Source organism: Amyelois transitella, chromosome 31 (assembly GCF_032362555.1).
Source record: "Amyelois transitella isolate CPQ chromosome 31, ilAmyTran1.1, whole genome shotgun sequence".
Taxonomy (NCBI): Eukaryota; Metazoa; Arthropoda; class Insecta; order Lepidoptera; family Pyralidae; genus Amyelois; species Amyelois transitella.
The window spans coordinates 2,596,732-2,718,627 of record NC_083534.1 but is presented as its reverse complement, the minus strand read 5'-3'; the positions used below and the strand labels follow the sequence as shown (position 1 = coordinate 2,718,627).

General features: G+C 38.4%; 8 protein-coding genes across 9 annotated transcripts; 4 read left to right on the top strand and 4 right to left on the bottom strand.

Moving 5' to 3' along the window:
- Nucleotides 1–722: 722 nt before the first annotated feature.
- LOC132903831 (uncharacterized) lies at nt 723–9,354 on the bottom strand. The gene is made up of 8 exons (XM_060953092.1): nt 9,283–9,354; nt 8,513–8,611; nt 5,366–5,497; nt 4,374–4,448; nt 3,668–3,744; nt 2,862–2,949; nt 1,813–1,975; nt 723–1,279 (listed from the first exon to the last, which is right to left on the bottom strand). The coding sequence occupies exons 1-7, from the start codon at nt 9,352–9,354 to the stop codon at nt 1,841–1,843; spliced, it is 678 nt and encodes a 225-aa protein (XP_060809075.1). The 3' UTR covers nt 723–1,279; nt 1,813–1,840.
- A 2,195-nt stretch (nt 9,355–11,549) lies between these two features.
- On the bottom strand, nt 11,550–17,223 carry LOC106130106 (adrenodoxin-like protein 2, mitochondrial). Its single transcript, XM_013328872.2, has 3 exons — nt 16,783–17,223; nt 14,272–14,451; nt 11,550–13,777 (listed from the first exon to the last, which is right to left on the bottom strand). Exons 1-3 carry the CDS (start codon nt 16,914–16,916, stop codon nt 13,621–13,623), a joined length of 471 nt encoding a protein of 156 aa, XP_013184326.2. The 5' UTR covers nt 16,917–17,223; the 3' UTR covers nt 11,550–13,620.
- Nucleotides 17,224–17,791: 568 nt separating this feature from the next.
- LOC106130083 (tetratricopeptide repeat protein 1) lies at nt 17,792–20,454 on the top strand. The gene is made up of 4 exons (XM_013328846.2): nt 17,792–18,149; nt 18,450–18,671; nt 19,342–19,498; nt 20,116–20,454. The coding sequence occupies exons 1-4, from the start codon at nt 17,963–17,965 to the stop codon at nt 20,393–20,395; spliced, it is 846 nt and encodes a 281-aa protein (XP_013184300.2). The 5' UTR covers nt 17,792–17,962; the 3' UTR covers nt 20,396–20,454.
- A 661-nt stretch (nt 20,455–21,115) lies between these two features.
- Nucleotides 21,116–27,641, top strand: LOC106130096 (sperm protamine P1-like). The gene is made up of 6 exons (XM_060953066.1): nt 21,116–21,230; nt 23,696–23,734; nt 24,119–24,130; nt 26,322–26,465; nt 27,012–27,109; nt 27,602–27,641. Exons 2-5 carry the CDS (start codon nt 23,709–23,711, stop codon nt 27,106–27,108), a joined length of 279 nt encoding a protein of 92 aa, XP_060809049.1. The 5' UTR covers nt 21,116–21,230; nt 23,696–23,708; the 3' UTR covers nt 27,109; nt 27,602–27,641.
- Nucleotides 27,642–28,055: 414 nt separating this feature from the next.
- Nucleotides 28,056–44,626, top strand: LOC106130108 (coiled-coil domain-containing protein 186). Of its 2 annotated transcripts, none has more exons than XR_009657508.1 (14): nt 28,056–29,397; nt 30,357–30,569; nt 31,015–31,134; nt 32,096–32,204; nt 32,647–32,801; nt 33,604–33,713; nt 34,164–34,323; nt 35,583–35,720; nt 36,108–36,209; nt 37,579–37,669; nt 38,282–38,367; nt 40,889–41,703; nt 42,947–43,093; nt 43,819–44,626. XR_009657508.1 is itself a non-coding variant. In XM_060953293.1 (14 exons), exons 1-14 carry the CDS (start codon nt 28,201–28,203, stop codon nt 43,885–43,887), a joined length of 2,904 nt encoding a protein of 967 aa, XP_060809276.1. In that variant the 5' UTR covers nt 28,056–28,200; the 3' UTR covers nt 43,888–44,626. The 2 variants fall into 2 exon arrangements, 1 of the variants encoding a protein (XP_060809276.1); XM_060953293.1 differs by having other exon boundaries at nt 40,889–41,095.
- Nucleotides 44,627–47,066: 2,440 nt separating this feature from the next.
- LOC106130093 (non-structural maintenance of chromosomes element 4 homolog A) lies at nt 47,067–52,319 on the bottom strand. Its single transcript, XM_013328855.2, has 7 exons — nt 51,939–52,319; nt 51,472–51,582; nt 50,925–51,043; nt 50,094–50,260; nt 49,236–49,429; nt 47,827–47,939; nt 47,067–47,194 (listed from the first exon to the last, which is right to left on the bottom strand). The coding sequence occupies exons 1-7, from the start codon at nt 52,051–52,053 to the stop codon at nt 47,141–47,143; spliced, it is 873 nt and encodes a 290-aa protein (XP_013184309.1). The 5' UTR covers nt 52,054–52,319; the 3' UTR covers nt 47,067–47,140.
- Nucleotides 52,320–53,783: 1,464 nt separating this feature from the next.
- On the top strand, nt 53,784–87,467 carry LOC106130100 (protein mahjong). Its single transcript, XM_060953351.1, has 34 exons — nt 53,784–54,124; nt 55,206–55,356; nt 56,154–56,291; nt 56,720–56,844; nt 57,444–57,519; nt 58,112–58,220; nt 58,562–58,651; nt 59,287–59,409; nt 60,116–60,201; nt 62,189–62,356; nt 62,590–62,723; nt 64,065–64,176; nt 64,515–64,651; nt 65,249–65,333; nt 65,760–65,920; nt 67,838–67,968; nt 68,487–68,578; nt 69,100–69,222; nt 70,465–70,618; nt 71,857–72,002; nt 73,233–73,430; nt 76,215–76,321; nt 76,797–77,021; nt 77,848–78,037; nt 79,335–79,454; nt 79,996–80,087; nt 80,597–80,793; nt 81,299–81,396; nt 81,739–81,816; nt 82,734–82,854; nt 84,187–84,344; nt 85,309–85,387; nt 86,473–86,591; nt 87,378–87,467. The coding sequence occupies exons 1-34, from the start codon at nt 54,027–54,029 to the stop codon at nt 87,450–87,452; spliced, it is 4,296 nt and encodes a 1,431-aa protein (XP_060809334.1). The 5' UTR covers nt 53,784–54,026; the 3' UTR covers nt 87,453–87,467.
- A 4,281-nt stretch (nt 87,468–91,748) lies between these two features.
- Nucleotides 91,749–106,908, bottom strand: LOC106130086 (protein single-minded). Its single transcript, XM_013328850.2, has 8 exons — nt 106,722–106,908; nt 106,165–106,340; nt 105,640–105,761; nt 104,472–104,592; nt 101,088–101,266; nt 93,992–94,098; nt 93,443–93,590; nt 91,749–93,088 (listed from the first exon to the last, which is right to left on the bottom strand). The coding sequence occupies exons 1-8, from the start codon at nt 106,894–106,896 to the stop codon at nt 92,494–92,496; spliced, it is 1,623 nt and encodes a 540-aa protein (XP_013184304.2). The 5' UTR covers nt 106,897–106,908; the 3' UTR covers nt 91,749–92,493.
- Nucleotides 106,909–121,896: the final 14,988 nt, after the last annotated feature.

Here is a 121,896-nt window from a genome sequence, read left to right as displayed (position 1 = left end):
GTTTTCGGCGGTAAGCAATACCTACCGTGTTTTTCAGATAATCTAAAACTGGGTTCTAATCGGTCAAACTGGCGTCAAATGACCATTACTTTCTTTTTAGTGAACCGATTTTGATGAAACCAACTTTAAATGTTTTTCTGAGTTAAAACAAAGCAATTGGTGAAAGTTTTAAATAAATCGGTTCAGTACTTTCGGAGATAAGCGTGATCATACAGACAAAAAATTAAAAAAATGTATTTTTGCTTTCTATTATTCATTCTAAGTGTCCCTCTTTCCATTTCGGTCAAAAATACTAAATGTACAGACAAAATATTTTTAATGTTTTATTATACTTAAGTATGTATTTTATATTTAGAGACTTAACAAATAAAGAGAGAAGCTGATCCAGGGTCAACCATCTTAATGGTCTCCTTCCGTCTTTTCCAATTTGCTCTGTTATTGGCAAAACTTTTGGTCAAATTCTGCATCTGTTTTACAATGTCGTCCTTGCACCTACATACATAGAAAAGTCACGCTTCTTTTCCGGTAGGGTAGGCGAAAACTACATCTATCCACTTGCCACGATCGATGCATTTCTTTCACTTAATGCACTCTTCGGGTACTCTTGACCTGACCTTTTGCCAAATCGTCGCCATTAACCTGTACAGTCAGTTAAACGAGTTACAAGCACTGGAACTTTACTTCGTTTTTACAAATATAACTTAAAGTCTGTACAGCCAGCCGAGCCGTCCTCGTCCGAGTACGAGTACTATGACGTCATCACATCACTTCTTTCCCTCTCATATGGCACTGTCTACACCAGGAGTCAGTCGAGCCCTGCCCACTGCCTTCACCTTGTCTTTAGAATCACTTATTTTCAAGCCGGTCCAGCCACCCGAGCCGTCCTCGTCCGAGTACTATGACGTCATCACATCACTTCTTTCACTTTAATATGGCACTGTCCCCACCAGGAGTCAGTCTAGCCCTGCCCACTGCCTTCACTTTGTCTTAAGAATCACTTATTTTCAAGCCGGTCCAGCCAACCGAGCCGTCCTCGTCCGAGTACGAGCACTATGACGTCATCACATCACTTCTTTCTCTCTCATATGGCACTGTCCACACCAGGAGTCAGTCGAGCCCTGCCCACTACCTTCACTTTGTCTTTAGAATCACTTATTTTCAAGCCGGTCCAGCCACCCGAGCCGTCCTCGTCCGAGTACGAGCACTATGACGTCATCGTCAGCTGGCCCCACGCGGGAGTTTGGCCAGGCGAGTTTGCGAACCACGGGTGAAGGCGACGCTGTAAGGAGATTTATCGATCAACGAATTAATTATAAATAAATATATACAGGACAAATTACACAGATTGAGTTAGCCTCGAAGTAAGTTCGAGACTTGTGTTACGAACCTGGGACCTCCGGTGTCACAGACAAGCGTATTACCGCTGCGCCACAGAGGCCGTTAAAATTCAATCATTATTGTCAAGCTTACGTTTCTACTTGAGGATCCAGGTCGCAATTAGACCATCAGGCTCGCCTCCAAAGACGGTCCAGGATCGTGACAGATTCTAAACCGACTTTATATTTTTTTAACAATATGCGTGGGAAGAAATGTTTCTGGCCCACACAACATTTTTCCTTTGTAATCAGACCAGCGCTACATTTGCCAAATTTTCTTTTATTAAGAAAGTTAAACACTACAAGTTTAAAATTTTTTTTTTATTTTTACTACACGTTTTTTTTTTTTATATGGTAGGAACAAAATAGAAAAAGACAAATTACAAATATACATACATAATATCTTTATTTTAAATTCACAGATTAAAAAACTCACCGCGTCTATCCGCGCGTCGCTCCGATCGCTAGCTGTACGAGCGAGAGGCACTCCGCCGTCTTAGGATAGAGCAGGACGACAGTATTATGTGAGCTGCTGCTAACGACACGTATACTGTGGTCTGGTACTGGTTCAACCAGGCGGAGATCGTTACACGGCAGTCCTGGGAACAAATTATCATCTACATTTGTTCGTTTTTCCTGGAGAAGATAAGCGCCTATGACCATGTTCCAGGAGTAGGTAAGTCATATATCATGGATTGAGTGCCGTCTGATTATCGTAATTCTTGGTATGAGTAGTAGTGATAAAAACCCCCCAACCATCCCGTGAAGGGCTGCGCACCCCTACACCCCTTGCTGTCCGTTTGCCAACAGCTACTTTCTAAGTACTTAAGATCCTACGGTTAACTGATTCTGATTGATGACTTTCAAAAATTCATATAAAAAAGGGAGAGGGCTTCCGGCAAAAAAATACTTGGGGGGGGGTCATACGAACCATCCCCCACCCCTCCCACAACCTCCCAACCCCCTCCGGCGGTAGCACGTTTCTAAAGTTTAAGTAGTTAATGCTTGTGCTGTTCTTACACGAAGTTCTTCCGTATGATCTCAATAACCTTGCACCTTGCATGGGCAACCTAATCTTTATTGGGTCATGGTTATACATCCAGTTGTTTGAATGAGCACGTTTTCTCTAAATGCCTCTCGCCTAAGCGGACATTACTCACAGACTCATTAAATTGGACCTAAAAACGCTGATAATAAGTACATGTTTTGACTGGATGACGCCGAATGCGAGGGGGCAACCGGGACTACCTACATAAGTAGAGACCAAATAGAATTATTGGTTACTTAGAAAGAGATAGATAGAGAAACTTCTATATTGCACCATACAGAACAGTACAAAACAGACAGAGATGGTACAAAGGCGGACTTATTGCTAATGCAATTAGCGATAAGTCCGCCTTTGTACCACCATTCCATAGACGGACAGTTTGTACAGTGATACATCCTCCTTTTTTTTGAAGTCGGTTAAAAATTGTTATTATTTACCTTATCGTAGGCTTCCTGGATGGTACAATTATCCGGGTATCCATTCACTCCACAACACGACCAGGGGCGAGCCACTTCTGCAGGTGAACTATACCAAGAAAATATAAATTTGAAATGTAAACGTTATCAATCTAGCGGAATCTATTAGCGGTCACCTGCGTAAAACGAAAAATCCTGGTAATTTTCGAAAGGTACGAGTAGGTTACTAACGCTGCATTCCAATTTTAAAATTTCTAGACTCAACGATTTGGCCTATGCTTTGTCCGTCAGTTAGTTAGTCACTATTGATCTAGCGTTATTGAGTAGTCCCTGTTCTAGAAATTGAACGCTAAGTTTTGTCATTTTTTTTTTATTATTAAACTTAGATATTTTTTCATTACATACATTTAACTGGTACTTATAATGTTCTATGGGGATCTTTTACTTCCTGCTGACTTTAGTCCCGGTCACATCCTCACCACTCTGGAGAGGAGCCCGGGGTATGCATTTGACCATGGATCCTGGATTAGGCGAGTCTGGTTTTTACACGAAGCGTCTCCCATCTGACCTCCGCAACCTTTGCACGGGAACCTAACCCGTATTGGATCGATCATGGTTACACATCCAGTTTCCTGAAAGTGTAGGTTTTCTCACGATGTTTTCTTTTGATGATCTTTTGGGGTGTTTAGAAGAATTTAATCAAAATCTTGTCTTTTATTTCTACAAGTAGGTTGTATCAAAAACAGAAATACACGTCTTTTCTCTGGTTATTTAATTTATGTATAAATACTTCTAAGTTTATAATACCTAAATACATGCAACCTTACCTGGAATTATACTCGCAGCATGTAAAAACTAATCTCAGTGCGTGTGTCCACTGTCCATCTTGTTCCTGCAAGCCTTTCTGTAGAAAAGAATACAATCTTGACGACATCATTTCTTTATATTATGAAGGTGGTGTTTGCAAGTCTGTTTGTAAGGGGTAATCTTCGGAACTTCTTTTTCGTATTGACTTTTATCCCGATTTTCATCTCTCTGAAGAAGAGCCCGGGTTGCGCCTACTGATATATTCCTTGGGTAAATCAGGTTTTTTCACAAAGGTAATCTCAGGAATTGTTTAACTTATTGTTCATTATTAAAATATGTATGTATGATCTATGGTTCTAGTAGAAAAAAGAACCAATGTCAATCTGTCGGAATCTACTGTTTTATTTCTGTTAGGTAATGGGCCCAGTTTATTTTTATTATTACTTATTTCAAAAATAAAAATATAATTTAACCAAAACAACGGTATATAAATAAACATTTTGTGCAAGTATAATCGTTGTAGCTAAAATTGAAGTTGGTACCTATATAATCAATTTATTTGTTTATAAATATTAATAAATTTATTATTATTTCAAAAATTATTTCGTATATATAGTGAAATGGAATATCAGAATGGGACGACTATATTACCCCAATATGTATAGAATAGACAATCATATTCATATGAGCAAATAAAAATAAAAACAATTTGATACATTTACTCACCTCAACCAAACTGCTTGAGAAGTAATAGAATAAGGAACATTCTAGCAGGAGAAGAAGCAGAACTAAGGAGGTGTACTGAAAGAGAGATTATTGCCGTAAATATCGATGCATCTATATCATAGGACAACTGAATTTGTGAAGTGAGGTGCCGTGTGATTCCCGGCACTAATATAAAAAAGAATAGAACCACTCCATATCTTTCCCGTGGATGTCGTAAGAGGAAACTAAGGGATAGGCTTTTAAACTTGGGATACTTCTTGTAGGCGATGGGCTAGCAACCTGCTTTATTCTAAGTTTAGATTATTGTGAAGTTGATGTTATTGAAGAAAATGCTCCAGTGCGGTTTGTTACCGCTTCTTCTGCGCTGACAGTAAACATGGTTTTTAGTCATTTATTCGAAGTCAACCAACGTTGTGAAACTAAAATATATGACAATTATTAAGTGATGTTTGAAATCCTACTAATATTATAAATGCGAAAGTTTGTGAGTATGTCAGTATGGATGTTTTTACTCTTTCACGCAAAAACTACCGAACCGATTACGATGAAATGTGGTTTGTAGGTAGCTGAAGACCCAGAATAACAAATAGGCTACTTTTTACCCTGGAGTTCCCGCGAGATTGATAGGGTTTCCATGCGGACGAAGTCGCGGGCGGCCTCTAGTGTCCCATACATACAGACATAAAATCACGCCTAATTAATTAGTTAGTGTCCCATACATACATACATACATATGGTCACGTCTATATCCCTTGCGGGGTAGACAGAGCCAACAGTCTTGAAAAGACTGATGGGCCACGTTCAGCTATTTGGCTTTATGATGGAATTGAGATTCAAATAGTGACAGGTTGCTAGCCCATCGCCTAAGAGAAGAATCCCAAGTTTATAAGCCTATCCCTTAGTCGCCTTTTACGACATCCATGGGAAAGAGATGGAGTGGTCCTATTCCTTTTTTGTGTAAGTGTCCCATAATAATGAATATTGTCACAAACCATGAACAGAAAGAAGGGTGACCCGTTGATGGCACCACGCAGCCCCATGCACGCTATACATCCCGCGACGGTAGCTACCACCACCGCCGCCGCTCCGAGGTGCGCCGTCACCACGTGCGGGGGTAACAGAGCCTTGCAGAATATTAGAAAACAATAGATTTATTAGCAAGATACAAGGTATCTCTTATTAAGGTCACATAACTTAAATCTAATTATATCTATTACAGTTTCCAATACGCATGTGTAGAAGAAGCGGCGGAACAAACTACACTGTAGCATTTTCACCGGACGTCAATTTACAAATATAATTGGCGAAGCGTGTGTGGACCAAGAAACTTGGGACGAAAACGTATTTTTAGTACGTTTATAAAGCGATAACTTTAGAACCGCTCGTCTCGTTATGATGAAATTTAAAAGGTATATCAATCAATCAATAGAATGTTTATGTTCGTAGAGCAACAAAATCGGTTAAGTAGTTTATGAGATATTCACAATTTTGTAAAAATTTAATTTTCTGTTATTTATTGTGGTGTAATAAAGAGTAATGTGGGAATTTGGGGTTTTCCTCCTCATATAGGAGTCCTATAGGAGCTTGTAAAGTTGCAACCATTGTTTGGCGCCCAACGTGGTGCGCGAATGATCTACCCCGTGTTTTATTAACGACTATCGACGTACGACTTCGCACGGGTAGAATTTGTGATAAATTTTCATACAAACATCCGCCCAAATTGTACTACATAGGGGTTGAATTTTGAAAAAAGAAAAAAACCTTTGTTATATCTGGGCTTTTTTACTATATATATATACTAAATAAATAAATAAGTATGTATATATGCATACCAAATTACTCACGGCAGTGCCGTGTGGTTCCTGGCGCCAATATAAAAAAGAATAGGATCACTCCATCTCTTTCCCATGGATGTCGTAAGGCTATTGAATAAATGGTCTATTCAACGCAAGAATAATTTTTCAATTAGAACCAGTAGTTACTGAGATAAGCGCGTTCAAACAAACAAACTCTTCAGCTTTATAATATTAGTATAGATGGGACAGTTCCAGATGCAAAAATACAACACGTAAGTAACTATTACATGGTTTCCGATATTGTGGTGACGTCATCCCCCCCCCCCCCACTCCCCTCCGGCACCAGGCCGCGACAGACACCGTGCGAAACTGTAACGGGTTGCTAAATTTGGTCATCGATCAATCAGCTATGTCTGAACGTGGCCTACTGCCACAGAATTGATAATACATACATAATGCCGTATTTGTGCATCATCTTAGTTAACATACATACAATTGGTCAGGTTGACGTCCCTTGCGGGGTAGACAGAGCCAAACAGTCTTGAAAAGACTGATAGTCTACGTTCAGCTGTTTGGCTAAATGATAGAATCGAGATTCAAATAGTGACAGGTTGCTAGCCCGTCGCCCAAAAGAAGAAGCCCAAGTTTATAAGCCTATCCCTTAATCAATTTTTGCGATATCCATGGGAAAGAGATGGAGTGTTCCTATTCTATTGGTGCCAGGAACTACACGACACACTGATTGGTTACCTATCTATACTTATATTATAAAGCTGAAGAGTTTGTTTGTTTGAACGCGCTTATCTCAGGAACTACTGGATCGAATTGAAAAATTCTTTAGGTATGTGTTGAATAGACCATTTATCGAGGAAGGCTTTAGGCTATATAACATCACGCTGCAACTATTAAGAGCGAAGAAATAATGAAAAATGTGAAAAAAAACGGGGGAAATCATTCATCTTTGAGGGCTTCAATGATGCCCAAAATAACTATTCCACGCGGACGAAGTCGCGGGCACAGCTAGTTCTAAATACAACTCATTGCTTCTCCTCTCCGTTTTTGTGGTAATTGGGACAAGGGTCAGCCTCAGCACGACAGCGGGTATGACGAAGTCAGCCTACTACCACACAGGCAACAGTCATTGCTAAAGACATATCAGTTTTTCTTTTCTCCATAACCCGAGGCAAAAAAAATCCTGCATACTTACATACATACCTATATACGGTCACGTCTTTATCCCTTGCGGGGTAGACAGGGCCAACAGTCTTGAAAAACCTGAATGGCCACGTTCAGCTATTTAGCTTAATGATAGAATTGAGACTCAAATAGTGACAGGTTGCTAGCTCATAGCCTATCCCTTAGTCGCCTTTTACAACATCCAAGGGAAAGAGATGGAGTGGTCCTATTCTGTTTTGTATTGGTGCCGGGAACCACACGGCACAAAAAAATCCTGCTAATATTATAAATACGAAAGTTTGTGAGTATGTCAGGATGTCAGTATGGATGTTTGTTAATCTTTCACACAAATACTACTGAACCGATTACGATGAAATTTTGTATGTTGGTAGCTGAAGACCCAGAATTACACATAGGCTACTTTTTATCCCGGAGTTCCCTCGGCATTCCACGCGGACGAAGTCGCGGGCGGCCTCTAGTAGTTCATACTGTCAGCAAAACTAAGTTCATTGAACTTCACAAGTATAAACGCTGTCTTTGTATTTACAGTGCATACAATGGTTCACAAAAGAACAAGTGCAAATAAATAATTTAGTGTGGTCACGCAACCCCCCGGAAATGCACCAAGGGAATACTCATTTTCTAATCCATATTCTACTAAGCAATATGCTACTAGTCTTGCTCGGGGCTCCGCTCATGAAGAAATTCAAAAATTCAAAATTTAATATTTAGTAACTTGGGATTCTTCTTTTTGGCGACGGTCTAGCAACCTATCACTATTTGAATCTCAATTCTGTGGCGATATCTATACGCCCCAAGTCACAAAAATAAAATCACGCGACGCTATTAGCCAATAGGAACAAAGAATCTAAATCGCGCAAGCAAAGATTTCGACACAACATCGTCGGAGCCGCGGTTCCTCAGGCATAAGACCTAGCCTGGTGGCAAATATATGTCCTATTACATACATACAAAAAATCATGCCTTTTGCCCGGAGGGGTATACAGAGACTACATCTTTCCACTTACAACGATCTTTGCATACATCTTTCGCTTCATCCACATTCATAACTCTCCTCATGCAAGCTCGGCGGTTTCAGGCACTCTAGACCTGACCCATAACCAGGACGTCCTATTGCTGGCTATATCATGGTCAATTACCACCTACCTTGATGACAGGACAAGGAACAGTTAGAATGACAGCTGACAGCGTGTGAGGAGACACAATCGCCCATATTCCAAATGCGAGCAAAGTCAGGCACACCAACTGTTAAAATATATAATATAATTATTTATCTAGAATTATTTTTAGTTATTAAATAGTGACAGGTTGCTTGCCCATCGCAGAAGAAGAAATATAAAAGAAGAATCTCAATTTTATAAGCCTATCCCTTAGTCGCCTTTTACGACATACATGGAAAATATGTGGTCCTATTCTTTTTTCTATTGGTGCCGGGAACCACACGGCATCTAGAACTAGATATATGGAATCTAATCTGAGACCTTGTGTCTCAGGGTCAATCATTCTTATTGCTACTGCGCCACCGAGGTCCTATATAATAATAGACCTGAATAAATTAGTATTCAGATTAAACTATTAATCTACGTTATATCAAAAACTAGCTGTGCCCGCGACTCCGTCCGCGTGGAATAGTTATTTTGGGCATCATTTAAGCCCTCAAGGATGAATAATTTTACTGGTTTTTTTTTCACCTTTTCCATTACTTCTTCGCCTTAAAAGTTGCAGCGTGATGTTAGGGTATATAGCCTAAAGCCTTCCTCGATAGATAAATGGTAGTATTTCCTGAGATTAGCGCGTTCAAACAAACAAACAAACTCTTCAGCTTTATAATATTAGTAAAGAAAGCGTTAAAACGTGCGTGTAGTTGGTGCGTAAGCACAGCTGCGTGTGCGAGCTAGTTAAGTATAGGTACTCACCACGACAATAATATTGAACATTATCAGCACAGCGGCCGCAAACATCGATACACATGAAGATTTGGTCGCCATCAAAATTTTAATAACACCAACGCTAAAACATACAAACATACATACTGGTTACATTGTCCGTGACGCCGGAGGTCCCGGGTTCGAATACATGCATGCGGCATGATGAGAAAAGAATGTTTCCTAATTGGCCTGAGTTTTGGATGTTTATCATAAGTATTTATTATGAAATTAGCTGTGCCCGCGACTTCTTTTTCCCCGTTTTTTTCACATTTTCCATTATTTCTTTGCTTCTTATAGTTGCGGCGTGATGTTACGAAACGAAAGAATTTTTGCGTATTTTTTTCTCCTTATGGTTGTAATGTGGTGTTATATAGGCTAAAGCCTTCCTCGATAAATGGTCTATTCAACGCAAAAAGATTTTTTCAATTCGAACCAGTAGTTCCTGACATTAGCGCGTTCAAACAAACAAACTCTTCAGCTTTATAATATTAGTATAGTTATAGTATTGTTGAGTTAATATCCCGTTACACGTTTCGAACTTACGTGCAATTATTTATAAGTATTTATTTATTTATCTCATGCGGGGTACGTACCTACGCAAGGCACGCGCAACGCAGTTTTTATCGCGAGTAAAACTAGGCGTGTTGGATGTGTATGTTCAGTTCATTGGGTCTCAACATATACATACATATAATCACGTCTATATCCCCTGCGGGGTAGACAGAGTCGAGTCCAACAGTCTTGAACAGACTGATACGCCACGTTCAGCTGTTTTGCTTAATGATAGAATTGAGATTAAAATAGTGACAGGTTGCTAGCTCATCGCCTAAAATAAGAATCCCAAGTTTATAAGCCTCATTTATTTTATTTACCAAACTTCTGAAAGTCGGCCATGGAATTCACTTTAATCCAATAGCGTCATTACCTTCCAACGATTTGACCGGACACGAAATGTAAAAGTTGTAATGAAAAAAAAACTATCAAAACTTTTTTATTGTCCACAGAAATTAAGGAAATTGACACTCTCATTCGATTTGGGTGAAGTGAAACATAAAAATACTTATACGGGTCAGGATTAGTAACTAGCTGTTACCCGTAACTTTGTACGCGTGGTTTTTATGAGTGTGAATACCGATTTTTAATTTATTTACATTTTCATGCGGTAGGTACCTAACAAACTTAATTAACTTAGTTCACTAAACCAAAAAAAATATTAATAATAAAACCTATAAAACGTCAAAAAGAATAATTAAAATTAAAGTTTCTAAAATCCTTGAGAAAAAATCCGGGATGTACCTACTTAAACATAAAAATAATTAAAATCCCATTTTTGCATATTAAAAAACTAAAATTAGGTATTTGAATCTCAATTCTATCATCAAGCCAAAAACCTGAACGTGGCCTATCAGTCTTTTCAAGGCTGTTGGCTCTGTCTACCCCACAAGGGATATAGACGTGACTATATATTTATAAAACTAAACTTCTAAACTCACTTGATAAAATTCAACTCGAGAACGCGGCGCGGTAACTTTTCCCGCCTATTTTTATATAAAATGGCGCGTGCTCTCTGCTTTTGTTTCGGCGCACGACTGCCGGAAAAGGTCCTGTGACTGCCGGACATGTATTCTCCCCTACTTACCTATATACTTTTGCCAGCAGGGATTCATAAACGCTAGATTATTTTGACAAGTATTTTTGTTTGTGAAAAATAAACACAATTCTATAAACCAACTGCGCCCCGAGACTTCGGCCTCGTGTGAATGGCGAGATAAAAAATACTTACTTTTTATGTTATTTCAGGTTTTATTTCACCCGCACTGTGTACCAAATTTCATCCAAACCCGTCCAGAACCGTTCGTAAACTCTTTATTGCACAAAAAAAACATGATATAATACAGTTCCCGGAATTAAAAATATGTACGGTGGCGGACTTATTCCAATTGGGATTTGTTCCAGTCAACCAAAGTAATCAATATTATGTAGTAGAAAGGACTAAGTAGTTTCTTGTGAAAATTTAGCTCAGGGATAGAGATTTAGATACACACCTATGCCAACTAGCTTCCAGTCATTCCAAACAATCAATGTTAACACAAACTGACAAGACGTGTATAAAACACCCTTGTTAGTATCGCTATAAAATTCGCAATCTTTCTACGAGGTAACCTGGAAATATTGGACAGATTTAATTGCTTTGAGCCTCTTAAAAACAAAGCAATAGGTATGGTAATGTGAGGGCCAAATAATACACAAACGAATAAAATAAATCTCAATATATTTATATCAACTATATATATAAACTCATTTATACATAAACAAAATTACAACATTTCTCTTACAACTCGTCATTTATAAGCTACAGACACAAAACGATAAGGTCGCGCCTACGGGGCCAGCGTACCACACTTTACAATTCAGTGTTAACACCTTTATAAAAATTTCGTGTCAGTGATGAAACACGATATTACTGACCAATTTTTTAACAAATATTTTAGTCATAATTCGGTTATATGTATTTTAGCAACTGTAAATTTATTGAATAAATTTAACTTTATTTGTCAAATCATGTACGTACATACTTAACGATTAAAATTGGACACATTTAATTTAAAAACTAAATAGTTTTTTGTTATTTTATAAGTTTTTTATTGATTTAACAATATTCAGGTGTGGCCGAGTCACCTAGTAATTAAATATAAGTAAAAATGTTGAATTGTCAAGTGCGATTGGCCATACATATGTATGGTTCGATACCACCTTAATTTCCCAAAAATCTTAGAGCCGGATCAAGAAAACCTTTGCCATGTCACGGCATGTAAAATTTACATGCTTTAATGGCGGCCCCAAAACGAACGCGACCGAAAACACAAAGATGAAGAGAAGATGAGAAATAGAAAATTAACAAAAGAAAATATCATCTACAGCATTTTTATCATCCGGGCACATAACCTGAACCAAAATGGCAGCGGTCTGCGCAGGCGCCATAGCCGCCAACCATTTTCCTCTCACAACCGGAGGGTTATCATGACATGACTATACCAATATGTATAGGTCAAGTTATGTTCCGGGCATACAATAAATTGTAATAACTATCTATTATTGTTATAATAAAATGATTATTTGCATCATTGTCTAATATTTTAAATAGCAAAACAACTTTGTAAAAACTATACTTAAAAATAAAACAGTAACATATGGTCAAACATAATAAAATAATTTTGTAGTCTCTTTTATATTCTGTTGTTCTTGTAATATTTGAATTTTAAGTTTAAAACGTGGATCCCAGTTATATTCATTTAAAAAAAAACTAGGTTTAGAATATTATATCATTTGTCTGTGGTAAAATAATATTGTCATTTTCCCATGGAAGCGACGCCTTGGGCAACAACTTCTACTATCTATGATGACAAAGAGAATTATATTCTTCTCTCTCATCCCTATGGAATATAGCTATTTAAAATTAATGTTCATAAAAATTAAACACATTGAAATATTTGTTCGTAACTCTTCTGTACGCTTAAGTTTTCATAAACACGCACTTTCGTGTACTAAGTCCGTAGCTCTTTTCCGTTAAATAGAGCGCCCGCCATATTTAAATTAAGATGAAATTTGTAAAGAAAATGATAGTGAAAGTAGTGACGTATGAAAACTTGAGCATATCCTGTGTCCTGTCACCCCAAGCCAGTTATGACCAAGTTAATTAAATTTGCACCTATTGAAATACAATACATACTGAAAATGGCGCTTGTTTATTTAATCGGGTTATACATACCATATTTGCGACATATATTTAAAAAATATTTTTTTTTTCCAATCTTAAATACATAAACAATATTATGTATGTAGGTAATTGTTATAATATTAGTTTTTTTTATTAAAATTATATTTTAATAAATAGCTGCAACATTGGTTACACACATAATTATGCTATTTGATTGTTTAATATTAAATATTATTTTTGCCGGAAGTATATTAAATTCAATTATCAATAATTATTTTAACATCACATAGGGGTATTAAACATTGAAGTACACACTAATTGTAAGATAAATGAGACAAACATTGAAAATTATTTTTAGAAAAGATTAATAAAATACTTACAGAAATTAATTCAGTTACTTTTTTTTTCAACTTGTAACTAGCAAAAGTTCATCCATACTTTACCAAAGAAAAATATTGGTAAATTTGTATACTTATTAAAAACCCATGTGACTTACTTGCGTGGTATAACAATGCCTAGTTCTAACATATTCTGTGGTATTACTTAACCTGGCCTAGGGTGGCGCCTTGACCTTGTCATTTAAGTTAAATCGATCGAATCCTTGAACATCAACTCCTGGCATCGTTTATCGTCTCTGGGACCTTGACCTCCAACCCATCAAGATCCTTGGTCAGGGTGATTTGGCACCCAAGGCGCGAGGTATCCGTCAGGCCGTACGCGAGGTCAAGCATGTCTTTCTCAACCTCGCACGCCTCTTCTGGTAGCCTTAAAAATTAATTAAGGATATTTTAAAAGATAGTTCAGTAAGTTAATTTACGTAAAAATTAACTTAAATTGTTTTATGCATTTCAATTTATGCGAGCCTATCGCATAAATTGAAATGCATAAAACAAAAGAATGTCTAAATTTAGAGGTCACATAAGAATGTGGATGAAGCGAAGGAAGTGGAAAGAGGTAGTCTCTGCCTACCCCTCCGGGAAAGAGGCGTGATTTAATGTATGTATGTATCACTTTAATTACACAATCTTCAATTTGTATCAAATGAAAATAACAAAAATATCATTTGTAATTCTTTGTGACCCTTACTATGTATAAGACAAAAAAAAAATTACTTATGTATAAGATATGAACTCAAATCACACCTCAGCAACCTTTGCAATGAAACTAACCCGTATTGGATTCTGCACTAGATGAGTTAGCCTTAACCCTTAGTCGCCTTATACTCGAGATTAAGTGTGTTTAACAATATCATTAATTACCTGTCAAAATCCTTCGGATCCAGTATCACGTGACATGTGGAACAAGTAAGGGTGCCTTCACACGCGCCGTACCCCTCGATGTTGAGGTCGTTGTTCACGACCACGTCGAGCAGTGTGTCCCCGACCTTAGCTTCCGCCTCCAGCCGCTTGCCGTCGTGAAGAACGAATGTTACCTTCACTCTGCAAAAAAATATCAATATTTATCTATTACTGAAGTTTTCTTCCTCCTGGCTTTTAGTTCCGGATGCATCCTCACCACCCTGGAGAGGAACCTGGGGTAGGCTTTTAATCATGCATTCTAGATTGGGTTAGTCAGCTTTCTACACGAAGCGACTCCCATCTGACCTCTGCAACCTTTTCAGGGGAGAACCTAATCCGTATTGGATAGATCATCACACATCCAGTTTCATGAACGTGCAGGTTTCCTCACAATATTTTCCCTCACCATTAGAACATCTGTTAGTATTAATAATAATAATATATACGGGACAAACCCGCACCAACCCGCGAACAGAACTTTCCGCTATATAATTACACTAGCAGTGTCCGCGACTCCGTCCGCGTGGAATAGTTATTTTGGGCATCACTGAAGCCCCCAAGGATGAATAATTTTCCCCGTTTTTTTCACATTTTCCATTATTTCTTCACTCCTAATGTTGTAAAAGTTGCAGCGTGATGTAATATAGCCTAAAGCCTTCCTCGATAAATGGTCTATTCAACGCAAAAATAATTTTTCTATTCAAACCAGAAGTTCCTGAGTATAGCGCGTTCAAAAAAACAAACAAACTCTTCAGCTTAAAATATTAGTATAGATTTATGAGCGAGATAGCAGGAGACATTTTGATTTTGGATTTTAAGCTCAATTCTACTGATTGTTGGTCAAATTGTTATGAAATTTAAAATCAGATAATGGTTTGGAAATTAGAGGTCCTAAGATTCCACTTAATGCTGAACCCTGTACATACATATAATTATGTATTTGACCTTTACAGGGTAGACAGAGCCAAAAGTCTTCTGAAAAGGCTATGGCGACATACAGCTATGCATATGACTTAATGATGGAATTTTGATTTAATTTAATTTTAAATTAAGTAGTTTTAGAATAGTAATTCAAATAGGTTGCTAGCCCATCACCTAGAAGAAGAATCCCACATTTATATTTTTGTCTATAACCCATTGACTAGATAACTATTATCTTTTCAAAAATAGAATAAACTCTAAATTGGTTATCAGCCACTAGTGATAAGCCATATCAGCTACAAAAAAGTGTTGACCGTGATATTACCAAGGTTAATAAAACTAACATCATCCTATGTAAATAAATATCAATACAATTTGCTTAAAAGGAGACTCCAGCAACATGCACAACCATTGTAATTGGTAGATACCCAATAAACATTTTTTTTTTATTGATGTACACATTAAATTTAATTAAAACAGTTTAAAATAAAATAAAAAATTTCGGCCTTTTCAAGACTGTTGGCTCTGTCTACCCTGCAAGGGATACAGATGTGACTATATGTAAGTATGTAGAATAAAATAAATATTATTCTGTTATTACTTTTGTCATGTCGTTCTCGGCACTGAGTAGACACAGCCAACAGTCCTTTGATAAGGCTCTGACTACATCGTTGTATGGTTCCCGGGACTTTTGAATTGGACTACTCTATTTCTAATTTTTTCTCATGAATGTTGTTAAAGCGACTAAGGGAAAGGTTAATAACTTAAGATTCTTCTTGTAGATGATAGGCTAGTAACCTGTCACTGATAGAATCTTGATTTCGTTATTGAGCCATACAGATGGTTTTTGCCTTTCAGTCTCATTGAGAATGTTGGTTATGTCTTCCCCGCTGGGAACGTAGGCATGATTATATGTATGTATAAACATTTTATAATTTTTTCAGATGTATGTCAAAATATTGAGAAAAGATGTCATTATAATGTACTTCAGCAGATTGGAACTGAGAGTTAGGACTTAGATTAACATAATAATTAGATTAGAATTTAGCTTAAATTAGGGTAAGACCTTGGAAACCAACATATTGGTACAAATGGCTGGGTCTAGAAATTTTAAATTTGGCATGTCGGTTCCTTATGCGGTCAAGGGGTGCCATAAGAGAGGGTTTATTGTTACTCCAGCGGGAACGGCGATTAACAGGATTTTTGGTTTAAAGCAGGCAGAGCTGAGGGAGTACTGTAGCACGACATAGTTAATTTTTAAATTTGTCATAATCAATGGACTGTTATTCAACCAGAAACATAAACTTAATAAAAGCTTAATGTTATTATTATTTTAAAATGTATTTTTTTCATTCATCTTTCTCTACTCCATCCTTATTCTGACGTTTGTCATTTGAATTTAGGAAAATCTCATAACTTATGAACTTCCGTTTCTATGAGCTATATTTGTGTTATTTATCCATAACCAAATTAACAATTATTCTAACCCTGAATAATTCATGAGATATTACCCCACATTATTACATCAATAAATTATCAATTAAAACTTACTTGTCTGTGTTCAAAGCTAATTGGGTTGTTGACAGCGGCCTCATATTAGTATATTTACAGGAATTTGTCCCAAAATTCATTTTTAATAACCGACTTTTACTGGTCAAAGTTCTTACTAAACTTCTATGGAACATTGTCGTAAACTTAAAATAACACGTCTTATATCCACGGCGTCCGTTATACACAATTAAAATATTGAATAATTCACACCTATTCAATTTCACGACGCATGAATAAATAAAAGATTTTTTACAAAAAGAAATTTATCAACGTAATATTTGCTGAATGAACGTGGTTGCCAGCTAGAGTAGGTAGTTTAGGCAACGTACTAAAATTGCACTTTCGACAACAGGATGGACATACACATTTTCAGTAAGAGTGAAAGAAACAGGCATTTAAATGAATTATTTGACAGCAATAATGAAATCAAATATCTATTAATCTGAAGGCCGCCGACATCTGTGAGGATAAGCATTTTTTTGCGTGTCAAAGTCACGGAAGTCTAAGATAGGTATTTATTTTTAAATTGTCTTCAGCAGCGGCGTAGGTTGTCGTTAATGTTGTTGGCTGCTGCAGCCAGCCAACTTTGTGTAGAAATTGACCTTGAAATTAGTTGTTGCCCCTCTATTTCTTTCTAAGTTGTTTGGCTACATCGTGATATGGATACGATTTTCCTGTTCTCAAGATTTCATAACAGTTTATTAAATAAAAAAAACTAATCGCTGCATCCGTTTGTGATGCCACAAACAGACAAAAACATAACATGAAACTTATAACATATTACATACTTATTTAAATTTTTAACTGATAATGATTAACGATTGCAACGCTTTTTTTTAAGCTCACGGAAACCGAAAATTGGGAATCTTGTTTAATAATCAGGTCATAGGAGTTCATTTTTTATCTACAACTACACTTACTCATGAGTGTAGCTTCAATTTTTCGTCTAAATTCTGTGAGTAGCAAGTATGTGCCTGACTTGATTTTGACAATATTGACATTGACATTAGCTCAGCCACTCAAGTCAAGTCACTCTGTTCTGTTTTTCACTTGGGAGTTTTTCTGAAAACATTTTGTTCAGATTGATTTGTTCATCGGTTTTGTTACTGTGAATTGTAATTTTGTATCAAAAATATTAATGATATAAGTGTTTCTACTTCAACATTATCAATCAGTAGTAATGTCTGAACGATTAAAAAGCACTCTGTCGCCAGAAGAAGATTCCGCGAAGGTTATAGAAGACCTGACAAAGGATCTGGAATTTAGATTGAATACAGATACAAATAATGATGCCCATTTTGTGATAAATCCTGGATCAAGTGCTGAAAACATTCCACCTCCCGTTAGTGATAACGAACAGTTTTCAGGTTTGACGTTTCTCTGGTTCTTAAAAAATTACACGATATTTAGTTTTAAATAATAAGTGTTATGAATGAGAAGTATTCATAACACTTATTCGGGGCTCGGTAATTTTATAACCAGGGCCCGGTCACTTGCTCGGGCCCTGGTTATAAAATTATTGCTTGGTCAGAGATATAAAGCTTAACCACAGCAGCTAAAATGGCAGTGGTTGATCAGCTGATTGTGGTGCTTTACAAGAATCAATTATCTTTCCATTCCTGCCTAAAAAAATCTGTACTTAAAATTCTCTCTGTTCAATTTTTCAGATGTACCTTTAGATGAAGATTTAGACAAAGACTTCACAGAGAGAGACAAAACGGAAAGCGACACGGATTCCATAGACGAAGAATCCCTCAAAGATGCAGAGCTGGACCTCACGGATGACCAGAAGCAGGAACGGAAGCTCATCGCAGAAGAGTTGAAGGTGGTGGGCAATGAGGCATTCAGAGTGAAAGATTATGAGCGCAGCGTAGAGAAGTATACTGAAGGTATGGTCAATAAATCTGACATAATAGTTGACTGACAGATTATGTACATTTCAGACTACTGGATGTTGTAATTTGGCATGTAAGTAATAACTTTAAATTCTACTCATTCACAAAATACCAGAGTTTAACACATAGACTGCCATGTCAGCCACCGGTGACTGACAGGTATATAATCTTTGTATAAGCAAATGTAGGCAGGCTACGTGTTAATATTTAAGGATTGTGTGTCTTTAGGTAGTTTCGCCTACCCCTCCGGGAAAGAGGCGTGATTTTTATGTATGTATGTATGTGTCTTTATTGCCGTGTGATTCCCGGTAGTTTGGAATATGACCACTCAATCTCTTTCCCATGGATGTAACTCATTTGGAATTCTTTTAGGCGATGGGCTAGCAACCTGTCATTATTTGAATCTCAATTCCAACTTTAAGCAATACACCTGAAGGTGGTCCTTAGTCTTTGTGAGACTATTTGTTCTGTCTACCCAGTAAGGGATAAGAATGTGATTATACTGTATGTATTTGCTTTATTGCAATGAATGTTAATTTTTATCTGTGGAAACTTGTAATTGGCTGTATATTTTTTGTCCTTAACTTTATTTTAGCTGTTAGTTTTCCAAAAATGTTAAATAAAATGAAACTATTGTTGACCGTTCCTAAAATTCCACTTCCAGGTCTCAGAATCTGCCCGCTCCAGTTCACACAGCTGCGGGCGTTCCTCTACTGCAACCGCAGCGCCGCGAGGATGTCCCTACAGAAGTACACGAAAGCCGTCAAAGACTGCACAAAAGCTATAGAGTTGGACGATAAATATCTGAAGGCCTACTCCAGGTATGATTTTAGTTTTATTTTTGGCTATAAGTTAGTTACTCATACATACATATGGTCACTTTTATATCACTTGCGGGGTAGACAGAGCCAACAGTCTTGAAAAGGCTGAATGGCCACATTCAGCTATTTAGCTTAATGATAGAATATATATGTTAGTTATTCTTACCATGAAGAAAAACATTGTAAAGAAACACATTCAGGCAACTGGATGTGTAACCATGGATCTAATACGGTTAAAGTTTACCTGCAAAGATTACAAAGATCAGATGGAAGTAAGTTCGTGTAAAATCCTGACATGACATGACTGTCAAAGGCATGTATGTATTAACTAGCTGTGCCCGCAATTTCGTCCACGTGGAATAGTTGTTTTGAGCATCGTTGAAGCCCTCAAGGATTAATAATTTTTCCCTTTTTTCACTTTTTCTATTATTTCTTCGCTCCTAATAGTTGCAGGGTGATATTATATAACCTAAAGCCTTCCTCGATAAACGGTCTATTCAACAAAAAATAATTTTTCAATTTCAATCAGTAGTTCCTGAGATTAGCGCGTTCGAACAAACAAACAAACTCTTCAGCTTTATAATATTAGTAAAGATAAAAGCAATGTTTCTTTTCAGACGAGCGATATCATACGAGGCATTAGACAAACTAGACGAGAGCCTCGCTGACTTCAAGAAGATTCTAGAACTAGACCCCTCACACAAGGAAGCGCAGAAAGCCGTCATCCGTCTACCTCCCCTCATAGAAGAGAAGAATGAGAAACTTAAAACAGAAATGTTAGGCAAATTGAAAGATCTGGGCAACATGTTGTTGAAGCCGTTCGGCTTGTCCACGAATAACTTTCAGCTTGAGCAAGACCCTGAGTCAAAGGGGTACAAAATTAACTTTAAGCAATGAGTTAATTTGTAATGTATGTTTATGTGTATGTAATGTAATATACCTATTTGTATGTTAAATGTTTTTCAATTTTATTTATCAGATCCTATACGTATTGAAAATGTTTATTTTTCAAGGTTTTGATGTTTTTTTCAGTAATATCTTGCTAGAAAGCTTATTCTTGATGGGTCAACTTTCTCCAAGTGTCATCTGTAAAGAAATACATACTTACGGGACAGCAGATGATACAGACAGAGTTAGCCTCGTAAGTTCGAGACTTGTGTTACGAGATACTAACTCAACGATACTATAGTTTATAATAAATACTTATTAAATTTACATGCAAGACCCAGGCCATTTAGAGAGATTTCGTTTATAATCATGCCCTGGCCGGGATTTGAACCAGGGAGAAAATTTATGCGGTATGGCACCTCTCCCCAAACAATGGAGCACCTGCTGTCATGCCCTCATCACCAGCACCCAGGATGACCTTAAGACAGTTACCGATGAGGCTGTAAAAATGGCAGTAGGTATATTATAGTGGGAAAATTTGATCATCGTTAGAGGTATTGTCGACACGCCAAGAAAAAGAGGAGGAGAAATCGTCCACTAAAGTCAATCTTGTGGACCAAAGAGTTTCATAATTAGCTCCTTCTGTCAATTGACTTACTTGCCGTCATAGAAAAAGAAAATCAAATCCGTCATTTGAAATTTATTTGAAAAAAGAACTCGATACAAAGAATGACATCGTCCGCATAAAATTTGTAATTTTTTTTAATTTGATACGGTTATTTTATAAAATCGAAGATTTTTCTTCACAAATGTGCATAAAATTATGAGACTGTGGAACAAACAGGTATGAACTTTTTTTTTAAATCCACGAAACATTGTCGCGGCCCCTGGCACTTGGACCATACATACAAATAAATATCCTTGCGGGATAGACAGAGGCAATTGTCTTAAAGAGTCTGAAAGGCTACGTTCAGCTGTATGGCTAAATGATCGAATATGGAGTCAAATAGTGACAGGTTGCTAGCTCGTCGTCTACAAGAATCCCATGTTTATTAGTCTTTCCTTTAGTCCCCTTTTACGTCTCCTCTTCTTCATCCTCGCCTTTCCCGTTATACTTACGGGGTCCTAATCATTCAGCGCCAGGAATGCCGCTGGAGTGCATACTTCTTCCTAAGACCTAGCAGTTTTACATCACTCTGGACTTTCGTCAGCCAGGTGGTCTGACGACTTCCCCTTTACGCTTTTTACGACATCCATGGAAAGATATGATGTAGGTAGTCCTATTATAATGAATGAAGAGAGTTATGAATGTGGATGAAGCGAAAGAAGTATAAAGTTTTTACCCGCAGCTTCGCTCGCGTGAATTTAACGCCATCTACAAAAAAACGACGAAATTAACACCACCCACAACAGCAAACAGCAACGGACTGAAGTCCACCCACATCAGAATACAGGTTTTTCGCAAATCACTAGTGTCCGACCGAAGCTTCGGCTTCGGCTTCGGCTTCGGCCACCTTCGGCCAAAAAATCCACCTTCGGCGAAACATTCGGCTTCGGCCCAAAATCCGGCCGAAGCCGAAGGTTTCGCCGAAGGTCCGAGCGACCGTCGAGATTGAACGAACTGTTACGAAAGTCATGAGGCGGCGGGGAGTCACTGTCAAAATATCACATTGCTGATTGCATGCATCAAAACAAGTCCGTACGTGTATTTAAACGAGTGTTTTTGTAAGAAATCAAATCATTATTTTTACCAGTAGGTAAATCACATACTTTTCTATACATACTTATCTATACATATAATAAAACAGTAAAAATATTTTGTCTGTACATTTAGTATTTTCGACTGAAATGGATAGAGGGACACTTAGAATGAATAATAGAAAGCAAAAATATTTTTTTTTAATTTCTTGTCTGTCTGTCTGTATGTATGATCACGATTATCTCCGAAAGTACTAAACCGATTTACTTCAAACTTTCACCAATTGCTTTGTTTTAACTCAGAATAACATTAAAAGTTTGTTTTATCAAAATCGGTTCACAAAAAAAAAAGTTATCGACATTTGAATGAACTCAAGGCATCAGTATGCCGGCAAATAAGTTACGAAATTAAAAATTCAAAGTCATTTATCATTATACGACGACATTATACCATATAAATATAAGTGAAAGGCGACTAAGGGATGGGCTTACAAACTTGGGATTCTTTTTCAGGCGATGGGCGAGCAACCTATCACTTTTTGAATCTCAATTCTATCATTAAGTCAAATAGCTGAACGTGGCCATTCAGTCTTTTCAAGTCTGTTGGCTCTGTCTACCCCGCAAGGGATAAAGACGTGACCATATGTATGTAGTCTACTTTAATTTCGACACCAACGCAACGTCTTCGATGGTCCAGTGGTTACCCCGTGAGACTGTGAAGTTGGCGGTCCAAGTTCGAATCCTAACAATTACAAGATATTTTTTATTATTAAAAATATATTTTTTTTGTATTGTTTGAGTATTTTATGTAAAAAAACTGAAAATCAAAATACTACATATAATAAAACGGTAAAAATATTTTTTCTGTACATTTAATATTTTGACTGAAACGGATAGAGAATTTTTTTTTTACATTTTTTGTCTGTCTGTATCTGACTGTATGATTAAAATTCAACTCGAAATTTACGCGGACGAAGTCGCGGGCAACAGCTAGTTTATCTATAAACCAACCACCTCTTTGATATATCATCAACTTCTATATGAAACAGTCAATATATAAACCTTCAATATTGAGGTTTTGAAATGATTTTAATATTAATTGTAGCTTGTAGACAATATTGAACAAAATTAATTACTGAGTGCTGAGAGAATATAAACCTTCGGCTTCGGCTTCGGCTTCGGCCGAAGGTTGTGGCGATAGCCGATTAATCGGCTTCGGCTTCGGCTTCGGCCAAAAATAGACCTTCGGTCGGACACTACAAATCACACTGGAACTAGCTTTAACCGGGGTAAAAGGTATCCTATGTCCTCCAGACTCTTAGTTAATACGTGATAATTCAAGAAGATAAATTCAGTATGTAGGAGGAACAATAATTCAGCTCGACCGCTACCAAAGGGAATATCTTCCGCCAGGCTAGGTGTGATGCCTGGGGAACATATGTACAACCTCCGATCCGTGAAATCTGTGCTTGCGCGATTTAGACTTTTCGTCGCGTGATTGGTGCTTGTGACTTGTGGAGTAAAAAAGTTACTTTTTCAACAATAATACTTATTAGTTGTGATGGGATACTATATAAAATTAAAATATATATATCTAAATATATTTTACAGATACCCACACAAAATGGCAAGATGTCGGCGAAGGCGAAAGTAAGTTCCTACCTCTCTTATTGTAACTATCTGATAAAGTATTTCGTAGTCAAGTAAATTATGGTCATAAAATTAATTATTTAATAATAATAAAAAAAAACTATTCTAAATTACAAACTAAAAACATTATTAATGGTCATAATATCCATTTAACCTAGGGATTTTCATGGCGAGAGCATGAAGACATTATTCATGGAAAAGCTAAAAATTCCTAAACGCGAACCGAACGAGCGAAGGAAATAAATACGATAAAATTTTGTACAGCTTTACAGTACAGAACCACTTTTATTATTTTATCAAATGGTAGATTTTAAGCACTAATTAAAGGGTAATTTTAGAAGAAAATTCATTGAGAAAACTGATGTTTATTTATTTTGCTTTCAGGATGTGCAAAACGTAAGTTAGATTTCCTTATAAATACCTACTTAGTACCTAGTAAGTAGGTATTATCTACAAAGTTCTATATATCTAAACATAGGCACTTAAGGAATATACGTACGTTCGAGTGAAATGAAGCAATAGTTGTAAGTAATCAACACTTCACCAAAGAATATAAAAAAAGGTTAAATAGTTAAATAAAATACGTATAAAGATACCTACAATCTATATATATAAAACTCTTCCGTTACTGAGTGACTGACTGACAGACAACGCACAGTCGAAACTACTGGTCGTAGACAGCTGAAATTTGGAATGTAGGTTCCTTGGGATATGTAGGGGAGCACTAAGAAAGGATTTTTGGAAATTCAATCCCCAAGGGGGGGAAAAGGGGTAAAAACGTTTCTATGAAAAATCTTATTCCTTGGGTTTATAAACTTGAAACTTGGCATGAACACGTACATAGGCAAGTAAATATGTTTGACATTATAAGTTTTTTCAAACTACCCTCCAATCGTGATTTAGGGGGTGCGATTGGGTGACTGATTTATTAACGCACAGCCGAAACCGCTCGGTATAGGAGTCTGAGATTTTGAACAGAGGTTCCTTTAGTAACATAAGTGAGCACTAAGAAGGGATTTTTGAAATGTCAACCCCCAAGGGGGGGAAACGGGATAAACTGAGCCGGGGCTGCGGGAAAGTTCTAACGAGATACCGTGGCCCCGGAACGCAAAGGGCAACTGAAGGAACGAGGTGGGTTTTAGTCAGTAAAAGTCTGACACTCCCTTCCGTTCCACCCAGAGCGGGAGAGGTCATTTGATGATTTCCCATCCTTAAAAAAAAGACTTTGTATGACAACTTTCAGTCGTCTCTTTAACATACATAATAACATACATAATTATGTACATACATGCATAACATTAATAACATCACGCCTTTAAATCCCTATTTTGTGTTAACACTACCCATACAAACAGCTACGAAATTTGTCCGCATCCATTTTCACCTAAATTCTTAACGTTAATGAGATTTACCTACTTTTTATTATCAGGTCAACCTAATAGCCTCACATGTACGTATAACTTCGTAAGAATTTTCTTTCAACTCCTAACTACTATACTTCAACTGTCTGTACTGTCGAGATCATTAAAAAACGCTATATATAACCGAATTACACGTGGGCGAAGCCGCGGGCGGAAAGCTAGTAGATTATATATGTAGATGGACGTCGCGCAAGATTAGGTAGGTATATGCGAGCCAATAGACTGAAATCCGAGTACGCCGAAAACCGGACCAAGTGGAGAGAGAAGTCGGAAGGCGGACCCCGGGTCCCGAAACACTTCTGTGGAGGGTGCAACCGGGAACTCGCAGAGATGAGAGAGGCATATATGTACCTATACGATATTTATTTAACTACAAGGCGAGTGTAAATGGAAAAGTTGGACGATGATCTTGACAAACGTGCATACATGCAATCACGGTATTTATCCCGCACGAACGGGCAACAGTCTCGAAAAAACTGAAAGGCCACGTTCAGCTATATGTCTTAATGATGGAATTGAACTACACTACTTGAATGATCAAGTAGTGGACGTTACAGTGAAAGATTAGTTCCAGACTCCAGACTAGCTGCCCTTAATAACCTTACATGATTACCTTAACCTTCATGAAGGGTAATGAATGGATAAAAAGTCCCTGTTCGCTCCTTCGGGAATTTACTGAGCGGATTCCTTTAACCTGATCCATATGTAGGTACATATGCCAAATTTTAACCTAAACCCGTCCATTGGTTTTGGCTGTTGATAACATACATACATACATATAGTCACGTCTATATCCCTTGCGGGGTAGGCAGAGCCATCGGTCTTAAAAATATTGAAAGGCCACGTTCAGCTGTTTGGCTTTGTGATGGAATTAAGATTCTGCTGCCCTAACTAAACCCGCGATATCAGCTTCAAGTCACCTTTCCCTCCATTTATTAAAGCATCTATCTTTTAAGTTATTGTGTAGTTACATGTCTGTTTAATCTCCATCTTAAGCCGATGCCTCAGCTGTTTGGCTTTGTGATGGAATTAAGATTCTGCTGTTGACAAGCCCTAACTAAACCCGCGATACCAGCATCAAGTCACTTTTCCCTCCATTTATTAAAGCATATATCTTTCATTTAAGTTATTGTGTAGTTACATGCCTGTTTAATGTCCATCTTTAGCCAATGCCGTAGCAGATCTGGGCGGTTCAAACGCTGCCGGTGTGGTGACCGCCACTACAGAGTGCGGCAGTGCGGCTGCAGAAGTCGGAGACGGTGCTCGCGCCGCCGCCGCAGACGCCCCGGACGCCGGCCAGGCAGACCACGGTACAGTAGCTAGTGCATGTCGAGACTCGGCTGAAGCAGTGAAGCTTCAAATGCTGTCAGAACAGTGTGAGTCTTCTAAAGATGCAGCATGACGCTATAGAGTGCAGATCACGGCACGTGAGGCTTTCAATGCTGTTAAACTTGACCAAAGAAACAATGGTGTAGCTGTCAAAGACCAGGCTACAGCAGCTAGTCTTTCTCTAGACTTGGCTAGCGAAATTTCAAGAGGTGAAGAGCTGATTGAGTACGGCTGTAGAAGACAACGACGGGGCACACGCTGCAGCCGCAGACGCCCCGGTCGCCGGCAGGTAGACTACAGTGACTCTTTAAGACTGCAGTGTGCTGCACTGTCTCACTAAACATATAATTTTACTTTTAATACCTGTCATGTTTTGACTTTTTGGCACCTACTTTAATTTGCCGCTGGCACTGCCTGCTTACTTTAGTTTAACTTCTGTTAGCTTTTGTAAACTCTTTTTTGTAAATCAGTAAATTACCTAAACACAATTTTTTAATAGTTATGGTATTTGTGTTTTATTTTTGCAGTTACCGCTGGCGCTGCCGCTCCCGCTCCGGCTCGTTCAAACGTTGCCGGCGCTGCGACAGGCGCTACAAGCTGCGCAAGCGCTCCATGTCGCCGTGAGGTAACGTCATCTGTAATGATTATCTTGCGTCTTGTACACACAGTTCTAATAGCGAGGGGGCAAGTATCCTACACACAGTTTTTATGGTGAGGCAGTATTTTATTTGAAACACAGATCTTTGAGCGATGTGTGAAGAAAGTGAGTATTGCAGTTTAACAGAGAACGCTCATGAGGAGAATTGAAAAACTTTGTAATTCAAGAGGTCAGATTTGCCGACGGATAGGAGGTGAAATTGCAATTATGTCAGGTACATTAATAAGATAATTTTCAATTTGTCTGGATCGTGGTCGTGGCAAAAACGAGGCTCCCTCAATCAAAGGACAACAGGCACAAGTTTATTCCAAAGGACACAAAAGTTTTCATAATTCTGATGCCAAAATTCCGCATTAGGTACATTTAAGAATAAAAAGGAAGTAGTTAGTCTTTTTCTAAATCAAAAATTCACCAACATTATTATACCCTATATTAATATAAATTACCCTTTTTTCACAGGTACTTTTTTATGGTGATTAAAATTTTAGTGCTTTTTGAAATATATACAATGTACACAAGGAATCTTTTGTTTTAATTTATCTTTATTATGTACCTACCTGCTTAGAACCAGAATAAAATTAGGAATTAGAACCAGATTAAATTTTGTGTGAGATTAGAATCCTATGACCCCAGATCAAACCTGTACATTAAGCAATTATTGAATAACCATGATCTATTACGACTTGGGTTCCCCTGCAAAGGATACGGAGGTCGGATGTGAGTCGCTTTGCTTTTAAAACCAGACACCCAATCCAGGATCACGGTCAAATGCGCAGCCCGGGATACTCTCCATAGAGGTAAAGATATATCCGGGTTTAACTCCACTAATCACGCATTTGCCTGCGGGTAAGTCTCCACAAAAAAATTGATAACGTCAAATATCTACTACGTCAAATCTGTCAATCATCTTATGTCAAACAATAGTACACAGATCAAAAAGTGAAATCAAATGTTTATTTCTAAAAAACTAATTTATTTCTATTTATCCAGTGCTTTTGTGTTTTTTAATCGCCACGCAAATAATAGAACCTTCTGCCAAGCAATGTATTAACAGTAAAATGTCTCAAGGACCCGAGGAAAATCCAATCCATACAGATAAAGATATTGTAGCTATTTCCAAAGAAAATGGCTCATTATGCGAAATTACTGATAATTCAGGGGTGGTAACAAACGACGCCTGCTCTGTTGTGGGCTCTGCATCATCTGATTCTGAAGAGTCGCCGTCAAAGCATTCGGAAACTTTACGTCAAGACATCGAAAGTATATCAGCCAAAGTTGTTCAAAATGAAAGTGTCTCCACACACAGTAGTCTAGTTTCTCATTCACCCGATAGTGATGATCTCAGTGACGTCCTAGTTAATCGTAGTGACACTCAGACAAACGAAAATAATCATGTCTCTTTGGACAAAGATGATAATGAACCAATTGAAGTAATAATACAGCCTTGTACAAAAGAAAACAAAGTAACATTCCCAGCTACTGACCATGATGATAAAAACAATTTTGACTTAAACACTGATTTGAATAATTTCACTAACAAAGCTTTAACAACATCTACAACAAGTTTAGATCACCAAAGAGTTCAGGACTCAATATCCAAATCACCATTAAGTCGTAGTGCTGAGGATATTTCAAAAGTAGAACTACCCCAAGAGAAATTGAATTTAAGTGCAAAAGAGTTGAATACTGAAGAAATACTGGCACAATTTGTGAGCCAAAAACCTAAAGCTGGTGCTACACAGAAGATAATAGACAGTCCACAGATTATACAAAATTTAGATGTGAGATATGCTAAAATACCAAAAGAGTTATTATCCCAAGATTTAGGCAGTATTGTAAAGAATGTACATGGCATTTTTTCATCTGTGAGTGGCAGTCTGAAAAGTGCTTATAATAGCAGCCAAAGAGTTTTGCCACAACAAAAAGCTCCTGTAAAATTAGTTAAAAACTTGCCAAATGGCAAAGTAATGAAAGATATATTCGAAGATGAATTAACAGAGGACAGGCCACAAATAATTAGTGTTGAAAAAACAAATGAGTCTGAAATTCTGAATACGAAGTCTGATTTGAATTTGGAATCTGAGGGTGAGGATGTGAAAGGAGATGTTTTGAAGTTACAGGTAGAATCTTTAGAGAAGTTGTTGGCGGAACAGAGAAAGGAGAATGGTTTGTTGAGAGACAGAGTAAAACAGCAGCTAGATGAGTTACAAGAGAGAGATCAGACTTTTAAAGAGCTGGAAGTGAAGTTGGACTTGGTGAGTTAATTTTAAAATTGTATTTTACAATTTGAATCAAGTTAATTGCAATTTTTCAATTAACTTTAATGATTTCTGAAAATCAAGTGTAATCAGATCTGGACATACACATTTTAGTCATCTTTTAATAGATTTTGTTAAATATTAGTCACTTCTTTATGTTACTCTGTAATGGCTTAAAATTACCAGAAATGATATTTTCAGATTTGACGGCCTCTGTGGCGCAGCGGTATTACGCTTGTCTGTGACAATGGAGGTCCCAGGTTCTAATCCTGGTCAGGGCATGATGAGAAACGAACTTTCTCTGATTGGTCTGGGTCTTGGATGTTTATCTATCTAAGTATTTATTATAAAATATGGTATCGTTGTGCACAGGGGCGTGTTGGTCCCGACATTAATGTATGGGAGTGAAAGTTGGGTATGGCAAAAGAAGCATGAAAGCAGAATAAATGCAGTGGAAATGAGAGCGTTAAGGAGTATGATGGGTGTGAAATTGAGTGACAGGATAAGGAACAGCGTGATAAGGGAATGTTGTGATGTGAAAGAAGATGTAGTTACAGGAATAGAAAAGGGTATGTTAAGATGGTTCGGTCATGTGGAGAGGATGAATGAAAGCAGGTTGACTAAGCAGATATACAAGGAGAGTGTGGAGGGAAAGGTCGGAGTGGGAAGACCTAGACGAACGTATCTTGATCAAATTAAGGACGTCCTGGTAAAGGGTCAGGTCAAAAGTACCCGAAACCGCCGAGCTTGTATGAAGAGAGTTATGATTGTGGACGAAGCGAAAGAAGTATGCAGAGATCGTGGCAAGTGGAAAGAGGTAGTCTCTGCCTACCCCTCCGGGAAAGAGGCGTGATTTTATGTATGTATGTATGTATCGTTGAGTTAGTATCTCGTAAACACAAGTTTCGAACTTATTTCGAGGCTAACTCAATCTGTGTAATTTGTCCCATATATAGATGAGCAAGCGAGTAGAACAAGCGGAGCGTGAAAAAGACGCTGCTGTGATGCGGTACGCGAGTGTAGAATGTGCCGCTATAGAAGCCAAGCGAGCCGCCGAGAAGGCCGCAGCGGCTGAGAGAGCGGCTGTCAGCGAGACGGAACTGCTCAGCAACAAGCTGAAGTCCGCTCACGTGGAGAAGCAGAGGATCTGTCAGCTTTATGATGACAAGGTAACGTCTGTGTTGAATGATTTGAATTGAAAATTACATACATATACATATAGTCGCGTCCATATCCTTTGCTTGGTAGATAGGGCCAACAGTCCTGAAGAGACTGACAGGCCATGTTCAGCTGTTTGGCTTTATGATAGAATTGAGATTCAAATAGTGACAGGTTGCTAGCCCATCGCCTAAAATAAGAATCCCAAGTTTAAACGCCTTTCCTATCCATTGATGTCATAAAAGGCGACTTAGGGATAGGTTTATAAACTTGGCATTCTTCTTTAAGGCGATGGGCTAGCAACCTGTCACTATTTGAATCTCAATTCTATCATTAAGCCAAACATCTGAATGTGGCCTGTCAGTCTGTCAGGGATTTTTTTTAATGAAGACTTCTCGCATGGATATGGCTGGATTCTCTTAAGTTTTTTTTAAAAATTGTTTTTATTGTCAACAGTGTCACGAATTGTCCAATAAAGAAAGAGAGGTCGCGAAGGTGCGTGAGGAGTTGCGCGAGCTGGAGGGGAGGCTGAAGTGGACCCAGAGCAAGCTGCGGGTGGAGATGGACGCTTACAAGGTAACCAGCTGTGCCCGCGACTTAAATTTAATTAAATAATAATAATTACTTAACGATAAATTGTTAAATTTATTCTTTAAATCCGGTTCCATGAAAAATATCCGGTTAAATGAAAAATATCCAGTTAAATAAAAAATATCCGGTTAAATGAAGAATATCCGGTTAAATTAAAAATATCCGGTTAAATGAAAAATCCAATAAGTCCACTAAAATACTATACGTATGTATTGTTATAAAAATTATTTCCTTTTTTAATGCGCAAATGACTAACTGACGCTTATAAGGTAATTAGCTTTGCCCGCGACTTCGTTCGCGTGGAATAGTTATTTTGGGCATCATTGAAGCCCTCATGGATGAATAATTTGCCCCGTTTTCTTTTTTCACATTGTGATGTTATATAGCGTAAAGCCTTCCTCGATAAATGGTCTATTCGACGCCAAAGGAATTTTTCAATTCGAACCAGTAGTTCTTGAGATAAGTGCGTTCAAAGAAACAAACTCATCAGCTTTATAATATTAGTAATAAAAGTGTTTTTATGATCAACGAATTATTATTACTACTTATATACATATAATCATGTCTTATCAAGACTGTTGGCTGTGTGTACCCCGCAAGGAATATAGACGTGACTATATGTATGTATTTAACAAACACAAGTTGCTGGTTTTCTGGTATACAAGCATCCGCTCAATTCAGACACCAACTCTCGTAATCTTAACTACCTATGTTATGTGTACTTACTGCTTAAGATTTGAAAGAAAATAAAATATTTGATACTCATTTCTATCATTAAGCTAAATAGCTGAACATAGCCTTTCAGTGTTTTTAAGACTGTAAGCTCTGTCTACCCTGCAAAGGATATAGACGTGAGTATATGTAAAATATTTGATTGAATGCTTAAGATTTGAGAGAAAATAAAATACTTGATTGAATTTTAATGTAATTAACATGTTGTCACCAGGATAGTTCAGAACGCGCCGAGAAGCTCTCCCAACAGTTGGCGGAACTTGAGGCCGCTAAAGAGAACGCCGCCGTCAACGCCGCGGAGTTGGCGCGGACAAAGCAGTTAGGTGAGACTAGTATTATATAACTTGTCTATTTGAACGTATAACATAACATAAAATCACGCCAAAAAACCCCGTCCTGACTTCGCTTAATATATACATACATATGGGCACGTCTATATCCTTTGCGGGGTAGACAGAGCCAGCCAAAAGTCTGAATGGCCACGTTCAGCTATTTGGCTTTCAATTATTGAGATTCAAAGAGTGGCAATTTGCTAGCCTTTCGCCTAAAAAAAGAATCCCAAGTTTGTAAGCCCATGGATGTCGTAAAAGGCGACTGAGGGATACTCAGTCGCCTTTTACGACATCCAGAGAGGGAAAGAGATGGAGTGGTCCTATTCTTTTTTCAAAATTTCATTAGAATCGGTCAAGCCGTTTCGGAGGAGTACGGGAACGAACATTGTGACACGAGAATTTTATATACAAGATTGTTATAATTTACCAACAGAAACGGAACTAAAGGAATGTCGTGCAGATCTCATACTGTGTCGCCATGAGAGAGAGGAGTTGGAGAAGAGATTGACAACCGCCAACCAGCAGCTGGAGAGCTGTCGGCGAGAGCGGGACGGATATAGCGAGGCTCTCACTCGCACTACTGCCGAGGTAAATCTTAACGTCGGAACCCAGTATTTGTTCACCATCCTACAAATATATCCTACTACTTCCTACTACTATTATAAAGGCGAAAGTTTGTATGGATGTTTGTTACTCTTTCACGCAAAAACTACTGAACCGATTACCATGAAATTTGGTATGTAGGTAGCTGAAGACCCAGAATAACACATAGGCTACTTTTTATCCCAGAGTTCCCGCGGGATTGATAGGGTTTCCATGCGGACGAAGTCGCGGGCGGCCTCTAGTACTTAATATTATAAAGCTGAAGAGTTTGTTTGTTTGTTTGAACTCGCTAATCTCGGGAACTACTGGTTCGAATTGAAAAAATATTTTTGTGTTGAATAGACCATTTATCGAGGAAGGCTTTAGGCTATATAACATCACGCTGCAACTATAAGGAGCAAATAAATAATGGAATATGCGAAAAAAACGGGGATAATTATTCATCCTTGAGGGCTTCAATGATGCCCAAAATAACCATTCCACGCTGACGTAGTCGCGGGCACAGCTAGTAAATTACATAAAACTAAGTTAACCGCCGCTTCCAAAGCGTCAGTGCAGAATAAAGCGGTCACGAACTGCACTGCAGCATTGTCTTCACTAACGTCAACCACACAACGTGGTAAAAAAAAATGTCCGAAGTTCGCGGCGTACAAATACAAATACTTTATTAATTTATTTGCTATAAATGCGGTACAAATATAGGTGTTATAAAGCATATACATTTCGCGCATTTAACCAGTCATGGAATGCAAAATGGCGTAGTACCACTTGTGTCAAATATTTGCAGGTGGAAAAGCTGAAGATGAGCAACCTTCAGCTCGAGGAAGAGGCTGCCGAGCTGGCCGCCCTGAGGGCCCAGGCCGCATTGGCGGACACGCTCAGCGCTCAGCTGCAGAGGTCATTTATTCAATTGTCTCCACTCTAATGCCGTGTGGTTCCAGACATTAAAGATAAAGACGAAGACACTAAAGAACAGGACCACTCTCTTGACCATGGATGTCGTAAAATGCGACTAAGGGATAGGCTAATGAAGTTGGGATTTTTCGTGAAGGCGATATAAAGCTGAAAGTGGAATTAGGAAAGAAATAGGGTATCTTTCATTCCGGTAAAAATTTAAGTTCCCATGGGATTTGTGAAAAACGTATATTCTTTGAAGGTGGCGCTAAATTCGTGGCTTTTTTGTGGGTGCCGTTCAATTCAATGCTTTTTGTAGGTGATGCTAAGTTTCGTCGATTTTTATGTAGGTGGCGTTAAATTTATTGCTTTTTGTAGATAGAGGCGCTAAATTCACCGTAAAGACTAGTTCAGAATAAATAATAATATACTTACCTACATTTCATACAACAGGGAATCCGAGCGAGCGTTGAGAGCGGAAGAAGCGCTGGTGGAATCGCAAGCGCTCGCTCAAACCTGCGCTCGGCGGGAGGCGCTCGCGCTCGAGCACGCCGCGCGCCTCACCGCCGCGCACGTCGCCGAGCGCGCGCGTGCGCAGCAGACCGACGGCAAGGTATACTTCCTTATATTATAGAGGTCACTGACTGGCTGACTGATATAGGACAGGTGATAGCGGAATAGCAAGCGGACGCTCGGCGGGAAGCGTTAGCGCTCGAGGACAACGCTCGCCTCAACGCCGGGTGAGCGCGCGCGCAGCAGACCGACTGCAAGGTATACCCACTTACAGGTCACTGACTGACTGACTGACTGACTGCAAAGTGCAGGTGATAGCAGAATAGCTAGCGCACGCTCGGCGGGAAGCGTTAGCGCTTGAGAACACCGCTCGCCTCACCGCCGAGCGAGCGCGTGCGCAGCAGACCGACTGCAAGGTAGGGGGCACTGACTGACTGACTGACGTAGTACAGGTGATAGCAGAATAGCTAGCGCACCACTTTTGATGTAGAAACCCACAGCGGAATTGAAGTGAAAGGGGATTTGAACAGACTTTGCCGTGTGGTTCCCGGTACCAATAGAAAAAAAAGGGGACAAGTGCGAGTTGAACTCGCGTGAAGTGGGTTACGTACGATGTTATCTATCATGTTTTTTTTAAATCTGACCCAAATTTGTTTGTGGTAACTAAAAAAAATGTAAGTTGGTACGCACAATATCGAGTGATTTACCATGTTATTTTAATATCATGGACTTCTTATAGGTTTTCCTATAATCTATAAGGAGAAAACTAATTTCTGTATTTTTTTTCAAAATTGTAGGTTCAGTAGTTTCGGAGATAAAGGGGGGGAATGGTCAATTTTCGTCTATTTTCTTGAATAACTTGGAAACTATTTATTTTAAAATTACAAAAAAATACATTTAAGATCTTCTCAACAAGACCTTTCATTTGATATGCCACACGATGCAGTTTTCAGATTTTTTTTTAATTTTCCCCTACCCCCTCAAAAATGACCCCCCATATACAGATTTCATCTGCTCACGTCACACCTCTGTGTTTGGGTCACAGGAATTGATACGTGTACCAAATTTCAACTTAATCGGTCTAATAGATTCGGAGATAATTGACTGTAAGCGACGGACGGACAGACACACGAGTGATCCTATAAGGGTTCCGTTTTTGTAGTCAGACGTACGGAACCTTAAAAAGAATAGGACCTCTCCATCTCTTTCCTATTGATGTCATTAAAGGCGACTAAGGGATAGGCTTATAAACTTGGGATTCTTCTTCCAAGCGACGGGCTATCAACCTGTCACTTCATATGAATATCAATTGTATCATTAAAAATACCTATTTCAATTGCAATTTTGTTTTGCACGCAGGCCCAAGCCCTCACGGCAGACAACGCCTCCCTCCGGGAACAAGTGAAGGGTCTGGAGGCAGAAGTCAGCAAGCTCACCGCCGCCTTGTCCGAGGAAGTGGAGAGGCGGAACAAGGAGAACCGCGTGCTCGCCAGGAAGGTGAATACATATAAATAAGTGCGCAGGCGCAAGGGAACAGGCCTATCAGTCTTTTCAAGACTCAATTCTATCATTGAGCTTAGTTCTTATCCTGTACATAAGGTCATGTCTATATCCCTTGCGGGGTAGACAGAGCCAACAGTCTTGAAAAGACTGAATGGCCACGTTCAGCTATTTGGCTTAATGGTAGAATTGAGTCCCGTATATATTTATTTATTTATTACCCAAACTGGTTAAAACTGTTTTTCAATAATGGTCTAGCAACCTGTCACTATTTGAATCTTAAATTTCATCATTGGGTCACACAGCCTATTATTTGCTAAACTTTTGTCTTTGTCAATTGGGTTAATCTTTGGATTATAGATAGTATATTATTTTTGATGACAGGTAGCAGAGTTGACGGAAGAAGTTGCCGAAGCCAATAAGAAGCTGGAGTGGGAGAAGGGAGAGAATGGAGTTCTCAAGAAGAAGCATGCCAGCGCTGTGAAGGTAAAGTTCACAGGGCGAACGACTCAATTCAATTCAAATTCAAAATTTTTATTCATTATTATAGGGTACTATCATATCATATCTATACTAATATTATAAAGCTGAAGAGTTTGTTTTGTTTGTTTGTTTGTTTGTTTAAACGCGCTAATCTCAGAAACTACTGAACCGATTTGAATAATTCTTTCACTGTTAGAAAGTCTATTTATCGAGGAAGGCTATAGGCTACATTTTATCCCGGATTTCCTACGGGAAACGTCAACAATGCAGGTGAAAGTTGAATGAGTCGGCCATCTGCGAGCTTTCCGCGCAAACGCTGCGCAAACCAACAAAGATATAGTAAAACAATGTACTAAAGATGTGAAGTACTCATTTTTTGCCACAAAAAAGTCCGCGAGAGCATATATCTATCTCTTAAGGTTTACTTACAATAACCACTTTTATGTTCATTTTTTAAGATTATTTTTTCATTATAAACATAAGTTATTTTGAAACCAATTTTCTTTAATTCAGTATTAATCCTTATCCAAATAAATATGTTTATTACTTTCGGCTTTTCATGTAGACTAAAATTGCCATTTACAGTATATAAATCAGACGAATAGGTTTTGAGATATAGTCGTTATAAGCAATTTGCAGCGAAACATTTAATACGGCGAACCAGCGTTCTTTCTAATACGCGTGATCGCCTGATGTATGACGAAATATGATGCCCAAAATAACTAATCCACGCGGACGAAGTCGCGGGCACAGCTAGTCGCTTAATAATTGTCAAATCTTTTCGTTTCACAACATTGGTTGACGTCAAATCAATTACTTAAAACTAAGTTTACTGCCGCTTCCGAGGCGTCAGTGCAGAAGAAGCGGTAACAAAGTGCACTGCAGCATTTTCTTCACTACCCGTACATCCATCTCAGTTTGGTCCAAAGGTTCGACTGGCAGAGAATGCCTTGTGGCATTAAGTCTCAGATGGACTTTTCTCGATCAAACGCGTCGGGCAAGTGATCGCGAATTTGTATGGAATTGCATTAGTGCCATCGTTTTACCACTAGGTGGCGCTGATCAAATCACATTATAAAGCTGAAGAGTTTGTTTGTTTGTTTGAACGCGCTAATCTCAGGTACTACTGGTTCGAATTAAAAAAAAAATTTTTTGTTGTTTAACACCATTTATCGAAGAAGGATTTAGGCTATATAACATCACATTGCAACTATAAAGAGCAAAGAAGTAATGGAAAATGTGAAAAAAAAAAACGGGGAAAATTATTCATATTTGAGGGCTTCAATGATGCCCAAAATAACTTTTCCGCGCGGACGAAGTTGCGGGCACAGCTAGTAGATTTATATGTATGTATGTATGTATTTTATTGCAGGAGCTAAACCGTGAACTACAACGGGCTTTGAAGCGCTGCGAGCAACTCGAAGCGAAGCTGACACCGCCTGACGCCACCTCCACCAGAACTGGTGAGTCCATTCTCTACGTCACATGCCATCAGCCAATCACATTGCAGTACGCTACGCTATCAGCCAATAGCAGCGAAGTATGCTACGCTATCAGCCAATGGCAGCGGAGATTTTAAATCGCGCGAAATTTTTTAGCGCAGCTTGGTGATTTGAATCCCAATCTATGATTAAGCCAAATAGCTGAGGATGGCCTAACAGTCTTTTCAAGACTGTTTGTTCGCTCTGTCTGCCCCGCAAGGGATAGACGTGATTTTATGTATGTATGTATAAATAAATAAATATATACTGGACAAATTACACATATTGAGTTAGCCTCGAAGTAAGTTCGAGACGTGTGTTACGAGATACTAACTCAACGATACTATATTCTATAATAAATACTTATATAGATAAACATCCAAGATCCAGGCCGATCAGAAAAAGTTCTTATCTCATCATGCCCTGGCCGGGATTCGAACCCGGGACCTCCGGTGTCACAGACAAGCGTACTACCGCCGCGCCACAGAGGCCGTATAAATCTAAATAAAAATAAAAATAATAAAATATAATCATATTATTATTATGTTCTAAACATGCAAAATAATTTACGAATAAACTAACTAATACCTTTAGGGTCTGTGTCGTCACTTAGCAGTGGAGAGAGTGCGGCCGTGGAAGAGCGGTTGCAGAATGGTCACGACGCACTGCCAGATATACAGGTATGAAAACATTAGGTTTAAGATCTTTATTCTCATTAAGAATTAACAAAATTCACTTCACATGAGAATAGCACTATATCTAACTAGCTGTTGCCCGCGTCTTCGTCCGCGTAACCCACACTGAAAATGACCAAGTTTCATACAAACTTGCAACCCCTATTTCACCCCCTTAGGAACAGAATTTCCAAAAATTCTTTCTTAGTGAATCCCTCCTAGTTAAAATCTACCTTCCTGCCGAATTTCATCTTTATTGGCTCATTAGATTTCGAGATTTCGTGATTCCTAAGTGAGTGTTTTTCGCTTTTATATATATATAAATATAAAAGATTAATTAACATCAATCGAAAGGTATGCGCGTACAGATTTACGTATCATATTCGGTGCGGTTACCCTCACTTAAAAATATAATTTTTTGTCGAGCGGTCACTACTTCGAGCGTCAAGTGGTATAATACATTGATGTAAAGCCCGAAGCAACTGGAAGGGACATCGAATCTCAGTATAATTAAATTTTCAAAGTGAACATTCTTAAATCCAAATTATCTATGCATACATCGTCTGATCACCATCACCAGACACGGAAATCATCATCATCATTCATCATTGTGAAGCGGTTGTGGATAAAATTAGATTTAAGTGATGTGACGTCAATTAGTGATGCCATGTAACTATTTTTTTGAAAATAAATCTTTTATATGCTATTAATCCACGTGGCGTTTTGAGTTGAGGGAAATAATACATACATATAATAATAATACATACATAATAATAATATACATACAATGTAATATACATATAATATAATAATAATACATACATAAAATCACGCCTCTTTCCCGGAGGGGTAGGCAGAAACTTTCCACTTGCCTGCATGCTTCCTTCGTTTCATCCACATTCATAACTCTCTTCATGAAAGCTCGGTGCTTTAGAGAATGGAATAATCTAGAAGAAATATGCCGGCGATGTTAAAGTTAATAATTCAATTGACTACAGCGCCATCTACCTACGTCAAATTATGTAATTTACCTCGTTATCGCGATGCACAGAAAGGTTCCAATCGGCCGTGTACCAATGACTGTTTTCGAAGTTATGTACATTAGTTTGAATACTAACCGATGGATCAAATTAAGGACGTCCTGGTAAAGGGTCAGGTCAATAGTACCCGAAACCGCCGAGCTTGCATGAAGAGAGTTATGAATGTGGATGAAGCGAATGAAGTGTGCAGAGATCGTGGCAAGTGGAAAGAGGTAGTCTCTGCCTTCCCCTCCGGGAAAGAGGCGTGATTTTATGTACATATAAGTATATGTATGTACTAACTGATGCTCTTACGGTGAGGGAAAACATCGTGAGGGAACCTGTACATTCACGCGACTAGATGTGTAACCATGATCGATCCAATGCGGATTAGGTTCCTGCAAAGGTTGCCGAGGTCAGATTAAAAACCTCACTCAAATAGAAAAAAAGAATCCTTGGATGGTAAAATTTTGCGAAGATGAATGAAAGCAAGTTAATTTAGCAAATATACAATCCGACTAAAAATACTACCTTATTCTAACTGTATGTTTCATGCATCAGGAACAGTCTCAGTCTTCCATGGTAAGATAACTATAGATAGATCGATAGATAGACTCTTTATTGCACCATAAGAAAAAGAAAAACACAGGTAATGAGGTACAAAGGCGGACTTATCGCTAAAACAATCTCTTCCAGTCAACCTTAGGTAGGGTTACATACAATAAAATAAAAAAATATATTTAGTCTCTGGACTAATGCATGCGATTTTCGAATTTACAGATTAAAGGTTCAAGTTTGTTTGACAAAATATTCGCAAAGGTTAGACTTCAATTGTTTGTAGTTGTCGGTATTTTTAGATCAATTTATGAATTATTTTTTTATTGATCTCTTCTTCCTCGCTATAGTCCCGGTTGCATCCTGACATAAGTAAACCCCGAGCCCCGAAACGCTTGTGTGGAAAGTGCAACCGGGAACACGCAGAGATGAGAGAGAGAGAGAGAGCATCCTCACCACTCCGGAGAGGAGTCCCGGGGTATGCTCTTGACCATAGATCCTGGATTGGGTGAGTCAGTTTTTTTACACAAAGCGACTCCCATCTGACTTCAGTAACCTGTTTGGTTTTTATTATGACGTGAAACGGAACATATATATAGTCACGTCTATATAGACGGTGATAATATCAAGGGATATCCCTTGCGGGGTAGACAGGGTCAACAGTCCTGAAGAGACTGACAGGCCACGTTCAGCTGTTTGGCTTTATGATAGTATTGAGATTAAAATTAATAGAAACGGGACAGTGTCAGTTTTCGCGAGTTCCATGCTACGAGAGCTTGGAAGTACACGACTTTGCGTAGAAATCCTTCGAGTTTACCTTTATCATTGTTATTGTACCAATTAACTTAGTAAAATTCGTTTTTATATTGTTCTATTCAACTTAACTGTAATTGATTATGGTGAGCAATAAACTTATATTATATATTATTATTATCATGATTGTATACCTTCAGGTTCGCGAGCCTGACAAGCAAGCGTTGATCGAACGGATAGTGTCCCTGCAGCGAGCCGCCGCCAGGAGGGCCGAGCGCTGCGAGTTCCTGGAGGAGCACTCCAAGCAGCTGACAGACGAGCTGCGAGCCAAGTCCAGGCTGCTGAGACAGCTGCTGTTGGAGCTGCCGGCCGACACCGTCACTTCTCAGCGGCGGGACATCAACAAGGTCACTCTTATGGCACTCTATACTGTCAGTTCCCACAGGAGCACTCCAAGCAGCTGACGGACGAGCTGCGAGCCAAGTCCAGGCTGCTGAGACAGCTGCTGTTGGAACTACCGGCGGACACAGTCACTTCTCAGCGGCGGGACATCAACAAGGTCACTCTTATAGGACTCTGTACTGCCAGTTCCCACAGGAGCTCTCCAAGCAGCTGACAGACGAGCTGCGAGCCAAGTCCAGGCTGCTGAGACAGCTGCTGTTGGAGCTGCCGGCCGACACCGTCACCTCTCAGCGGCGGGACATCAACAAGGTCACTCTTACAGCACTCTATACTGTCAGTTCCCACAGGAGCACTCCAAGCAGCTGACAGACGAGCTGCGAAACAAATCCAGGCTGCTGAGACAGCTGCTGTTGGAGCTGCCGGCCGACACCGTCACTTCTCAGCGGCGGGACATCAACAAGGTCACTCTTATAGGACTCTGTACTGTCAGTTCCCACAGGAGCACTCCAAGCAGCTGACGGACGAGCTGCGAGCCAAGTCCAGGCTGCTGAGACAGCTGCTGTTGGAGCTGCCGGCCGACACCGTCACCTCTCAGCGGCGGGACATCAACAAGGTCACTCATATAGCACTCTGTACTGCCAGTTCCCACAGGAGCTCTCCAAGCAGCTGACGGACGAGCTGCGAGCCAAGTCCAGGCTGCTGAGACAGCTTTTGTAGGAGCTGCCGGCCGACACCGTCACCTCTCAGCGGCGGGACATCAACAAGGTCACTCATACAGGACTCTGTACTGTCAGTTCCCACAGGAGCACTCCAAGCAGCTGACAGACGAGCTGCGAGCCAAGTCCAGGCTGCTGAGACAGCTTTTGTAGGAGCTGTCGGCTCACGCTCAAGGTCACTTATATTCATTCATAAAATCACACCTCTTTGCTGAAGAGGCAGAGACTATATCTTTCCATTTGCCACGATCCGTGCATACTTCTATAGCTTCAACCCTTTTCGTAACTCTCTTCATGCAAGCTCGTAGGTTTCGGGTAATCTCGACCTGACCTTTTGCCAGAACGTCGATTTGATAAAGGTACGTTCGTCTAGCTAGGCTTTCCCCAATCTCACTTTCTTGCAAATATAATATGAGAAGAAAAAAGGATTAGAAAAATGGGTGCATACGTCTAGTCTGGTGTAAAACGGTAATTTCACAGCGGAAATATCAAAAATGTATAGCTACAAGGTGGGATCATACTATCATTGAAATAACTGACTCAGTAGGTAAGGGTTGAATTACTAACTAACTCAGTAATGAATCTTTAAAGTTCCTATTTTTGTTCCATGCTTATTATAGTTGAGGAAGATTACAAAGGTATGTGGAGAAATATTTACACATTTTAAAGTTAGCTTAAGGTAGAAAGAATCATAAATATGTACGCCATATTGCGAGAAAATTAAGGGATCTTATAAGTTAAGTAATACACGATCTTTTTCAATCCCCGACGAAAAAGGGGGGTGTCATAAGTTTGACATGTCTGTCTGTCTGCGGCATCATAACTCACAAACGGATGAAGCGATTTTATTTAGTTTTTTATTAAAGGTGATTTACGTGCGAGTGTTCTTAGACACGTTTAATCAAAATCTGTTGATTGTTGAAAATATATTTTTGAATTAACCATATACCTACAAAATTTCATTCGAATCGGCCCAGCGTGAAAGCGGAACAGACAGACAGACTTTCGCATTAATAAAATTAGTATCTAAATTTATTTATGTATCACGTGCAAAACTACATATAATGATAAACCATTTATCGTTTACGACTTATAGAAAGAGATGGCGCGAATAATGATAAACCATTTTACGACTTATAGAAAGAGATGGCGCGTCTAGGAGGCGGGGCCATGGCGGCCGTGTGGGGGGGCTCCGCGGACGGGATGACGCTGGACCTCTCTCTGGAGATGAACAGGAGGCTGCAGGCTGTGCTGGAGGACGCTCTTCTTAAAAACATCACACTTAAGGTGGGTAAGCTAATTATGGATTTTTGTCAATTGACAAATTTTTGCTTGACGTATGTTCCTAAGAATATAGGTTTACATACTTGGGATTCTTTTTTAGGCGGCGGGCTAGCAACCTGTCATTATTTGAATCTCAATTCTATCTTAAAGCCAAATAGCTGAAGGTGGCCTATCAGTCTTAACCAAAACTGTTGGCTCTGTCTACCCCGCAAGGGATATAGACGTGATTATATGTATGTATGTACGTATGTTCCACGTCATGTGAAAATGCTACAGTGTAGTTTGTTCCGCCGCTTTTTCTGCACATGCGTTTTGGAAGCGGTTTAAGATATAATAAGACTAATGTTTATGTCAATTAGGTATACCTGGCATCCAATTTTGAAAACAAATCTATTTCTAATATTTTACCGGCATAGAATTTATGTGCCGTGTGGTTCCCGGCACCAATACAAAAAAGAATAGGACCACTCCATCTCTTTCCCATTGATTTTGTAAAAGGCGACTAAAGATTAGGCTTACAAACTTAGGATTATTTTTTGAGGCGATGGCTAGCAACCTGTCACTATTTGAATCTTGTTGCCCGAGTTTGCAGGTTTCCTCGTGATGTTATCCCTCACTAAAAATATCGAGAATAGGTATAATATTTATTCTTAAAGGTACGCATGTAATTTTATTCAAGGAACAGTATAAACGTGGAAATATATGTATATTTTTTTTATATCGCACAGGAAAACATGGACACATTAGGTGCGGAGATCTCAAGGCTAAAAGAGCAAATAAAACAGGATAAGAAATAAAATTATATCACTCGTTATAAATACATATGAGGATTATGTTTTAAACTTTTTTCGTGACGCGCATGTTACGAAACTAGTATCAATGTCATCATGACACTGTAAATTGTATAAATGTAGGGGGAAAAAAACAGATAATATATGTGTTCTAGACATGAACTAGAATGATCAGCAGCTTGGCATTAAAATGGAGAGAGTAGAATTTATTAAAATATAGAGGTCAATTGTGGTTCCCGGCACCAATACAAAAAAGAATAGGACCACTCCATCTCTTTCCCGTGGATGACGTAAATGGCGACTAAGGGATAGGCTTACAAACTTGGGATTCTTATTTTAGGCGATGGGCTAGCGACCTGTCACTATTTGCATCTCAATTCTATCATTAAGCCAAATAGCTGAACGTGGCCATTCAGTCTTTTCAAGACTGTTGGCTCTGTTTGCCCCGCAAGGGATATAGACGTGAACATATGTATGTATGTCAATGTGACACACTTTACACTGTCTATGTTCTTATGAAGGTCAGTGTACATATCAGTTCACAATGTACATTCGCCAGGTTAAACATTTAATAAATGACTCTTGAAAATGTATGTTCGCAGTGACATCGTCAGATATATGTATATGTATACTTTTTGTTATATCCTGTACAATAAAATAACATTTATTCATTCAATATTATTCACGCTAATATTTCTTATGGAACAATTTGCTGACACCACCTATATAATCTGTATTTATATTTTTTTAAAATAAAAAAGTCAGTATTATATGTTTTTTTTAAACAGTTATAAAGAAAATGTTGCATTTATGTTTAACATTCCACGTGAAATAATGTGAATGTGAATTTTGTGACTGCGTAATTTAAAAAATGTATTAGTATGATTTTTATTACAAATAAAAATTGTCAATAACTGCGTACGTATACATCTTTTCCTTTATATGAGTGAGTTTAGTGAAAATGACAGCTTAAAAACCAGACTTTAGTTATTGTACCAATCAGCGTATCAAATAAAACAAACTTTCTTGTGAAAATACGAAAATTTTCCGTCGTGAAGTTTCAGCGTTAACGCGAGCTGAGCTGCGGTCAATATCTATACTAATATTATTATAAAGCTGAAGAGTTTGTTTGTTTGAACGCGCTAATCTCAGGAACTACTGGTTCGAATTGAGAAATTGAAAATTCTTTTTGCGTTGAATAGACCATTTATCGAGGAAGGCTTTAGGCTATATAACATCACGTTGCAACTTTAAGGAACAAAGAAATAATGGAATATGTGAAAAATACGGGGAAAATCATTCATCGTTGAAGGCTTCAATGATGTCCAAAATAACTATTCAACGCGGACGAAGTCGCGGGCACAGCTAGTATGTCATAAAATAATATGCTATCGTTGGGTATCATTATAAGACTCTAACATACCTCACTGTTATTCATATAAAAATAGTATAATCATAGTTTCAAATCACACTACATTAATTATTACATCACTTTGGTGCTACGCTCAGAAATATATTAATTTCTCCATGTTTATCATAAGAAGTTTTAGATTTATTTAGTATCATTATTCCAATACAAATACTTTATTTGCTATAAATGCGGTACAATTATATTACAAAGCTACAATTATACATGTCCCGCATTTAACCAGTCATGGCATATACAGAAAATTTAAATTAAATGAAAATTAAAATTGAAATGAAAATTAAAATAATGTCATATTAAATGTTTTTGTCAAAATTTATTTTTTATCGAAATATTCGTCAACAGTATAAAACGATTTTTCGATAAGCCACAGTTTTAATTTAGTATTTTACTTGCACACCCCTTTCTTGTGTCACAACTTTGTCCTTTTTTCTGACCTTTCATCAGGACGGTGAAAGGTCAGGTCAAGAGTATATACTGGTATTGGTTTATTTCTCATTTTTATGTTTAGTGGTGTCAGATTATCAGTTCAAATGGTACTATTAATTAGATCGTTAGTATTTTAATAATACTATGTAAATAAACGGAATATGTTTTAAACCATCCTTGAAAATGTTATGAGCCATAGTATATCCGCCTTAAGCTATTTGCAAATACTAAATTGAAATATAATTAAGATCCGAATGAACGTATGTACGAAGTGAGCGAAAGTCTGTCTGTACGCTCGGGGATAAACCGCTAAACCGATTTCGATGAGATTGTATGAATATGTAGTAAATATATCCGAGTCAAGAATGCCGTGTGGGATACGGCCTTTTAGAATAGAAGCACTTCTTATATTTCCCATGGATGTCATAAATGTCGACTAAGGGATAAGGGATAATCCCAAATTTATAAGCCTCTATCCCTTAGTCGCCTTTTACGACAACCATTGGAAGAGATGGAGTGGTCCTATTCTTTTTTCTTTTGATGCCGGGAACCACACGGCATATATAAATACATGAAAAAGATTTAGGAAACAGTATTAAAAATAATCTTGATCATTTTTAAGGCAATGAATTCATACCTCATGTTTGTCCTTCAAAAACTTTATAGCTATATGTAATTGTATATTATTTTGTGTGTAGTGACTGATGTACCTATCATTTATAATTATATCATAGTAATTATATCAAATTGTTGTAATAATGTGAATATTTTAAGCGGCGACCAGGCGGTAATGTTATAATTATGTACCTACATGAAATATATTTTGAGCATTCAAATTGTGTTTCTATTTTCCCAATAGTAGATAATTTGGCCAAATCTATTCACAATGTAATTATACATAGCAGCGCTCTGTGTTAAATTCATTTATATTTATTTTCTAAAAAAAAATCTGATACCTGAACTAGGATCAGTTGTTCCACGTGGAATATTCATATCAACAACACAATTTCAAATAACACATACATATAATCACGTCTATATCCCTTGCGGGGTAGACAGAGCCAACAGTCTTGAAAGACTGATAGGCGACGTTCAGCTGTTTGGCTTAATAAATGAATTGATTCAAATAGTGACAGGTTGCTAGCTAATCGCCTTAAAGAAGAATCCAATACCTTAGTCACCTTTTACGACATCCATGGGAACGAGATGGAGTAAAGTTTAGTTAAGTTGGAGTATAGCACTTCAATGGTCACAGAGAAATATTGAAAAAGTATTTCAAAACACCCTATTTAAAAAAAAACTCAGACCAAGTAAAAGTCAGTAGGTACAGTTATAAAAATCAATGTCTTTAATCATTAATAACAAACAAGAACATCACATAACATGATCATTTCAACAATCGTGTCACCGTTTTATCACCATCATTGGTGTTTCAATTCGGAATGCTTCGATCAGGTCCTGGAAGTAAATACATTAATAAATACGGGACAAATTACACGGATTGAGTTAGCCACGAGGTAAGTTCGAGACTTGTGTTACGAGATACTAACTCAACGATACTATATTTTATAATAAATACTTATATAGATAAACATCCAAGACCTAGGCCAATCAGACAAAGTTCGTTCCTGGCCGGCATTCGAACCCGGGACCTCCGGTGTCACAGACTAAAGCACTACCGCTGCGCCACAGAAACCGTAAATAAATATATTTTTTTTACCTACATATGATATGTGGCGTGAGGTTCCTGGCATTTCAGAATAGAACCACTCCATCTCTCTCCTATAGACGTCGTAAAAGGAGACTAAGGGATGTGCTAAAAAACTTGGTATTCCTCTTTAAGCCGATTGATTAGCAGCCTGTCACTATTTGAATCTCAATTCCATCTTTAACACACATACATACATACACAAAAGGTTTTCAATTCCAAGTTGACTCGTAGACCTCATTGTATCAAATATTAATATCGAATAGAATTACGCGCCTGCAGTGAGATTCGTCGCGTGAGTAAAATTTTTCAAGACTGTTGGCTCTGTCTACCCCGCAAGGGATATAGACGTGATCGTAAATATGTATGTATTGAGACTGACCTGCCATCGCTGCATGTCAATGGAGACTATGAACTGGTTCTCATCAGAAAGGTTGTGTCTCTCCCGCTGCGTCTGGTCCACTGGCGTTATGAACGGCAGGCCGTGGTCTTCATCTGTGTAAAATGTGAAAGTTAAATATTTGATTAAAAAAAATAAAATAAAACAGACAAACAGAGTTTCACTCGATTGGTCGCGACGAGCGAGTAAACGCGGATTTGTATGTGATTTGATCAGCGCCATCTAGTGGTTACGCGATGGCACTAATGCAATTCCAAACAAATTCGCGTTTACTAGCTCTACGCGTTTGACCGAGTAAAACACGCACTAACCCCTCAAACCAGCGTGGCAAGTGAAGAAGAAAGGTGGATTGTTAGTTAGTTAGTCACATGGCCTAGTTATGGTAATCTAGCGAACCGCCCCGGTTTCGCACGGATTTATAGTTAAACCTTCCTTAGAAAACCCACTATCAATTTTTTTTTAAGAATGGCTAATTTTGTTTCTGATAAATAAAAAATAAAATAAAAAACAAAATAAAATATTTCAAACAGGCACAAAATCCATCCACAACTTTCCAAGATAAGTGCATATATACAGACTAAGAGGAAAAAAGCTACTTTGTTTATACAAATACATTATTGTAGTGATACCAAATATAATAACTTGTTGTATAGACGACAAGGCGACTAAGGTATTGGCTTATGTACTTGGGATTCTTCTTTTAGGCGATGGGCTAGCAACCTGTCACTATTTGATTCTCAATTCTATCATTAAGCCAAACAGCTGAACGTGGCCTCTCAGTCATTTCAAGACTGTTGGCTCTGTCTACCCCGCAAGGGATATAGACGTGATGATATGTATGTATATTGTATAGACACCAGACCGTCTTTGACGAGGAAGGACACATGATACACGTTCTCCACGGTCCTGGAGAAGCTGCCGGGGTCCAGCACCACGTGGAAGTAGCTCAGTACATACATACATACATATAGTCACGTCTATATCCCTTACGGGGTAGACAGAGCCAATAGTCCCGAAAAGACTGAATGGCCACGTTCAGCTAATCGGCTTGATGATGGTATTGAGATCCAAATAGTGACAGGTTGCTAGCCCATCACCTAAAAAAGAATTCCAAGTTTGTTAGCCTATCCCTTAGTCGCCTTTTACGGCATCCATGGGAAAGTGATGGAGTGGTCCTATTCTTTTTTGTATTTGGGCCGGGAACCACACGGCTCAGCCTGTTCCAATAAGTCTTCGCGAGGAAGTTGACCTTGTTGTATAGACACCAGGCCGTCTTTGACGAGGAAGGAGACATGGTACACGTTCTCCACGGTCCTGGAGTAGCGGCCGGGGTCCAGTAAAACTTGGCAGTAGCTCAGCCTGTTCCAATAAGTCTTGGTGAGGAAGCTCACCTTGTTGTATAGACACCAGGCCGTCTTTGACGAGGAAGGAGACATGGTACACGTTCTCCACGGTCCTGGAGAAGCTGCCGGGGTCCAGCACCACGTGGAAGTAGCTCAGCGCCCGTCCGCTGTTCCGGTAAGTCTTCGTGATGAAGCGGTTCACTCGGCTGACCATCTCGGAGCCTTCTTCGGTCTTCTCCAATCTGTTTGAAATTTAATAAAAGTATGGCGGTTGGAGTATTCGACTTGTAAAATAATAGCTTAGTTAGATTGATAAACCTGGACATCATGGTTCATTAATTCATTCATATAATCACGTCTATATACCTTGCGGGGAAGACAGAGCCGAGCAGCCTTGAAAGACTGATACGCCACGTTCAACTTTACTATACATTATTAAGAATCTGAAGAAGGACTTATTTCCCTTTAAAAACAATAGTTCCAGTGGTACTTGTGAAAAACCTGTATTTTTTATACGTAGCTTATAATTAGTTTTTGTTTATAAGTGGCGCTAAAGGTTTGTAGGTGGCCCAAAATTTTTGCGTCTGTAAAGTCGGTAAACTGACGATAGTTGAACGTGACAACGTCTTAAGAAAATACTGATGGAATGGTAGCATTTTTCAAAAGAAAATATTAATTTCATTTGTTTAGATTTGTATGTTTATTGAGAAGGAGGTATACGCTGCCGAACGCGCAAGACGATTGTGCCTCTTTGTCGCTCGTTCCGCGCTCTCGCTTGCACTTCAAGCCTTACATGGAACGCCTCAGAGCGAGGTAACGCCGCATGAGTCATGTTTTTTCGTGCGTGCAGCCGGCTCAATCGAATTGTAAGACGTTGTCACGTCTAAAACAAGAAGACTTCTTCACCTGTCGACGTTCTCGGGCGCTCGCAACGCGGCTAAAGGCTGCCTGTTGGCGACGCGGCGCACGCGGGCGCGCTGCGCGGGCGCCGCGGGCGAGAACGCGCCGAACAGCGGCGCCGCGGCGGGCGCGCAGCGCGGCAGCGAGAACGACCAGAACGACGGGTTCTCGCGCTGATGATAATAAAATAAATAAATAAATATATACGGGACAAATTACACTGATTGAATTAGCCTTGAAGTAAGTTCGAAACTTGTGCTACGAGATACTAACTCAACGATACTATATTTTATAATAAATACTTATATAGATAAACATCCAAGACCCAGGCCAATCAGAAAAAGTTCTTTTCTCATCATGCCCTGACCGGGATTCGAACCCGGGACCTCCGGTGTCGCAGACAAGCGTACTACCGCTGAGCCACAGAGGCCGTCAAAACATATAATAATATATTAATATATATAAATATATATATGGGACAAATTACAGATTGAGTAAGCCTCGAAAGTAAGTTTGAAGCTTGTGTTACCCAACGATACTATATTTTATAATAAATACTTTTATAGATAAATATCCAAGACCCAGGCCAATTAGAAAAAGTTCTCTCCTCATCATGCCCTGACCGGGATTCGAACCCGGAACCGAGAACAAACAAACTCTTCAGCTTTATTATATTAGTATAGATTAATACACTCGCAGCTTAAAGCTAATGAGCGTTTATCACTGATGACCAGGATTTAAATTTTTGAGTAAGACATGATAAGTTACCTCACACTCAACATGGAGACACATAATTAAGTAAAAATGCTATCATATAAAAAGAATTAATATAAATACCATATGTTGTGCCAGTTCATGTCTGTCGTAAACATTAGCGTTCCCGCTTACAGCTTCAGAGCACCGCACCGCTAGGTCGCTGGTCGCTTTCAGCACGCGGGAGTCCAGGTAACCTTCACCTGAAATTGTATGAAGAGGAGAATTAAGACTTGTGTGAGAATTTACTCTCTCACTTGCTTTAAAAAAAATTGTGTCCATTCTCCCAAAATTTGGGAAAAAAGCAGCGTCTTTTTTCCATTATACAGACTCGTATAGTTTAATTCTTAGGTCATGTTTCGAGACATGTTAATTTGTCCATAGAACGGCTTGTTGTCCAGGGAAAAGTAGAAGGTCACCTAAGTGTTGGACTAACCAAATAGTCTATTGGGCTAGTCCAATTTCAAGTAATGATTTCGCGCAGACAAAAATGGCAAAGCATCGTGGGGAGTGTTGCATCTGCCCCCTCCATTTCCCTGACTACATAGTTTAGTTATTTAGTTTATTCATTTGAAACAAAAATACAAAATAAAATTATCTTGTTTTAACATCATATAACATGAATACTGACCCGGATGCCTCGCTCGCTCCTCTATGCTGCCCTCGGCAAGCAATTCTTGCGCTTCTTTAACAGCACTAGCTGTCTTCTCTATACATTCAGTGTTTGTGCTGCCTTCATCTTCTGCAATGTTAAAAATATACATAACATAGCTTTTGACTACATTCCGATGTAATTACAGGAATGTCCAGATGTCATGTTACACCGTTTCTTTTGACTTAATAAGTCTTCTTCATCTCTGTATAAAATTTAATTAAATATGTCAAGTAATTTTAATATTTAAAAAAATACAAATATATTTATTATTAAAATTTCCTGGCTAAAGGTCAGGTCAGGAATAACCTTACATCAAGGGATAGCCAAAATATACTTTTTGGACAAAGAAATATGTAGGGATTGTGGCTAGTAAAAGTCTAGTCTATTTTAAATATAGGTGCAGTGCAGTTTAACAAGTGATAAAAGTAGTTTTGAAGCAATACCGATTGTGGACAAGTCCTCCAAGAGTGCGCGATATCTCAGTTTTCTGTCGTGGCTAGTGGTCAAACTGACTCTTGAAGACCTTGAGCCTTGGGTGGTACCGTTCTTTCGAGACATTCTTTTCAAATTTTAGAAAGAGTCCCTATGGTAAAACTTTGTTTGTAATTTTTATATTATATTTTCCACTTGTCGTCCATACAATTCTGATAGCGCGTTTTGACTTTATCTAATTAATTGAACAGAAAATAGATTCAGTTAGATATTAGTTTATCATATTTTTGTAAACATCAAAAAACCGCAATCATCAAAATATTATTATCAAAACAGACGCAATTCAATGAATGAATGGATGGCCGAATGGACATCACGCGCGAGCGCCTCAATCTGCCTACTGTGACTGCGCCATGCCATTACGTCCATGGCCATGCCTACTTTGGACTTTGACTTTGACAAATCACGCAATGTCAACTATTATTTTTTCAATGAATATTTGACTAAGAAATTTGGCATATGGTTCCCACCACGTCAGGGACACTATTTATTAAAGACTAGCTGTGCCCGCGACTTCGTCCGCGTGGAATAGTTATTTTGGGCATCATTGAAGCCCACAAGGATGAATAACTTACCCATTTTTTTCACATTTTCCGTTATTTCTTTGCTCCTAATAGTTGCAGCGTAATGTTATATACCTATCCAAAAGCCTTCCTCGATAAATGGTCTATTCATTGAAAAAGAATTTTTCAATACGAACCAGTAGTTCCTGAGATTAGCGCGTTCAAACAAACAAACTCTTCAGCTTTATAATATTAGTATAGGTACTTAATACTATTATTTAATTTAAGCACAAAATTGGATTTATTAATTTTAGCTACTATCGTTTACTGCATACGCTAAAAATTTTAATACTCGGCAAATTTAATTCGATGGACTGCGTAAATAAAATCAATCCACCAATTAGAAAGAGTATATCAACCAATTATGCGAGTCGGCGATTGCAGCCGCATACAATAATCGTGTCGTTTTCGTATTTTTTTGCTCAATAACTAATAACAATATTAATAACTATAACAGGTTGACGCTTAAAATTATTTTTTTCATTGCATTCCAAAATAGTAATAAAGGTAATTATCAAAGGGGCATATTTTGTCCATCGATAATGTCATTTAATTAATTTTTCTGAACTTATAAGGAGTGGATATGGAACGTGGTATGTATTGACCGCGTCGTAGTTCTACCGATTTTTCACTAGAAGATGTTGTTATGTGATTGTACTGCTATGCACAAACTAAATAGAGATACCTGATATGTTCAGTTTTTTATAATTAATGCATTTTATTTATTTTTTTCTTTCATAAAACTATTTCATTTCTTATAATTTTTAAGCATTTTTCAGTCGATTGCAATAAACAGTTAGAAACGTGAACATAAAAAAAATTTACGGAACCCTTCGTGCTCGAGCCCGACTTGTATTTGGCCGGTTATAAAAATAATTTATCGTTAAAGTCGTTAAGCCCACCTCTATATATGAGAAAACTGATAATCATTGGTCTGCTATTAGGAGGTTCATCAACTACTGTTTTGTTTATCAAATATAGGGACAAAAAGTATTAAAACGCTACGCTTTATAAATAAAGGTTCTTAAAAATGGTATTCAACTATATATTTTTGCAGTAAATGGAAACAGTAATACACTGTTTCCATTTACTGCAAAAATATATAGTTCAGTTTCTAGCAGAAAAAAACATATTATATAAAAACGGTTCATACATACATACATACATACATAAAATCACGCCTCTTTCTCTTTCGCTCTTAAAAACGGTTCGTTGATAATAATTAACATATTGGTACTGGTACATCCCTATTAGATGTTAAGTGCGCGGCATAAAGACAATAGATAGATTTTCCCTGTTACGAATTTAATTTTATAATTGTTAAGATAATATATCTTGTACAGTGAAGTAAAGTATTTATAAATAGCACGGTATAACTGAATTTATCTCCAACTGCTACTACAAATGTGTGATCGGCTAGTTGACAACTGGTCATTGAGGTTATATTACCGTTTCTAGTTGAAAAATTGGATTAAAATGGATTCAGCACCAGCCCAGGAGGTAACTGAACTGCTCCGACAATGGGAGGAGCAGCATACGTCCCCAAGCTACGACCCGATCCCTACCCTGACGAGGTGAGTTTATAATCTTCTTGTTTTCAGACTTGTCAAAATGCACATTGTAAACTAATAAACTTTGCGAACGTATGCCTGTGAAAAAACGTGGACCTTTATATTTATTGCATAATACAGCGAAAGGGGTGTGCAATTCATTTTTGGTTAAAATATCTAATAAGAACAACCAAAGTTAAACATAAATTTTCAATGACAATAATTGCAGGCAAATCCTGTGACTGGGTCCATATGGACTAGCCTTGTAGCTTCACACCAATGTAGCTCCAGAATTGGTTGGAGCAAAGTCATTCTTGATTATGATCTGCTCTTGTCAGTGCAGTTATTTAGAGATTCCTCTATTCTCTTCTTCTCTCATGTCTTAATTCACTGATTCTGTGTTCCTTAATGAGTAAACTTCCTGAGGGTTTTGATGATGTTTGAATCATCAAATTCAGATGTTGCAAATCAATGGCAAGTGTTTTCTGAGACATACAGTTATTAGAAACTAAATTTTTGTAACATTTTCCTTATGGACTAGACAGAGATAACAGTCTCAAGAAGACTGGAAGGCCAAGTTTAGCTATATGATTTAATGATGAAATTGATATTTGCAAAAACCTTTTTCCCCAGAAGGTTGACATTATATCTTATTTGCCGCTCAACACATTTGTGTGCGCTCTGAATAAAAATCATTGTCTAAAAGAAGAATTTCATGTTTGTTGGCCTACAGCCTGGTAGCAAAGAAAATATACACTACATATTTTTCTTTTCCAAATCACCAAACTGTCAACTCTTTCAACATCCTTGAGAATGAGATATTGGTTTGTATTTCAAAGTGTGTGAAACCATAACGCATGGTAAACTTTTTGCAATCATGCAAAACGCATGATTAAATTCATTACATTGTTGGGGAAATTTTTTTCTTATTTCTCTTCCTCCCGTGGGAGTGAAGAGACTACTAATAGTATTTGTATGAGCTGTTACGTTGCATTACAATTCATCCCCAACACAATTTGTTGGTCCATTTACACAAATTGTAAGTGCTTTAAATATGAAATGCTTTATTCCAGGATAGCGGAGATAATGAAATGCTTTATTCCAGGATAGCGGAGATAATAGAGGCGGAGACTGAGAATTTCATGAAGAAGGACCCAGATCCCTTCGATGAGAGGCACCCGTCGCGGACTGACCCCGAATGTGCTCTCGGGCATGCACTCAAAGTCATGTTCAAGAAAGACAATTTTATGACCAAGGTTAGTTTGATTTTTACAAATTGTAAACTTCAGACTTAGTTACATACATATAGTCATGTATATCCCTTGCCAAGAAGAAGATTGATAGGCCATGTTCAACTATTATGGCTTCATGATGAAATTGATATTCAAATAGTGACAGATTGCTAGCCTATCACTTGTAGACGATACCCCAAGTTTATAGCATAGATTGGAGGGAAGTTTATAGCATTCATTGGAGGGTGCAAATAGGAAAATTCTAAGGCCATGTTTGACGTTTACTAGAACCAAGCTCTTCTTCCTCCTGAATTCCCGTCCCGGTTACATGGAGAGGAGTCTGAGGTTCACCCTTAACTATGGATCCTGGATTGGGTGAGTCAGGCTTTTACACAAAGTGACTCCCGTCTGATCTCCAATCATCAAAAACAATCTTCGCAAGGGGCACCTTACTTATATTGGATCATGGTTACACATTCAGTTACCTCAATATGCAGGTTTCCTCATGATGTAAGAGCAACGGTTAGCACACAAACTAATGTACATAACTCAGAAAAGAGTCATTTATCATGCTACTAATATTATAAATGTGAAAGTTCGTGAGTATGTCAGTATGGATGTTTGTTACTCTTTCACGCAAAAACTACTGAACCGATTACGATGAAATTTTGTATGTACGTAGCTGAAGACACATAATAACATATAAGCTACTTTTTATCCCGGAGTTCCCGCGGGATTGATTACAAGCGGACTAAGTCGCGGGCGGCCTCTAGTCTGGAATCACAAATCACTTTATAATGAACGCTGTAATTCGTTTCCAGTTGGTGAACGATTACGTCCGCGACACGTATTACTCCCGGCAGAACATCACGGGCAGAGACGTGCACGCGCTGAACGTGTGCGCGTGCCGGCTCACGCTCGACCTGATGCCGGGGCTCGAGATGAGCGTGGTGTTCCAGGTACATACATACATACTTACATACATACATACATACTTACTTACATACACACATACATACATACTTACATACATACTTACATACATACATACATACTTACATACATACATACATACTTACATACATACTTACATACATGCATACATACTTATGGACATGTCTATATCCCTTGCGGGGTAGATAGAGCCAACAGTATTGAAAAGACTGAATGGTGAAGTTCAGCTATTTGGCTTAATGATTAAATGATATACGTATAATGATGAAGGTGAAACTAATTAATTTTTTATTTTTTTTTTCATTGTCATTACCATGTGCCGTGTGGTTCCCGGCGCCAATGCAAAAAAGAATAGGGACTTGTGGCGTATAGATTTCGCCACAATATTATATGTACTATGATGCGTGAACCAATAAATATATATCCCCCACAGGATAACGAGGTTCTCATACACCGTCTAGTGAGCTGGGCGACCAATTCCCCGGAGCCGCTGCAGTGCTACGCGACAGGTCTGCTCGCAGCCGCCATGGAGGTGCAGGAGATAGCTACCAACTTCAGGTGACAGACATACATATATATATATATATATATATATATATATATATATATATATATATATATATATATATATATATATATATATATATATATATATATATATATATATATATATATATATATATATATATATATATATATATATATATATATACATATATATATATATGTATATATATATATATATGTATATATATATATAAACACGCCTATATCCCTTGCGCGGTTGACAGAGCCAACAGTCTTGGAAATTGTCCCGTGTCGTAATTTGTCCCAATACATCCTAGTTACATCCTATCCTATACTATTAAACGGGTAATATTTGTATATATATTTGTACTCGCTTTCTCGAAAACGGCTGTGACGATTTCTTGAAATTAGAAATGTGTATCTCGGTGGCATGCATAGTAAAAAAATCGATATACATATGTAGCTGGGTCCCACATCCAGGAATTAATTTTTTTGTTTTACGACTTTACAGTTTTTTTTTTTGAGTTGATGTTTTTTTTGCTTATACTTTGTATTATGGTTTATTTGACGTCCACCGAGTACCGCTCGGTCAACCAGGTACTATATATTTATTTGTTGTTTTGTTTCAGAGATTTAAACGCAATGCTGGTACCTCTGATGCTGCAAAGGCTTCACGCCCTTAGGAACAAGGGGCAGGAGGAAAAGGTATTAAAAATTACTCATATTGCCAAATTAAATCAATTTGCTTTATTTTTTAACCGCCTTCGAAGAAAATAGGTGGTTCTCAGTTTGACCTGTATGTATGTGTGTCTGTCCGCGATTATCTCACGTTCTCACGTTTCGCTGAACCGATTTTAATGATTTGATCTTTTTACAATTAAGTTATCTTAACCTTTGTTTTTTTTTTTGTGCCGTGTGATTCTTAGCACCAATAGAAAAGAATGTGACCACTCCATCCCTTTCCCATGGGTGTCGTAAAAGGGTAGGCTTATTAACTTGGGAAGTCTTACTATTTGAATCTCAAATCCATCATTAAAGTCAAACAGCTGAACGTGGTCTGTCAACACTAAAAGGCCCGTCCGCTCTACTCTTGCTCATTGTGATGCCTGACCATGCACCTTGCATATGTGTCTTTAATTATTTTGAAACATGTAGGTATGTAATGCAATTCAATTATAAATAATGAATAAAACATATGAACGACTGCTTGCTCCGTCTACACCCGCAAGGTACATAGACCTGATCATAATTTTTTATGTATGTATGTAAAAATAAATGTACGTGTGCGCGTGCGCAGATGAACCAGAGCACTGTGACGCCGCCGAACCAGACGCGACACTTCGCGAGGTTCGACAAGAGGCGAGCCAACGACGCCAAGAGCAACGGACCCACGCCGGAAAAGAAGGGTATGATTGTTTATTGATGACCAGCTGTGACCGCGACTTCTTCCGCGTGGAATAGTTATTTTGGGCATAGTTATGAAGCCCTCGAGGATGAATAATTTTCCCCGTTTTTTTTCATATTTTCCATTATTTCTTCGCTCCTAAAAGTTGCAGCGTGATGTTACATAGCTTGAAGCCTTCCTCGATAAATGGTCTATTCAACACAAAAAGAATTTTTCAATTCGAACCAGTAGTTCCCGAGATTAGCTCGTTCAAACAACACAGCTTCAGCTTTATAATATTAGTATAGATTAGATTATCCACAAGTGTATTGAACGCGATAACATACATTTGTTTCGTTGCAGACCGCGAGAAGGACGAAGGCGGGGGGGGCGACATGCAAGTGGACGAGGAGCCGCCCGTAGACCCGGAGACACCGGTCAAGAACTACAATTGTGAGTTGATATATCGTACTAATATTATAAGTGCGAAATTTTGTACGTCAGGATGTCAGTATGGATGTTTGTTACTCTTTCACGCAAAAACTACTGATGAACTGATTACGATGAAATTTGGTATATTGAAGACCCAGAATTACATATAGGCTACTTTATATCCCGGAGTTCCCGCGGGATCGATAGGGTTTCCATGCGGACGAAGTCGTGGGCTACCTCTAGTATAGAATAATTTAAAATGCGTGATGCGCAGAAAGGCACAGGTTAAAAATCTCACCTCGGCCGTGTACCGATGACTATTTTTAAAGTTATGTACTTACATTAGTTTGAATACTAACCGAGGCTCTTACGGTAAGGGAAAACATCGTGAGGAAACCTGCACAATCAGGCAACTGGATGTGTTATCATGGATCTAATACGAGTTAGGTTCCTCTGATGAAAAAAAAGTTTATTATACCTACTTTTGATAACACATGTGCTATAAACCTCAATGGTTTGTAGGCTGGTGAATGTAAAAAAAAATACAATTTTAAAATAAGAACCGAACTGGTTGCAATTTTAAATTGTCCAATTTATTATTTAGTTGAATTCGAAATTCAAAACGTCACTCTTATATTTTTAATATTTCCCCGCAGGCGTTGAAACTTCCCCGTCTCCCGGCTTGATGTCGCCGCCCGCGCGGCGTTGCCGTCCCGCGCCCGCGCCGCACGAGACAGAGTCCAACTCCAGCTGGGCCGAGATGGAGACTTATGTTATAGGTATGTATGTCTGTCTGTTTGTTTGTTCGCGATACCCTCGCTAGTGTTTACACTATTTATAAATACGAGTCTCCCGAATTATATGTATGAAAATTTTAGTGTTAAGGTCGCCTTTTGCTGCTATTTATTATGGTGCTATAAGGAGTTATTGTATTGTATGGATGGTCGGTTATGTGGGTTTACCTGTGAACTTAATCTATACTTATAAAGCTGAAGATTTTGTTTGTTTGAACGCGCTAATCTCAGGAACTACTAGTTCGAATTTTTTCGATAAATGGTCTATTCAACGCAAAAGAAAATTATTTTTGCGTTGAATAGACCATTTATCGAGGAAGTCTTTAGGCTATATTACATCTCGCTGTAACTATAAGGAGCAAATAAATTTGAAAAAAATGGGGAAAATTATTCAGTCTTGAATGATGCCCAAAATAACTATTCCACGCGGACGAAGTTGCGGGCACAGCTAGTTATACGATATAGGTAACATTTTATCATCTCAATAATATCATTAAGCCGAACAGTTGAACATGGCCTATTAGTCTTTTCAAGACTATTATTGGCTTTGTCTGCCCAGTAACGGATATAGACGTGATTATATGTATATATGTAACCTTAGTTGGGATTGGAAAGGGATGGCATTGGGATATGCAACGGGTGATAGCAAAAATCAATGTTTCTCATTGATTCTATGGTTTATTTTCAACAGGTAACATACAAATCCACCCGCCCACGGACGCGACCAAGCAGATGTTGATACTGAGGTATCTCACACCCATGGGGGAGTACCAGGAGGTTAGTACAAATATGAACAAATAGAGGCCGCCCGCGACTTCGTCCGCATGGAAACCCTATCTATCCCGCGGGAACTCCGGGATAAACCGTAGCCTATATGTTATTCTGGGTCTTCAGCTACCTACATACCAAATTTCATCGCAATCGGTTCAGTAGTTTTTGCGTGAAATAGTAACAAACATCCATACTGACATACAAGCTATCGCATTTATAATATTAGAAGGATTTTATTTACCAGGAGTTTTGTAAAACTATGTACAATCACATTTACCCGCGACTTTCCCCGTCTTGCTTTCTTCTTTCTCCGGTACATCTAGTTTTCTTTTAATTAAGAAATTGCTTTTGCCCTTTCGGTCTCCGGCTACCGTATTTCCATATACCTAAACACAATGAATTGGCTTCCCATTCGTTCAAGCAGACAGAATAAGAAGCAGAAGAATTGAAAAGAGATTGCAAAGTAATCTCTACTTTGAACTGAATACTGAATTATTAAAAAAAAAAAAAATCAGTATTCAGTTCAAAGTAGAGATAATAAAACTTAATTCAGCATGAGGCAATACTTATTCCTAGAGAAATTTCTTCCAGCAGGCCCACGACAGGAGAGTGTAAAGAAAGGCATTGGATTGTGTACATAAAATCTTATATATAAAATTCTCATGTTTTTGTGAGCATAATGAGTGGGTCTGATAATCGGCCAACATCTATTTTTCATACCCCTTAGTGACAAGTGTTGTACAGACTTAACATTTTTTTTAAACTATAAATTACTAAAAAAAATTGATATGGCAAAACAGCGTTTGCCGGGGCAGCTAGTTAAGATATAAACTTACTGATATATTACTGTTGTATTACGTCATTAATTCTCATTGTTTTTTCCCACCAACAGTTCCTATCGCACGTGTTCGAACAGAACTTACTGATATATTACTGTTGTATTTCGTCATTAATTCTCATAATTTTTCCCCACCAACAGTTCCTGTCGCACGTGTTCGAACAGAACTTACTGATATATTACTGTTGTATTTCGTCATTAATTCTCATCATTTTTCCCACCAACAGTTCCTGTCGCACGTGTTCGAACAGAACTTACTGATATATTACTGTTGTATTTCGTCATTAATTCTCATCATTTTTCCCACCAACAGTTCCTGTCGCACGTGTTCGAACAGAACTTACTGATATATTACTGTTGTATTACGTCATTAATTCTCATCATTTTTTCCCACCAACAGTTCCTGTCGCACGTGTTCGAACAGAACTTACTGATATATTACTGTTGTATTACGTCGTTAATTCTCATTATTTTTCCCACCAACAGTTCCTATCGCCATGTTCGATCAGAACTTACTGATATATTACTGTTGTATTACGTCATTAATTCTCATTGTTTCACCAACAGTTCCTATCGCCATGTTCGAACAGAACTTACTGATATATTACTGTTGTATTTCGTCATTAATTCTCATTATTTGTTCCACCAACAGTTCCTGTCGCACGTGTTCGAACAGAACTTACTGATATATTACTGTTGTATTTCGTCATTAATTCTCATCATATTTTCCCCACCAACAGTTCCTGTCGCACGTGTTCGAACAGAACTTACTGATATATTACTGTTGTATTACGTCATTAATTCTCATTGTTTCACCAACAGTTCCTGTCGCACGTGTTCGAACAGAACTTACTGATATATTACTGTTGTATTTCGTCATTAATTCTCATCATTTTTTCCACCAACAGTTCCTGTCGCACGTGTTCGAACAGAACTTACTGATATATTACTGTTGTATTACGTCGTTAATTCTCATTATTGTTCCACCAACAGTTCCTGTCGCACGTGTTCGAACAGAACTAACTGTTGTATTACGTCATTAATTCTCATCATTTTTCCCCACCAACAGTTCCTGTCGCACGTGTTCGAACAGAACTTACTGATATATTACTGTTGTATTACGTCATTAATTCTCATTATTTGTTCCACCAACAGTTCCTGTCGCACGTGTTCGAACAGAACGCCCTGGGTCTGATCCTGGGGTACTTGAACGTGCGCGAGTCCCGCGACTCGAGGCTGGCGTTCGAGGCGCTCAAGTACCTGGCCGCTCTGCTCTGCCACAAGAAATTCTCCATCGACTTTATCAACATGGGCGGATTGCAGGTATCATACATACATACATACATACATATCGTCACGTCTATATCCCTTACGGGGTAGACAGAGCCAACACTCTTGAAAAGACTGAAAGGCCACGTTCAGCTATTTGACTTAATGATAGAATTGAGATTCAAATAGTGACAGGTTGCTAGCCCGTCGCCTAAAAGAAGAATCCCAAGTTTGTAGCTAAGCCTATCCCTTAGTCGCCTTTAACGACATTATTAATTTGTTCACAGAAATTTCTAGAAGTCCCCCGTCCGTCGGTAGCGGCGACTGGCGTGTCCATATGTCTTTACTATCTGGCTTACTGCGAGGACGCCATGGAGCGCGTCTGCCTTCTACCGAGGCGGACACTCTCCGACCTAGTCAAGTAATTCTATTTTATATATTAATTTTACTGGCCTCTGTGTAGTCACGGGTTCGAATTCTATTTTATTTATTACTAGCGACCTGCCCCGGCTTCGCACGGGTGCAAAATTATAAATGTTATTATACATAAAAACCTTCCTCTTGAATCACTCTACCTGTTACTAAAAACCGCATCAAAATCCGTTGCGTAATTTTAAAGATTTAAGCATACAGATAAACAGACTAAAATAGCGACTTTGTTTTATACTATGTAGTGATTTTATTTTTATATATTTAATATTTATTGAGAAGACCAATAACCGTTTTAAAAAAATAGCGCCACATATGTAAAACAAATGGTCAATTATAGGTCCTCACAGATACAAAACACTTATAAAAAAAAGTAACATCAATCTCTAAAACAATCAATAATAACAATTTACGAGTTAACGTCTAGTTACTAAATTTAATTCAATTGGCTTCACGGGTTCGAATCCCGGCTGGGGCGTGATGAGAAACGGAACTTTTTCTGATTGGCCTGGGTTTTGGATGTTTATCTATGTTTTATTATAAAATATAGTTTCGTTGAGTTAGTATCTCGTAAAACAAGTTTCCAACTTACTTCAGGGCTAACTCAATCCGTGTAATTTGTCCCCTATATATTTATATTTATTAGTGACTAGCTGTGCCCGCGATTTCGTCCGCTTGGAATAGTTATTTTGGGCATCATTGAAGCCCTCCACGATGAATAATTTTTCCCGTTTTTTTCACATTTTCCATTATTTTTTTTGCTCCTTATAGTTGCAGCGTGATGTCATATAGCCTAAAGACTTCCTCGATAAATGGTCTATTCAACGCAAAAAGACTTTTTTCAATTCGAACCAGTAGTTCCTGATATTAGCGCGTTCAAACAAACTTTTCAGCTTTATAATATTAATTAGTATAGATAAATATATTCTCAGCAACCAAAAGGGTTAAAACTTAAAAAAAAAACAATTACAATAAACCCTTATTTATTTAAATCAAAGCATTTTAATTTATAAAACAATTTTAAAACAACCGTTAATAATCAAAACAAAACTCAACCAAAATCAATCGGCAAAAATAATAAATGGAACAGACTCACTTTCATTGATGTCAACCACAACCAACAACCTTACCGGGCGACAATCGGGCAGCGAAAGGGCTGCTGACGACGACAAGGGGTCTTCCCAAACTCCTGTGCAGGAGTTGGAGCGAATGGTCAGGGTTTTTGACCCTCTTCATGGGCTGCTGTCGACTGAGCGCCTCCTTTTATAGGCGGCGGTGGGGATCAATAAAAATAAGTCTAGGGTAGCTTATAATATAATATTCTTTTCTTCAGATACGCATTGTGGCTGCTCGAATGCTCCCACGACTCCGGGCGTTGCCACGCGACCATGTTCTTCGGCCTCTCGTTCCAGTTCAGGGTCATATTGGAGGAGTTTGATAACCAGGTAATTATAGTAAATAATTTAATAAATGCCGTGTGGCACCAATAAAAGCGTCTATGTCCCTTGCGGGGTAGACAGAGCCAACAGTCTTGAAAAGACTGAATGGTCACGTTCAGCTATTTGGCTTAATGATAGAATTGAGATTCAAATAGTGACAGATTGCTAGCCCATCCTCCACAAGTAAAATCCCAAGTATATCAGCCTTTCCCTTAGTCGCCTATTACAACATCCATTGGGGGAAGAAGGTCCCAATCTAATGTCCCGGGAACCACACGGCACGGGAGACAGGACCAGTGCTAAGGGAATGATAAACGTACATGACAGAGTGCTGTTTCTTACAGGACGGCCTTCGGAAGCTGTACAACGTGATATCGACCCTCCCGATCCTCGGCTCTGATGATGAGGAGCTGCCGGTGTCCGAGGACGAGACGTGCGCCGCGCGGCAGATCGTCCGCCACGTCTGTGTGGCACTCAAGAGGTATTGTCATACATTATATCTTTATAGTAACTGTTTTTAGGTATACTTTTTAGGTACTGGGGGGAGAAATGAAACTACTTCAATACAAATAGAGTTGGTGAGCGTTGAAGTAGACGAAAGTAGACGGCCCGGGGCTTATAAAGGATCCCCGCGCAGGGTATAGATAGATGGCCATGGCGGCAAGACGGTATTACCTACAAGATTGATTTATAATCTCACCAGCTCGTGGCCATGGTGATAGTTAGTCAATCAGTGTCCTATATTATCTATACTATTATTATAAAGCTGAACAGTTTGTTTGTTTGAACGCGCTAATCTCAGGAACTACTGGTTCGAATTGAAAAATTCTTTTTGTATTTAATAGATCATTTATCGAGGAAGGCTTTAGGCTATTTATCATCACGCTGCAACTATTAGGAGCGAAGAAATAATGGAAAATATGAAAAAAATAACGGGGAAAATTATTCCTCCTTGAGGGCTTAATGATGCCCAAAATAATTATTCCTTGCGGACGAAGTCGCGGTCACAGCTAGTTATACAATAATGTGTTATGTTTCTATATGTCTCTTTCTGAGAACAATACATATGTTGTTGCAGGTATCTAGAAGCACATTTGAGGCTCCGAGCTGCGTTAGTATTGAGGCTCCAGGGCGACAACGTGCCTGAACCGCCGCCTTATAAGGTCAGTTAATTACTTTTCAGTGACCATTCAGTTCTTTATTACCTACTTACATACTATATTACCAAATGGTAGTCGTAAAAAAGCGCCTAAGGGATAGACTAATAAACTAACTTGGGATTCATCTTGTAGGCTGTCACTATTTAAATCTCGATTAAATTATAAAGCCATACAGCTGAACTACCTGTTTACCCCGCAAGGGATATAGACGAGACTATATGTATGTATGTATTTGACGAATTCGCACATATATCATTAATGATAATTAGTTTTCATTAGTGATATATGTATGTGCGTATACATAAAATAACGCCTTTTCCCGGAGGGTTAGGCAGCGACTACAGCTTTCCACTTGTCACTTTATATAGATAGCCTTGGGTTAACCTGTCACGAACGTGTAAGAAAGATAAACAAAATCAAATTTGGCAGGCATCAAAGTCATCTCCAGAGGAGATCCAAGAGCAAATCGAACTGCTCCAAAGCGTGGCGTGGTCCCCGTGGGCGCCTGTGGACGAACTACTGGAGCTGGGTGGCATCGCGCTGCTGCTGCAGGTGGTGGGGCTGGCCTACGAGTGGAACTTCAACGGCAGGTCAGTGTGCGCAGGCTTCTGGAACCTTCTCTAGAGATACAGTGAGTGCTGTGGTCGCTGCAGGTGGTGGGGCTGGCCTACGAGTGGAACTTCAACGGCAGGTCAGTGTGCGCAGGCTTCTGGAACCCTCTCTAGAGATACAATGAGTGCTGTGGTCGCTGCAGGTGGTGGGGCTGGCCTACGAGTGGAACTTCAACGGCAGGTCAGTGTGCGCAGGCTTCTGGAACCTTCTCTAGAGATACAGTGAGTGCTGTGGTCGCTGCAGGTGGTGGGGCTGGCCTACGAGTGGAACTTCAACGGCAGGTCAGTGTGCGCAGGCTTCTGGAACCCTCTCTAGAGATACAATGAGTGCTGTGGTCGCTGCAGGTGGTGGGGCTGGCCTACGAGTGGAACTTCAACGGCAGGTCAGTGTGCGCAGGCTTCTGGAACCCTCTCTAGAGATACAATGACAGCTGTGGTCGCTGCAGGTGGTGGGGCTGGCCTACGAGTGGAACTTCAACGGCTGGTCAGTGTCCACAGGCTTCTGGAACCCTCTCTAGAGATACAATGACAGCTGTGGTCGCTGCAGGTGGTGGGGCTGGCCTACGAGTGGAACTTCAACGGCAGGTCAGTGTGCGCAGGCTTCTGGAACCCTCTCTAGAGATACAATGACAGCTGGGGCCGCTGCAGGTGGTGGGGCTGGCCTACGAGTGGAACTTCAACGTCTGGTCAGTGTCCACAGGCTTCTGGAACCTTCTCTAGAGATACAATGACAGCTGTGGTCGCTGCAGGTGGTGGGGCTGGCCTACGAGTGGAACTTCAACGGCAGGTCAGTGCGCACAGGCTTCTGGAACCTTCTCTAGAGATACAATGACAGCTGTGGTCGCTGCAGGTGGCGGGGCTGGCCTACGAGTGGAACTTCAACGGCAGGTCAGTGTGCGCAGGCTTCTGGAACCCTCTCTGGAGATACAATGAGTGCTGGGGCCGCTGCAGGTGGTGGGGCTGGCCTACGAGTGGAACTTCAACGGCAGGTCAGTGCGCACAGGCTTCTGGAACCCTCTCTAGAGATACAATGACAGCTGTGGCCGCTGCAGGTGGTGGGGCTGGCCTACGAGTGGAACTTCAACGGCAGGTCAGTGCGCGCAGGCTTCTGGAACCCTCTGGAGATACAATGACTGCTGTGGTCGCTGCAGGTGGCGGGGCTGGCCTACGAGTGGAACTTCAACGGCAGGTCAGTGCGCGCAGGCTTCTGGAACCTCCTCTAGAGATACAATGACAGATGTGGTCGCTGCAGGTGGTGGGGCTGGCCTACGAGTATCATGGAGAACCTGTGCTAGCCTCTTTGTATTTTCTAAGAGTATGGTACTATTTGATTCTCCTAGCACCGCTTTCTATTATATGACTTGTGTGTTTTTACACAGCTTTCACTTTAGAGAAGAAAATTCTCGCTGAATTGGACAGCACAATTTCATTCCTACAGCGCAAATAAATGGCCTGTGTGTGTGTGTTGTGTGTGCAAGTGTGCAAGCCAACACTGGTGTCAGATTCTCTTTACAACTGCCGCCATCTTGTGAAGACGCCGCCAAAACCAGCGGTTCGACTTGCTTCCTGAAGCTCACATTTTACATACATACATACATAATATGATCACGTCTATATCCCTAGCGGGGTAGACAGAGCCACCAGTCTTGAAAATACTGATTGATAGGCCACGCTCAGCTGTTTGGCTTAGTGATAGAATTGAGATTCAAATAGTGACAGGTTGCTAGCCCATCGCCTAAAAGAGGAATCCCAAGTTTGTAAGTCTATCCCTTAGACGCCTTTTACGACATCCATGGGAAAGAGATGGAGTGGTCCTATTGCTTTTTTGTAATGGTGCCGGGAACCACACGGCACTATTTTATTTAGCTCGAAACTAAATATATATTCTCATTACAGGGCGGAGACTGTTCGCTCGGCGTTGGATGTTGTGTCTGTCTGTTGCGTCGCGCCCAGAGTTCAACTACTGCTGACAGAGAAGATTGACATGAGAGACGCCGATCTTAACACCGGCGTTAATATAGTGCTTGGTGAGTATTTTTTGGACTATATTTTATGGTGCCTGACCATTTATGGTTCCAATTTGGATGAGGATTAAAGCTGTATGGTTTACATACATATGTATAGAAAGACCGATAAGCCAAGTTCAGCTGTTTGTCTTGATGATAGAATTGAGATTTAAATAGTGACAGGTTGCTAGATCATCGCCTAAAAAAAGATTAATTTTCTAATTGGGTGGCACACCAACACGAACTCGCACACGATCGCGCACGCGCACCCATGCATATATATATACACACACACGCACTAAAATGAAAACTTGAATTTTATATAATTTGGTGCCGAGATCCTTCAAGAATAACATGAGCTCCGGGAGCGAAGTTGCGGGTAAAACTATGTTATAAACGAGACGACTAGTTAACAGAATATTATTTATTGCTTCCTCTGTTCTCGTGGGAATTTAGGTATATTTGAATTAACATGTTAGTAACGTAAGAGTATATTGTAATATGTATGTATATTGATTTGATTATAACTGTGTGGGTAGGTGCCGCGGACGGCGAGATAGTACCGGAGCCGGAAGTGCAGAAGGCTGCTCTAAACGTGCTCGTTAATTGCGTGTGCGCACCCGTTCATAGGGTAAGTGATGATCTATGATGATAGGGTAATTCCCAGTTTCAAAAGCCGTTATTTTGAAAGTTTGACAACAGTGAAAGATAAAATAGACACATACATACATATGATCACGTTTTTATCCTTTACGGAGTAGACAGAGACAGTCTCGAAATGACTGAAAGGCCCCTTTTAGCTGTATATTTATTAGCCTATCCCTTAGTCGCCTTTCATGGCATCTATGGGAAATTTATGGAGTGTTTAATATTGATTAACACGCATGTAATTTTGTTGTTTATTTTATGTCCATCTTTATTTATCTGAATTACGTTAATCATCAATCTGTCACTTTACTTCTTCAGTTCTTACAAAAAAGTATTTAAATAATCTTCCTTATTTAAAAAATAAACAAACAAAGTAACTTCTTTCACAATAAAATTTCTCTAATAATATAACAATATATCTCAGAGTGGTTCTATTCTAAGATAAACTATTTTATTTTTATCATTGAACGAATTTTAGGGTAAATGTGTGTATGTGTTTGACAGGCCGGGTCGTCCACTAGCCGTTTCTCACTGACCGGCTCCAGTAAAAAGAAGACTGTATTAAAATCGTACGAAGATATCATTCAGAAGGTGTGGGAGAGCGTCAGGACCAACAACGGAATTATGGTGAGTATAATATTATGTGCATGTTGGAAGGAATTGATTAAACTACATACATAAATTTATATTTATATATTTATACTAGCTGTCCCGGCAAACGTTGTTTTGCCATATAAGTAATTTCTAGTTTAAAAATAATGTTAAGGGTGGACAACCCTTAACACTTAGGGGTATGAAAAATAGATGTTAGCCGATTCTCAGACCTACTGAATATGCATGCAAAATTTGGTTAAAATCGGTAAAGCCGTTTCGGAGGAGTACGGAGACAAACATTGTGACACGAGAATTTAATATATAAGAGATATATATATATTGGCCAATATAACAAAAATTAAGAACCAACTTGAAAAAACAGTCAACAGCCTACTATATGTATAATTGTATATGTATGAATGCATTCGGCAGTTTGAAATAAAGCCTGGTTTATATAAATTGCTTAAACACTAAAATTCAAAATTTTTATTCGTTTTTATGGTACACTTCATATCTATACTAATATTATAAAGCTGAAGAGTTCTCAGGATCTCAGGAAGTACTGGTTCGAATTGAAAAATTCTTTTTGCGTTGTATTGACCATTTATCGAGGAAGGCTTTAGGCTAAATAGCATTACGCTGCAACTATAAGGAGCGAAGAAATTAAGGAAAATGTGAAAAAAAAAACGGGGAAACTTATTAATCCTTGAGGGTCGACGAACGGCGGCGTGCGGACGAAGTCGCGGTCACAGCTAATTTATTATAAATATAAATAAATATAAATATATACGGGACAAATTACACAGTATAATATAATAAAGTATCGTTGAGTTGGTATCTCGTAACAAGAGTGTCGAACTCACATCGAGGCTAACTCAATCTGTGTAATTTGTCCGGTATATATAAAAAAACGATGTTTCGGAACCGATCACCACTTCAATCGGAGATCGTTTTAACGCTCCCAATCGTAGAAGTTACCGTGCGATTTATGATCCTCGCTGCTATTATTGGCTGAGAACAACTTCGCTAGCATACTCCGCTGTGATTGGCTGATGTCTGATGACGTAATTTGTTCCGTATATCACTACATAGTATAAAACAAAGTCGCTATTTTAGTCTGTATGCTTAAATCTTTAAAATTACGCAACGGATTTTGATGCGGTTTTTTGTAACAGGTAGAGTGATTCAAGAGGAAGGATTTTATGTATAGTAACATTTATAATCGCGGGGCGGGTCGCTAGTATTTATATATATTAAATAGAATGTGGAGCGCAGGTGCTGCTGTCGCTGATGCTGGTGAAGTCGCCGATCACGGACGCGGACCGGCTGCGCGGGCTGGCGTGCCGCGCGCTGGCCGGGCTGGCGCGCTGCCCCACCGTCCGCCAGATCATATCCAAGCTGCCGCTGTTCACCACCTCGCAGATACAAGGTACATATACAATACAATACAATTGTATTGTACCTATATACTATACATACATACATACATACATACATATGATCACGTCTATATCCCTTGCGGGGTAGACAGAGCCAACAGTCTTGAAAAGACTGAATGGCCACGTTCAGCTATTTGGCTTAATGATAGAACCGAGATTCAAATAGTGACAGGTTGCTAGCCCATCGCCTAAAAGAGGAATCCTAAGTTTATAAGCCTATCCCTTAGTCGCCTTTTACGACATCCATGGGAAAGAGATGGAGTGGTCCTATTCTTTTTTGTAATAGTGCCGGGAACCACACGGCACGGCATATACTATACTATGTCCATAATAAAAAAAAATCTATACTAATATTATAAAGTTGCATGAAGTGAGTTATGAATGTGGATGAAGCGAAGGAAATATGCAGTGATCGCGGCAAGTGGAAAGTGGTAGTCTCTGCCTTCCCATCCGGGAAAGAGGCGTGATTTTATGTATGTATCCTACTACTATTATAAAGGCGAAAGTTTGTATGGATGTTTGTTACTCTTTCACGCAAAAACTACTGAACCGATTACCATGAAATTTGGTATGTAGGTAGCTGAAGACACAGAATAACACATAGGCTACTTTTTATCCCAGAGTTCCCGCGGGATTGATAGGGTTTCCATGCGGACGAAGTCGCGGGCGGCCTCTAGTATACAATACAAATTATCTTTATTGCCCATAAAAAAATACATTATGAACATGTTGAGCAAAGGTACCGCGGCATCACTGCATGATATTGTGTAAAAGTCGCTTCCCGCGTGCTTGTGGCTGTGAATGTACACGAAGGATTTTGATGCGGTTTTTTTTTTAGTAGATATAGTCTGGTCTCTAGTTTATATATATATATATAATATATATATATATACAGGGTGACTTTTAATTCAACTGCATAAATTTAACTATTAAGTGTACTCATCTAAAGGACATTTAAAAACTTTAATAGATAAATATCAGTTCATATTTCAGAAAGTACGAAAAAAAATAAAAGTGTCAAAAGGCACGATCCTAAATACGTAATATCACGTACGTATACGAAAACGTAATATCACGTACGTATACGTAAAGAATCCCAAGTTTATCCCTTAGTCGCCTTTCACGACATCCACGGGAAAGAGATGCGAGTGATCCTATTATTTTTTTTTGTATCAGCGCTGGGAACCGCACGGCACTGCATTCTCTTTACACACAATATTGTTCGCAGTGCTAATGCGCGACCCGATCCTTCAGGAGAAGCGGCAGGAGCACGTGATGTTCCAGAAGTACGCGCTGGAACTGCTGGAGAGGGTCTCCGGCAAGAGCAAGCATATGGGCGCCGAGTTTGAGACCTCTCTGGCCAACATACACAGGGTGAGCAGGTGTGGCAGTGGTGCCGTGTGGTTCTAGGCATATTATGAATAAAAATAAGAATGAGACTAGGAAGGGGAATTATGTTTTCCCATGAACAAACATACATACATATGGTCACGTCTATATCCCTTGTGGGGTATAGCCTACAGAGTCAACAGTCTTGAAAAGACTGAATGGCCACGTTCAGCTATTTGGTCTAATGATAGAATTGAGATTCAAATAGTGACAGGTTGCTAGCCCGTCGCCTAAAAAAGAATCCCAAGTTTTGTAAATCTATCCCTTAGTCGCCTTTTACGACATCCATGGAAAAGAGATGGAGTGGTCCTATTCTTTTTTGTATTGGTGCCGGGAACCACACGGCGTATATCCATCCCATGAAAAAACGGCGTTGAATAGTCGGTTTTTTCAACTATCACGCGTCTTGTGTTTCGGGTTTGATTTGGTGGTTTAGTTACCGAGTAAAGTTTTGGATGATACATTTTCCCAGACAAATGTAGACGCCCAAACGCCAATAAACTACAAAATAAATAAAAATAAAAATAAATATATACTTATTAGTAGTAAGTATGTACATACGAAGTTAGTGCGAGACTTGTGTTACGAGATACTAACTCAACGATACTATATTGATTGGAAATACTTATACTCGTATATATATTTTATTTTGTAATTTTTTTATAAATGAAAAATTAATTTCATTACGTTAATGCTCTTGGACAAAAGGCATTGTATTTTTTTTTCAGATAGACAGAGAAATTGGTGTTAAAATAATATAGTTTTTTTTTTTAATACTATCTGTCCCGGCAAACGTTGTTTTGATTTATAAATAATTTTAAAGTAATTTCTAGTTACACAAAAAATGTCAAGGGTGGACAACCCTTATCACTAAAGGGTATTAAAAATAGATGTTGGCCGATTCTCAGACCTACTCGATATGCTCACAAAATTTCATGAGAATCGGTCAAGCCGTTTCGGACGGAACGAACATTGTGACACGTGAATTTTATATATACATATGGTCACGTCTATATCCCTTGCGGGGTAGACAGAGCCAACAGTCTTGAAAGACTAGGTAAATGGCCACGTTCAGCTATTTGGCTTAATGATAGAATTGAGATTCAACAAGTGACAGGTTGCTGCTGGCCCGTCGCCTAAAAAAGAATCCCAAGTTTGTAAGCCTATCCCTTTTATATATAAGATATACTATAATAGTTTCTCACCCATCACCAGGCGAACGTGGTGGCCCAAACGCGGATAAATTACAACGAGCGGCAACTGTTGCAACTGGTGGCGTGGGATTTGTCCGCGCGCGGGCTGGCCCGGAGCGCGGCCACGCTGCGCGCGGAGGCGGGGCTGCCCGCGCCCGCGCCGCCCGCGCCGCCGCCGCCGCCCCCGCCGCCCGTCTACGCCACCGCCACGCCCAACAGGGTGAGTCAACACTTATATGGACTATACTCCATTTTTACGAACAACAGGATGAGTGAGCACTTATATATAGTCCATTTTTACGACCAACAGGATGAGTTAGCACTTATATATAGTCAATTTTTACGACTAACAGGGTGAGTTTACACTTAAAAATAGTCTCTTTTTACTCCCAGCAGGGTGAGTGAGCACTTATATATACTCCATTGTAAGCTCACACCTAGATATAGACTCCTTTTGCAGGGTGTTTGTGGTAAGACTGCGAGAAATAATATACTTAACTTCCGTAGAAGGTACTTAGTGTCTTGCACTATGAGAAACGGTTAAAGTTCACCTTTTCCGTGGTAGGTTCATAGTGTCTTGCACTATGAGAAACGGTTAAACTTCACCTCTTCCGTGGTAGGTTCATAGTGTCTTGCACTATGAGAAACGGTTAAAGTTCACCTCTTCCGTGGTAGGTTCATGGTGTCTTGTACTATGAGAAACGGTTGAAGTTCACCTCTTCCGTGGTAGGTTCATGGTGTCTTGCACTATGAGAAACGGTTAAAGTTCACCTTTTCCCCGGAAGGTTCATAGTGTCTTGAAGTATGAGAAACGATTATTAAAGGTCACCTTATCCGTGGTAGGTTCATGGTGTCTTGCACTATGAGAAACGGTTAAAGTTCACCTTTTCCCCGGAAGGTTCATAGTGTCTTGAAGTATGAGAAACGATTAAAGGTCACCTTATCCGTGGTAGGTTCATGGTGTCTTGCACTATGAGAAACGGTTAAAGATCACCGTTTCCGTGGAAGCTTCATGGTGTCTTGCACTATGAGAAACGGTTAAAGTTCACCTCTTACGTGGAAGGTTCATAGTGTCTTGCACTATGAGAAACGGTTGAAGTTCACCTTTTCCGTGGTAGGTTCATAGTGTCTTGCACTATGAGAAACGGTTAAAGGTCACCTTTTCCGTGGTAGGTTCATAGTGTCTTGCACTATGAGAAACGGTTAAAGGTCACCTTCTCCGTGAAAGGTTAATGGTGTCTTGCACTATGAGAAACGGTTAAAGTTAACCTCTTCCTTGGAAGGTTCATGGTGTATTGCACTATGAGAAACGGTTAAAGGTCACCTCTTCCGTGGAAGGTTCATGGTGTCTTGCACTATGAGAAACGGTTAAAGTTAACCTCTTCCTTGGAAGGTTCATGGTGTATTGCACTATGAGAAACGGTTAAAGGTCACCTTTTCCGTGGAAGGTTAATGGTGTCTTGCACTATGAGAAACGGTTAAAGTTAACCTCTTCCTTGGAAGGTTCATGGTGTATTGCACTATGAGAAACGGTTAAAGGTCACCTTTTCCGTGGAAGGTTAATGGTGTCTTGCACTATGAGAAACGGTTAAAGTTAACCTCTTCCTTGGAAGGTTCATGGTGTATTGCACTATGAGAAACGGTTAAAGGTCACCTTCTCCGTGAAAGGTTAATGGTGTCTTGCACTATGAGAAACGGTTAAAGTTAACCTCTTCCTTGGAAGGTTCATGGTGTATTGCACTATGAGAAACGGTTAAAGGTCACCTTTTCCGTGGAAGGTTAATGGTGTCTTGCACTATGAGAAACGGTTAAAGTTAACCTCTTCCTTGGAAGGTTCATGGTGTATTGCACTATGAGAAACGGTTAAAGGTCACCTTTTCCGTGGAAGGTTCATGGTGTCTTGCACTATGAGAAACGGTTAAAGGTCACCTTTTCCGTGGAAGGTTCATGGTGTCTTGCACTATGAGAAACGGTTAAAGTTCACCTTTTCCGTGGAAGGTTCATAGTGTCTTGCACTATGAGAAACGGTTAAAGGTCACCTTTTCCGTGGTAGGTTTATAGTGTCTTGTATTATGAGAAATGGTTGAAGGTCACCTTTTCCGTGGAAGGTTCGCAGGAGTAATGGTTTGATAGATATAGTAAAATGATGATTTTATTTATGAAGTTTCGCGTGTGAATAAAATACTGAGTTACTCGTGATCAAGTGCTTTTCTTGGGCACTCGTGTAGAAGAATGCCAAAAGCAGGTTGTCGATCTCGAAGTTTACATCTGACATGATGAGTTTACAGCAATAAATAGTCACTCTTTATAGGTAAACTGCGAGAAACGGTTCACTTTCTTCGTCGAAGGTTAATAGAGTCATGGTTTAGTCTATACTACATCTGATAAATTTCTACAGTGTGGTCGTGGTGTGCGAGAAATAATGTAGCCCACTTCATGGAAAGGTTCATGGGGTCATTGTTTGATAGATATGGTAAAATGATAGATTCTATTGAAGGTTGGCGTTGTAATGGCGGGGTTGCGCCCCCCGCCTGTTTACACCACCACTACGCCCAAAAGGGTGTGTTTACAGATAGATACAGTCACATTTTATAGGTAAATTGCGAGAAACGGTTCAAGCAAACGTTTTTCGGCAAAGATTGAAAACCAGTAAATAATATATATTTTTTTTTTACTTTTGACAAATTATACTGATTGAGTTAGCCCCGAAGTAAGTTCGAGAATTGTGTTACAAGATACTAACTTAACGATACTATATTTTATAATAAATACTTATACAGATAAACATCCAAGACCCAGGCCAATCAGAAAAAGTTCATTTCTCATCATGCCCCGGCCGGGATTCGAACCCGGGACCCCCGATGTCACAGACAAGCGTACTACCGCTGCGCCACAGAGGCCGTTAATATTGTTCCACGTAGAACGTGTAGAACATACTCAGCGAGGTTACTCCCACTTATAACAACTTCATTTCATAGTCTTCAAACCTTTCATTTGACATCAGGCTCGCCTCTCAGTGTCCCGGACGAACAGCGTCGGCTCCGTACACCGGGAGATCGACATGAACCACACAGACGAACACACACCCACGCCGCTCGTCATAAGGCTACGGTGAGTTTATATAGTTCGATCAGTGTTACACACATACACATACATATGGCCACGTCTATATCCCTTGTGGGGTAGACAGAGCCAACGGTCTTGAAAAGACTGATGATCGGCCAAGTTCAGCTACTTGACTTAGTGATAGAATTGAGATCTAGAATAGAGTGACAGGTTGCTAGCCCATCGCCTAAAAGAACAATCCCAAGTTTAGAAGCCTATCTCTTTTAGTCGCCTTTTCCGACATCCACGGGTAAGAGGGGGAGTGTTCCCATTCTTTTTTATATTTGTGCCGGGAACCACGCGACACTTATCATTACTTGTTTACTAATACGTGAATAATCGCCAAAAAAAGGTTTGCGGGCCGCTTCAGTCTTTTCAAGACTGTAGACCTGTCTTCCCCGCAAGTGATATAGACGTGAAAATATGTTTGAATGTAGTAAATATGGAATTAACGATTCTGTTGTTTGCTTTTTTTTGACAGGAAAGTTTCAAATCCAACCCTGAGCGCAGTATCGAGCCCGCTCTCGTCTCTAGCTACGCCCGAACGCCACCGCTCCCTACAGAAGCAGCCCTCAGTCCCGGCCCTCCCCGAACCCACGCCCCCCCCTCGTGTGACCTTACACTCCATAATAACAGAATACCTTTACAATCAACACTCGCTGTGCAAGAATCCGGTGGTCACATGTCCTCAGTTTAATCTTTTTGAGTGAGTATCGAAGTTTTGTTTAAATAAATTGTGATTTTGTTGACGTAAGATATAATTCTAGTTGTAGTATCAGATATCGTCTCTAGCTACGCCCGGACGTCCTTTCTATAGACTGCAAGAGTCGATATAGACAACTTAAGTAGTATTTCGTAATAACCATAGACTGAAGAGTCGATATGGACAACTCTAGTAGTTTTGACCTTATTCTCATTTGTCTATGACGGCCTGTTCGCCATTTATTACCGTTACTAAACGATAACGATGCGATACGTTATTACCGAAACTATCCAAAAAGGCTCGACTGGCTGTGCATAGGTGCGTGTTGGTCCCGACATTAATGTATGGGAGTGAAAGTTGGGTATGGTAAATGAAGTACGAAAGCAGAATAAATGCAGTGGAAATGAGAGCGTTAAGGAGTATGATGGGTGTGAAATTGAGTGACCGGATAAGAAACAGCGTGATAAGGAATGTTGTGATCTGAAAGAAGATGTAGTTACAGGAATAGAAAAGGGTATGTTAAGATGGTTCGGTTATGTGGAGAGGATGAATGAAAGCAGGTTGACTAAGCAGATATACAAGGAGAGTCTGGAGGGAAAGGTCTGAGTGGGAAGATCTAGACGAACGTATCTTGATCAAATTAAGGACATTCTGGCATAGGGTCAGGTCAAGAGTACCTGAAATCGCCGAGCTTGCATGAAGAGAGTTATGAATGTGGATGAAGCGAAGGAAGTATGCAGAGATCGTGGCAAGTGGAAAGATGTAGTCTCTGCCTACCCCTCCGGGAAAGAGGCGTGATTTTATGTATGTATGTATTTGTTACCGTCAGGCCGCACAAGTGCCCGGAGCCGCGCGAGCGCGCGGGCACGTCGAACGTGTGCGCGCGCGTGTTCCGGCGCGCGCTGGGCGCGCACGTGGGCCGCCGCGCCGACGCGCGCCTCGTGCACGCGCACTTCGCGCCCGCGCGCACGCTGCGGCTGCAGGACGACGACGCGTGCTTCACGCAGGCCATATACCACGTACGTGCCGTTGTAACTATATATGTATTACAATATGATTGATTGACGTAAACTTAATTTTTAGTGTAATCTCAAACCTTAGTGGTTTCGCTATGCTAAGTTAATACCTACTTAATGTTTTGTAAGATCTTTCTTACAATAATAAAATAAAAAATAAAAAAACTAAAATGCCGTTATCTGACATCAGGATTTACACCTTTTTTACCAGTAAAATAAGAAAAAAAATCTCTACGTTGACGTTTTATTTAAAACAAGGATTTGACAGATAACGGCATTTTAGTTATACCAGGGCAGAGCTGCTCGGTCTTAGCGGCGGATGAGCGGAAGCGGCTGATTCGGTAAGGTGGTGGTTGAAATGTATGCAGAGATCGTGGCTAGTGGAAAGAGGTAGTCTCTGCCTACCCCTCCGGGAAAGAGGCGTGATTTTATGTATGTATGTACATTAGTTTTAATACTAACTGTCTTATACTTACTCCTTGATAACAAACTCCATGATAAAGTCATACTTACTCTATGAGATATTCTCCATGGCAACGGTTGCTATGATGTTCATATTGTAAATAAATGATTCAAAATGTGAAAACACATTAAAATGTTTTATCCAATGCTGTAACTATGAGGGGAAACATCGTGTGGATACCTGCACATTCAGGCAACTGGATGTGTTACCATGATCGATCCAATACGGGTTAGGTTCCCCTGCAAAGGTTGCGGAGGTCAGACGGGAGTCGCTTCGTGTGAAAACCTGTCTCACCCAATTCGGGATCCATGGTTAATGGCGCCCCCGGGCTCCTCTCCAGAGTGGTGAGGATGCAACCGGGACTAAAGCTAGGAGGATGAAAATTCTAGCAGCCGTATCGTGCATGTTGACAATTTGTATTACCGAGCGAACAACATTTTTTTTTCTTTATATCCTCAAGCTAAAGATGAGTCCTAAAGGATAAAATATTAACAATTTGAAATTGATGATGGGCCTTTAATTTTGATATTATATATTATTAGCTTATTTAACGCCACCTACAATAGAATACAGGTTATTCCCAAATTCCACGAGAACTATAGTTTTAACAAGGGATGAAAAGTACCCTATGTCCTTATCCAGACTTTTAATTATATATGCTTACGCTTGTCAAGAAGATAAGTTCAGTAGGTTGGTTCGTGAAGAGACAACAAACACACAAATAAACTTACAATTTTCAATTTTTACCGAGCTTGCATGAAAAGAGGTATGAATATTGATAAAAAAAAGGTCTTCGGGAAAAAGGCGTGGTTTTTATGTATGTATGTATGTTTCCAGCCGACTCAACATCAACTGCTAACGGCGACATCTTCCGGCGACATCAGGGTGTTCAACCTGTTCTCCGGCGTGGAGGAGAACTCTTACCAGGTCCACGAGTCGTACATCTCTCACATGCAGGTATAATTAATTAATTTATATAAATATATCACAATAGCGACCCGCCCCGGCCTAGCACGGGTAATATACCTAGCTCGTTTATTTCCGTTCCTGCGGGAATTTTTGGGAAATACATTCTTAGTGCACAAAAGGGACCTGTTGAATTACAAATCTTTAGACCAAGAGGTTAGGGCTGGCTGTACGTCTATATATGTCAGTGTTCTCTTTATATTTACAAACGAATGCAGGTATATCGTAAATACCGCGGGAACTACACATAGTTTTAAACTATGTCCTCCTCCATACTCTTATTTTTGTATACGCGAAATTTCAAAAATATTGGTTCACTATATAACGCGTGATGTGGGCCTGCTGGAAGAAATTTCTTTGGAAATAAATGTTGCCATTGTACAAAGTTTTTCCTTAGTCTAAGTTATAGATGTATTTTTTTCCTCTTGATCTATAAAAATATATAAATAACGCGTGAAGTGGTAACAAACAATATACAAAAATATAAACTTACATTCGCACGTATAATATTAGTTGGTATATATTGTTCCAGGCAAGCCGAGACGGCCTACTGTTGCTAGCTTCGACCCCCACCACGTGGCGACCTCTATCGGCGCTGTGGAACATGAAGGAGTTTGAGCAATTGTGAGTTAACTTAGTTCATTGTGGTAGTATATTAGTGTTTATTTTTATAGATGATTTATAGAGTATGGTCTTTTTGGCGTCATCAGACATCAGCCAATCACAGCGAAGTATGCTAAGTTCTCAGCCAATAGCAGCGTGGATGCCCAATCGCGTGGGCATTACTTCGGATTGGAGCGTTAATACGATCTCCGATTGAAGTGGTGATCGGTTCCGAAACATCGATTTTTTTTTAATATGTACGGGACAAATTACACGGATTCGAGTTAGCCTCGAAGTAAGTTCGAGACTTTTGTGTTACGATAAACTTATTCAACGATAATATAATTTATTATAAATACTTATATACATATGCTGCGGTGTAATTGGTTCCGCCGCTTCTTTTACAATACGCTTTGGAAACGGTAGTTAATATAATAAGACACAAGTTATGTCGACGTCAATAAATGATACCTTGTATTAAATTTAGAAATTTAATCTATTCTAAAGACAAATACAATGTTTTATTTCAGATTCCAATTAGAAAACGAAGAGTACGTGGAGTTCTCCAAGATGTCCGACGACCGCATCATCGGCACTAAAGGCGAGACGGCCACTATCTTCGACACGCTGACAGGAAGAGAGCTGATGACCCTGACCCCCGCGATCAGCAACCAATATGCCAAAAACAGAGCTACCTTCAACCCTAGCGACGAACTGGTTCTGTCAGGTAATTTTTCTATATGCTATCCGGCTCGAAGGACCAACGTATATATCTAGAAACTTGACTCTAGTAAAGGTAAAAAATATACATAAAGTATATTTCCTATTCATGTCTAAACATTAACTAAGATCTTCTTTGCCTTCTGCGGAATGAGCAAGGCACAATCCATACATATTATCCTTTTTTATGTCCAATTTTGGATGTAGGTAATCATTTGACACACTGACTCTTGCTCTCAATACACTCTCAGTACCTACACCAAGAACATCCACCTTTAAGTCTAACAACGAATTGGTCTTATCAGGTAACTAACTTTATTTTTAAGAAAAATCCGGCATCAACCCACCTCGAAGGACCAAACCACTATCTGGCTCGAAGGACCAACTGCTATTCTGTTCGAAGAACCTTGCACCCTCAATCAACAATAAAGTTTAGATTAATATATTTAGCTATTTATAACAAAAGTAAAATACGGTAATCCAAGACAAGATTAATTTATGTTTTGTTTCAGACGGCGTACTATGGGACGTGAATACGGGCAAGGAGATCCACAAATTCGACAAACTTAACCAAACCCACAGCGGGGTGTTCCATCCTAACGGGCTTGAGGTGAGCTTATATTTATTACTTAGCTTACTAAAGGCTTTTATAAACAAAGATTGAATTAAAAGGAAAGTTGAAAGTCCGAACTAGTGATATGAATAAACAGAATAGAATAGTTTTATTTTCAAAACTGGATATAAGGTTACTTACTTATTGCACTGCACTTATTGACGTCATGTGCAGAAAAAGCGGCGAAACAAACTACACTGCAGCATTTTCACCGCACGTCACTTCACAAATAATTATAGATCTTTTAAATCTAAATCCTGGACGAATGCATATTGTCTACATTAAAAAAATGTGAATGTGTATTAAACTAATGAAACTAATATTGTATTTTATCTGCAGGTAATATCGAACACAGAAGTGTGGGACTTACGGACTTTCCATTTGTTGAGAACTGTACCTACTTTAGATAAAGCGGAGGTGAGTTGACTTTTTGTCTATTTTATTATTGTGGCAGTTAGTTACTGCATTTTCAAGAGCGTTGGTGGTGTAATGAGTAAGGTGCCCGGTTAAAATATATATAGATACGGTTCAAAATCCCACGTTGGCCATGTAGTAATGACAATTTTCGATGTTATGCACATTAGTTTGAATGATAACTGATGCTCTTAAGGTGAGGGAAAGCATCGTGATGAAACCTGGCACATTTAGGTGCGAATTTCCATGTAAAGATTGCGGAGGTCGAGATGGAAGTCGCTTCGTGTAAAAACGTGACTCACCCAATTCAGGATCCATGGTCAAAGGCATATCCCCGGGCTCCTCTCTAGAGCGGTGAGGATGCAACTGGGACTAAAGCCTGGAGGAAGATGAAGAGGAACTGCTTTTACTCGCAAGCTTTGCCAACGCGAATTAAGCGCCACCGCCACAAAATAATAATGGTTTCTCGCAAATTTTACAGGAATTTTAATATTATAGTGTTTAAAATACATTAAATCCTTCACCAGACTCTTAATCTATACTAATATTAATCTAGCTGAAGAGTTTGTTTGTTTGAACGCGCTAATCTCAAAAATTACTGGTTCGAATTGAAAAATATATTGTGTTGAATAGATCATTTATCGAGTAAGGCTTTAGGCTATATAAAACCACGCTTTAACTATTAGGAGTGAAGAAATAATGGAAAATGTGAAAAGAACGGGGAAAAAGATTCACCCTTGAGGGCTTCAATGATGCCATGATAAAAAAAAACTATTCCACGCGGACGGAGTCGCGGGCACAGTTAATTATATATAAGCAAAATTTCAAGAAGATTGGTACAGAAGATAACGCGTGAACAGCCAACAAACAAACAAACTTACTTCTCGCCTTTTTAATATACAGTTGGTATTTGTTATCAGGTGCTGTTCAATCCCACATGTTCAGTGCTATACGCGGTGTGCTCGGACCAGGACTCGGAGGAGAGGAACCAGTTCGACACCAGCTTCAGGACCTTGGACGCGTACGACTACTCCAGCATAGGTATGTACATAAACATACATTGGTGAGAAATAAATATACCTAATATATAAATATACTAGCTGACCCGCGCAACTTCGTTTGCGTGTATCCCGCTACTTCGACAAATACAGTCAACGCACCAACACATATTGGATACTAATTTTCAATTCACACTAACTTCTCTTTCCCTTAACCGCGTTTAAAATATTAAAATGTTTTTTGGTTTCTGTGACTCTTTATAGGGACGCTGCCCCCGCCGCCGCGGCCGGCCCGTACCGTGCCGCAATACTGATATCGTGATATCTCCTAAACTATATGTCTAAATAACACACTGTAAACTGCAAAAATAATCTAAATAAAATGCTCGTGATGATGAACTTACTTATTTTGATAAGGATATATGTATTATTGGTTATATCACCAGTTAAACATCACCCAACGAATTAAATGTTTTTTTAAATATAGAAAAGTAGTTTTTGTGACTTAAATAAAAAAGCTGGATATATGTCATCGCGGACTTTTTTGTAGAACTAATAAAGACCAATGTTTTTGCTATACATTGTTCTTACTTGTATCCAACGGTATAAGCGGCGCACGCACAAATGCAATCTTCAATTAGATTTTTTTTCTGACTTCTTGGACATAAATCGCTATAACTCAGCTAATATAGTTTCAATGTATTTCAATTATATATAAAAACCTGTCGGAGAAAATACTCTTTCTATTAGTGAAAACCGCATCAAAATCCGTTGCGTAGTTTTAAAGTTTTATGCATACGAAGGGACTACAGACAAAATGGGCGACTTTGTTTTATACTATGTAGTGATATACGGGACAAATTACACAGATTGAGTTAGCCTCGAATTATGTTCGAGACTTGTGTTACGAGATACCAACTCAACAATATTATACGCTGCAACTATTAGGAGGTAAGAAATAATGGAAAATGTGAAGAAAAAAAACCGGGGAAAATTATTCATCCTTGAGGGCTTCAATGATGCCCACAATAACTATTCCACGCGGACGAAGTCGCGGGCACAGCTAGTAAATAATAATAAGTGTATTTAATAAGTTATCTGAAAAAAAGAAATTAACAATTTAAATCCAATAACATATTATATCTTCTTCTTATATATAAAATTCTGTTTCACAATGTTTGTCTCCGTACTCCTCCGAAACGGCTTGACCGATTCTCATGAAATTTTGTGAGCATATTGAGTAGGTCTGAGAATCGGCCAACATCTATTTTTCATATCCATTAATTACTTTAAAATTATTTATATGGCAAAACAACGTTTGCCGGGACAGCTAGTATACTATATAATTATTGTACTCATTTTTTTTAATTACCAGCGACGATAGAAGTGAAACGCAACATATACTCGCTGGGCGTGTCCGGCTGGGGCACGCAGATCGCGCTCGTGGAGAACGTGGGCGACGTGGACCACGTGCAGGAGTCCGCCGTGCGCCTCTACGACGTCGGCCGGCGCCGCGACCACGACGACGACGCGGTACGGACGCACATACGCACACACATACCTATATACATACATACGTACGTACGTACATACATACGTACGTACGTACGCACATACATACGTACGTACATACATACGTACATACGTACGTATATACATACATACACACACATACATACATACATATATAATAAAACGTGTACTGTGGTTGAACAAAGACTGAATTTATTTCTTGACAATGACATTAGGTAGGCAGTTACAACGATACAACATAGAAGGCGCTAGTAGTACATTAAATACATTATTTTGATATTAATTCTAACAATATATACATACATACATACATACATACATACCTACATACATACATACATACATACCTACATAAATACATATCTACATACATACCTACATAAATACATATCTACATACATCCTACTATACTATTATAAAGGCGAAAGTTTGTATGGATGTATGGATGTTTGTTACTCTTTCACGCAAAAACTACTGAACCGATTACCATGAAATTTGGTATGTAGGTAGCTGAAGACCCAGAATAACACATAGGCTACTTTTTATCCCAGAGTTCCCGCGGGATTGATAGGGTTTCCATGCGGACGAAGTCGCGGGCGGCCTCTAGTACCTACATAAATACATACGTACATACATACATACATACCTACATACGTACATACATTGTACCGCGGCTTTATCACTTACATGGCGCCGTGTGGTTTCCGCTGACTTAGAATGGAATCACTTCATATTTTCCTGTGTTGGTTGTAAAAAAGCGACTAAAGGGCTTTTAAACTTAGAAATTCTCTTTTTAGGCGATGGGCTAGCAACCTGTCACTATTTGAATCACAATTCTATCATTAAGCCGAACAGCTGACCTTTTTTATCAGTCTTTTGATGACCGTTGGCTCTGTCCACCCCGCAAGGAATATAGACGTGATTATATGTTATGTTTAATTGTATAATGTATCTTATATAACAGGAGGAGGACGACGAAGAGGAAATGGCGGGCGGCTCGGACAACGACGACGGCTCCGACTCCGGCTCCAACGACGATGATCGTGAGTGATGAATAAAATAATAAATATATAATTATACGATCAATAACAATATAAATAGGAGAGTGTGGAGGGAAAGGTCGGAGTGGGAAGACCTAGACGAACGTATCTTGATCAAATTAAGGACGTCCTGGTAAAGGGCCAGGTCAAAAGTACCCGAAACCGCCGAGCTTGCTTGAAGAGAGTTATGAATGTGGATGAAGCGAAGGAAGTATGCAGAGATCGTGGCAAGTGGAAAGAGGTAGACTCTGCCTACCCCTCCAGGAAAGAGGCGTGATTTTATGTATGTATGTAAATAATAATAAATATATACAGGACAAATTACACAGATTCGAGTTAGCCTCGAAGTAAGTTCGAAACTTGTGTTACGAGATACTAATTCAACGTTACTATATTATATTATAATAAATACTTAGATAGATAAACATCCAAGACCCAGATCAATCAGAGAAAGTTCGTTTCTCATTATGCCCTGACCGGTATTCGAACCCGGGACCTCTGGTGTCACAGACAAGCATATTACCGCTGCGCCACAGAGGACGTCGTAAGTGATGATAATCATCATGATGATTCGTATCAGATACATTCATTCATTTTGTATTGCAGAATATTATTATCAGTCATATAAACTTGCGATTCTTTTTTTAAGGCGATGGGTTTTGGGACTTGTCGCTATTTGAATAGTATTTCTATCATTGGGCCAAATTTAACAAATGCCGTGTGGTTCTCGGCACCAATAGGAAAAGAATAGGACCATTCCCAACTCTTTCCCTTGGATACCGTAAAAGGCAATTAAGGGACAGGCTTACTTGGGATTTCACTTTTTTAGGCGACGGGCTAGCAACCTGTCACTATTAAAATCATTGAACCATACAGCTGAACGTGGCGATTCAGTATTTTCAAGACTGTTGGCTCTGTCTAGCCCGCAAGGGATATAGACGTGACCATATGTATGTATTATTTCTTTACATACCTACATACATACATACATATCATCACGTCTATATCCCTTACGGGGTAGACAGAGCCGACAGTCCCGAACAGACTGAATGGCCACCTTTCTTTACATGTATTTATTATAATTCCAGTGGCGACGAGTCTGTTAAGGAACGCAGTGATGGGCCTCGCGGAGGGCAGCTCCGGCGACTCGGACAGGGATGATGACAACGAGGAGAGGCCGAGGAGGAGGAGACGCGCCAGGAGACGGGTCGGTAGCACGTCCGCACATACCTTACGGGGCAGACATGATCTATTATTACTAATATTATAAAGCTGAAGAGTTTGTTTGTTTGTTTGAACGCGCTAATCTCAGGAACTACTGGTTCGAATTGAAAAATTCTTTAGACCATTTATCGAGGTAGGCCTAAGGCTATATAACATCACGCTGCAACTATAAGGAGCGAAGAAATAATAAAGAATGTGAAAAAAAAAAACGGGGTAAATTATTCATCCTTGAGGGCTTCAATGATGCCCAAAATAACTATTCCACGCGGATGAAGTCGCGGGCTCTGCTAGTATGTAGCTAAAGTACCCGAAACTTAAATAAATACCCGAAATTTTCCATTACTTCTTCGCTCGTGATAGTTGCAGCGTGATGTTATACTCTAAAGCTTTCCTCGATAAATGGTCTATTCAACGCAAAAAGAATTTTTCAATTCGAACCAGTAGTTCCTGAGATTAGCGCGTTCAAACAAACAAACTCAAACAACAGTGTATTCTCTCGTCCATATTCTATTCTAAGTTTATTGATATTGTGAAGTTGACGTTGTTGAAGAAAATGCTGCAGTGCAGTTTGTTACCGCTTCTTCTGCACTGACGCCTTGGAAGCGGCAGTAAACTTAGTTTTAAGTAATTTATTTGACGTCAACCAATGTTGTTAAACCATACGTTTTGACAATTATTAAGCGATATGAAGTATCGCTAAATAATGAATAAAAATTTTGAATTTGAATTTGAAAATGATGAATTAAGATAAATCTTTTTTTTTTTTCAGGCGGCCGAAGGTCAAAGTAGTGACAGCGAAGGGGGAATAGATCTAGGAGACATCATACAGTTTGAACTGGACTAATACAACGCTGCAACCTCTATTGTGTTTCATTGTGCGCAACGCTATTGAATAACTTGAATAAATTTTGTAAATAGGCAATCGTATCCAATAGATAACCTTCCTTTTTGGAGTCGGTTTTAAGTGATCTTCAAGTGTAACAAAATCTTTCGTGAAAGCCGTATAGAAATCGGTTCAGCGAAATGCGGATAAACATACATCCACACAGGTCACACTGCAAACCACCTTTTTTTTGAAGAACTTGGAATAAAAATTGAAACATAAATATTTAGGCTTGCGCGTGGACGTTGGACACAATATTTTTTACATACATAAATAGAATCACGTCTATATACCTTGCAGGGTAGACAGAGCCGATAGTCTTGAAAATACTGATAGGCCACTTTCAGCTATTTGGCTTTAAGATAGAATTGAGATTCAAATAGTGACAGGCCCATCGCCTAAAAGAAGAATCCCAATAAGCCTATCCCTTAGTCGCCTTTTACGACATCCATGGGAAAGAGATGGAGTGGTCCTATTCTTTTTTCTATTGGCGCCAGGAACCACACGCCACAATATTTCTTACCTATAAGCAAATTAAATAAAGAGGAAAACGCTCAATTTTTTTTATTAAAATATGTGCTAGTTTAGTAAAAGTTAACGAAATGCGTCTAAGATCTACCATACGTAAAGAAAAAGAGGCTTGAGAGAAAATTATTGTAACTACAATTGAACTGAGGACAACTTAAACAATGTTTAAGTTGTCCTCAGTTCAATTGTATGTTTAATAAACATACATTAAGAGCGAGTGAAAACGGATTACAGATCGCAATTTACAACGTTGAAATCTGTTTGATTATTTGTGAACTCTTTATTGCTCAAAAAAACAACACACCTAATACAATTTTGTAACTGGAATTGAAAAATAAGTACAATGGCGGATTCATCCCTTATTTCCTTTTTTTGAAATACATCGTAAAACCTATTTGTACTTATGGATTGTGGAGGCCAGTGATTAATTACCAGAATTAAAACTTGACCAGAAATGTAGAATATCCCGTCATATTGCGGATTAAAAAAAAAGAAATTAATAAATTGAACTGGCAATAATTACTCAGAAAAAAAGTAATAACATAACGCTAGACTATATAGACTTGTTTATGGCTTCTTTTAATACATGCGAACCCATAGCTTTTTATAGATATAAAACATGCTCAGAAAACTCTTTTAACAACATTTCAATCAGGAACAAAATCTGTCCGCAACTTCACGAGATTAGCGCATACATGCAGACAGAGAAAATACTTGATAATATTTATTGATGTCTTCTAAAAAATTCTTATTTGGTGTTGCTATATGAAACGCACTAGCGCCCTCTTTTGCAGTTCAGATATATTTCTGGTCAAGCTTTACGTCAGCCCGAATGTTTGAAATCTAGAGAGGTGTAGCTTTTTTTTATCGTAAAATGAATCTATTTATTCTCTTTTACTGCAAAAGTTTTTATCTCGTTTAAGGGTAAATGCATACTGGGGCGCGATGCAGCCGCCGTGGCACCAAAACAAATGCCTTTATTCGCTTTAAGTCTAAGTCGCTTTACGGCAGATGCATTACTTCTGCGATTGTACCAAGTGCGGCGCGACCGTGTCTGCGTTCACCTTTATTCGCAGAGGTAACGCCATCTTTTGTCGAGTAGTTGTTCGACGTGTTCTAAATTGTTCCTGCTACTGAACAATAGATGGCTAATGCGGATTGTTCATGCTTTGTAAGTATCGCATTTGTAAACAACGGTATTTCTTTTACTAAACAACTAGTTTTCTATGCACTTTATCGCACCACCAACTTAAAGTTTTCCAGTCAGCTGGTGGATTGGTAGAGAATGCCAAACGGCAAAAAGTCCGCCTTTTGTAAATTTTTTTTGTGCAATAAAGTTTTTAATAAATAAACAATGCAGAGATGTGTCCAAATTAAAAAATTCGTCCATACGTTCTAAAATGGATCTTAAATTATTATAACTAAGCACACAATCTACAAACAAAACTCAGTTTATTGCAATTTTAACATTTAAGGATTGTGTTTCATTGCAATACAATTAAGACAATTTTTTTTTTGAAAGGTGAAGATCTTCTAAATGGCCGATAAAATGAATGAATGAATAATTCTGTCGTGGATATAGCTAATACCTAGATGTAGTTCAATGATATAAAAGTTCTGACTTTTTTTATTGTATTTGCTCTCATTTGTGAATCTTTTATTATAGTTGATTGAAGGCTGAGGAAAAACAGAAACAAAGATGCTATAAGGTTCAATTTCGTTGTGACGACAATGCAGTTCGATTTAGTTTATAAGCGTGACAGGTATTGAATGAAACGGCATATTAATGTTTTGTAAATAGATTTATAAATATCTCGATATTTGTGTTATACGTGGAAGGAAGATTTGTTGATGTAGTTCATTCTGATTTGTGTACATCGAACGATATTTTTTGAAATATAATTGTAAAGACATTTTATGTTTTATTTAAACAACATTTATTCTCCGTGTTGTTGCCGTCGCTTTAGAATACATATTTATCATTGATGTCGTAAAAGGCGACTAAAGGAAGGCTTATAAATTTGGGATACTTCTTGTGGGCAATGGGCTTAGCAACCTGTCACTATTCGAATCTCATTGTTCAAGACTGTTGGCTCTGTCTACCCCTCGAGGGATATGGACGTGATTATAGGTATGTTATACATACCCGTGTGACTTCTAATGTTTGCCCTAGGCGTTGGTGCATAGCATGCAATAGCTACTATATCATCATGGAATCTTGAAATTATTAGAATATCAATTGTATCATCAAGCCAAACACCTGAACGTGGCTTATCGGTTCTTTCAAGATTGTGGGCAAATTAAAAAAAAATATATATAGGTACCTATATATATTTTAGCTTCAGACTAACTTTGGCACTTTCAGTGTTAAATAGTTTTCAACTTTATTTTATACTTGAAGAGATTATATATTATCGTGCCGAACGGAGAGTTATTCTTAAGCGATTACTGCTACTTTAGTAGCTTTCTTCGACATCCAAACAGTAAGAAACATAGTACTTATTAAGTATAATGTTTCAACTCTCCCAGAATCCCTTGTGAATTATTCGTTTTTGCGTAAAAGTTAGAGACCTTAAATTATGTGCTTTTAGAAAAAAAACCTGATGTAAGTATCAATCTCTTTTACTTGCTTTCATTATTTATTCTTGAAAATTGACAAAGTAATTTCGGATAGGAGACAAAATAAAAATCTTATAATATAAAACCTGTATATATTATCGAAGCATACGAAATTAATGTATAAATAAAACATTTAAATCTAAATCTAGACTTAAAAATAAATATGTACAAAATTTACAATTACGTTTAAAATATAGTAAAGCTAATACCCAAAGAGTATGAAAAATGTACTTCTATTCCTTCAAACGAATACATGAGATTATTTTAATAAGAAAAATTATAAAATGTAGGCCCTATGCAATAAATGATTCTTTTTTAATATTCAAAGAAAAATCTTAGGCGGTCATAGTGATGTCACTAATTTAAAAACGTACAGTTCATACCGATTTGATCCCAGGACCTTTAACATCGATTAGGTCGTCTTAGGGTCAGTTCACGTAGTGGAGAGGATTAACGTGACATTTGAAAATTTTTATTTAAGACCTTTACATACATTCAGCTATCTTTTTGTATAATATAAAGTATTTTTTTTTTACATTTCTGTGAGCTTTGTGTCACGTCTTGTTGTGTGAACTGATCCTTAGTAGAACTCAACACTTTTCGTGTGGTCTGGGGTTTAGGTAATTTTTTTTCATCTAAAAATTTATCCACATGATATACTATTATCTATACATGATAACATTATTTATTGTCTAAGATATTTTATTTATTACAAATTTTTATTAAGTTCACAGACTTGATGCAGAGTCTGTAGGTAATTAAAAGTAAGAGAAAGTTGAATTATTTTCTGTTGATGCAAATTAGAATGACAATGCAATATTAGAAGTATATTTCAATGAACTTGGCTTTAACTGTTAGGTATAGAACGCACAAATGTTTACAAATTTGATATTAATCTTTATTGCACCAAGAAAACAAGTACCTAAGTAGGATGGAAAAGATAAGTTTTTTTCGCCAATATTTTATTATTTATAAATAATACAGGTATTAAACGCGCACGTAACGTACCTTTATTTTATCTCGGACGAATCATGTTACAATGATCCGTGGTCACCGAGCGAGTCGAGTCCTCGGTATTATTTATAAATAGCGAAATGCAATATTAAATCTGCCATTATTTTTATATTCATGGTCTGCCTGGTGTTTATATCGGTCCGTTACCACCACCAAAGAAGAAAACTATAGTTCACCTGACTTATTATGGTACCCAACCAGATGTCTTAATGTGCAGGTTTCCTCACGATGTTTCTTTCATAATAAGAGCATCGGTTTATTTTCAAACTGATTTGCTCAACTCAATAAAAACTCATTGTGGTATAACATCTCTCGATAAGATTCAAATGCCCTGCTGAAAACGCATTCAGCGTATTTTCGTTAAACAAGATATAATGAGGAAAACACGATTTCAGCAGTAACCGATAGTAATCGATCCTCTGATATATAGTTTTATTTCGACGGAGATCAATATAACTATTTCATTGTACACGCCAAATTCTCATTAATCCAAATCATAACAATTTATCATTAAACCAAACAGCTGAGCATGGCCTTTCAGTCTTTTGAAAACTGTTGGCTCTGTCTAACCTGCAAGGTATAAAGACGTAATTAGATGTATGTTGTACACGCCATGGAGTGTTCTTTTTGTTGCGTTCACCCTCTTAGGGCCTCTTAGTATCTCTTTGACCATTATTCAGGAATGGGAACGCCTTGAAGCGTTTCCAGACTTAATCCCAAGATTCTAACGGGAGACCTAACCCAGCTTGGATTATGATCGTTACGCGTTATACCTATCAAACTCATCCTCCTGACGTGAGTCCCGGAGTCCTCTGCGACCAACCAGCTACTAACTAAAATGTCAATGTACAAACTCATTCACACTGCTGCCGTGGTGGTGAAACTGCTGGGTATTATCGACAATCACGCTCGTGTAACCTTCTTGTACCGACGGGCTCGGCGTCATTTTCCCGAAATTCCCAGCGAAATTGTTCTCCACAAGCGGTCTTCCGTTCTGCGCTTGGCCCTGCCCGTAAAAAGTGATCAAATTTGTGTAATTATACTGTTGGTTAACTTCGGAACTTTCTATAGAACTACATGAAGAACTGCTCGCGGAGAACGGCCTTTGATTTTGCGGGTAGTTGACATAATTTGGCACAATTTCGCTGGTTTCTTGATAGTTTTCGTTGTAGAATAATTCCGGGTAGCCGTTCTGGTGGTACTCCTCTTGAGACTCGTAGGAAGGGATGACGGGCAGAGAATATTCTGGGTAGTTGTAACCCCCGCTAGAGTCTCCACTGAAATCGCTTTCGTTGAGGTGAATGTGGCTGATTTTGTCGTTTCTGATCGCTATTTGTGGGGAGGTCGTGGGAGGGCCGTGGGGAGGGTCCACGTGGTTATTCAGCTTGGGCGGGCCTTGGTCTAAGTTGAGTATGAGGTTTTTTTCTTCAATGTCACTGTAACAATATTGGGGTTGTTAGACGATTTGTTGATTGGCACTCTTAAATTAAAGCGTTTATTTCTCGTTATCAAGAGCAAGAACCGGCTTGTAACAACCCTTGTCCTTGGGTCCCTGTCTGGGTTCCCCAGTAACCTCTTCCTCATAGATCCTATTCCTATTGTTTCATATAGGAACTTATGAAATAAAACACATTCGAGATTCATTTGCATGATGACGCCATAACTTTGCATCAAAAACTGTTTTATTGTATATCCGTTACAAACAGTTTTTCTCTCTCTTGACAATGACATTGACACTCATAGATAATTAATATCATATAACACACCTATCAGACGAAGACACAACTTACCTGAGAACATAGTTGACGGACACGATGCAGTGCGGGCGGGAGGAGCGCGAGTTGTGCACTATGGTCGCGTAGCTCTGCAGCCACACCCAGCCGCCCGACTTGGTGAGGAAGCGGTAGTAACGTGACGTCACTTGACCTTTGGTTAGTACTGAAATAGATTGTAAACTTGATCGAAACTGATTTCTCAATATGTGCTTAGGAAGCTAGGTTCCGTTGTATCAGCGCGGTCAAATTAAATATTTTAAAGGACATTGTCATGCAAAAATGGCAGACTTATCGCGATTGGACCAACTGCGAATCGGCCATTTTGAAGTCAGAAAGTTAAAAGTATTTCGATATCAATTAGAGAACCATGTCAGCGCCATCTATTGGCGAGTAGCATACCGGTAATAACATTTAGCCGTATGATTTTTCGAGCAAATGATTAATTCAAATTTTTTGTTTAAAAATAATAGAGTTAATTACCTAAGGTATAACATATAATCTTTTTGTTTTCTGTAAATTTATGTAGGAACCAGCCCCAGGGAAGAGCTAATATTATATACTTACGGGTCAAATGCGAGTATCTCATGTGCAGGACGTCGGTGCCATGAATGTATTGGTATAGCGTCTTCTCTATCAGATCCTGGGGTTCGTAACCGGTCAGAGTGGCGACTCTGGAACAAAAAGATACAATATACATACATATAATCACGTTTATATCCCTTGCGGGGTAGACAGAGCCAACAGTATGGGAAATACTGATAGGCTGGGATTTTTTCACATTTTTCATTATTTCTTCACTCCTAATAGTTGCAGCGTGATGTTATATAGCCTAAAGCCTTCCCTGATCAATGGTCTATTCGACGGAAAGAAGTTTTCAATTCGGACCAGTAGTTCCAGAAGTGTGTTAAAACAAACTGTTCAGCTTTATAAGATCTGGTAACGCTGATGATTCTGCCAGAACCTACCACTATAGATAACTTCACCCCCTTAAACACAGAATAGAATAGATTTATTTACAAAACTAGAGGCCGCCCGCGACTTCGTCCGCATGGAAACCCTATCAATCCCGCGGGAACTCTGGGATAAAAAGTAGCCTATGTGTTATTCTGGGTCTTCAGCTACATACCAAATTTCATGGTAATCGGTTCAGTAGTTTTTGCGTGAAAGAGTAACAAACATCCATACAAACTTTCGCCTTTATAATAGTAGTAGGAGATTGGGTACAAGGTATCATTTATTGACGTCACATCACTTAATCTAATTATAACTACCTACTACCGATTCCAAAGCGCATGTGTAGAAGAAGCGGCGGAACAAACTACACTGCAGCATTTTCATCGGACGTCAAGTAGTAGTAGAAGTTTAAAACTTTTCTTCTTTTGTTACATACCCTATTGGTTTAAAGATTGCTTCTCGAAGTTTTATTGTCTTTCTTTATAGGTACTTTTACTTTTTAATAACAATATGACACTATGTACACCAAGTGGGTTGAGGCTAGTGTTCTGTGATACAAGCTCTGCTTAGTTTAGGCAATAGTCTCTCACAATCTTTAATGTAATTTGCAACATATTGTTTACTTTGTTAATGTATTTATAGATAAAAAAAAAAAAAAAATTAAAAAAGTAGTAGAACACACGACCACAAGCCCTGCCTAATTGGCGGAAACTAAACTTGACGAGTCAACAATTTTTCGCTTGTCATCTTTTCTGCAGGGTGGGGTAACTGAAGGGTAGGTAATTGATTGATTTTTAGGGTTCCATTTTATCTAAAGGGTAAATTATCCTATTACTGACACTGTTATTAGACTGTGACCAAGTTGTATCATATGCGTACATACATACATATGGGGACGTCTATATCCCTTGTGGGGCAGACAGAGCCAACAGCCTTGAAAGGACTGATCGGCCACGTTCAGCTATTTGGCGTAATGATAGAATTGAGATTCAAATAGTGACAGGTTGCTAGCCCATCGCCTAAAAAAATAATCCCAAGTTTGCAAGCCTATCCCTTTGTCGCCTTTTACGACATCCATGGGAAAGAGATGGAGTGGTCCTATTCTTTTTGTACTGGTGCCGGGAACCACACGGCACTGTATCTTATGTATATGTATATATCCACATTTCCATTCTTAGTAAGTGTAGTTTCTTGTCGCTTCTTCTGCACTGACCGGCGGCAATTCTGGTTTTAAGTAATTTATTTGACGTTAACCAATGTTGTGAAACTAAAAGATATGACAATTATTAAGTAATGTTGAAGTGTACACACAAAGACCTCTAGTAATTAAATAATGAATGGGAGGCTCCCATACAAACAAACGTATTTTTATTTGTTTATATTTGCTCCATATTGTTAACTTCGCATTTATTTTTATTTATGGACGATACGGAACCGTTCGTGCGCGATCCGACTAGCACTTGGCCAGTTTTTATGTGGTATTTTTTGCCCTCTTTATTTGAGCACTAACTTTGCACGTGAGTGGGTATCGATACTCCCTTCATTTGTTTTAAGGGATCTTTTTAATGGCTCATTAGATAGGGTGAAATTTATATTTAAAAAAATCATATGTCGCAGAAATATGACAACAACAGAGATTTGGGCAATTCACTACACGATTTGTTCAAATTACAATGTATTTAAAAACTATTTGAATCTCAATTCTATTATAAAGCCAAACAGCTCAATGTGGCCTATCAGTCTTTTCAAGACTGTTGCCTCTGTCTACCCCGCAAGGGATATAGACGTGGTTATATGTATGTATGACAGCTAAGAAATCATGATTTAATGATGCATGTTATTGTTTTACAATAATTAAAATCAGCTCTAAGCAGTTGCTGACGCTATCGGAAGATGAGAATAAAACTCAGTTTTATCACGTACTGTAATATACGGAAATTACAATCGAGTATTTTGATATGCCGAGGAGGGTTTAGAAGCACTATTCGTAAGTGATTTTGTCCAATGTTAATAAATAAATATATACGGGACAAATTACACAGATTGAGTTAGCCTCGAAGTAAGTTCGAAATTTGTGTTACGAGATACTAACTCAACGACACTATACTTTATAATAAATACTTAGGTATATAGATAAACATCCAAGACCCAGGCCAATCAGAGAAAGTTCGTTTCTCATCATGCTCTGACCAGGATTCGAACCCGGGAACTCTGGTGTCACAGACAAGCGCACTACTGTACTGCTGCGCCACAGAGGCCGTCTATGATAGTCCTCCCACGACATCCATAGGGACAATTGGAGTACTATTTGATAGCCTGTGGTGCAGGCGATAGCGGGCTTCGCTTTGGTCACACAAGTCCCGGATTCGAATTCCGGTTAGCACATAAAACGAGTAGGTACTTACTTAGATTTATAGTATCTAAGTACTCGTTTTTGTGCCGAGACGAGCTGGTATGAAGAGAGTTATGAAAATGAATGAAGCGAAATGATAAGATATGCAGGGGTCGTGGCAAGTGGAAACATGGTAGTCTCTGCCTACCCCTCTGGGAAACAGGCGTGATTTTATGTATTTAGACCACCGACACTCTACTAGCTCTGACTCGTAATGTCTGTCTACCCCGTAAGGACGTCTATAGTCGTCTAGACGTCTATAGTCTTGAAAAGACTGATAGGCCATGTTCACCCGTTTGGCTTAATAATAGATATGAAATTCAAATATTGACAGGTTGCTAGCTCATTGCCTAAAAGAAGAATCTCAAGTTTGTAAGCCTTTTCCTTAATCGCCTTTTACGACACCCACAGTAATGAGTCGGAGTGGTCCTATTCTTCTTTTCATTGGTGCCGGGAACCACACAGCACTCATTTCATCTACACAGGAGTTTAAAATATCAGAAATGTTCAAAAGTAGTTCCACTTTTTATTCATCTATCATTTAAGAGGTTAATTTAAGTCAGGTTAAGTCTTATTGCATAAAGTCTGAACGAGTCGGTATCGCGATACAAGCCTCGTTTCCCGAAACCGGTTATTGTTCACAATGGTCGACTCGCTGGACGGCTGAACGACGGCGCGCGTTTCCAATGCGCCACAGAGCAAAGCGGCAGCATCTTTCAGTTAATCTTTCGCCCGCTCTGTGCACATTTGTAACACTGTACACATTTGTAAGTCGGTAAATAGGGATGATGACAAGGTTTTAAACAATATTAATTAGTTATCTTATATTTTATAAAACGTAATTAAATACGTTAAGTGTGTTTTTAGTTTTAATACATACATACATATGGTCACGTCTACATCCCTTGCGGGGTAGACAGAGCAAACAGTCCCGAAAAGACTAAATGGCCACGCTCAGCTACTTGGCTTAATGATAGAATTGAGATTTTAAATAGTGACAGGTTGCTAGCCCATCGCCTAAAAAGAATCCAAGTTTGTAAGCCTATCCCTTAGTCGCCTTTTACGACATCGATGGGAAAGAGATGGAGTGGTCCTATTCTTTTTTGTATTGGTGCCGGGAACCACACGGCACTGACGCTATTTTCGCAAAAAAAATTTCGAGTAAATTTTAAATGTAGAATTAAACAGTAGAATATCAGTTCTAAGCGCCAAATTGTTTATTGAATCTTTGTTTTTGTGTAAAGAGTTAAATATCGTGTGCCAATGGAAACAGTGACAGTACAAGTTCAGCGTTTATTGGTTCACGCCAATCATCGGGCGTAAACCGTAGCCCCACAATGCTTAGGGCTTCGGAGAACGAAGTGTGGACAGTCTGCAAAGACAAGGTCTTATTCTTACATACTACATACATATAGTCACGTCTATATCCCTTGTGGGGTAGTCAGAGCCAACAGATTTAAAGAAACTGATACGCCACGTTCAGCTGTTTGGCTTTGGCTCCATTTCTTTCCTATGGATTTCGTAAAAGGCTACTAAGTGATAGGTTTATAAACTTGAGATTCTTTTTTTGGACGATGGGCTAGCAACCTGTCACTATTTGAATCTAAATTTTATCATTAAGCTAAATATTATTAAAGTTTATCATTAAATTAGCTGTGCCCGCGACTTCGTCCGGAATAGTTATTTTGGGCATCATTGAAGCCCTCAAGGATGAATAATTTTCCCCGTTTTTTTTTCACATTTTCCATTAATTCTTCGCTCCTAATAGTTGCAGCGTGATGTTATATAGCCTAAAGCCTACCTCGATAAATGGTCTAGAGAATTTTTCAATTCGAACTAGTAGTTGCTGAGATTAGCGCGTTCAAACAAACAAAAAAACTCTTCAGCTTTATAATATTAGTATAGAAGATTTTTAACAAAATATTGTAAAAGGCGGACCTTGAAAGGGCTGGTCACTAACATTCGACCGATTATTTTGCAGACGGTACTCTCAGAGCACCACGACGTCTCCACACTCGGTTCACGATTATTTTAAATTTATGCTCTTCTTAATATTTAACTAGCACCGGCGTTAAGCGCTAGTTGTTCGGCTTTAGGAGTTTTCAGCCATTCGAGTAGAGACCATGCAAAAAAGGCATAAAAAAACATTAAGGGTTTCATGGAAATTTCAAAGAATATTTAGGACATAACTTATGTATATGAAACCGTACGCAAACGAAGTTGCGGGCACAGCTAGTCTTACAGATTCTATATCCCTTGCGGGGTAGACAGAGCCTTGAAAATATTAATAGGCCACGTTCAGCTGATCTTACAAAACATTCAGATATTATAATTAGCATAGCAAAACCACAAAGGTTTGATAATAGGTATGCTAAGAATTATGTTAACGTCAGAAATTTTACGAATTGTATACAATCAGACAATATTGTGGGTGTATGTTAGTTAAAAAGAAGAGATAATGAAAATAATCTACATACACACACATAATCACGTCTATATCCCTTGCGGGGTAGACAACTGACTTAATAATACTGAAAGGCCACGTTCAGCTGTTTGGTTTAATGATAGAATTGAGATTCAAACAGTGACAGGTTGCAAGCCCGTCGCCTAAAAGAAGAATCTAGTTTATAAGCCTATCCTGACGACCTATTTCAACATAGGACTAGTTCCATCATAGACAAGAGTAGTAAATATCTATCACTAATATTATAAAGCTGAAGAGTTTGCTTGCTTGAACGCGCTAATCTCAGTAACTACTGGTTCGAATTGAAAAATTATTTTTGCGTTGAATAGACCATTTATCGACGAAGGCTTTAGGCTATATAACATCACACTGCAACTATAAGGAGCGAAGAAATAATGGAAAATGTGAAAAAAAAGGGGAAAATTATTCATCCTTGAGGGCTTCAATGATGCCCAAATTATCTATTCCACGCGGACGAAGTCGCGGGCGCAGCTAGTGGTTAATATAGTGAGTGCCGAGTCAGCGTACACTTCTACCACGGGATCTCCTTACATAGCATGTGTGACAGGCGGCCAGGTGTGCTGATTTGCATATCTTCACGCCCGACAGCCTTGGCGCAAATTAGCGAGGACACAAATGTTGTTATTCGTGTACGTGTGATGTAAAAAATCAATAGGTTAAGCCTTTTATCGGTCGCTTTAAAATTTAATACATACATATGTTCACGTCTATATCCCTTGCGGGGTAGACAGAGCCAACAGTCTTGAAAGGACTGAATGGCCACGTTCAGCTATTTGGCTTAATGATAGAATTGATATTCAAATAGTGACAGGTTGCTAGCCCATCGCCTAAAAAAGAATCCCAAGTTTGTAAAATTTAATATTTCTAGGTATTGTTTGTTTGTTTGTAATATCTATATTGTATTGTAATTTACACTGTAACAATAAAATAGTAAATACATAGTTATAAAAGAAACAACACTTGCAATGGCGGACTTATCCCATGAAGCGGTCTCTTCCAGTCAACTGGCAAACAATAAAGGAAATAGATTGTTTTATGTTATTCTTTTCAAGACTGTTCGCTCTGTCTACCCTGCAAGGGATATAGACGTGATTATAGGTAGGTATGTATGTATATATGTATTGTTATTTATGTTGAACTTGTTAATTGCATTGACTTAATTTTTTTTGCATAAGACCAAGCATCTTTGCCGTATGGTTCCCGGCAATTTGGAATAGAATCACTCCATATCACAACCATAGATGTCATAAAAGGCGACTGAGGGAAAGGCATTTAACTTGGAATTTTTCTTGTAGGCTATGGCTCAACAGTCTTGAATACTGAAAGGCCAAGTTAGTTCTCACATTATGTGAGTGCGAAATTTCAAGAAGATGATTTATTTTCTTCATTCGGAATTGAGAAACCTCCTCTTTTTTTGAAGTCTGTAAAAAAAGGAATGCGGCACTACTTCTAAAACCTCTATATTTTGTGCTAGCTCAGCGCTGCCTCGGTTTGAATACGACGCTACGATGTTTTGAAATACGATGCGCTAGCGCATTGTGTTGTTATCTGACTCATTGTGAGGTCGTTATTGGATCGTATTTAATAAATTCACGCCAAAAAAGTTTTCTTTATAAATTAAACCTACAGTAGAAATTTATTATTTATGGAGGTCGTCGTCGGAGTCTTCCTGCATTTCCGCCGTCAGGCACTTGCATAGTATATTATATATATATATATATATATTGCTTTTTCATAATTGCGAGTTCACGACTCACTCTCCACTTAATCCTATCCTGTACAACTTCAGATTAAATAAATATCAAAGGCTCGAAAGTTTAAACACGTACCTGGCATCCAAGAATATGAGTCTCATGTCCAAAGAAGCCCTGAACATGAACATGTTGGAGTGCAGCTTCAGCTCGGTGACGGCGGAGGTGGGCAGCGAGTGCCCCACCGCCACCAGCCCCAGGGGGGCGGAGCCCTCGCCGAAGCGCCGCGCCCGGAGGTAGCCTGAGCAATGGATCACCTGTACGACGAAATACATACATAAGTATACGTAAACGTACATACATATGGTCACGTCTATATCCCTTGCGGGGTAGACAGAGCCAACAGTCTTGAAAATACTGATAGGCCACGTTCAGCTATTTGGCTTAATGATAGAATTGAGATTCAAATAGTGACTGGTTGCTAGCCCATCGCCTAAAAAAGAAACTCTAGTTTATAAGCCTATCCCTTAGACGCCTTTTCCGACATCCATGGGTAAGAGATGGAGTGGTCCTATTCTTTTTTGTATTGGTGCCGGGAACCACACGGCACGCACATTCAGTATACATAAAACTCGCCTCTTTCCCGGTGGGGTAGGCAGAGACCACATCTTTCCAGTTGCCACGATCCCTGCATACTTCCTTCGCTTCGTGTAGGTACTCATAAAAAATGAGATTGTGGCTAAACCTATCCTACTAATATTATAAATGCGAAAGTTTGTGAGTATGTCAGGATGTCAGTATGGATGTTTGTTACTCTTTCACGCAAAACTACTGAACCGATTAAGATGAAATTTGGTATGTAGGTAGCTGAAGACCCGGAATAACATATAGGCTTTTTATCCCGGAGTTCCCGCGGGATTGATAGGGTTTCCATGCGGACGAAGTCGCGGGCGGTATGTACCTAACGTAAGTAGTTTTAAAAATGCAACTTCTAACCTAAATTGAAGTATCGAAATAATTATGTCCTGGCCCAAATCTTTGACGAGGGAAAATAAAAAATAATACCATGTAGGTTATAGGTTTACCTAAACAAAAAAAGAAAAAGACAGCAAATTACCAACCTTTAGTTAGGTAGAGCTACCTGGCCACTTTTCGAAAATCGCAAAAAAAGAAATAAACCGCCAGGCGAGTAGTTAAATTAATCGGCTATAACACCAGTAAATACGATGGTACACAATAATCATAGAGCATTGTGTCCCCTAACCCTAGCTCTTATACGAACTACATGCTTAGGGCGCGCGTGACAATATTGTTTTATGTGATTTGAAATTGCACGAGTGCTTGTTTAATTAAATGAGAATTAGGTGTAGTGGCGGATATGTTTTGTTAGATTTTAAACCGATTTAACAAAAGAGTTTATTTAAACTAGTGAGAAAAGCGATAGGGTTTATAAACTTTGGATTCTCCTTCTAGGCAATGGGCTGGCAACCTGTCACTATTTGAATGTCAATCCTATCATTAAGCCAATTAGCTCAATGTGGCTTATCAGTCTTTGCGTGATTGTTGGCTCTGTCTACCCCGCAAGTGATATAGACGTGATTATTTATATATCTAGTGAGAAGAAAAATAAATATTAAGTATGGTAATGTATTTATGATGTCGTAAAAAGCGACTAAGGAATAGGCTTATAAACTTAGGATTCTTCTTTTAGGCGACAGGAATATTAGAATTAGAATTTTGAGTATTTGAATCTATCATTAACCCAAACAGCTGAACGTGGCCTATCAATCTTTATGGGACTGTTGGCTCTGTCTACCCCGCAAGGGATATGGACGTGATTATATGTATGTATGTATGTAAGTACGGTACACACAATTAGTAAAGAACATTTAAGTAAATAAAATAAAAAATAATTCAGCAAAATGCGAGTCAGAGTGGCGTATGAAGGGTTCCGTGCTATCAACACGAAAATATTCACGTTTCTACTTCTCTACCTGTTTATAAAAATCGATCAAAAGAATTGTCAAAACAGCTCATCTTTCGCGCGAGTAATTCTATGTGTATGAGTACTTAATTGAATGAATTGTCAAAACTCTCATCTATCGCGCGAGTAATTCTATGTGTATGAGTAATTGAAAGAATTGTCAAAACTCTCATCTATAGCGCGAGTAATTCTGTGTGTATGAGTAATTGAAAGAATTGTCAAAACTCTCATCTATAGCGCGAGTAATTCTATGTGTATGAGTAATTGAAAGAATTGTCAAAACTCTTATCTATAGCGCGAGTAATTCTATGTGTATGAGTAATTGAAAGAATTGTCAAAACTCTCATCTATAGCGCGAGTAATTCTATGTGTATGAGTACTTAATTGAAAGAATTGTCAAAACTCTCATCTATAGCGCGAGTAATTCTATGTGTATGAGTAATTGAAAGAATTGTCAAAACTCTCATCTATAGCGCGAGTAATTCTGTGTGTATGAGTAATTGAAAGAATTGTCAAAACTCTCATCTATAGCGCGAGTAATTCTGTGTGTATGAGTAATTGAAAGAATTGTCAAAACTCTCATCTATCGCGCGAGTAATTCTATGTGTATGAGTAATTGAAAGAATTGTCAAAACTCTCATCTATAGCGCGAGTAATTCTGTGTGTATGAGTAATTGAAAGAATTGTCAAAACTCTCATCTATCGCGCGAGTAATTCTATGTGTATGAGTAATTGAAAGAATTGTCAAAACTCTCATCTATAGCGCGAGTAATTCTGTGTGTATGAGTAATTGAAAGAATTGTCAAAACTCTCATCTATAGCGCGAGTAATTCTGTGTGTATGAGTAATTGAAAGAATTGTCAAAACTCTCATCTATCGCGCGAGTAATTCTATGTGTATGAGTAATTGAAAGAATTGTCAAAACTCTCATCTATAGCGCGAGTAATTCTGTGTGTATGAGTAATTGAAAGAATTGTCAAAACTCTCATCTATAGCGCGAGTAATTCTGTGTGTATGAGTAATTGAAAGAATTGTCAAAACTCTCATCTATCGCGCGAGTAATTCTATGTGTATGAGTAATTGAAAGAATTGTCAAAACTCTCATCTATAGCGCGAGTAATTCTGTGTGTATGAGTAATTGAAAGAATTGTCAAAACTCTCATCTATCGCGCGAGTAATTCTATGTATACACATAGAATTACTCGCGCGATAGATGAGTAATTACTCACTCATACTTACTCATACGAGTAATTGAAAGAATTGTCAAAACTCTCATCTATAGCGCGAGTAATTCTGTGTGTATGAGTAATTGAAAGAATTGTCAAAACTCTCATCTATCGCGCGAGTAATTCTATGTGTATGAGTAATTGACAGAATTGTCAAAACTGTCATCTATCACGCGAGTAATTCTATGTGTATGAGTAATTGAAAGAATTGTCAAAACTCTCAACTATCGCGCGAGTAATTCTAGGTGTATGAGTACTTAATTGAAATTGTCAAAACTCTCAACTATCGCGCGAGTAATTCTATGGCCGTACCTTGTACCCTCCCGTGGTGAGTCCAGCATTCCTCTTCGCCAGCACACACTTCATCCTGATGAAGAAGGCTCGTTCACACTCGATGTCCACCGTCGGAGCCCACGTCCCGCCTACTGGATACCTGTGTTACATATCTTTAGGTTAATACATACATACATACACATACATATGATCAGACAGAGCCACCAGTCTTGAAAAGACTGATAGGCCACGCTCAGCTGTTTGGCTTAGTGATAGAATTGAGATTCAAATAGTGACAGGTTGCTAGCCCTTCGCCTAAAAGAGGAATCCCAAGTTTATAAGCCTATCCCTTAGTCGCCTTTTACGACATCCGTGGGAAAGAGATGGAGTGGTCCTATTCTTTTTTGTAATGGTGCCGGGAACCACACGGCATACATTAATACATACATACATACATAAAATCAAGCCTCTTTCCCGGAGGGGTAGGCAGAGACTACCTTTTTCCACTTGCCACGATCTCTGCATACTTCCTTCGCTTCATCCACATTCATAACTCCCTTCATGCAAGCTCGGCGGTTTCGGGTACTTTTGACTTGACCCTTTACTTTAGGTTAATATCATAATTATTATCACATCTGTTTACAGATATAATAATATTTCATTTCCAAATAGGATATTCAGCTTTAAATATCAACACATCATATTATCTCGTCTAAATACCTTGCGGGGTAGACAGACCTAAAAGTCTTGAAAGGACTGAATGGAAATGACACGTTTAGCTGTAGAAGCTAAATTATAGAATCGAGATTCAAATAGTGACAGATTGCGAGCCAATCGCTTAATAGAAGAATCCCAAGTAAATCGTCATTTCCTTAGTCGCCTTTTACCATATCCATGGATGTGTCATGTATGTAACAGATGGAGTGGTCCTATTTTAAATGCCGGGTATATCCACACGGTACGTCAACACTACTTATATTTAAGTCTACTACACCACAACTTTTCACATCCACTCTTAGAATTAGTTTTTTTATAAAATTATTGATTAAAGTTAAGATCTGTCTTTTGTTAATTATAGAGAGAAAAAATAAATGTAATGTATAATTTATAAATTGTGTAGTCCCAGTAAATCGTTTGCCCGCGGCAACGTGCCCAGAAGGCTGGTTGCATTGACATCCAACGTCTTAGATGATATAATAAAACTTACCCAAGGGAGGGGTACTGGTGACCCAGATACGAGTGTGGATGTTGGAGACTGAGGACAGCGTTCATCTCCTCGTGGTCTGATTGATGGATGTATTCGTAGATAGAGTTCCCTGTTAGTTCCACCTGGAGAAAGAATACATTAAATTAAACAACACTAAATAAAGCGTCCGTGGTCGAATCGGTGAGGCGGCCGGTTAAAATGCGTGTTGCGCAAAAAGGCCACAGGTTCAAATCCCACCACGGCCATTACCAAATACTATTTTTAAAGTTATCTTTCATTAGTTTGAATACTAACTGATGTTACGGTGAGGGAGAGAACATCGTGAGGAAACCTGCACATTCAGGCAACTGGTGGGTGTAACCATGATCGATCCTATACGGGTGGGGTATAGGTAGGCTTCCCTGCAAGGGTAGTGGAGGTCAGCTTACGGTCAAAAACCTGACTAACCCAATCCAGTATCCCATGGTCAAAAGCATGCCTCGGGCTTCTCTCCAGAGTGTAAAGTGTAAGCATAAATATAAATACCTGACTGAGTCCAAGGTGTACCGAAGCCGTTTCGCTAATATACATGATCTTGCCATCCGGGGCTACCACGAAGATGAACCCGTCCAGGGTCTGGAGTAGATGGGAGCCCAGCTCCCTGATGGTCAGTTCGCGGGGCTGCAGGGGCGGAGGCGCGGCGCCCCAGGCGTCTCCCAGACCTGATGACAAGTGGAACCTATGTCAAATCACTTTATATTCTATCGTATAAAGTTTTTTTTCTGTCTGAATACATACATACATATGGTCACGTCTATATCCCTTGCGGGGTAGACAAAGCCAACAGTCCTGAAAAGACTGAACGGCCACGTTCAGCTATTTGGCTTAATGATAGAATTGAGATTCTTAATGATAGTTTGCCCATCGCCTAGAAAAGAATCCCATGTTTGTAAGCCTATCCCTTAGTCGCCTTTTACGACATCCATGGGAAAGAGATGGAGTGGTCCTATTCTTTTTTGTATTGGTGCCGGGAACCACACGGTTAAAAAAAAACTGTAATCACAAAACAGAAGGACAAAGTAGAGGTTGAATATTGTGCTTACCATCAGGGAACACCTGCCTCATCTTCAGGTAGCTGGTGGTGAGTCTGATGACGGAGGCCTTGTCCAGCTGCGAGGTGATGGCGGAGGGCAGCGGCAGCAGCTTGGCCAGCTCCAGGAACTCCGTGTTCTCTTTCTCCCGCCGAGAGCGAGCCGCGTTCTTACTCTTCTCTTTCATGATGTCAGCCGCGGTCAGGGGGTTGAACCGCGCGGACGCCCGCCGGCTCGCTGGATAAAAAAAATCATTTTATAAGAAGGAGTGTCTTAAAAAATCAATATTCAGTTCCAATTTTATACCCACTTCAGAAGTGTCTTAAAAAAACAATATTTAGTTCAGAAGTAAGGGCTTTGCTGGTACTTTTTCACGAAGAGATGACTCCTAATGAACTCCGTATTGATCACATCATGTTACGATGAGGTTAACTTTGAAAGATCAAGGGTAGACGTTAATATAAATGCTTAAATATATCTATACTAATATTATAAAGCTAAAGAGTTTGTTTGTTTGAATGCGCTAATCTCAGGAACTACTGGTTTGAATTGAAAAAATATTTTTGTGTTGAATAGACCATTTATCGAGGAAGGTTTTAGGTTATATAACATCAAGCTGCAACTATAAAGACCTAAGAAATAAGGGAAAATGTGAAAAAAACGGGGAAATTTATTCATCCTTGAGGGCTTAGGCTTTCAGGATGAATAAATTTCCCCGTTTTTTTTTTAATTCAATGATGCCTAAAATAACTTTTCCACGCGGATGAAGTCGCGGGCACAGCTAAAGTAATATATAGGGTTGTATGTGTAATATTAGTTACTCTTTTATCGATGAACAGTTCCACACAAAAACACGGGTGGATGCTAGTCCTATCCAACTAATATTATTAATGGATGGATGGACGGATAGAAAGTTTATGAGTATGTATGGATATTTGTTACTCTTACATGCAAATACTACTGAACTGATTACGATGAAATTTGGTATGTAGGACGCTGAAGACCCAAAATACAAACATAGGCCACTTTTTATCCCGGATTTCCCGCGGGATTGATTGTTACATTATGATAAGGAAATTTTGATTCGCCAATGCTTCAGAAGTTTACATTTCATCTCAAGTAGGAATGCCGTAAAAAACCCTAGTTAATTAAAATACTTCAGATCCCGACCTTCCACAACAAATAAAAAAAAAATTATGCATGCGCCGGCGACTAACGAAGGCATGCATATGCATAGCACGGAGAGTACTCTCCACCTTCCGAAGAAAATCTATGCCAAGAGGGCGGAGGCAGGAAAACAACAACAAAATGAATAATTCAACGAAAGCTGGGCTTAATGCCGACAAATGACCTTGCTTACAGAAACGAGCAAAAACCCTCGTGTCCATAACCGCGACATATGGTAGCCATTTATAGATGTTACTGGCCATAAACGCGAACGGTAGGAATTTGAAATTGGAATGGAATTAATCGGATATTTTTGTTATCGGATCGTTTCATACATTCTTGGTTTGACGGCTGAAGAAATAGATTTTAAGAGGCCGCATGGCAATATTTTTTAAGTTGAGAAATGACATAAATCGGAAGCGATTTAAAGCTTTAATTATTTTTATAGAGATAGGTATTATTATTACCAAAACTAATAAAATTTGATAAAATTCTAAATCGAATTACCTAATAGTTATATCCAAAGAGTACCTACATTGGACATAAAAACGAATTTCAACTGTATAAACAATTTGACAAGATTGTTTTTAGGTTAAAACAAATTTCGAAAAAAAAATAGTACTTACCTACTTAAGTATAATTCAACACAAACAACATGACGTTCCCACCAAAATTTCGGTTAAAGGGGATTATACATTAGAGTTAATGCTTGTTTTTACAATCCTTACTAAGAAAGGAACCCGTCTTACTCATGCACATAATAAGAATTCACGAAGTGTAGACATGATAAGGTTTTTTTTAAACTTAACATTTATATATATATAACTTAAACATTAAAAATCTTAGTCACCCAGAAAAGTAGGTTTATATTAGTTTAAGTTTAGTTTTAGTTTAAATAGAAAACTTTAAAAATTTATATTATTTTCATTAATTTAGGAGGCTGGTCGCCTTCAGCACTCGTCATTTTCATTCAAGTTACCTTTTTAAGAACTTTTAGTGGTAAGTGGAAACATATTGTCTCTGCCTACCCCTCCGGTTAAGAGACTATTAAATAGAAAAGTAGTTTGGAACTTAATACTTAGAGTACCTCGAGTAATCGCTACGACTGCGTAGCAATTTTCGTAGCACCTCGTTTGCTACGAGCTACGAGCTGACGCTTTTATAGACTTCGGATAAATTTTATTGAGAGCGACCGAGCAAGGTGTACCAATCAAATTGGGGTGAATTTACACTTTTTGTATGTATGTATGTTTGTAATTCGATAACTTTTGAACCGCTGTTCTGATTTTGAAGAAACTTAAAAGGTATAATGGAAAGGTATTTAGGTATGTGGAATCTGGTAATAGAATTTTAAGCGGGCAACAAAATCGGTTTAGTTGTTTTGAGACATTCACAATTTAAAAAAAAATTAAAGTGGTAATCATAAGACAAGTTTCTTTTTAAAAGCTTTTATTATTTAAATACACAGACCTATACCTATATGTTAAAATAGTTATAGTATAGATACCCTATACTTTGCATGAAAAACCACAAAGCTTTTACTTATCCAAAATGTATCGAATCCGCTCTTAATAATTTTAAAATAAATTATATTTTAAGCACTTTTCACTTACGTGACTTTTCTTCAACACCTTTATAGACACTCTGAATGTTATACATTTCTCTGAACGGATATTTCATTATTATTTAAAAACTTTACAATCAAGGTAATTGAGAACAATTTCCAGTGTTACTGGCACTTTCACAATAAATAAATAAATTGCACCTTACTCAAACAGGTTCAAATGCGAACTGTACTGGCTGGAAAGACTCCTTCCTATTTCAATGTCCGTTTCCGAAAAAAAATAAACGACAGGTACCGTAGACACAATGGATTCCAAAATGGGCGGGAAATAAAAAGGGCCCGTATCGCAATTTGACAGATTTTGATGACTGTATTGATGCCGCCATTGTGTGGAGATAGTGTTACACAACGGACTGTTTTGGTTGCAATAAAAGATTTGCGGTGTGTGCGTCATAAATTCAAAAAAGAAAACAAATTAATCTGCAATCTTATTTTGACTTATATCAACAAAAGATTTTTACGGCTATAAGATTGTTCCGTAAGATGTTTTTAGGAGTTTTAAGGGGGTCGTAGCCTAATACGCTGGACCGATAAAATCAAAGATTCAAGATCAAAGCTCATCAGTGAGCAATCAACTGAAAGAAGAGGAGTTTTAAGGAATTATTGATAGCATCAAGTTAATTAAGACCATATTGAATAAAGTTTACACATATTAAAAAATAAAATAAAGTGTACCTATAGATATTTAGATAATTATTTAGTTCATATTACGAATCTTAGTTACGACCCAAAACTAACTATTGACTTATAATTACCAGATAAGAGTACCTGTGATATGGCCAATAACACAACTTCTTACCTAATAAACCTACTTAATAATAATGCACTAACTTTAAATGCGAAACTATAAAATTGCAATTTGAATATTACGGAATCGCAGACAATTATTTTAAGCCATCAAAGATATCATTCATATTAATACAAAGAGCGTAATATATGCACGGTCACACGTCGCCTTTGATTCTCAGCCTACTATCTCCGTTGAAAGGAATAAAATCAATAAAAAGGCAGTCGTTGATCGCCATCATCTACATAAAAGAATAATACGGTTTGGTACTTAATGCCTTTTTCTTTCGCCGTATTTGCATTTTGAATCTACCAAAAGATTATAAATGTTACAAGCTTAGTCTATGGTGAGTTTTTGATCATTAGCATAAAAGCTGATGTATCTCGATCTTGCCTCAGTCTATGGAGAAGAGGCTCGCAATTTGACGCGCCAAAAATGACATTTCTATTTACAATTTGAATTCTGTTTGAAATTCGAATCCGCTCGGCTAGCAAGAGCTCTCGTGTCGTCCTTCACCGCGCGAGGGAGGCAAAAGAATTTTCCTGGCGATGTTATAAAGAATATTTTTTTTTATAATAACATGCTGTGAAAGATGCTATTTATTCGTATCATGTAAATATTAGTATCTTCCTCTTGACGATGTTAGTTTCAAATGATGTTATTACCGTTATCACACTGTTAAGTACCGCTAATTTAAAGGTTGGAACTAATAATGCCTAAAAATACTAATTTATTAAAATAAATTATGGCTACTCAAAGGTAATTAAAAATTCAATTGTTATTGTACAAGTTGTAAAAATTCCACAGCAAAAAGTTTAGATTCCCACGCTTTGGAAGCTGAGCAGAGACAATAACTCTTTAAAAAAAATACAATGTCCTCTACAAATAGTAAGTGGTATTGTTTATGGCCACAGAGGAAGGATGCCCGTCTGTGGGGACCACTACAGTGTTCCTGGCTCTGTGTTAATAATGTAGGTACCTACTATAAGGTCAAATTTTAAGTAGACTCTAAATAGTAGGTAAGTACCAAGTCAATATAACTTTTTACTGACTGACTAAACAACTTAAGCCAATGCTTTAGATAATTGTGCCGTGTGGTTTTCGGCTATAAAAAAGCATAAGACGACGATCCTTCTTTTTCATAAAAGGCGACTGAGGGATAGACAGAGCCATCAGTCTTGATTAAACTGAAAGGCCACGTTTAGCTGTATGGCTGAGGGAATTGAGATTCAAATAGTGACGTTGATAGCCCATTGCCTACAAGAATCCCAAGCTTATTTAGCCCCTCCCTTACTCGCCTTTTACGACATCCATGGGAAAAATATAAATATACCTAGTGGTCGTTTTCTTAAGTGTCGGGAACCACACGGCCCATTTTTTTCTAATAACCGTTAATTTTGTGATGTAACGGAATACTTTCTACCCTCCACGAGAGTAATAAACGTTTTTTTTCCTCCGTCACACGTGCTGCGGATGCGGGGTGCGATTGTGGTGGTCTGTCGTGAGTGAATACTTACTTATGAAGAGCGACTTCAAGTCATTCAACTCATCAACATCAAGGAACGACAATGATGATGAATTGTCTCGTCCACATTTCTATTCTAAGTTTGGATAATTGTGAAGTTGACGATATTGAAGAAAATGCTGCAGTGCAGTTTGTTACCTCTCCTTTTATACTGACGCTTTGGAAGCAGATGTAAATTTAGTTTCAAGTAATTTGTTTGACATCAACCAATGTTATGAAACCTGTCATATCTTTTATATGACAATTATTAGAAAGTGATGTTGATATGTAAAAGGGATAGGCTTATAAATTTGGGATTCTTCTTCTAGGCGACAGACTAGTAACCTGTCACTATTTGAATCTCAATTCTATCATTAAGCCAAACAGCTGAACGTGGCCTATCAGTCTTTTAAAGACTGTTGGCTCTGTCTACCCCGCAAGGAACATGGACGTGATTATATGTATGTTGTTAGTGAGTGTGTGTGTGTGTGTTTGTGCGTGCGCGTGTGTGTGTATGGCGCTGGTTTTACTATAATTAAGTATATTATATTCCTTACTTTCAAGTGTGCAGTGCAGTTTGTTACCGCTTCTTCTGCACTGATGCCTTGGAAGCGGCAGTAAACTTAGTTTTAAGTTATTTATTTGACGTCAACCAATGTTGTGAAACCAAACGTTTTGACAATTATTAAGCGATATGAAGTATCCTATAATAATGAATAAAAATTTTTAATTTGAATTTGACTGATTGACTGAAAAGTACAGCCAGCCCAAACCACTGGGTCTAGAAATTTTGCATGTAGGTTACTTATGTGGTCTAGGGATGCACTTGAAAAGTACTTCCCAGAAATCCCACGAAAAGGACAGACGGCGGAGACGCGTGCGCACTCTAGTTACTATATTTACTCAATACCATCGAGATTACCAGAGATTAAGGTTGAGTATCGACGTCGCTGTTATTGTTTATAATATTCTATACAGGGTGTGCTAAAACAAGGGTGTTCACTATTCAAATCTTATGGATCAGTGTGTTTTTACAAAGGGCACGGTATGTTATACCCTTATTTACTCAGTAAAGTATGCTTGAAATATGTATTTTTAATTCGGTTTTACTGATTGCGTTTAATGTAGTTACAAGCGGTTTACTGGGCATTCGCTCCCGTGAGAATTATAAAAAAAACACCCAATAATATATTCACGTCTTTATCTCTTACGGGATTGTCAGAGTCTACAGTCTCATGAAGACTAAAGGGCCACGTTCAGCTGTACAGCTTAATGATTTTAGATTCAGATAGAGGGATGCTTGCCCATCGCCTAAAAGAAGAATACCTACATAGAAATAATCACGTCAATATTCCTTGCGGGTGAAACAGAGTCAACAGTCTTGAATATAGCGACAGGCCAAGTTTAGCCGTGTGGCTTAATAATGGTATTGAGATTAAAATAAAAGTTATAGTAAAAGATTGATAGTTAAAGTAAAAGAAGAATCCCAAGTCTATTAACCTTTCCTTTAATAGACATTTACAATTTGCACAAGAAGAGAAACAGCTGGAACATGCTAAGAAGACACGCATTGGAAAGAGATGGAGCAAGTAGTCTTATTCCGAAATTCCGGGAACCCCACGGGAACATTTATCATAATCCGTTAAAAAACTGGTTCTGACTGTGAGCTGATGAATGTATCCTCTCCTCCTTCTCAAGTCGTTCCCTCACTAATGAGGGTCGTGACTCCGACGGAAGCGCTGCAGCAGGCTTCTCCGTCTACCGGGGTCTTCTGCATGATGGAGAGCTTGAGACATCGGCTTTTGGAATAACTTGACCACCTGGTCGGAACACCGTTTGGGATTCATTTCCCGTGGTCTTTTCCCAGTTATTATTAGTTTTCCAATACATATACGTATAATCACGTCTTTATCCCTTGCGGGGTAGACAGAGCCAACAATCTTGGAAAGACTGATAAGCCACGTTCAGCTGTTTGGCTTAATGATAGAATTGAGATTCAAATAGTGACAGGTTGCTAGCCCATCGCCTAAAAGAATCCCAAGTTAATAAGCCTATCCTTTAGTGTCCTAGAGTTGTCTTATTCTTTTTTTTCTTATAGAATCATAATTTTCTTAAGCTGTCCTATCTTAGAGAGTACTGTCCCACGGAATGGTCATTTCCGTATTTTTAAAATATTTTTACAATGACATGCAAAAGTGAAAGGGTCCATAATTCCTCTCTAACAGATAGAAGAGATTATCCAACTTTCACAATTAGATGTAGGTAGAAAAGAAGTTACCTTTAAAGCTTAAAGGATTGTACTACAATCTTTCATTGCGTGGGAAACGTATGACGAGTTTGTAAATCTGTGCAAGAGTCAATAAAATACGAATTGTTCTTTTTTTTAAACTCCGGACATCTATTGTCTCTGGCCGCAAAGGACGCACGTGTCTATGGCAGGTTTTACTGTGTTTTGTTTACTTTTTTTTAGGACACCTGCAGTTTCATTCAGTTAAGTAGTAATAGTGAATATTTGATTTTTTTTTCACGCGTGTGTAAGGGAATTACGATTATTTTCGGAAATGAGTAAGCAATGATGATAAAAGTATACAGTCTTGGCTTAATATTTTGCGGAGTAGACAGAGCCTAAGTAATTTTAAGTTGTTGTAATTAGTGTTACTAAGTAATGTGCTAATAATATTGATTTTGCAGTTACACCTTATTGCATTAGTTTGGTAAATACGTAATGATAAATTAAAATACAATTAACACGATTTTATTTAATTGTTTCAATTACATCCATAGAACATAGCAATAGATTCACCGATCCCATATAGAGGTCTTCTGTGTTGTAGGTAGGTTTCAATCTCTTGCAAACAAAATAAATGGTTTAATTACCAACATTTATTTTAGCCGTTTTTCCCGGCACCAATTCAAAAAAGAATAGGACCACTCCATCTCTTTCCCATGGATGTCGTAAAAGTCGACTAAGGGCTATCCCTTAAATAAATAAAATAAAATAAAATTTGAATCTCAATTCTATCATTAAGCTAAATAGCTGAACGTGGCCATTCAGTCTTTTCAAGACTATTGGCTCTGTCTACCCCGCACGGGATATAGACGTGACCATATGTATGAATGTATTTTAATAACTCAATCGGTGTCTTTGAATTGTAAAACTTCCATATATTTTTAATTATATGTAAGTACCCCGCCCGATCATTGTAACAGCGAAAATTGTAATGCGGAATCCGCTATATAGATGAGAGAGAGAGAGAGAGAGAGAAACTAAGCAACAACTACAACAACTGACCCCCTGTCGGCAGCCCATGGGGGTGTGGGAGCGAACACGATTTGAATTAAAAAGAAATGTCAAAAGGCCTAGTGCGTGCTAGTTTATGAATGAGTCACATCACACCTCGTACTGGCCAGTAAGAAAAAAATAATCATTACGAGCAACCTTGCTATTCCCACGTTCACAACACTGGCCGAAAATAAGTGAATTTTGAGACAAAACCTTTTTTTCGCGACTCAGTATTGTGAGGAAATCTTACACGAGCAATTTTTCAAAGAAATTTCAATTGTAACACGAGGAATTTAAGTTCAAATTTAATATTATTATTGTACGAAGCAGTTTTTCTGCATGTTAATGTGGTGTGACTAAATATGATTTTACACCTCAGTGCGAATGTGTCTTTTGTATTAAAGTATTTAAAATAAGGTGGAATAAGTAATAGGCGTGTTCCAAGATTTACAGATGAAGATTTACACGAATGCCATAGAAGGATTCTTAGTGTTTACGACAACATCTATTCATTAAACTGGATGTGTAACCATGATCTAACTCGCACTCTCTCATATTGATTAAGTTGATTTGAAATTTCATCGAAAACGATTTAGTGGCAACTAAAAGTTTCAACAGTTAAATAAATCTGGTGAATGCAAAAAAAAAACATCTGAGGCATTCGATGTTAAAAGAGATGTTCCATTTTCAAATTGCAAATATGTATATTTACCTACCAGCTGTGCCCGCGACTTTGTCCGCGTGGAATAGTTATTTTGGGCATCATTGACGCCCTCAAGGATGAATAGTTTTCCCCGTTTTGTCACATTATTTCTTCGCTCCTAATAGTTGCAGCGGGATGTTATATAGCCTAAAGCCTTCCACGATAAATGGTCTATTCAACACAAAAATAATTTTTCAATTCAAACCAGTAGTTCCTGATATTAGCGCGTTCAAACAAACAAACTCTTCAGCATTAAAATATTAGTATAGATATTTGCAATACTTTGGGTACCTACTATAAGTTGTAATTTATTCAAAAAAAAAATGTATGACATGATTATACTTCTTTACCTCAGCAGATTTTAAAATCGAGGGACTAGTTTATGAATTGGTTAATCTTGTTTTGTAAACGCGACGCGCTAGCAATATCAATTTCATTATTAAGCTATGGCCTTTGTGCCTTGTCTAGGCCGATTTCCATGAAATTTTGCATACTAATTTTTATACTTGATTAAATCATACTAGCATACAGAAAAGGATGTTTAGTACGCGGGCGAAAGCTATACTAGATATTTGAAACAAAGAGCTTAAAGCTGTGCCGTGTGGTTCCCGGCACCAATACAAAAAATAATAGGACCACTCCATCTCTTTCCCATGGATGTCGTAAAAGGCGACTAAGGGATAGGCTTCCAAACTTGGGATTCTTTTTTTAGGCGATGGGCTAGCAACCTGTCACTATTTGAATCTCAATTCTATCATTAAGCCAAATAGCTGAACGTGGCCATTCAGTCTTTTCAAGACTGTTGGCTCTGTCTACCCCGCAACGGATATAGACGTAACTATATGTATGTATGTAGCTTAAAGCTAAATTAGGACTTAAGTTTTCCATCTACAGTTACCACTCAATAACAATTAACCTCAACAACAAGAGAAACAAAGTAACAGCTGTACTTACACCAGTAAGCTACTGTTCCGAACGTGCCTCGGAGCCCAAAATGGCCGCTGTATTTACGTTAATATCACGTACGGAACCACATTGTTGTACGGTGACGTCGTCGCGTACGATAGATTTGCACTGTTGCTAGTAGATAATTTTAGTCAAATGCCCGTGAAGTTTTAGACTTCATGATAATAATTCTCATTACATATCAATTTTGTGATCAGTGGGACAGTTTGTAAGGTAGCTAGTTGCTCTTTCACGCGAAAACAACTGAACGGATTTTCTGAAACTTTGCAATAAAATATAGCTTATATGTAGCTTTCGGAATAACATAAATAAGTTAAAATTTAGAGTACAGATTTAAGGTGGTAGAAGTCGCGGTCAACGACTAGGTATTAAATAATACACAACCCATTATGTCGTTATCCCATAAGCTATAAATACCTACCTAAATAACCAATTTTTTAGTTTATTAGTTCATCCATTGGTATAATTTTTAATCTGCTAAAAAACTTTAACTAGGTTTGATAAAAAAAAAAAGAAAATTAACCAATCACGAGCAATTAATTAACAATTCCATTCTTTATTCAAATACGGCACATTTGAAACATAAGTGCCGACTGCCAGATGTTGCGTTCGGATTACTACCCCAATAATATTTTCTCAAAGTTGGTACTTCACTAATCCAGTAATCTCTGAACGGAACACAGTGCCAACAAAAAAAAAGGAAGAATGATGAATGACGTTTTCCTGAATTACTGCTGTTTACGCACCTTTAGCCCGGGTGGCTGTGGAGCGATTAGCTTTGACGATATTCGGAAACTGTATAGGTAGGTGGAGAAACCAATGATTTATCTTTTTGTAGCATTTTTGTTAGTAGTTAATAAGTATATCTTCGACCCCCTTGAACAGGGGATGAGTTGAGTAACAAAGGTATTTTGTAGGAAGCGAAGAAACGATGCGCTATAAGAGAGACAAACGCTAGAGCCATAATCAGCTACTTATATACGGGATTGACAGAGTCAACTTCTCGAAAGCATTCTGTTTGTCTGTTGAATCAAAGGCCACATTCAGCCTCAGCCACTCTTTACATAGCTAAAAATAAATATCATCGAACAAATATATCATAGGCAATTTGTTATTACCAAAAAAATATAACCCATTTGAAATTGGAAGTCAAAAATGCGGCCAGCATCACGCACAAAAGTGATCTATAAAGATTTGTGTTCCGAACGTGCGCGCGCGCCTAACATGGCGGTCTTTTTCACATTTTTTCTATTTTATTTGTTGTTTCGATGCTATATTTGTTTTTATTGCATTGGAATGCATTCTAGTAGTCACGGATTCGCCATTAGACCGGATTTCGAGGTGTTACCCCGGACATTTTATGAATGACTTCGTGCGTTTTGTATGTAAGTATATCGTAATTGCGTAGATTTGCGACGTAATTTAATGCACCGTCATTTCCCATTAACATTTTTTTAAATAAATTTACGACTATAGATTCTCTCTTATAAAAACCACCACTCTCCCACAGTTTCAACGTCCACGCATGCTATAAAAATTCCTTAACGAATAAAAATCCAACCCTATGTACAAGTTTTACTTGTTAAAAAAATAGGTATTATACTTATACGTGTATAAATAGGTATTATATTATACTAGTGCCGTGTGGTTCCCGGCACCAATACAAAAAAGAATAGGACCACTCCATCTCTTTCCCATGGATGTCGTAAAAGGCGACTAAGGGATAGGCTTACAAACTTGAGATTCTTTTTTTAGGCGATAGGCTAGCAACTTGTCACTATTCGAATCTCAATTCTATCTTAAAGCCAAATAGCTGAACATGGCCTATCAGTCCGCTCAGGACTGTTGGCTCTGTCTACCCCGCAAGGGATATAGACGTGATTATATGTATGTATGTATGTATATTATACTTATATATGTGGAGTGTCGTTTGAATTTCGAAAATGAAGAATGAAGTCAGCGCGCGCTCACACACAAACAATCGCTTTTGTTGTAGCGATGATGATGTTCTGAGGAGCGACTCCTCAAAACATCATCATCGCTACAACAATATTAGGAAGGGCATAAATTTAGTTTTTTGTGTGTAACGAATAGTAAACTGAAAAAATACTGGACTGAATTTAACGAAATTTAGCACAGAGATAGAATAAACCTTTAGAAGTAGATAACATAGGCTAGTACTTTTTTTGATGGAAGCTCGCTCAAATGTTGTTATTTAACATTAATCGGACACTATTCACTATTCACATTACAAATCTTTAAGTTGCGGACATCATGGCTGCATCAAAGCTAACTTAAACCAGTTCGGATAACTGTCCGCTGTCATTTTTTTCCTTTTATCCAGATAAAGTAAAGAAACCTCCAAAGAGGTTTCGAATCGCCGGCCATTTTGTTTGTTTACTTAAACCAAGATGGCTACTGTTTGTTGACAAGTGGGCTCGTTTTTATAGTTTATTGCAATAAAAACCTTTGGTTCCGTAGAAATATTACTAGATTTAATATTAATTATTAGTATCTTAAAGAATTTTCACAGTACAAACATAGGTACATTCATATAATTATGTATTTATCCTTTACGGGGTAAACAGAGCTAATAGTATTGAAAAGACTTAATAATACAAATAAGATTCAAATAGTGACAGGTTGCTAGCCCTTCGCCAAAAGGAAGAATCCCAAGTTTATAAGCCGATGGCTTGATTGAGCATAGATTCATAATTATTATAGAAAAACTATTTAGGCGCGGTCGACTAACTTTAGGGGAATGAAGAAAGATTTGGCCTATGTGACGGAAACATAGCTCTCGCTAAAGATATGATCAGAATAATAACGGAAAATAATATGACGCTGACTGCAGTACCTACTCAAAGTGATAAAGGTGATGAAATGGTGTGGTAAGTATGTCATATTTTATTGAGCAAATATGATAATTTAATATCGAAATAGGTAGGTGAGTATGTAAGAACTTGCATACATCTATACTAATATTATAAAGCTGAAGAGTTTGTTTGTTTGAACGCGCTAATCTCAGGAACTACTGGTTCGAATTGAAAAATTATTTTTGTGTTGTATAGACCATTTATCGAGGAAGGCTTTAGGCTATATAACATAACGCTGCAACTATTACTTATTATTTGTCGTTAATTTGAAACGCTGACAGGAAATACTTAGGTATTTCTTATCTCCTCTTTTTCTGCCACTCCAGTAACCCTAATATTAAACATTTTACAAGGCTTTTTACAATAACAAAGGCAATAGTTTAAATCTCATATCGGCCATTACCAATGATTATTTTCAAAGTTACCTATGTACATTAGTTTGAATACCTACCAACCGAAGTAAGTACTTATGGTGAGGGAAAACATTGTGAGGAAACCTGCACGTTCAGGCAACTGATGATGTAACCATGGATCCAATATGGGTTAGGTTTACCTGCAAACGTTGCGGAGGTCAGATGGGAGTTGCTTCGTGTGAAAACCTGACTCACCCAATCCTCTCCAAAGAGGTGAGGATGCAACCGGAACTTCAGCCAGGAGGAAGAAGTATATGTATATATGTATGTATATTATCACATCTATATCCCATGCGGGGTAGACAGAGCCAACAGTCTTGAAATTACTGATAGGCCACGTTCAGCTTTTTGGCTTAATGATAGAATTAAGATTCGAATAGTGACAGGTTGCTAGCCCATCGCCTAATAAAGAATCCCATGTTTGTAAACCTATCCCTTAGTCGCCTTTTACGACATCCATTGGAAAGAGATGGAGTGGTCCTATTCTTTTTTTTTTTATTGGTGTCGGGAGCCACACGGCAGGAAGAAGCTACTAAACATTTAACTAAATATTAGCAAAAAAAAAAACTAGATAGGTACTATTCTTATTTATTTGTACCAACCTACTTACTGCATTTTTGTAGCATTAAGTACGTCTTTACCGAACCCTATTTTTTATCGTCTTCATATCGCTCGCTTTACACAGCGCCTTTAGTTTGCCACGCGCTAATAAGCGGTAATGGATTGCAAACAAAAAAAGAAATCCAAATTACAGTTTTAACACCAACAAATTAAAGCATGAAATTGCTTGAACAACAGTTTAAGAATTGTTGGTACTAGGAATTTGAATCTTTATTAGTAAAAAATGTGATATTCGCTTTTCAAAAATGAAGATTTAAAAATTGTTATTGTTATAATTTATATTTCTAATCTCCGAATATTTTTTGGTGCCTGCCAGTCATAAATTATTGTACTTAACCCCAGACACCTTAAGGACCTGGCTGATAAACATTTTTTAGTTCTAAGTTCGAATCTTTTAAATTTCTGCCTGTATTTTGTAAGTAATCAAAACCTGAGTAAGTTACTACAGTAGGTTAATATACCTAATTCTTAGTCAGCATGCAGATGTCCTTCTAGTGATTCATAGAAATATGATAGGAGAGTGTAGGTATACCTACACCTCCACCTAGTTCATAGGTTACTAGGTAATGTGTAATTATGTTACAATATTTGTTTGGATTCCATTGTCTAATAAGATTTTAAACAAAAACAACAGAGATTTAATAACATAAAAAATTTTACTTATTGAATTTCCTTGTTTTTACTTATTATTTATTTTTAAGAATACCTACTTATAACATGAAAAAGTAATACATTCTTCAGAATTAGTACACATTCCATTCATTTCTCAAAAATAATGTAAGTTTTCTATTGTTATGGCTCACCTGTGATTTTCATTTTCATTTTCGTGCTTCCAAGTAAATAAAAAAACTCGAAAACAGTTCCTTATTTCACATAACCACTCACATTCAAAACACACATTTTAACACTTTTCAAATCCAGAACACAAATAGGTGTGATTAAAATTAAAAAACAATTTAAATTAAGAAAGATTTGAACTTTGTCTATGGTTCGGAAAAACGCGCGAAACGCACGTTACGGTGCAACGGTCAATATGTACAATTGAAAATGAGTTCAGTTTTCCAGGTTGCATTACTTCCTCGTCGCATCAATGTCAAAGTTTTGCATCGTCAGCGATGCGGCGGCCTTCGCTCGTTACGGCTGTAGGGCTGGGTTAGTATCTAACTTTTTAATAATATAATTAAAAATTTATATTTATTGTCAGTCATAACAGAATGAATAAAAAGGAATGGAACTGAAATAA

Excerpts from the sequence above, each read along its gene's own strand:
- LOC106130106 (XM_013328872.2), bottom strand. The coding sequence starts at position 16,916 with ATGTTCCATAGAAGTTTAGTAAGAACTTTGACCAGTAAAAGTCGGTTA. Across the intron at positions 14,452-16,782 it reads TTAGCTTTGAACACAGACAA|AGTGAAGGTAACATTCGTTC; the intron begins GTAAGTTTTAAT and ends ATTTTTTTGCAG. Across the intron at positions 13,778-14,271 it reads GATCCGAAGGATTTTGACAG|GCTACCAGAAGAGGCGTGCG; the intron begins GTAATTAATGAT and ends TTAATTTTTAAG.
- LOC106130086 (XM_013328850.2), bottom strand. The coding sequence starts at position 106,896 with ATGAAAGAGAAGAGTAAGAACGCGGCTCGCTCTCGGCGGGAGAAAGAG. Across the intron at positions 106,341-106,721 it reads GAGGCAGGTGTTCCCTGATG|GTCTGGGAGACGCCTGGGGC; the intron begins GTAAGCACAATA and ends ACTTGTCATCAG. Across the intron at positions 93,089-93,442 it reads TCCGTCAACTATGTTCTCAG|TGACATTGAAGAAAAAAACC; the intron begins GTAAGTTGTGTC and ends ATATTGTTACAG.
- LOC106130096 (XM_060953066.1), top strand. The coding sequence starts at position 23,709 with ATGGCAAGATGTCGGCGAAGGCGAAA. Across the intron at positions 26,466-27,011 it reads CGCCGGCCAGGCAGACCACG|TTACCGCTGGCGCTGCCGCT; the intron begins GTACAGTAGCTA and ends TTATTTTTGCAG.
- LOC132903831 (XM_060953092.1), bottom strand. The coding sequence starts at position 9,354 with ATGGCGACCAAATCTTCATGTGTATCGATGTTTGCGGCCGCTGTGCTG. Across the intron at positions 4,449-5,365 it reads CACCCTTCTTTCTGTTCATG|TACACCTCCTTAGTTCTGCT; the intron begins GTTTGTGACAAT and ends TCTCTCTTTCAG. Across the intron at positions 2,950-3,667 it reads TGCTGCGAGTATAATTCCAG|TTCACCTGCAGAAGTGGCTC; the intron begins GTAAGGTTGCAT and ends TTCTTGGTATAG.
- LOC106130108 (XM_060953293.1), top strand. The coding sequence starts at position 28,201 with ATGTCTCAAGGACCCGAGGAAAATCCAATCCATACAGATAAAGATATT. Across the intron at positions 32,802-33,603 it reads TCACTCGCACTACTGCCGAG|GTGGAAAAGCTGAAGATGAG; the intron begins GTAAATCTTAAC and ends AAATATTTGCAG. Across the intron at positions 35,721-36,107 it reads ACCGCGTGCTCGCCAGGAAG|GTAGCAGAGTTGACGGAAGA; the intron begins GTGAATACATAT and ends TTTTGATGACAG.
- LOC106130093 (XM_013328855.2), bottom strand. The coding sequence starts at position 52,053 with ATGTCTCGAAAGAACGGTACCACCCAAGGCTCAAGGTCTTCAAGAGTC. Across the intron at positions 51,583-51,938 it reads GGAGGACTTGTCCACAATCG|AAGATGAAGGCAGCACAAAC; the intron begins GTATTGCTTCAA and ends TTAACATTGCAG. Across the intron at positions 47,195-47,826 it reads TTGACATGCAGCGATGGCAG|GACCTGATCGAAGCATTCCG; the intron begins GTCAGTCTCAAT and ends ATTTACTTCCAG.
- LOC106130083 (XM_013328846.2), top strand. The coding sequence starts at position 17,963 with ATGTCTGAACGATTAAAAAGCACTCTGTCGCCAGAAGAAGATTCCGCG. Across the intron at positions 18,150-18,449 it reads TGATAACGAACAGTTTTCAG|ATGTACCTTTAGATGAAGAT; the intron begins GTTTGACGTTTC and ends TCAATTTTTCAG. Across the intron at positions 19,499-20,115 it reads TATCTGAAGGCCTACTCCAG|ACGAGCGATATCATACGAGG; the intron begins GTATGATTTTAG and ends GTTTCTTTTCAG.
- LOC106130100 (XM_060953351.1), top strand. The coding sequence starts at position 54,027 with ATGGATTCAGCACCAGCCCAGGAGGTAACTGAACTGCTCCGACAATGG. Across the intron at positions 79,455-79,995 it reads CGTACATCTCTCACATGCAG|GCAAGCCGAGACGGCCTACT; the intron begins GTATAATTAATT and ends ATATTGTTCCAG. Across the intron at positions 84,345-85,308 it reads GCGACCACGACGACGACGCG|GAGGAGGACGACGAAGAGGA; the intron begins GTACGGACGCAC and ends CTTATATAACAG.